This window comes from Ahaetulla prasina, chromosome 1, assembly GCF_028640845.1.
Source record: "Ahaetulla prasina isolate Xishuangbanna chromosome 1, ASM2864084v1, whole genome shotgun sequence".
In the NCBI taxonomy this organism is placed as follows: domain Eukaryota; kingdom Metazoa; phylum Chordata; class Lepidosauria; order Squamata; family Colubridae; genus Ahaetulla; species Ahaetulla prasina.
In genome coordinates this window covers 277,941,463-278,085,641 of record NC_080539.1, presented here as the reverse complement: position 1 = coordinate 278,085,641, position 144,179 = coordinate 277,941,463, and the positions used below count along the sequence as shown (strand labels likewise).

The window sequence follows — 144,179 nt, the reverse complement described above, 5'->3', positions numbered from 1 at the left end:
TTGAGAAGTCTTAATGCAAGAAAAAAACTTTTCATTTATTAATTTAAAGAAAAGTTATGATAAAGTGGATAGGTTAGATTTTGGAATCTTCTGAATGAGTATGGAGTAGTTGCTGAATGAGAAAAAAATACGATGGATATAAGCACATAATCAATACATAAAAAACAATAGTGACAATTTGCCTTAACAGTCTTAAAATAGAAATGAACATAGAATAAGGAGTAAGACAAGGAGATACAATATCACCTATCCTTTTCTCATCGTGCCTTGGAGAAGTATTTCACAAATTAGACTGGGCAAAAGATAGAATAAAAATCCTATTTAAACCACTTAAGATTTGCAGATGATATTGTTCTCTTCTCACAAGACCCAGAAGAATTCCGAAGACACATACAAAAGCTGCACAAAGTACAAGAATCATTTGGCTTAAAAATAAACCTGAAAAAGATCCAGGTTATGTTTAATAAATTCACCAAAGAAAAAATGTTTATATCTGTAGAACTAGACATAGTAGACCACTACATATACTTTGGTCAATGGATCTCAGTGGAAGGTGATAGAAAAAAGGAAATCGAATGGCATGTTAAATATGATTGGCAGCAAGGGTGAAATGCTACCAGTTCACACCATTTCGGGCAAACCGGTAGTAATAAAAGCTACCGGTTCAGGCAAACTGGCAGTAAAGAAGAGCTACCGGTTCGTCCAAACCAATATTTCTGATGATCAGCTGTGCCATGTGATTTATATTCACTAGAAAGCAGGAAATCCTGCTTTCTAGTGCATTTACATCAAGCGGCACAGCTGTTCCCCCCAGCTATTCTAATTAGCTTCAAAAGGCTCCTTTTTCTGCATGAAGCACACATTTGGTGTGCATTGCACATGAGCATGCACCATGTGTTTGGCGCGCACTGTGCATGCGCAGGCAGTGAACCAATGGCAACCCACGGAGGATTTCACCATTGGTTGGCAGGCATTGGCAAGTTAAGCGTAATTTTCAAAAACAACCTCCCCCTATGCCTGAAGAGAAAAGTTTTCAGTCAGTGTATGCTATCTATTCTAACATACACCAACGAAACATGGACACTAACTTTACAAAGCTACGAGTGGCTCAGAGAACCATGGAAAGATACATGCTTGACATCAGAAGATAAAGTAGAAAGACCTGCACATGGTTTAGAGAAAAACAAAAATATACTATGCCATCAAAAGAGTAAAAGAATTGAAACAGAAATCGGCTGATCACATAGCAAGAAGAACTGATGGCAGGTGGACCAAGGCAGTCATAGAATGGATTCCACTTGATGAAAAGTGTCCACAAAAGAGGCCTAAAACAAGATGGATTGACAACATCAGCAAGTATTGCAGGCCCAATTGGCAAAGGAAAGCTCAAGACTAGATTGGTTGGAAACATGCCGTAGAGGCCTTCATCCTGCAGTGGATAGACAATGGCTAGAATAACGATGATAAGCATGCACAGTAATAAATTTTTATTTATAATGAATAATTTTTATAATGAAAAGGGAGTAAAACAGAAATAGTCGGGTAATATATTTATGGATAAAGCTAATTTTGTATACAGATATTATTGTATTGTTGGTTGAACATCTGACTGATTTGCAATAACTGTTAGACTGTATAATGCAACGGGAATATGGATCACATTTATTTGCTTACTTATTTAACTTGTATGCTGCCTGACTTCCAACAATTCTGGAGGGTCCCTGAGAATCAAAACAAATAAATTACAATAAAACTGATAAAAAGGATGAAGAAATGATAAAAGATGACAAGAACAACCTGCCAGATGGAATGAAGTCAGGGATCTCACTCTCCCTTCCCAAAGGCCAGGGTAAAGTGCCAGGTTTTTGTACACTTCTAAACAACAGAAGATTAAGGGCCATCCAGATCTGAAAATTATTGTATTAATGACAAAGGGCATTTGACAGAAAAAAAATGTGTGAACAATTTGAAGTTATATGTAAGTGGTTAAAAAAAACTAGAGCAAGTAAATAGGACTCAGTATGCTAACAGAATTTTTATATCTATATATTTGAAGTAATACAAAAATACACCCTATTTAAACAAAGTTTTACAAATGTTCAAGAAAGCCACCAAGAATGTTAATGTTCAATCATCCTTACCATCTGGAATATTTTATTTTTGCATACTTTATCAATGACACTTTTGAGGTTCACTATACAACAAAAATTAAACAGAATAGACATAAGTTCACGAAGCAAATCTTCAAAATAAAACATATAGTTTTTAGTATCCTGTTGCTGACATGTACAGTCACCTGATTTGAATTAAAGTGCATTCCACTTTCTCATCTCTACACTTAAAGATGTCTTTGCCTGATTGTTACTATGAATAACTTGAAATAGAGGTCACAATGTAAAGTAAGAAGGGAGAGCCCTAAGGGTAAGTTGTACATAGCCTACTCAACAGTAACTGGAAGACCTATGGCTGTAGTTCTTGCGGTTAGCTTCTTCCTTCTTTGCTAAAACAGATCATGCTACTGCATAAAATGCTACTGCACATATTTTATCTCCTTCCTTCCTTCCTTCCTTCCTTCCTTCCTTCCTTCCTTCCTTCTTTCCTTCCATTCTTTACTTTCTGTATTAAATTACTGTGTTTCTCCCTCTGCTCCTTGGCCTTCCCCCCTCCCTTTTCTCCTCTACATGATTAAACAGCTGGTTATTGCTACAGAGGTGACTTTATGTCAAGGGTGGATGAAGTGATCCTTTTATATCAATTAGTAATTACTGTAAAGTGCTTTGGGGTGAAAGGTACTGTATAAATGCCACAAAAGATTAAGATTTCAAGGGATGAATAAGCAGCAGGAGCACACAAATTCATAAGTGGCACAGATCCTATTTTTATACAAATTGCCCTGGTGATAAAGAGTAAAGAAAGGGTCAGGAAAATAAAGAAATATATGATTTGGAAGTTGAATCATTTCAAAACAGAGATTTTTCTTCCGGTTTATAATGTCCTTATATTGTCTTTTATGTCTATAGCTCCCTCAGCTGAGCTGCAGCTAACTTCACAGGAGTTGTGTGTTGTATCATTTCGGTTTCTTTGACTCTTGGCTAATAAATCCATGCATACAAATAAGTCCACACACACCCAGGGGTCCATAGTGTCATCCCAGGGGGTATGTGAAGGCCTTAAGAAATGTTATGATTTAAGTCTTGAGTTAAGTCTTGGGGGTGCCTGGCCATGGTTTGTGGCCATAAAATTTAAAGGGGGCCCATAGTGAAGAAAGGATAAAACACTTCTTTAGAGCATTCAAAACATTTTGGACCAAAATCGCTAGAATTCCTTGCCAAGAAATGTCAACTTCTGCAATGATATTAGTAAGTATGTTTAGGCATAAGACTCATATCATTTTGAAACTTTTGTTTGATTTTACACATGGCTTCTTCCAAATCCAGTAACTGAGTACTTGTAAAATCCAGTTGGCTTGCAGAGAATTACAAAGGTAACAGAATGGAAGATGTGTAACTGAAATATCTCTGCGTTAGGAAATGGCTGATTCCAACACACTGGAGACAGAGGGTATGAGAGTGCTCTACCATTTCACAAGGAAAAGTGAATTAACCACTTTATCAGTGCTGCTTGGACAGTGACAGTAGGTTTACTTGAGGTCTTCAGACTAATTAAAGAGTTCAGGAAAGTCATGGACCACATGCAGTTCTTTCTTCCACCAAATGGCCTGTCTAGTTAAGAAGGCCATGCAGCATGGCCATGCAGCATTGCCATGCAAGAAGGCAATGCTCTGTGCTGCTGCTTTTCAATGTAAGTTGCTTAGAGAAGATAATGGTCTAATGATCTATTCCAGAACAACAACAAAAAATCTGCACTAAGCTATGAAGTATTTCCATGAAGCTACATGCATGTGTCCAGTATACACCTATCTGTTATTTCAAGAGGCCTAAATTCTTAAGATTTTGCACAGATTGTGTAAAACTGCAGGAAATAAGAATGTTGCTTAATAAGAGTATTGGTTATGTGTGACCCTGGAACAGAAAAGTAATTCTGGTTAAGCAACTGAAACTATGAGAGCTGCAGTATGAGGTGCTAAATGACACTAACAACATGGTATATGTATGGACTACAACAAACAGGAATTATCATTTATTTTACTACTACAAAAATAATGCATCAGAATTATCTGACTTGGCCCTTTTCTTAAAAAGCTTTTGAGCTAATGAAATTTTATTCAGAGTTTAAGATATGAAAAAGCATTTTAGTAAAATTTTTGCCACATGACACAATTGGCACCGTTGTACTATATATGCAAAGAATATATACGCCATATATATATGCAATGGGACTTTAGAACGTGGAGATAGCTGGACCATTGAATGACAAAGAAGTTAAAGGAATCCTAAAAAGAGATTGCTGGAAGTTTGAATTCTTTCAATGTTTTTTCTTTGCAAAATGCATCCTGAGGCACAATCAGTTTGCTCCATGCCATTTATCTCTGAGTTGATGTGATGTAGGCAACAATATGTTGGTCTGCAAAGTATATTCCACATCAGAGAGTCAAGCTCCAAGTATAAATATGCTTGGAGTAAAAGTGAATTGCTAAAAAGTGCTAATGCTTGCAGCATACTGGCGCAAATGTGCCAAAACTGACCAACTGTCTTTAGTGTTAGCAACTAATTTTTCATGTGGTATGGATATAACTAAATATTGTTTATATAAAGATAAATATATCTTTCGGGTGCGCTTCAAGATTCTGGTTACCACCTTTAAAGTGCTCCATGGCTTAGGACCCGGGTACTTACGGGACCGCCTGCTGTTACCTTTTGCCTCCCACTGACCCGTACGCTCACACAGAGAGGGCCTTCTCAGGGTGCCGTCCGCCAAGCAATGTCGGCTGGCGGCCCCCAGGGGAAGGGCCTTCTCTGTTGGAGCTCCTATGCTCTGGAATGAACTTCCCCCGGGTTTACGTCAAGTGCCTGATCTTCGGACTTTTCGCCGTGAGCTGAAAACGCACCTATTTATTCAAGCGGGACTGGATTGAAATTTTATTGGGGTTATTTATATTTTAAGATTTTAAATTGTTTTAATATTTCGGCCACATTATAATATGTTTTTTAATTTCTTTTAATGTTTATATAGTATTTTTACTTGGCTGTACACCGCCCTGAGTCCTTCGGGAGAAGGGCGGTATAAAAATCGAAATAAATAAATAAATAAATAAATAAAATTGTGAAAGCCTCAATTGATTTATGGTCCCATCTGATGAAAATCACAACATAAGGTTGGTGGCAACTCAGAAGAAGAGTAAGGAATAAAGAGCATTAAGAAATGAAATGAAACAATTAAAAGTTAATTTATTAAATCATGTTGTGTATCTGTGAAACTAAGAGAAAGGGGACATGACAGTATGCTTCATTATAAATGAAATCATGTAATCTAGGTTGGGGTCAGACTTATGAAAGTAATAATCCATAGACTAGTGAGTGACCCTACAATGTGCCTGTTCATTATGACAATGGAATCAGGGTTATGTGTTGTGAAAAACTGTGCAATGTTCTAAATGAATACAATTTGAAAGTTATTCTGTTAAGTGACCTGAACAGATGGATGACAGCAAGATGAGATGGTACAGAATAATTATTGGACCAACTGAACACCCAAAAATGAATAAGAATTGTGATGGCTTGCTGAGAATTTGTTTATGTCTGGTTTTTTTATGGTTTAAGCCAGGGGTCAGCAATCTGTGGCTCTTTCACCCCTCTGCTGCGGCTCCCTATCACTCAAAATATGATAGGGAGCCGGGATAGCTCAGGCAATAGAGAAGCCTGTTATTAAAAAACACAGAGCCTGCAATTACTGCAGGTTCGAGCCTGGCCCAAGGTTGACTCAGCCTTCCACCCTTTATAAGGTAGGTAAAATGAGGACCCAGATTGTTGGGGGGGCAATAAGTTGACTTTGTAAAAAAAATATACAAATAGAATGAGACTATTGCCTTATACATTGTAAGCCGCCCTGAGTCTTTGGAGAAGGGCGGGGTATAAATGTAAACAAAAAAAAAAAAATGAGTCACAACCGCCTATGTGCAACACCCACCAGCATGCGATTTATTAAGCTTTTCAAGGCCAACCATGGATAAATCCAAGAAAAGAAAGTTTCAGAAGAAAACAGAATATTTAATTCAACTACATATGCTCGTTTTGTGGCCACTCAAGAAATAGGCATAGGAAGGGTTTTGTGGCTCCCGGTGTTTTCTGTGGGAAATGGGTCCAAATGGCTCTTAGAGTATTTAAGGTTGCAGACCCCTGGTTTAAGCAAAAGGAGAAGAATGTATAGGGTCAAGGAGGTGACTGATATCAGCAACATTGCATCATCTCGATGCAATCCTTACCCCTTTTTAAATCTTCATTGCAACCTTGAACACATGACTCAAAGAGGCAGAACATGCAATGCAATATTTGTATTTATCACAGTGTTTCTTAAAGTGTGGTCGAAGTACCTCTGAGGGTCCACTAAGACCGTCTCAGAGATCTGTGAAATGAAAATTATTTTCCAGATATTGACGATATTTGCAAAAAATTAAAACAATGTCACTTTTCCCCATTATTTTTAATTTGTTAAAATATTTTTATTAATATCCAATGGGTATGATACTGTTATTTTTACCTGATGCAATAAGTAATACAATTTACCTGATCCAATAAGTAATACAATAATTCTACAATTGTGCCTCATTTTTAACTTATAATATGTAGTTAGAATTTATAATTTATAATATGTAGTTAGAACAATTAGTAAGTGGAACAACTTGCCTGCAGAAGTTGTAAATGTTCCAACACTGGAAATTTTTAAGAAAACGTTGGATAACCATCTGTCTGAGATGGTGTAGGGTTTCCTGCCTGGGCAGGGGGTTGGACTAGAAGGCCTCCAAGGTCCCTTCCAACTCTGTTGTTATTATTATTAAATAAAATGTAAATGTTTTAATATGTAAATAAAAGCCATACAAACAAAGGTTCATTTGGTGTGCTCCTTAATTTTAAAAATGATAAGGACTCCTCAGGCCAAAATGTTCAGGAAGCATTGATCTATCAGATTTATAAGGCTGTCCGTTTTTCAAGTGAAACTTTGGGTGGTGAACCAAACATTTAAAAAAATCAGCAATCATAATATAGACCCCCCCCCAAAAAAACCCACTCTGGTTTGTGGTCATTCTAATGAAAGCAGAAAATGTCTCTGAATATTGCTGAGAACAAATCTATTCGTACAAAATAAACACATCAAAATCATGATTGCTTTGATGGTTGATGATGAAAGTTTAAGAGTATTAGTGAAGGGTATATGGGTGATGAGAAGTTCTGAATGTGGAACTGACCAGTATTCACTAGTGCCAAGACTAGATCTTAGGGGAAATATGCATAGGAAAAGGGAAGGAAAGGGAAGGGAAAGCGAGAAAAAAAAATAAAAGAAGTGAAAATATGAGTTATATAAGGTAAATATTATAAAACAGATTAATCTCATAATAAAATAAATCAAAAGTACATGTAAGGAATGTAGAAGCTGTAGGAAACAGAGGAAAAAGAATTAAGTTATAATTAACTCAGTAGACTGTAGGGTTGCACTAGTAAGAAGTAAGAGAAACTAAATAGAAAGATGAAGAAAAGGAGACTATGAGAAAAAAAATAGCATGGGAATGATTTCTGTAAAAATTAGGATGAGACAAAGATCTTGTACAATGAATAACACAAAAAAAGAGGATTTTAAAAATGCATTACTCAAAGCGAGGAAACACAGAGTGATGTTTTCAGAATTAAAGTACTATTGTGTAAGTAGGTGAAGACAATTAAATAGGGACCCTTCAGCAGAACTGGAATCAGAAAATACCAGAAAGAATATTTTACAGATTCGTATGGGAATAAAGATAAATTTGAAACCAAAGCTATCAATGCTAGCATTGAAGACAACAAATAGTGAAAAAAGAAGTAATTACTGCTGCCAAAATGGTGAAAAATTTCATGACTATAGGGTTATTAATCGGCAACAACTTGGGGACCATCTATAGCTGAAAACTCTATGTAAATAGTGCAACTGGAGATATGTTAAAATAATAGATGTGTGTTGTTTATGCTGTATGGAGGCTGAATCTGCTGACAATGGAAAGAATGCTGTTATTGTTCCCCTATACAAAAGGCAAGGTAGCAAGCATAAATGCAAAAAGTCCAAGGGGATTAGTTAAGTATGCTTGGGAAGACTTTTGGAAGAATTCTGGTTGAAAGGAATTAGAGGTGACAGCAAGCAAACTCTGGGAAATGCAGAGTGGTTTCATGCCAAAAAGGGGATGCGCACACACCAGATTTACTGTACATTTCTTTACTGTATGCATGTTGGCGTAGTGAAAGTAAATAAGGCTGAATTAGGGAATGTTTTGCAGAAATAAAAAGTTGCCGCTTGTGATAAGAGCAGCATATGATGGAAGCAAACCTTACATAAGAATAAATGGAATGCTTAGCTAATTAGTCCGATACCGAGCAGGGACTAATTCAAGAATGTGTGATGTCTCATTTCTTCTTTTATATGTTTATGGAAGAAATGTATAGGTGATGCTTGTGCTGATGGAAAAAGTAGTTATTTTTGGAGTATAAGATGCACCTTTCCCCCCCTAAAAGTGAGTGAAATACACTGAATGTAGCCCCACCCACCCACTGGCCCCACCCTTTGGCCTCTGCCTCCCAGCAATTTACCTCCTTGCAGCGAGCAAGAAGAAACAGCCCATTTCAGCTTCAGCACAGCATAATTAGCACAAGTTTGTCCCTTGGATCAGCCTCCCAACTCTCAGCTGTTTCAGGCTGCAGGGATTCCCATTGCCTATTGCTGCACGGAGCCTCTGCTGCTTGCTGCAAGGAAGTAAATTGCTGGGAGCAGATTTTTTTTTTTCTTGTGCTAATCAAGCTATGCTGAAAATGAAAATGAAAGTAAAGCAGGCTATTTGTTGTTTGCTGCAACGAGGCAAAATTGCTTGGAGGCAGAGGCAGTTTTCTGTTTCTTGTTTTCCTGACCAAAAAAAGTAGGTGCGTTTTATAGTCCGGAGCATCTTCTACTCCGAAAAATACGGTATATTGATTTGGAGTGGGAACATGTATATAATTTTATATGATGATGTCATGAGGAATATTTTAGAATGGGAGTCCTGGTGATAGAAGTAAGTAGGGGGAAGAATAGAGTCCTGCAAAGGACTGAGGCAAAGTACAGGTAGTCCTTGACTTACAACAGTTCATTTAGTGACCGTTCAAAGTTACAACAGCACTGAAAAAAGTGACTTATGACCATTTTTCACAGTTATGATCTGTCCCTGTGATCATGTGTTCAAAATTCAGACACTTGGCAGCTGGTTCATGTTTATGACTGTTGCTGTTTCCCAAGATCACATGATCAGCTTTTGTGATCTTCTGACAAGCAAAGTCAATGGGGAAGCCAGATACACTTAACAACCTGCAGTGATTCACTTAACAACTGAAGCAATTAAAGTCGTAAAATGGGGCAAAATTCAGTTAACAAATGTCTCACTTAATAGAAATCTTGGGCTCGTTTATGGTCGTAAGTCGAGGACTACCTGTATATAATATTGGTTCCATTCCAATCTTTACAATGTGGGTTTGTCTGAGAAACAGTGAGCAGCAAAGTGTTGTAATAATCCCGTGAGGCAGTTGGGGCTGAAGGAGATAGGATGGGTTTCAAAAAAACAAACAAACTATCCAGTGAGTTTTGAAGCAAAATAACACACTATCCCTTGCTTTGCCCAATCCAAGATCAGCACCTTAGCTGCTGTATCTATGTTTGTTCACCAGGGTTCAGATAAGGTCTTTCAAGAGTGCCCTTAAAGAATTTAATAGGAAACTGCTACTTTCCTAATAAAAATATGTAACCAAAAAGATTGTACAATCGACCCCAAAAAAGGAAATTCCCCCCAAAATGGTTACAGAATTGACTCAGGAAATGAAGACCAAGTGACTCAGCTTGTTCGGGGCAAATTGATGGGATGGATTAGCCTCTTACTGAAGACTCCTCAACATGTCTAAGGAAGAATTGAATCATATTTGTTTCAAAACAGAAAACATAAAGCTTAGCATAGGGAACAGATATAAGCCTCAGCACTTGTGATAATCTTTTTCTTTAGCGAATCAAAATGGGGAAGAACAACCATCTCATGACCTGATTTGGGTTTTCTCACGAACTCCTGCAGCTATTGAAGGGATGTAAATGTAGACTAAATTTGACTCTGGTCATTTCCAGAACTATAATTTCTGTCCAAAATAGCTACTACCTGTTTAATTATATTATATGGTAGTCTTTGAATAGCATTAAAGTTAACATCTGAAGTGGAAGTGGGAAGGTGGAGACGATTTTGTTATTTTCTTTTGAAGGTTTAATAAAGATGTTTTTAATGGAAAGTTCACCAAATGCAAAGAACTTGAGTCATGTTAGAAACCACAGTGTATTTTGGAGAGTTTTAGTTTTTCTCGCTCAATGGATGATCAGAAATAATGTATACTGGATGGGGGAGAGGGAAGGGGGCTTCCAGGGTTAGTTGTCATGTTTTAAAAATAAACATTTTTCACTTAACCAAATCATTTCATCTCTGAGTTAGCGCTTCTAAACAAATCCAAGCAATTTGCCATTACATGTTCACAAACAGCTTTTCTTTCTTGTTTATCCCATCGATCTGCATTGCAAATATTTAAATTTAATAAAATATTAAAAATTCAATCATAAAGCTCCACCAAGTGGAAATTCCTAAAACTGCATGCAGAAAGTGCACTTTGGCAACATTCCAGGGAATTTAAATTAAAGGAAAACATGTCAGCTCTTAGCTAGCAACCAAAAGTCATCACTCTATATAAGCTTCACTAAAATGTTCCTCTTTTCATATCCATAAAATGAAAGCCTATTTTAAAAAGCCAGGTCTTGTTATAAATGGGGACTTATGGCCAGAGACTAATTTACTGCTTCAGTGAAAACATCCTTCTGACTTGTGGAAATGCCATGCAGAACTATTTAATTTCTTTTCTCAAAAGGCAGTTTTAAGTGTAAATACAGAATTAACAAGCATTACTCTTCTTGGTAGTACTGGAGTGTACAATAAATGGAGGTTGCTAAATGGCTTGCTCTTTCTTATTCTTGAAATATTAATCAGTTGTATAGTTTTAACTACCTGATTTGGGCAGGGGGTGGGGGGGAAGCATTAAAAGCATAGCTCTGCTCCCCAGCAGGTACTGACATTTTTAATGCAATTATCACTAATATAAATAAATCATAACTGGTGTATGAAGTATTAAAACTTTCCTTCGGCCCCAATCAATCCTAACCATGGAGTGTAGTAGGCCAAACCATTTTGTATCTGTTTTTTAAAAGGGAGTTCTTACTTCATAAAGCAATATTTATTTCATTTATATGCCTTTCTTCCTGCAAAGGACTGAGACAAAGTGTATAACCTCGGCCCTATTCAGATGATGTGGATTGACTGGATTGACTGGAAATTTTAAAGAAAATGTTGGATAGCCATTTGTCTGAAATGGTATAGGGTTTCCTGCCTGGGCAGGGGGTTGGACTAGAAGACCTCCAAGGTCCCTTTTAACTCTGTTATTATGTTATGTTATGACTAAGAAAAATCCAGAAGTTGTAGGTCAGTAAAATAAGATGTACTAAATGACTCTCCCAAAATTCTATTTGCTTTTCCTGGCTCAGACTGAAACCCTTGGTTCACATTTGTACCTGCCTGCCCAGCACAGCAAGGAGGGGAGAATGTCCCATTCATGTGCCCAAGTGACATGAGCTGAATTTATTCAAACTGGCCAATTTCAGAAATAGCAGGCCATAAATATCCCACCCTTTGGAGCTAGTAGCTTATGTTTGTGTTATAGCTTGACCATTTTCTGGAAAACTCTCCATATGTAGCTTTTTCATCTGGAATAGGGGTGAAACTGGGTCCATTCCCCCCCATCTGCATGATTTGTTGACCTACGTTCATTGCATTATTATAGGTAATCCTTGTCTTACAACCAGAATTGCAACCAGAGTTTCCATTACTAAGCAAGGCAGTTGTTAAGTGAGTCTTGTCCAAATTTACAATCTTTTTTTGCCACAGTTAAGCAAACCACTGCAGTTAAGACAACCAACCAATCAATCAGAATAGAGCTGGAAGGTACCTTCGAGGTCTTCTAGTCCAAGCCCCTGCTCAAGCAGGAGACCCTATACAATTTCAGACAAGTCCAGTGTCTACTTGAACATGCAAGGAGGAGTGAGTCTTACATTAGCCACCACTCATTGGTTCATTTTTCCGGGCGGGAAAATGAACAAGCGTCAGTGGCTTACAGGCTGAACAGCTCCCTGTAAAAGGAGCTGCAGACTCAGGCAGCTCTCACTTCATAGTTATTTTTGTTGTTGTTCCTGTTGCCTGAAATAAATGGTTGTGTCGTGTCCCACTCCTCCGCTGACGGCCGGGTCAGGGAAATCCGAATCAGGCTTGCCTCTGCAGCTCTGCCCAAAGTCCTAGCAAAGTCCTCAGAGCAGGCAGGAGACCAGAAAGTGACTTCAGCAAGATAAGTTCGACTTTGCCTGACTCAGAGACTGCCAGAAAGCAGATCCTTTATATAGGCCATGGGGTGTGGCTCCATGACTCAGCACTCATTAAGGCCTGCCCCTCCCTTCCTTCTGTTGCCTCCGCCTATCCAGTCTTCTGATGCGAGGGTCACTCCAATCAGCAGCTGTTGGAAATAAACTTTCCTCAGGCTCACATGCTGTGGAGGAGGGGGAGGGGTCTAGCTGCTCCGTTTGCCTGGGCATGGAGCCAGGGCTGGGGCCGGGGGGTGCTCCCTCCTCAGCCTGTCTGGGCATGGAGCCAGGGCTGGGGCCGGGAGGACATTCTTCAGAGTTCGGAAGCAGATAAGCAGACCCCGGCTGCGGTGAGAGCGGGCAAGACACAACAGGTTGTTTTACTTCACTAAAATTGTCCTGCCTCTCCTTTCGGGTCCAGACTTAACAAAAACCTCCAGTGATGAAGCACTCACAACTTCTGAAGGCAAGCTGTTCCACTGGTTAATTGTCCTCACAGTTAAGGGTTTCCCCTTAATTCTAGGTTGCTTTTCTCCTTGATTAATTTCCATCCATTGTTTCTTGTCCTGCCCTCTGGTGCTTTAAAAAATAAATTGACCCCCTCCACTATGTGGTAACCTCTCAAATCCTGGAATACTGCTATCATGTCCTCCTTTTCTCTAGACTAGGCAAACCCAAATCCTGCAACTGTTTCCTCATATGTTTTTGTCTTCAGGCCTTTAATTGTCTTAGTTGCTCTTCTTTGCACTTTTTCCCAAAGTCTCAACATCCTTTTTGTAATGTGGTGATCAAAACCGGATGCAGTATTCCAGGTGTGGTCTTATTAAGGCTTTATAAAGCGGTATTAATACTTCATGTGATTTTTGATTCTAGGCCTCTGTTTCTACAACCAAGGACTGTATTCGCTTTTTTGGCTGCTGCATCACACTGCTGGCGAATCTGGCTTCCCTTATTGACTTTGCTTATCATAAGCTGGTTGGAAAGGTTGCAAATAGTAGCCTCATGATCCCCAGATTCTACAGCTGTTGTAAATACAGGCCAGTTGCCAAACACTCAAGTTTTGATCATGGACATGCTGCAATGGTCATAAGTGCAAAGTGCAAAGACCAACTGTAAATAACCTTTTTGAGTGTATTGTGACTTCAAATGTTCGCTAAACAAACGGTTGTAAGTCAAGGGCTACCTGTATGCATATTATTCACATACAAATGTCTAATCACTCATAGAATTGGGGCACTAAATTAAAAATAGCTGTTGCACCCTAATTTGGCAGGGTACAAATTGGCAGGGTAGAATTTCCCCACCCCATTGTGGGGGGGGGGGAATCTTCATCAGCAGCATTGAGAAAGAGATTGCTGAACTCACATACATGAAAAGATGTCAGGCACTCTTCGAAGATCTCCACAAACACAACAGATTTTGAACACATTACAATGGTTAATTGATCGTCTGCATCTGCATAACCAGTCCAACTCTGCCCCCACCCTGCCCTCATCCCAATTTAACTCCTACATACATTTAGCCATGCCAGATTACATTTGCTATAGTGAGGTTCAGTGAAAATTCATATGCCTTAGATAAAATTTGCTAGCTTAAAAAAAATGCTACCAGATTCCTTCTAATTCTGGGGTAGAAAAACTAATGTGGATGTCCCCTGACAGTACCTAACTCATACATGTAGCATTCTGCACTGCAGATTAAATATATGATCTTTTCAATTACTCTCTTTAAGGAAGAAATTACTGGATGCTTCAGGTAACTGGTTTTGTACCAACATGATGTCCATTAAAAACATGTCTTTAAGAAGTAATAGAGATGTCTAGTAAGTACATTTGCTCCAGATCTGAAACACCTTTCCTGCTTTGGAACTGAAAAGGTGCTCATTCCCACAGTCCAAATACTCTTGTCATGACTGACATTCAAACTAATTTGACAGAACAAAGTCTGTTTATAACTTTTTATAAAGTATTGCAATATGAGGATTCTAAAATGATTGGCTTTGGGGGAATTTTATGTCCAACTGTAGCCATTTATCAAAAAAATAATAATAATCTAAAAATGCAACCCCCCAATAGGTAAAACGTCCTTTTCAACAATAATGCATATGACAATTCCCTAAAACCATTTTCTTTCATGTACATTTTCAGTAAGATCAAAAATAACCTTCTCTCAGATCATTACACACTCTTTCTTCTCTAGAAAAATTAATTGTTTTACTTCTTTGATAGGAAGCACAGCTACAACAATTACTTTTTAACAATCTAATCAGCCTTTTTTGGAGCTGTCAACTGGAAGAGTTAGTTCCAGAGTTGAGCTTTATGCATCAGATTTTACTATCTTGATCTCTGGGATGGAAGACAGAGGCTGTTTCGTTTATTATTTTCACTGATGTGCTTGGAATAATTTGCAAAGAGCGATAATATCAGACTGTCAAAATACCGTAGTAGTTGTGAGGTTCTGTATAGCAGGAATATATTTCTGCCATTTTTTATATTTATCTGGAGTAGTTTTGCTTACTTAAACCATCTGCTAGCAACACTACAGAAGAGTAACATTGCCAAACAGCTTATGTATCATTTAGGCAAAAAGGTAAAGGTTCCCCTCACACATACGGGCTAGTCGTTCCTGACTCTAGGGGGCGGTGCTCCCCTCCGTTTCAAAGCCAAAAAGCTGTCTGAAGATGTCTCCATGTCATGTGGCCAGCATGTGTTCTGTCCCCTTCGCCTCCGTCCGAATGATGGCTTAATTAGCCGGCTCTTATCAGCTCTGGCAGCAAAAGAATCAGCGTCTGCCAAGAGCCCTCGTTAGCTGCCAAGACACTGGTGAGTCACAACCTTCAGCTCTAGTCAATCACTGGATTTGCCTGATACAAAGAGACACACCAGTTCTTGCTGCCTTTTATATCCTGTGGGGTGTGGCTCCATGACTCAGCACTTCCTAGGCCTGCCCCTCCCCTGCTTCTGTTGTTCCCTTCTCTCCTGCCTATGAAACCTAGGATTCAGCCAAGCCTGATTGCTGTCAGCTGGGTCTGCAGGCATGGCCTGGGGGGGGGAAGAGTCAGGGGAAGGAGGCCTCGTTATCTCTTTCACCTGGCCTGCTTCTGGCTCCTGGAGCTGAGCCAGGGAGGCCGGTGCTTCCGAGGTAAGTCCTGATGGCCCTTCCCCCTCACTGTCCAAGTCACTTTCTGGCAGCAGGCCCGGCTCCGAGTCACTTTCTGGCAGCAGGCCCAGCTCCAAGACACTTTCGTGCATGGGGCCAAGTTCGGGGGAGGGAGCCACAACAGCATGACTCAACGCCAAAGGTCCATGGAACGCTGTTCCCTTCCCACCAAAGGTGGTCCCTATTTTTCTACTTGCATTTTTTACATGTTTTCGAACTGCTAGATTGGCAGAAGCTGGGACAAGTAAGGGAGCTCACCCTGTTACACGGCAGCAGTAGGGATTCGAACCGCTGAACTGCCAACCTTTTGATCGACAAGCCACCCTTAGGTCATGTGTATATGTGACTTTAAAAGAAAATCTCCAAAGTACTTACCAATGATGTTTTTTTGAAAGCTCTTTTTGGTCAACTGGGGGAGATCACAGAATGATTCATTGTTTGTTCTCCATGCTCCAATATTAACAGCAATGAAGATGACTGATAGGTTTCTCAAAGAAACCCATCAGTTGTATGCAGAGTGGAAGTAACCACAGTTTCTACTAATGTTGGAAAGCAGGATCAAATATGACAAAGTATGTTGATGATATATATTGGTTTCCTGGATTTATAGATAAAGGTAAAGGTAAAGGTTCCCCTCGTACATATGTGCTAAGCGTTCCCGACTCTAGGGGGCGGTGCTCATCTCCGTTTCAAAACCGAAGAGCCAGTGCTGTCTGAAGACGTCTCCGTGGTCATGTGGCCGGCATAACTAAAAAACAAAGGCACACGGAACGTTGTTACCTTCTCACCAAAGATAGTCCCTATTTTTCTACTTGCATTTTTTATATGCTTTCAAACTTCCAGGTTGGCAGAAGCTGGGACAAGTAACGAGAGCTCACCCCCTCACACAGCACTAGGGTTTCGAACCACTGAACTGCTGACCTTTTGATCGACAAGTTCAGCATCTTAGCCACTGAGCCACTTGATTTATACTTGATGTTTAGGAACAAAGTTGTTGTTATCTAGAACAACATTTTTCTGTAGATCACATATGAATAGGATTATTGGATAAGGACCATATATAGACATCAAACATTGCAGCATCAACTGTACCTTCCTAGGCATTTTATTTCTTCTCTCCAGCATTTTCTTTCTTCTTCTTTTTCTTCTTTGATCATTCTTTATGTCTCATCTTACCGGGCAACCAAAGGCTTTTAAGCAACCCCTCATATTAGGAGAAAAGAGATTAAAGGCAATGCAGCTGCTAAAGGTTAAGATGGGACAGAAAACTGATCACAACCAATCCATAATCTGAAGAGAGAGAAACAAAAAGTGGGGAAGACCAGCATCTCAATTGATCTTTTTAAAAACAATATTATGTGTGCTTCTGAAGTTGAGGTTTGGTGATCAGGTCCTGGTGTAACCACTGTGGGCAGCAGATCCAACTAGTTGCTGTTTTAAAAAGAATTATGCCTTTTTTCACCTTTCTAGTAGTTCTTCACTAGAGACTCTAAAGAAAATTTCTGCCGTACAGCTCATTGGAAGGTCGGAAAATTCAACTCCACACCCTTTCTTGGAACTGAAGTAGAAAAGTATTGATTGGAGAAATCTGGTTAGAAAGCCCACTGGGAATAACTGTAAATTATTAGTAGGAGAACATATGGGAGCAAAGAAATGATTGAGTATAAAATGAGCTAAATAACAACTGGGCTGGATTAACTGAAATGCTTACCCAGTTTTTAAAAGGGCCATTTGGATACTTTCATTTCTGGCCACCATTATTATTTCTTCAGAGGTTCATTCTAGAAATAACAATTCAGGCATACATATATGACCTACATCGTCTACAGTGGAATGATTCCACTGAAGGGGAATTAATCTGCCCTGATATTTCTCAGGGAAATTGATTTCTGTGCCTTCTGTAAAAGGAGTGTTGTCCAGCAGTAGCAAATGAGAACCAACTAATTAGTTCACTTTTCAGGGCAGGGGGGCTCTTCAATGTAAGACCTATTATTTCCTCCATTCTTTCTTTGTTCTTTTCTGACCTCCTTTCCTATGCCTCCCCTTGCCTTTTTTGCTGCTGACCTTGAATTTGTTGGACAGGAAAGATAAACACCGATTAGGCATATGCAAACCTCTAGAGTTTAAAACTGGGATATTCAAAAAACACTCTGGAACGCTCTGTTCTTAAATTGGTGAGTTTTCCTAATGGTATATTGGGTCTTTGGTCTCTGTACATGAGAAAGGGAAGATCTGCACCTCTGTGGCTGCAAGGCAGGATAAGATGCAGAACCCCCAATTCTCAGATAGAGAGAGAGAGAGAGAGACAGAGAGAGACAGAGAGAGAGACAGAGACAGAGACAGAGACAGAGACAGAGACAGATAGAGATAGAGATGATAGACATAGAGATAGAGATAAATATCTTCTGACAGCTATCCTTCCACTATTTGTATGATTTATAATAGCACAACCTGAGCCTGAATACAATAGTACAAACACAATAGTACAAATCCAAACTGCACTCCTATTTAAAAAAAAAAAACCACCTTTCCTCTCTTTAAAGACAAAGCAAGCATATATACATATAGGTAAGAGCAGTCTCTAGGCTAAATCAATCAATCAAACCTAATTCCTAATTTAGTCAATTTGCTGAAGAATATAGCAGAGAGCCATCAAAAATGCAGGTTGCAGTTTAAAATAAAGCAAACCGTAGATTTTACTAACAAAAACATATCCAATTTACCTATCTCAGTTTAGCAAGAAGCTTTAATTAAATTTAAAATGTAATTTCCTGTAATACCACCAAGGGGTTTAGTTTTTATGCTCCATCAGCCTCTTGAAGTCCAGAAAGGGGTTTCCCAAACTAGCTTTCTCCAGCTATAAGAGTAGTTTCCAGGAACAGAAATTCAAACTAACAAAACAGTTATTTTAAATAACCTCTTTGTATGTCTATCAGAGATTCCTAAAATGCGTATTAAATGTAAATCTAAATAAATGATTCTAGTTATGCCCTATGTATAGTGTCAACCCTAAAGCTGGTCTGGCTGAAGCCATCTTGGAGCTTCAGTGTTGCCACATTGGAGCGAGGGATAGGGAGGGGGGAATTAGAGAGAGCTGGGGTTGTGTAGTCAAAATAAAATATTTTCCCCTGGGAACCAAGGATCTTCTCACAACCTGGCCGAGGAAGGAGGAGTGATGTCACCAGACCAGCAGACGCTGCTTTGATTGGGCCATATGACTGATTGTTTGGGATTGAGGGAAAAACTTTTACTTTTAATTAGGTGAAACCCAAGGAGTCCTTCAGAGTTGGTTTTCACCAGATATGTGCCAAAGCACGGGTGTCAAATCCGTGACATCACGTTGCCATCACGTGACGTTTTTCCCTTTGCAGAGCTGGGGGGGTCCTGGCCTGCGTGTGACACATCCGGCCTGCAGGCCACCAGTTTGACACCCCTGGTATAGAGGAATGGTCTAGCCCAGGGGTCTGCAAACTTGGCTCTTTTAAGGCTTGTGGACTCCAACTCTTGGTGTTAAGTTTGGGTATTGACGAGGCAGGAGACCAGGTTAGTGACAACAGCTCTTTAATAACGGGTGACCCCCCAAAACTCTGGAGAAAAACCTCTCCTTATATACACTTCAGCCTGAGGCTGCATCCAATCAGAGACGAGATATTTCCCGCCTAAAACTCCCGCCAAAACTTACAGTAATACATTACACTCCTTCCCTCCCAGAAGGCACTTTGCCAATATTTGCATATCATTTCTCTACGTAGTCCTGCAGGTACGTGGGGCGTCTCCTGACTCTCCCGGACCTGCGCAGTTCACTTTCTGGAGTTGAGTCGAGCCTGCCGGAGGGACTTTTCGTTCCTCTGAGCTCCTCCTCCCGGCCATCCGGCCCTGGATTATTCGCCGGCTCGGACCTGCTGTCCTCTAGAGGGACCGGAGGGTGTCGCTGGACCTCGCCTGACTCAGATAAGTCTCTGTTTGGTTCTTTGCTTACGCTTTCTGTTTGTTCTCGGCTCCAGTCAGCTGTGGGGTTAATTAAATCATAGTCAGGGCTGGTCTCGCCTAATTCTGCCTTATCGCTCAATCTGTTTCTTAATTGATCTATGTGGCGCCTCCAGACTCTGCCATCGGCTAGGTCCAATAGATAAGATTTTGGGGCCCGTTTGTCTATGACTACTCCCCTCTTCCAGTTAGGGCCGTCGCTGTAATTATGTGCCCACACGAGTCTCCTATGTTTAACTCTCGGATTCTATCTGGTTTTGTTTTGAACCCGTCCTGTACGTAGTTCGGGTGTAGCCGGTCTAGCGGGCACCGTAGCTTCCGCCCCATTAATAGCTCGGCTGGGCTGCGGCCGGTGGCCACACAGGGGGTCCTGTGTTGGACGGTTAGGAATGCGTCGATTTGTGCCTGCCAATCGCCGGGGCCGCTTCGTGATAGCGCTTCTTTCGCACTCGAACAAAACGTTCAGCAAGGCCGTTCGACGCAGGGTGGAACGGCGCTGAGAGGCATGTCGGATGACCTCTTCAGCCAGGTACCCTTCAAATAATGCTGCGGTGAACTGTGGGCCGTTATCGGACACGAGGGTGTCCGGTAGCCCGTGCGTGGCGAAAAGGTGTTTTAGTGCTGAGATGACAGCTCCGCGGTTGTGGATTTCATTAGGATGATCTCCCGCCATTTGGAGAATGCATCCACCACAATTAGAAATGTTTGGCCGTGGAAGGGGCCGGCAAAATCAATGTGTATGCGGGACCAAGGGCCTTGGGGTTTCTCCCACTCCAAAACTGGGGCCGTGGTGGTAGTGGTCTGGATTCCTGACATACTTGGCATCGGCCAACCCTGTCACTGATTTCCTGTCCATTAGGGGCCACCAGACATAGCTCCTAGCCAAACCCTTCATCCTCACAATTCCTGGGTGACCCTCATGCAGGAGTTCCAGAACTTTTTCCTCAGTTTCTCTGGGACTACCACCCTATCCCCCAGAGCAGGCACCCCTTGCACAGACAATTCCCTTTTTCTTTACAAATTCCTTGAAACGTTACGCCCGGCAGCGGGCCATCCCTTTGAACCCAACCTGATTACAGTCCTTAAAACAACGTCCGGTAGGAGGCCCGAGCCACTTCCTGCGATGTGACTGGCCCCGAGTCCAAAGAGTCAATTAGTAGAACGGTGTGCCGGGTGGGGTCCTCGATTTCCCTGGCAATGGGCATCTGCTCAATGCGTCCGCATGCCCCAGCTCCTTTCCAGGCCGATGCTGCAGCTTGTAGGAGTATGCGGCCAAAAAAATAGTCCATCTGGTCAGTCTAGGTGAGAGTGCTACTGGCGTTGGGCGGTCGCCAGCCAGTAACCCCAATAGCGGTCTGTGATCAGTGACAATTTCGAAATCTCGCCCAAAAACGTATTCGTGAAATTTTTCACCCTGACACTATTAGAGCCTCCCTATCTAGCTGGCTGTAATTCCTCTCAGCCGGGACATCGTTCGTGAATAGAACGCTATAGGGCTTCAGTGCCGTTTGGGAGTCTGTGGCTAAGTACAGCTCCTACTCCATAGGGGATGCATCACAAACCAATACTAACGGCAGTCTGTTGTTGTATTGTATTAACAGGCTATCGCTTGATAGCAAACTTTTACTGCCTCAAATGCCCTATTCTCTGACTTCCCCAAGACCAAACAGTGTTTTTCCAAGCAATTTATGCAGCGGTTCAGCAACGGTTGCCTTGTCTTTTAAAAACACGGCATAAAAGTTTACCAGACCCAGGAAAGCCTGAGTTCTGTCTTGTTTTTGGGTGCTGGGGCTCTCTTTATCGCTTGACTTTGCTCTCAGTGGGTGAATCCTTTTGTCTATTCTATAGCCCAAAATTCAACAGATTCGACCCCTATCTGACACTTGCTTGCTTTGACTTTTAATCCTGCCGACCTAAAAATGGCCAAAACTTTCCTTAATCGCTTCCCCAGTTCTCTTAAATCTTCCCCTGGTACCCACACATCATCGAAATAGGGTACGACTCCCGGTAACCCTTGTAGGAGCCGGCCCATCAGATTTTGGAATAGCCCGGGCCACACTCACCCGAACTGTAACCGGTGCATTTAAAGGCACCCCGTGCGTTACAATGGTCTGGGCTTCAGCTGTGCTAGCATCTACGGGTAGCTGTTGGTACGCTTGTGCCAAGTCTAATTTGGCGAAAACTTGTCCGTGCCTAGTGAGTGCAATAAGTGTTGCACTACTGGAACTGGGTAGGCGCTTTTGCAATGCTTTGTTCAAGGTAGCCTTGTAATCAGCACAAATTCTTATGGACCCGTCTGGTTTTATAGGGGTGACGATTGGCGTCTCCCATTTGGCATGGTCAACTGGCACTAGTATCCCCTGGCTGACTAATTTATCTAACTCTTTGTCGATTTTAGGTTTGAGTGCAAAAGGAACCCTCCTTGCCTTTAACCTAATGGGAGCTATTTGGGGGTCTAAATTGAAGGAGATAGGGGTCCCCTTGTACTTGCCTAAACGGTCCTCGAATACGTCTGCGAATTCCTCCAGTAGGGCGTTTTGCAGGTTGCATCCGCCCGTGGACGCCAGTCACCCCATTCCCAACGCCTGAACCAGTCTAGCCCCAGCAAGCTTGGCAAGGTTCCTCGACTAACGTGATGGGCAGGGTCTTTTCGTATGTCCCAGATTTGACCTCGACGGTCGTTGTCCTCGAACAGGGATGGGGTTGCCCTGGTAATCCTGCACCCGGAGCCGTTGTTTCTGTAGCTTGCGCTTTGCGATGTGCGGCAAGGCTTTCACAAAAGTGTCCCAGGACATGATTGTGATAGCTGATCCTGTGTCTACTTCCAGTCGGCACGGTACGCCTTCAATTGTCGGGTTTGTGAAGATCTTTTCTTCGATGCGGTAGCTGCGTGGTCTATGGTAACAGTCATTCGGTTTGACTTCGCGCTTTTCTTTCCTGGCCAATCGCGGTCGCCTTGCCGATCTCGCGCCTGATTGGCTGGTTTGAAATTTCGCGGAATGTGGGGTTTGCATCTCTGACTCAGAGCCGCTCTGATTGGCCGATTTGAATTTTCGGCGGAAGGTTGGGGTGCTCGGCAGACTTGAGCCAGGTGCCCTTCCTTTCACACCGCCGCAAATGGCGCCCTGAACTTACATCTTTGGCGCTGATGTCGCCCGCAACTTCCGCATTCCTCCGGGTCTTCCTTGTCGATTTTCCGGTGTAGTGGACTTCTTCCTCCTCTTCGCTGGTTGACTCACGATAGGTTTCTTCGTGGTGGACTGTGCTCGGCTTTGCGCCCGCCATCGGCGTGAGTCGCTTTGTAAGGTGTCTGCTGCATGGTTGACATCTCATGGGCTCTGGCTTCGTCCAGGCGTTTGCCAATGTCAGGTTGCTCTTGGCTAGCAACCGTCTCCTCAAACGGATGTCTCTGACCCCCGTATAAGTTGTTCCAGCAGCTCTTCGTCCAGATCGCGGTACTGCAATGCTTGGAGGCTTGTCTCAGGGCTGCCATGTAGTCGCTGATAGACTCGCTTCTTGTTGCCTCGCTCCCCAAACTCGTACCGTCGAACGTATTTGGACGGGCTGGTGCGTAGTGATTCTTCAGGAGGGTCTGAAGGGTCTGCCACGACACGGAGTGTAGCGGTGTTGGCTCCGCCAGGGCTTCTGCGACGGCGATGACTGCGGACCCACAGTGGCTTATGAAGTAAGCCCGTTTGCGGTTGTCGGAGACTCCTGTAGCTCGCTTGCCTCCAGGAAACTTTCAAACGGGTCATATATTCCCCATGTCTCCTGGGCAGGGTCAAACGGAGTGGGTGGCGGTAGCCGGTCATCGCTGCATTCGCCATCACCTTGCTGGGTTTGATTCTCGAGTGAGTTCAGCTCTGTTCTGGTGCTCTGCCTCAAGATCCCACCTCGCCGCCAATGTTAAGTTTGGGTATTGACGAGGCAGCAGCCCAGGTTAGTGACAACAGCTCTTTAATATAGTGTGACCCAGCAAAACTCTGGAGAAAAACCTCTCCTTATATACACTTCAGCCTGAGGCTGCATCCAATCAGAGACGAGATATTTCCCGCCTAAAACTCCCGCCAAAACTTACAGTAATACATTACACTTGGAGTTGAAGTCCACAAGTCTTAAAAGAGCCAAGTTTGCAGACCCCTGGTCTAGCCAGCAGAGATGTGATCTAGATCCTTCATCTCTTCCAGTCCAATTTTCCATTTTTATAACTCATCAACATCATGCAGAGCTCTGAAATTCTTCATGGCTCACCCTACCATTGCCCTCAGTGATGCCTACATTACCTTTTCAGCAAAAAACATTGTGCACATGATAGGTTTTGAGAGTTTTAATAAAACTTTTTTTTCCCAACTGCCTACCATCCAAGCATCCCAGGAACTATTGTTCTAAACAGGAAATAAAAATTTTGGGAGGCAGAAAATGTAGCTCAGAAGTACCCTAATCATATAAAATCTAGTTCATTACTTGTCTTGTAATTCTGTAAGGAATACAGACAAAGAAAACAGCAGGCAGAAATGTGTATGGACCATGTGATCTTCATAGGTGATGGTAGGATTTCCTGATTTTTTTTTCCTTTTGGTTACTTTATATTACATGTATATAATACTTGCAGTACAATGTTTGTATAAACTTTGCTACAATTTTAAGCAATGCTTCATTGAATCACCCCTTCGAGACAAGATAGGTCAAGAAACAGACATTGCAGAGATTCCAGAAATGTTTGTTGTAGGGTATTACAACAAGTTTTCTTCCGTCACATCTTATACTAAACAAAATCAAGACAAGGTATCTTGAGTGTTTTTCTCACATTTGCTTCAGTTTTAGGACTATGTCCCTCTTTTCCAAATATCTCTTTAACTTCTCACTCCTTCCTCCTCTCTGGCCTTTAATGGTTTTTTCTACCTTCCCAAGGAGGCTTCAGGGCCAACAAGTAGCAATAGCAATAGCATTTAGACTTACATACTACTTCACAGTACTGGGATGCGGTGGTTCAGTAGCTAAGACACTGAGTTTGTCGATCAAAAGGTGGGCAGTTCAGCGGTTCAAATCCCTAGTGCCGCATAATGGGGTGAGCTCCCGTTATTTGTCCCAGCTTCTGTTCAAAAACACCAAAAAAAATGCAAGTAGAAAAATAGGGACCACTTTGGTAGGAAGGTAACAGAGCTCTGTGCACCTTCAGTCTTTAGTCATGCCGGGCACATGACCATGGAGATGTCTTCGGACAGCACTGATTCTTTGGCTTTGAAATGGAGATGACCACTATCCCCTAGAGCCAGGAACGACTAGTACATATGTTCGAGGAGAACCTTTACCTTTTTACTGCTTCACAATGCTTTACAGCACTCTTGAAGCAGTTTATGGAGTCAGCATATTACCTCCAACAATCTCAGTCCTCATTTTACCCACCTCGGAAGGATGGAAGGCTGAGTCAACCTTGAGTCTGTCAGAATCGAAGGAATCTATCAAACTCTTAGCAGTAAGCAGAGTGAATCTGCAATACTGCATTCTAACTACTGGGCCATCACAGCTCTTTAGTAAAAATGTTTTTTTTATTTTTTTATTTTTCCTATACTGTGTTTTATTGCTTGTAAGCTGCCTAGAGTCCCTGTGAGCAAATAGGAAACTATATAAATTTTCTAAATTAATAAATAAAAGTTTTTGGGACTACTTGCAGCCATAGAGCTGTGAGCTGTTCAGCCTCACTTTGAAGTTGGACTGGAGCTTTAGAACCAAGTACCTGAAGAACTTGCATCTTCTCGGATTTGCCTGAATGTTACATTCTCTCACGTCTGTACTCAAATCATGTTTTCAAATGCCAAATGAGGATCATCAACATGCAGAAAAGTCTGGTCAAATAAATTTGATTGAGGCCCATATTTTTAAAAAAGCATCTGAAATGAATAAACACACTTTAAAATGTTTATCTCAGGCTGGTCTCTCAAGCACTTTGTTAGATAGTCTTAAGATTTAATGATTTTTCCCAAGTTATGAATTTATAACTTTTTTTATAACCCACCATTTTTACTGTTTTACTTTTTATCTCTTTTGTTTTAATTTTTAACGTTCATTTCAAATACTTACTTTCAGAGAACTCTAGAAAGATTGGGATGATTAAAAACATAACAAAATGTAAAGAAAAGGAAAAGAAATAATTTTCCTATTCAGTTTACCCAAACCTTAATGCATGTAACCAAGATTCTTTTCAATCTGATGGATATTTGCTACATTCTATGGGATTGTCTTGCCCATAGTGCTTTGGTCTACACAGCATTCGATTATCAGCAATTCACTTTTACTGTGGCTACTTACTCTTTTTGGTTTTTTGAGAGAATCAAAATTGCCAGAACAGTAGAGAAACATGTAATCCAACTGATTCTGTGGTAGACGTTTATGAAAAAGCCATTTTTAGTCTTTTAAAAATATATTTTCAGATTAGAGTTCCCACACAAAAGATTCCAACTGAAATTTATCCTTGCCTCTGAAATATTTTTTTAGTTCCATCTACAGCACTCACCCTTCTCTTGGGCTTGATGTCACTTCCTTGGGATTAATTGTTCACCTTCACATTCCATGCTATTAAGAATGAATTAACAGCCTGCTCATTACCCTTTCTGCTAGAAAAACATTGATGTGTCCACCACAAAACACTCTGTCAATGACAGCTGGCTTTAGAATGGATGTCAGTTTGAAACAGGATACTGTTATGTTCTTTTAACAGGCTGCCTCTTTCACAAACAAAAGCTGTAATCTGCATCCCACTTATCCTTAAAAGGACTCTAGCTAAATGGGGCAATGCCAGAAAAAAGAGTGAACAGTCTTGCATATTGTTTGAAATGTTCTCCCCCATATATGCCAATATTTAATCTAGTTTTAAACTACTTGGATAAAACAAAACGGCAACCATTTTTAAATGGTGTCCTTGAATTGAATATGAGAACTTTCTGAAGTTTCAAGAACTTCTGAAATCACACTCCTTTCTCCTTAAATCATACCCTTTAAAATCTACTCCATCCTAAATATGCAAAACAGAATTTAAAGGAAAATCAAAAGTTACAATTTTAAATACCCAGTAATTTGGTTCAAATGTTTGTTGCTAATTCTAACCAGTCCAAAATACTAAATATATTTTATGTGATCTGTTTTATGCATCTGTCATACCATTGGTGAATTGAAGTCCTGCAGAACTATTGTGATAGACAAAAGAAATGTTATTCCATTAAACTATTTTGGAAGCTTACTACAGTTCTTAGTGCTCTCTAATAAACTAGGTTATTTTCTTGTGGATGTTTCATTACCTAGACTAGGTAACATCATCAGTGCTAGTTTGGGTAATGAAACATCTGCAAGAAAACAAGCAAGCTCAGAGAGTGCCAGAGAGCCATCATTTCAACCCTGAACTACAAATATTCTCCTTTACTGGTTATTACTACATTCCCAAAGAAAAGTGATTGGTGACAAGAAAATTGAAGGAAGAGAATGTGAAACCAGTTACCAACTCTTTCTACCAGAAATGTTAATGCAGTGACACACTCATGTAATATAATTATTTTGCAAGCTGCACTGACTTCCAGGAGCCTTCCAGGAGCAATTCAATATTTTAATTGTTACCTAAGAGGTTGGTTATTTGTGCAACTGTCTGTCTGTTATTTCCGCCCATCCCATAAGATCTGATAGGGTCAGGATGATTTTGAATCCCTTCTATTAAACAGTGCCATCTGGTGAGATCCAGGAGGCATGCCTTCCCTCTCACTGTGCCTGCCCTTTCAGAACAGCCTATCTCCCAAGATACAGCTAATCCCTACCCTGGTCTTTCATAAGGCTATGAAGACCTGGCTATTCTCCCAGACATTGGACCAGGTGGTTAAGGGAGCTCATTTTCAGTTGGTTATGTTGACTGCAGGATTTATTAATTACTGGTATTCATACAGAAGCTTGCACACTATTGTTTTCCAATTTTGTTATTACCCACAATTTTAACTGGTTATAAAGCACCCAGAGTCACATGCTGGATGGGCTACCCTGGTAGATACTGTAGGTAGTAGGTGATTATGGTTAGAGAGATAGAGAGATAGATGCTAGATAGATAGCATATGCACCAAGAAAATTCCTTGTGTGTCCAATCACACTTGGCCAATAAAAAATTTTATTCTATGCTATGCTATGCTGTGCTGTGCTGTGCTGTGCTGTGCTGTGCTGTGCTGTGCTGTACTATGCTATGCTATCCTATACTATTCTAGATAGATAGATAGATAGATAGAGAGAGAGAGAGAGAGAGAGAAAGAGAGAGAGAGAGAGAGAGAGAGAGATGTAATAGAGACAGACAGACAGACCTACCCTCCTACCTACCTACCTTATCTGGAAACTAGTACTGGCCTGGCAGCCTACATTTCCTTTTCCCCATCTCCAACCCCTTTCCTTTCCTTTCCTTTCCTTTCCTTTCCTTTCCTTTCCTTTCCTTTCCTTTCCTTTCCTTTCCTTCCCTTTCCTTTCCTTTCCTTCCCTTCCTGTCCCTTCCCTTTCCTTCCCTTCTCCTCCCCTCCTTTCCCCTCCCTCTGGGAGAGACAGAGACAGAGACTGTGTGCATCTGCCTGTCTCTGTTTGTGCATGTACAAAGTGTGTTTATGTATGAAAGAGAATGGTTCAATAATGGAAAATAAAAATAATTCATCATATACCCCAACAAACATTTTTATCAATTGTTATTGGTTCAGCTAAATATTGGAGATTTGGACCCTGCCTTCTACCTTTGGGAGGGTGTTTCTGTTAACTGTATATAGATAGATGCTCATGTATGACACATGCTACTGGTGTGTCAGATATGTTTATTAAGTAGATGTAGAATATCTCTAACACTGGTTTCAACTAGAGTTGGAAACTCTGCAGTTAACAGATAGAGAATCTGGCAATTTGTCTATGATTAGAATTTATTTTTGTCTATTCTTCCATTGATGAACGCCAATTTAAATTTGTATTAATAAAACAGTTGAGATTTAATCCGTATGTATGTTCTCAAATGAACACCAGAGGGTGCACTTTTCTGCAACTTGAATTTAAAAGTTCACCTGCAAAGTCACCCTACAACAGAGTCTCTTTCTTTGCTTTCTCTGCTTTGTCAATAAGAAAAACAAAAAAAGCCTGGAAAGTGGATCTGGCAATATTTTTGTAAGCTGCCCAGAGTCACTGGGCAGCCATATAAACTTTATTAAATAAAGTAAAGTAAATAAAGTGAAGTAAATAAATAAACAAATCAACAAACAAACAAACAAATACATGAAGATGGCAGAAGAGAAGAAAAAGAAGTGGAGAAAAACCATAAAATACAAAGACCTTAAGTGTGGCAAAAAAAAACAACAACCCATGAAGATAGTACCAATAGTAGCAATATTAATAGCACATCGGGTGTAATCCCAAAACATCTGGAGCACCACTTGAATAATAATAATAATAATAATAATAATAATAATAATAACAACAACAACAACAACAACAATAATAATAATAATTATTATTATTATTATTATTATTATTATTGTTGTTATTATTATTATTATTATTATTATTATTATTATTATTATTATTATTTAATTTTTATGAAAATTAAATATGAACATCATAGATATAGACAAAATCACTACCAGTCAATTGCAAAAAGCAGATTTACTTGGAACAGTTTACATCCTGCAACAATATCTTTAATATCATCAAATAACAACATCTGCCTATCCCAGGTCTTTGGGAGGGACTCGATAAGTGGATAAAAATGCCCAAATGCAGTCTAAACATCTTGCTGTCTATGCAACAAACCATAATAAATTATTAATAATAAGTAAATAAATAATGAAATAAAAGTTTATTGCAACTAAGCCAGCTTAATTCTCAAATACAGCTGGCATCCTGGGATCATAGAAATGCCAAATGTGGTTTTCTTGGGTGCAAAAATGTTTTTACGTATTTGAAGGTTTTTGAGTTTCTAAGAATTCTTTAGCAGCTAAGATGATCAAAAATCTTTGGAAACCAAAGGAGAGTGGAAAGGAAATAAGATTGATGTTGCTGCATTTTAATCTTAAAAGTTAAGAGTGGAGAGGCTACAAAAAGTAGAGGTGAGTCTTAAGGTATAGAAAGTTTTTAAAATGGACCAATGGGAAGGATTTCCAGAATTTGAATATTTTGCATAATCCAATAGCACATTGGAGAGGTCGATAAAATTAATCTTTGTCACAAAAATGAAGGCACTTAGTTCATGCAAGCATGCAATATTTTCTACATATTACTATATTTATATATTTGCTAGATTTTCCATGGAAATTCTAGATTAATCGCTAGTCCAAAATTTTAATTATCAGAGTAAACATATCTAAGACAGGAGAATAATGAAGACATTACTTGAAGAAAAAGCAAATAAGTATGAGAACTATTTTTTAATTTAGTCTGTACTGAACTAGAGAGCAATACTGTAGATGTGTGCAGTATTGTGAACTTTATATATAAAGTTCTTTTATTTTTTTCTTGTTTTTTCCTTCATTTCTCATGAGCGGAAAAGCTTTGTCTTACCTATTTGTCATGTCTTTTTTTCAACTTCAAATGATCTCACATTTGTTTATTCCCAAGTGCCTCCCCATATGTTTTATGGTTCTGTAAAACAAAAGTAGCAGTCCCTGAGAAATCTGTATGAGGACAAGTGAACTTGCAGGCATCCTGGCTTCCACATATAAATCTCTCCAGCAATGGGGGAAAGAACACAGAGAGACAAAACTGAAAATTACATCTAAGAAGAACACAAATATTGCTTTAAGACGTTCAGTTACTGATAAGGGTCGAGCAGGAGGAAATCTACTTATATAGCTACTCCCCAAGTACACGTTTTCAAGGCTGCAAATGGAAAGTGCCAGAGAAGTAATTGAGAAGCACGTGACTTGTTTCAGATTTGGAAAGTTTGTGTTAACTTTCTAGGATAGCTTCCTGGTTGTTTTCCTTCCCCCTGCTAGAAGATTATACTTCTTATATTTCATTAGTGTGGCCATAGTTGACCTCGGTTCTAAGTTTTAGAATGATGTGTTTGTTTCACTAACTTGGAGTAGTTTTTTAATTTTTTAAAAAATGGTACTTGATTCATGATCGGACTAAAAATAGAATAAAAGAATTGTGGTTCTCTTTCCTCCAGCTTCTTTTTAGATACCTAGATATGGTTGTCATGCCTCTTCTCAGTTTTGCCCTGGTGGAGTCTCATTGGCCTAAGACTTTTGCCTATTCATTTTCTTGGTATAGATTTGTGATACTAGTTTTCTCCACTGGGGCAAGGAGATTAAAGAGGGGGTTTGGGCATACAAGAGTCATTAGTATCTCTATATTCAGCTGGTAAAGTCCGGCAGCAGACAGCCAATCTGTCAAAGTCTACCAGACTGGATTAGCAACTCCAGTGGATAGACTCGGCATATAGCAGTTCTACATATTCCTTCTTTTTTCTCCCAACAACTATAATCAAAACAAGACAATTGGTCTCTCTTGATTGTTTTCTAGTCATTTGTTTGGGCAACCTGTCAAATATTTCTTCCTTGGATAATAGCGATGTATTTTCTTTTGATAATAACATGTACCAACCTACTATAAGCCTAGAAGTTTGCATTATCTTTGTCTTAGAAGTTACTACTGCGTAAGAAACACTGCATTTTAAAGGGAAGCAAAAGTTACCTCAGCTTCCAATTCTCAGAAATGATATGCCCCATTTTGTGTGGATTGGTTTTTATCTGTCAGTCTGTTTGTTATGAGGGGAATATAGTATCCACACGGCCATTAAAGCTGATTCGTTAAAGTTAATAACTTTTGACCTCCAGACTAGTCACTTTTACCAAGGTAACACAAAAGAGCTTTAGCTTTTTACCACTAACATCACTATCACCACCATTTGTCTCTTCAGTCACCAAAGAGATGATTTGTGGGGAAGGGGTCTTCTTTTGATGGTGGGGGAGGGGGATCTATCAATATATTAAAACTCTTTCAACCTCAGACTTGAATAATGATGGAAGCATGAGGAGAAGAGAAGAACTTGCTGTGGCAAATATTCAATGAATTGCACTGACCTGAATTCACCTGCAATGGAAATCAGTTTTTTTTTTTTGTTTGTTTGTTTCATTTTCAGCTCCTACAGCTTTGGATTAACAGTCGTGGTTTAGCCATTAAGTAAAATAAACAGATTCTTAGGGCACCAAGGATAAAGAGGCCCAAAGAGAATTTTTTTTCCTCCTATTTTTTTTTTATTTATTTACATTTATATCCCGCCCTTCTCCGAAGACTCAGGGCGGCTTACAGTGTATAAGGCAATAGTCTCATTCTATTTGTATATTTACAAAGTCAACTTATTGTCCCCCCAACAATCTGGGTCCTCATTTTACCTACCTTATAAAGGATGGAAGGCTGAGTCAACCTCGGGCCGGGCTTGAACCTGCAGTAATTGCAGGCTGCTGTGTTCTAATAACAGGCTTCTAACAGCCTGAGATATTACTGCCCAATATTTATCATGCATTTAACTATTACACTGCCATAGTCAACTTCAATTGATTTTTTTCCAATTGACCTTGTCATACATTCAATTTTAACCTGTATTGTTTTAGAAGTTTTCTGTGGTGTGGTGAGTGGCTAAAGGTTAGTCTGAAAATGTTATCAGGTGTAACATTTCCTTCCATCTCATGAGAGTTTCTTTCCATCAAGAGGCACCATTGTTGGCTGTGCTTAAGGCACAAATTGGCCTTAATCTGGCTCTGCACAAGAATAGTAATGATTTCTCAAGATTTATCAACTTATCAAGGGCTTTTTTGTGTGCTCAATTTTATGCTTGAAACTTTCTCCCTAAATATCTGAATAAGAATTATTTTATCTGTCAAACTCCAGCTCATCTTTTTCACATCTTTTTTCTGGCTTTCCTACAGTGGTTTTGATCTTCCTTCCTTGCTAAAGCTAAACTAATTGGAATGTGTGTGACTATATTTGCCTATACTCTTGTTTTTCTCCAAACTGTTGAAACATCCCAGTTCTTTAAGCCATAATGCACAGGGAGGTAGCCATACCTAATCTGGCCTGCCAGAATCTAGATGACTACTAGATGGGATCAGTGGTGGGTTGCTACCGGTTTGTCCCGTATTGGACGAACCAAGAAGTGGGAGGCTCCGCTCTCTCGCCCGGACGTCTCTGTGCATGTGCATGCGCAGAAGCATTGTGCACGCAAGCGCACCCACAAGCGCACCTGTAACAATGGGATTTGAATCCCACTACTGGATGGGATCACAAATATATTGGCTGTCATCTAATGGCAGTCCAGATTTTTGCAGCCTAGATATGGTACATTAAGAAGCAACCAAACTGGCCTGCAAGCTACAAGTGAGTCCCAAACCCTTGTTCTATTAATCTTGCAGAAGACCCTGGGATCGTGGAACTAAAACCTGGTAGCAAAAGAATTAATACTGATGCTACTGGAGTTGCTAGAGCAGAATTCCGTTATTAAAACTGTTCCAGAAATTGTTCGTCTGCAAAAGAAGTTTCTTTGATCACAACTCTAGTGGAACAGTTTCAGAGGTTATGGGAAATAACAGTACCTAACTAATTTTGGCTGGTCTAGTGTTGGAACTGGTTGTTACATGGATAAAAGAGTTCCAGGAAATCCTACAGCTGTAAGTTTGTTTTGTGTCAGGAAAACTGTTATCTGGGTTCATAAAGTTACTAAGTGTCAGACTTGGCTTGAAGGTGACTTGACCTTTATCTGCCTAGGTCAAAACTTTCAACCCTCCGAATAAATATTTGCTTTCCTTATGTTATTCTACATAACATGAACAGCAGTTTGATGATAATGATAAGACTAGCAACAGTGTAATTAAGAATTATAATTTCAAATTAAATCTAGTTAGAGCAATAGACCAGAACAGAATAAGAGTTGAAGTCTTCCAGTCCAACCCCCTGCCCAGGCAGGAAACCCTATACCATTTCAGACAAATGGTTGTCCAATCTCTTTTTTAAAATCTCTTCCAGTGTTGGAGCATTCACAACTTCTGGAGGCAAGTTGTTCCACTGATTAATTGTTCCAGAAATTGTTCTTCTGCAAAAGAAGTTTCTTTGATCACAACTCTAGTGGAACAGTTTCAGAGGTTATGCTAACTGTCAGGAAATTTCTCCTTAGTTCTAGGTTGCTTCTCTCCTTGATTAGTTTCCATCCATTGCTTCTTGTTCTGCCCTCAGGTTCTTTGGAAAATAGCTTGACTCCCTCTTCTTTGTGGCAACCCCTGAGATATTGGAACACTGCTATCATATCACCCCTAATCCTTATTTTCATTAAACTAGATATACCCAATTCCAGAAACCGTTCTTAAATGGCATAAAAGTGACCTATGATTATTTGTATTGTTTAAGAGTTTCTCCCTAAAGTATATTTCTAAATTTATATCTCCTTCTATAAATGGTAGCACCTGCATTAGTTTAATCTTCCAGCTTCTCATCTTTCCTTATCTGTATTTTCCATTTGGTATTTAGTCTCTGAATACATACAGTTCAGAAACATGAAACAGGCATCACTTGAGCAAAAGTGGTTGTAAATTTTATGAGCTGTCATTAAACCGCACCAATGCCATGAATATCCCATTGAATTGAATAGTTATTTTTGGTACAACGATGTGGGGGTAGAAGAGGCAGCCCAGAATTCATATTAAAAGATATTTAACAAGAAAAATATTGAAAGCGACTTGAAGTGAATGAACCATGAAAATGGCCCCTTCATTTTAATTAAGCTACTGTATGTAAGCTACTCAAAGTTCTCCAAATATTTTTATTTAAATACAGCATAGGCCAAACCAATTAAGTGTAACAAATATAAATTGAAGTGGAATATAAACTTCTCAGAGTTCTTTTATTCAGATTTAAACCCATTTGAAATGATGAAATATGTCAGTTTCGGAAGAATCGAACATTTAAAAAAATATATTAAATTAATTCAATATATTAACAAAATATATGATGAGGCACAAATACAAAGTATATCGTACATTTCTGCAAAGTAAAAGCAACCAACAAAAATCTAGTTGGCAGCCATGAGCAGAGTAGGCCTCTTTCAGCTCCTTAGATATTCTTCTCAGAAAAAAAAAACTATTGTCAGTCTAGAAGCCTTTTTTTTTTTAGCTTCCTCATTGCCACATATTTTAGCCTGGGAAATTGGGAGGTGGGGTTGTTGGAGCGGTGGAAGCTTAGCCATAACAACATTCCTTATTCTGGGAGTCAAGGACGTTTGCCTGCACCTGGATAGGAGTGACTGGGGATTGTCTCTAGGTGCATTTGAAGAATGGATTGGATCGTGTGATGAACGTGGGTGCTGAGCAGAGTTGTGAACTTTCAACTAGGTGGGGAAAACCTGGAAGCCTTCAGATTAGGGTTTTCCCAGATGTCCCAACATGATATCTCTAATAAAGTGGAACTTATTGCATTGGAATTTTATTTCGTTGGGGGTGTTTTTTTGGAACCTGACAGCTATATCACTTCACTCCAAAAGGGAAGTAAGTTTATCTATACTATCAGCTGACGGGAGCTAGGAAACCTGCCTTTTCAGTGGCAATCTCTGCCTTATGGAACACTCACTGCCCCCTGAATTCAGCAGGCCTTTAATGTCTTTGAAGAGCTGGCTTTTCCTCCAAGCACTGAAATAGAATTGGATAATTACCCATTGGAAGTTTGACTGGGCGCCAATCTTTTTTGTTTCTCATGTTTTAATCTGTTTAGTTTTTAGTTTTAAAATGGTTTTACAAGTTGTTCTAACTTTTGATTGAGAACTGTCCAGAGTTAGAAGATGGGTGGCTTTATAAATGTGCTAAATAAATCATCATGTATAATAAGTATTAGCATCCAACCCATTCTACCCTCTCAATTGGCTTTTTGTTCCTAGCAAATAGATGCGGAGGAAATGGAGGTAGTGACAGATTTTATTTTCCTGGGCTCCAAGATCACTGCAGATGGAGACTGGAGCCAAGAAATTAAAAGATGCTTGCTCCTGGGGAGGAAAGCTATGGCAAATCTAGACAGCTTACTAAAAAGCAGAGACATCACTCTGCCAACAAAAGTGCGTATAGTCAAGGCTGTGGTTTTCCCAGTTGCAATGTATGGCTGTGAAAGTTGGACCATAAGAAAGGCTGAGTGCCAAAGAACTGAGGCCTTTGAACTATGCTGCTGGAGAAGACTCCTGAGATCCCTTGGACTGCAAGGCAATCAAACCAGTCAGTCCTAGAGGAGATCAACCCTGACTGCTCTTTAGAAGGCCAGATCCTGAATATGAAACTTAAATACTTTGGCCACCTAATGAGAAGGAAGGACTTACTGGAGGAGAGCCTAATGCTGGGAAAGATTGAGGGCAAAAGAAGAAGGGGACGACAGAGAACGAGGTGGCTGGATGAAATCATTGAAGCAGTAGGCATGAGCTTAAATGGACTCCAGAGGATGGCAGAGGACAAGAAGACCTGGAGGAATGTTGTCCATGAGGTCACGATGGGTCAGACACGACTTTGCAACTAACAACAAGATACGGTAATATAAATGGCATTTTCTAACTGGGCAATGAGAAGCTGATTGCTGAAGGTTTATTGTAAAGCACCAAAAGTTGTTTGATATGGGCAATATAGAAACATTTGGAATTAAAATATATGAACTCTGACATCATCATGTCAGGATCTATCACTGTCAGATCCAGAATATAAAATGAAATTCCCTTGAATTTCTATCCTTTACCCACATCCACAGAATAGCAATCTGTAGTCTTGTTTTGACTAATTGTTTTTATCTTGGTGAACAAATAGTAATAACCAGCAGCCCTGCTTTGAGCTGCTGTAAGAAAAAAAAAATGAAAAGCAGAGGTGTCATGGAAAATTCAGAGCAAAGGGGTACAGAACTGAGGAGAAACAACCAATCATTATTGGTTGAACATGCAACATGCAATATGAAATGCATAACATATGGAGCCTATTAGCCTTGTGGTGCAACCAAAACAATCTGGAACTGAACACACTCAAAACCGTAGAAATGGTGGTAGACTTTAGGAAAAACCCTTCCATACTTCCACCTCTCACAATACTTGACAACACAGTATCAACAGTAGAAACCTTCAAATTTCTGGGTTCTATCATATCGCAAGATCTCAAATGGACAGCTAACATCAAAAACACCATTAAAAAAGGACAACAAAGAATGTTCTTTCTGCGCCAACTCAGTAAGCTCAAACTGCCCAAGGAGCTGCTGATCCAATTCTACAGAGGAATTATTGAGTCTGTCATTTGCACCTCTATAACTGTCTGGTTCGGTTCTGCAACCCAACAAGAAAAACACAGACTTCAGAGGATAATTAGAACTGCAGAAAAAATAATTGCTACCAACTTGCCTTCCATTGAGGACCTGTATACTGCACGAATCAAGAAGAGGGCCGTGAAAATATTTGCAGATCCCTCGCATCCTGGACATAAACTGTTTCAACTCCTACCCTCAAAACGACGCTATAGAGCACTGCACACCAGAACAACTAGACACAAGAACAGTTTTTCCCCGAAGGCCATCACTCTGCTAAACAAATAATTCCCTCAACACTGTCAGACTATTTACTGAATCTGCACTACTATTAATCGTTTCATAGTTCCCATCACCAATCTCTTTCCACTTATGACTGTATGACTATAACTTGTTGCTGGCAATCCTTATGATTTATATTGATATATTGATCATCAATTGTGTTGTAAATGTTGTACCTTGATGAACGTATCTTTTCTTTTATGTACACTGAGAGCATATGCACCAAGACAAATTCCTTGTGTGTCCAATCACACTTGGCCAATAAAATTCAATTCTATTCTATTCTATTCTATTCTATTCTATTCTATTCTATTCAGGGGTGGGCTTCAAAAATTTTAGCAAGGGGTTCTCTGCCCAGTTGCTGGATGGGGGTGGGCATGGCCTAGTCAGCCTCCTACTCCACAGTGGGAGGGGGGTGTTTTTGCCCTCCCCAGGCTCCGGAGGCTTTCCTCAAGCCTCCAGGAGGGCAAAGAAGGCCTCCCCAGGCTCCGGAGGCCCTCTAGGGCCAGAAATGGGCTCAAACTTCCAGTAGGCCTGTTTTCTGCCCTATCCAAGCCTCCGTGCATGCCCTGCACTTACTTGAATCCAAAACAGGCCACATGGGGACTCCTGGGAGAGGTGGGGAGGGGTCAGCGGGGCCAGCCAGGAGTGGGATTTGGGAGTTCTCTGAATTGCACAGAATCTTAGCTAAAGGAACCCCTCTGAATCCCTAGCAGCCCACTCCTGGGCCTACTTATGCCTGACAAATTCCAACAAGAATGAAACTGGCCATGTGGTGCCTCCTAGTTTTTCATAGCAAATATCATAACTGTAATTTCCTTCAAATTGTCCTTCTTCCCTTAACAGCTCATGCTGAGCTAAAAGAAAGCATGAATTCATGCTATAGAATTTATTAGACTTCACCTTAGATTTTAACCACTGGGAATGAGTGGCAAGAAGTTCACAGGAAGGGATCATCTTATTCCTATCCCCAATAATATCATATCACAAGAAGCTTTTCTGAAAGGTTAGAGATTTTGGAATAACATGGGCTGAAACATGGGGAACAGAGAAATCATCCAAAATTAAATATAGGCATTTTTCCCCATTTACAATTCTTGGGATTTAAATTAATTTAAATGTGTAGCTTGTCCATTGTTCTTTATAAATGCTTTCACAAACTAAACTAATGAGAGAACAAGGACTGCACTTTTGGATAGTTCTCTGTGGCATCTTGTCAAAAGATATATGAATGTGCAGTCAAAAGAGGGAAAGAAACCAATATTCTAAGTAATGTAACTTTAACAAGGAAATGTTCTTCTCCAATCATTGCAGCTCCAAACTGCTGATTTAGTTATGACATTTGAAGTTTATTATTATAGATTATCATAAGCCACCTTCCATATGAAATATTTTGTATTTCCCTCTTTTTCATGGCTTACACAAAGAAGTCTGAAGATTTAAGATCTTCAGTGCAAAACTATCCACTCTTCAAAGTTTTGAGGAAAGCTTTGAGAAAGTCCAGCTTGCCAATAACTTCACTTTCTACTAATGGGCCAGCAAGCTTATTTCATCCAGCTCAGATAAACCTTACATTTCTTTTTGAATTGGCTCTACTTTTCACCCCACCCCCAAATTTTGAATTATTTTGTGTTTGTTGTCCAACATCAACAAAACATGTTTTGTGAAGAATTCTGACCTCCACCACTGGAAGCCATAATACATGTAGCTGATCACTCTGAAGTACTAAGTTTAGATAATTTGTGCTGGCAGACAGACTTAGCATGAGCTAACACTGCTGGGAATCTGCACTGTGTTGGTCTGAATTAGAAATGCTCAAACGTTGAATACCTGAAGACTACCTGGGAAAAAATAAGAGATGGGCTAAGATTTATTGTCAGCCTGGTGTTGGCTATACAATCTTAAACTAATTCATGGAAAACTAACTCCATCAATGTTTATTGAGACAGAGTTTCTAGCTTCTGAGGCAAATCCAACATGTTCTAGAAAACTGATGGGTTTTCAGGAAGTTTTGAATTGGTCATCCAAGAAGCAGAATCCAAGAAGCACTAAGTAGATATTTGCTTGGAGTAGCAAGATTCCTTGACCCAATACACTCTGGTTACAGAATTCATCCATTTTCTAGGGATGGGATGAATTTGTACAACGTATTGAGCCACAATATAGTAAACACTGACACAACTCAGCATGCTGTGCAAATGTGGTGACAAGATATTCAACCAGTATAATTTAAGTGTGTAACGTGAACATAGCTATCTAATCAGAGGTGGGTTTCAGCAGGTTCTGACCAGTTCTGGAGAACCAGTAGCAGAAATTTTGAGTAGTTTGGAGAGTAAAAATTCTGACTGACCCCGCCCCTATCTAGTCTCTGCCTCCCAAGTGCCAGCTGATCAGGAGGAAATGGGGATTTTGCAGTTACCTTCCCCCGGAGTGGGGAGGGAATGGAGATTTTACAGTATTCTTCCCCTAGAGTGGGGTGGGAATGGAGATTTTGCAGTATCCTTCCCCTGCCACGCCCACAAAGCCATGCCATGCCATGCCCACCAAGCCACACCCACAGAAGTGGTAGTTAAATTCTTTGAAACCCACCACTGTATCTAATGTATGCATACACTTAACAGCCCCCTCTTTTTTTTTTTACAATTATAGACAATTATATGTTCCATCCTTCCTTGTATAGACTCTCCAATAGTCTGCAGAAGATAGTCTTTGCAGTCATTGATTGCAGTTTCCAGGCTATGGTATGCATACCTCCAAATTTGTATGTAAACTCCCAAAGCCTGCTGAAGATTATGCACAAAGCCCAGAGAATGCAGGAATCTGATCAAGATATAGATACAAACACAAACAAACACACATTGCAGGGAACATGCAGTTCTTGGAAAGAGCTATTTGGGGTGTTTTGCAAAGGTTTAGCATCATTTTCCCCCTTATTCAGAATAAGTGATAGATTATTCTTAGCTCTCAGATTTTCTGAGCTACAACCAACTTCATTTAGAGATGGATTATATATTTCTATATATGTGAGCTATTACATCCTTTGCAAAGAAAGTAGCATGTACCGCCAGCTGTGTTTTCTCCTGCGCTGCAGGACGGATTTGTGACTTCTTCAACCACAGCTTCATCAAGCTTGTCAGTAGAGTATGTAGGCTAGCCCTTGTTTCCTTTGATGCATCATTTCCTAGGTTTATATCTGAATGGGCGAACATAATATTTTGACCAGATTTTCCTGTTATTTTTAAAGCTGACTTACCAGAATTTTCTTTTGCTATCAATTAAGCTGGAAGAGAACATGCAGGGCTCTCTGCTTATAGGCGAGTTAAGAGAACCTCTTGCCATGAAATCATGAAAAGAAGGAGACGTCCAAAGGTAATCCATTGCAGCATACAACCAAACAGGGCTGCAATTGCCAAGAGGGATATGGCTGAGGATCAAAAATGTTTTACAAAACAGAAACATTATGATAAGAATAGAAGGATGTTCATTTTCAAGCTGTAGATAAAGATATGAGTTACAGTTCTTTCTCTGAAGAGTGCAAGCGAAAAAGGCTTAAAGCCCATACTCATTCTCTGTCCAGAAATTCATTAAGTGGGAGAAAATATAACCAGGTGTCTTTTGGTCAATGCTTCATTTTGTCTGTTCTTTCTACTACGATTGATATCCTCTGGCTTTAAATTGCATCCGCATAGAGTACCAGCAATAGTAAATTTGCATTCAGGCAGCCATGTATTCCAAGATCTTGCAACGAAGCGTCGGAGAAAGAGCAAAAGGGTTGGCTGGCATTCTGTTCTCTTGGTCTTTGTCAAGCTACCGTGTTTCCCAAAAAATAAGACCCTGTCTTATATATTTTTTTTGAACCCTGAAATAACGCTTGGCCTTATTGCCATGCGCTCAAGAGCCCAATTTGGCTTATTATCAGGGGATGTCTTATTTTGGGGAAAACAGGAGACAAGGGCAATTAACCAGGACAGATCATGCATTTTTAAAAATGCCATACAAATTCATAAGTTCAGATCATTAAAAAAACAGATTTGAAAGTAAAAACCAAATGAAGGAGCTGCAAAATTCAGAAGTTTTAAAGCTTTGAAGGAATGCTTCTTTGGAACAGAAGTCTGTGCAAAGCATCCCTTCACATTCCTTCATGAAGTCATATGTCCACTGCTTATAAAACAGAGCAGCCATGTTTACAAGGCCTATTCACCCTGAGAACAATCTCTTCACTCTAAATTGATGAATAATCTTCTCAAGCAGATTTGCGTAGATATTTTAAAAAGGGGTAAAAATATCAAACCTTGTGATATCCTACAAGGAATGGCCTCTCATTCCTCATCAACACCAAATAACACTGTCCATATAAAACTGAGTAGAAACAGTAGCTCTATTCCCAAATCTTACAGAAAGTCCAGAAAGATATTATGGTTGATGGCATCATACAGCACAAGAAGGAAAACAAGGAGACCCGGAAACCCACCCCTCTCCAAAATAAAGCTCAACCAAAGTCACTTCCAACCCATGCCAGGCCTGAACTCTGACTGAAAGGGGTCCCAACAATCCACTTTGTCAGGACACCATGAAAATGGAGCCTAGTGTGTTCTTTGCAATCTTTCTTCAGAAGGGAAGGTTGGACACAGGTCTGTAGTTGTTCAAAGCATCTGGATTCAAGGAAGGTCCCATCATGAAGGTCTGCATCAGTGCCTTCACTGGAGGACTTGATATAACCTTTTCTTTCAAGAAAACACTGGCCATTTTCAGATCCAGGCACTTATATACGCATATGTTCTACCTCCTTACTTTCCCCCAACTCTCACACACAAATACACACGCCTACGGAGAGCTCTCTGAAGAAGCCAAGTATGACATGAATCCAAGTCACACCTGGTGGAACTCATGCTAGAGAGTAACCTAACAGATTTGTTTGTTTGTTTGTTTGTTGTTTGTTTGTTTGTTTGTTTGTTTGTTTGTTTGTTTGTCCATCCATCCATCCATCCATCCATCCAGAGGGTGGAGACATTGTCCCTATTCCCATCAGCTGCACCAAGTCAATACTCAGGAATATTTAAAGGAATCTATTAACAAAAATTTGTCCAAATACGTCACAGATCCTTCTACCCATTGTCCCCAATGCAATACACCACCTTAAATAGTGCTGCTATATGACATCTTGACAATCCAATAATGGCAGGAAAGTATTGTTGTTTCTGAACTGATAAAAGATATCTTAACCATCACTTCTGCTTTACTTTCACAGATAGCATCAGACCCATAATCCAATACTTTACAGATTATCTGTGCTCTGCCATGCTCACTGCTCCAATTAACTATACCCATGATGGTGAATCTATGGCACGGGTGCCACAGGTGGCATGCGGAGCCATATCTGTGAGCACACGAGTGCTGCCCTATTCAGCTCCAGCATGCATGTGCGTGCTGGCCACCTAATTTTCAGGCCTTCTGGGCCCACTGGAAGTTAGGAAATGGGCTGTTTCCAACCTCTGGAGGGTCTCTGGGGGGGGGAATCCTGTTTTTGCCCTCCACAGGCTCCAAGAAAGCCTCTGGAGCGAGGGAGAGTGAAAAACGGGCCTAGGGGGCCCACCGTGCATGCCAAAGGCAGGAGGATCTCGGGGGAGTCGTACATGCATGCATGGGGGGGCGGGGCATATTGAATTATGGGTGTGAGCACTTATGCGGATGACCCCGCCCCCCTGCGTTCCCCCCGCTTTTGGCACGTGACGGCAAAAAGTTTAGCCATCACTTAGGTATACTATGCTCATTGAGCTTATATTAAGTTGTAGTTGACATGATTTTCTTCAGACCCCCTTTAGGAATGACGTACCTTTTTGATATTTACACCTGAAAGAGAAAGAGGAGTTGGACATCATCAAGATTATATATTATGAACAGCGTAGCCCAACATTATAACACTTATGGATGTATTGTCTTTACTAGTAGACTCTTGTCAATATAAAGCAGCATTAAAATAAAAACATAATCGGGTGTTCCTTTAGAACTACCAAATTGGAAGATAATAAAGATTAAGATTTTCCCAAAGAAATGAGTGCAACATTGAAAAAAAGAATCAGGATTGTTGTAATGAATATTGGATGCCTTCTTTAGAAGAAAGAGGGCCCCTGAACAATGGAAAAGCAAAGGTTTTTTAATAGGAGTTGAGGTCTTAAGGATCTGGCTGGCTGGCCAGTTTCAGAAAGTTGGCAGGTTATTTCTTCAGGCATTTTAATGTTCGGTGGTTTTAAATAGAATTATGAGGACACAACATTTTACAACACTGGAAATCCTTTTATATTTTTTGTATTAATTTTCATTCCAACTATGTACTGTGATATGTATTTGAGAGGCTTGTAATATTGTTTTGCTTTAATTTTGTTTAAATTACATTACATTGATTTATGGGAAAATACAATGAAGAATGGGATAAATTTGAAACTAAATCAATGGGAGTAACTTAAAATATTTTCAGTGAACTCTTTTGTCATTTAGGCTCTTTTAGTAAGAGTTTTGATCTGAATAAGAGTAATAAAAAAAAACAATTTGAGCACTTTCATAAATCACAGAGAAAGCTCTCAGACAATCCAATCCAATTTCTGGGAAAAGATATTTATTAAAAGGTTTTGGGAACATCTCCAGTAAATAGGTATTATAATACCAGTAGGTGGCACTCAAGTTTGCATAGCACAACTCCTTCAGACAATATGGGTTTGTTGTTTCCTGAAAAGACTTTTTAATTTCCAGTATCTCCGTCTCTGCCTCTCCTGCCTCCCTCAAAACAACTGGAATTGAAATAAAAAATTTCCCTTTCAATACTCTACGACGGTACAGTCAGCCAAGGGTCTGCTGCCTTCTATTCAGCTAAACTCCATAATGAAAATTCTGGCTACGTTCATCTTTTATGTCTTCATCATATTCAGTTATCCAAGATTTAACTCAATGAAGCAACAACCCAATTACCCTCTAAATGTGTTGCACCCTGGTTTTGAGAAAATTCTCAAAATGTTGTGCATGATCAGGGTCCAGTACAATCCATTGGAGGTACTGTAAGGTAAAGAAGCTTTTTCTTGAAGTATGATTTTCTATACATTATGAATATCCTCCCTGTTCTGAAACATCAGCTTTTTACTGTATTTTGCAATCGCATTGGAAAAATTAACAGGCACATACATTAAACATGTGATTTATATCCTAATAACAAGGGTATATCCCTCCTGGAACTGACTCTGGCTTCACTTCAATGAACACTAAGATGTCAAAACTTAAGTGATGGGGTACTTTTAATTTATTATATAATGGGGGAAATAGCCACAGTCTGGTTTTCTAGATCAAACTGTGGTCACGAAGTATTTTTATACTGTAATTTAGTAAATTACAAACTGAGATGGGTTGATTTGTACATACCACAATGATAATTCTTTTGTGAGCCCCTAGAAAACTGCAGGGCATTTCCTCACCCTCATTTGACTAAGCAGTCCAAGGAGTAGTGCTAAAACCCCTAGTTTTCCTTTGTCATTGAGGACGTTCTTTATACTACAATTTGTATTGTTGCAAATATTCAAGTGAAATAAACTTGTCTCAAGAATAATCTTAGATTCAGAACAGCTGATTTCCATAGAATAAATTTTGCACCCATGCTGAACATAGAATAACAAGGTTGGAAGGAACCTTGGAGGTCTTTAAGTCCAACCCCTTACTTAAGTAGGATATCTTATACCAGGGGTCTCCAACCTTGGTCATTTTAAGACTTGTGGATTTCAACTCCCATAAAGCTTGAAGTCCACAACTCTTAAAGTGGCCAAGGTTGGAGACCTCTGCCTTATACCATTCTGGACAAATCGTTGTCCAATCTCTTCTTGAAAACATCCAGTGTTAGAGTGCCCATAATTTCTGTGGGCAAGTTGTTCCACTGATTGATTGTTTTCACTGCCAGGAATTTTTTCCTTAGTTCTAGGTTGGTTCTCTCTTTAATGCTCTTCCACCTGTTACTTCTTGTCCTGCCCTCAGGTACTTTGGAGATTAGACACAAACACCTCTCTTCTTTGTAAGATCAACCAGAGGGGGGTTTCAGCAGGTTCTGACCAGTTATGGAGAACCGGTAGCGGAAATTTTGAGTAGTTCGGAGAACCGGTAGTAAGAATTCTGACTGATCCCCATCTATTCTCTGCCTCCCAAGTCCCAGCTGATCTGGAAGAAATGGGGATTTTGCAGTATTCTTCCCCTGGTTGGGGAGGGAATGGAGATTTTACAGTATCCTTCCCCTGTCACACCCACCAAGCCACTCCCACCAAGCCATACCCACAGAACTGGTAGTAAAAAACTTTGAAACCCACCACTGAGATCAACCCATCTCACTGGATAGGAAAACCCAACCATTCCAGGCAAAGGATGTTGTAGCAATGAAATACTCAAATTGTATGCCATTTCTTCCTGCCTTCTCCCTTTCTGCTTCAAAAGTTGTGGTTACAAAAAGGTGCAGGAAAGAAGAGGAAAAGGGAAACTCCAATTATATGAGAGGATGTCTGCCCATATAATGTTGGATTTGGACCATAGCCAAATCAACTTAAGTCAACAATGAGTACCTAAAAATAGCTGATTGCCCCAATGTGCTGAGTATATTCTCTGAACATCAACATTGGAGTAAAATTTAATTAAAAAGAACTGAATTCAGAATTCAGTTATATTATTTTAACATTCTGTGGTTCAGAAACCAAAGCATTAAAATTATAAAAATAATATTTAAAAGCCAAAAGCAGGGAATAGACAAAAACCTAATATCAAATGCTTGTTTAAAGGGAAATAATTTCACTAAATGGCAGAATACAGATAAAGGGAAAGGTGGCCTAATATCCTGACACAGAAAGTTCTGCATACATCCTTTGGACCTATATCACTAATTGTAGTACATCATCCAGATTTTTTCCCTATTGTCGGTGCTTCCTCACTACTTTTTCTTGTACTTTAATAGTAGATAATGTTTAAAAGATGTTTGGTCTCTGGCCATGAATAAAGCAATCTAATCATGCCTCAAGTACTATTGTCAAACCAGATATCCTTTCTAAAGCACAAACACAAATGTGTTTGATTTGTTTCCTAGGGAAGAACATTGTGCTCATCTAGCATCAATGCTCACCTAATCCCATCATCCAAATCATTAATGCCATTTTGTACATTAGAAGATCCAGGAGTAATAATTGTGACACTCATTTGACACCTTTCTCCGATTCAATGGGAAGCCATTGATTAATATTATTTAACCATAATTTTCAAGTCAGCCGTATCTCCACTTAGGTGTCCTGCCATCCAATCTATATTTGATGTCATGGAATATTCTGTCAAATCTGTTGCTGAAGCCAAGATATGTCTGCAGCATTCTCACAATTTATTAAGAAAATTACCCAATTAAAATGAGATTAGATGGGAAGGTTTCTTCTTGACACATCCTTGCTGATGTCTGAGAGTTATTCTACTATTTTCAAGGTATTTACAAGTACATCTCTATAATTTTCCAGGTACAGGCATCAGTGGCCTGTAGTTTGCTGTATCTTTCATTTTCCTCTTTTTGAAGGTAGCACTTCAAAACAACAGCACACAGGCTTCCGGTTTTGGCTCCGCTTCGTGAAGAAGCAGCTATGATTTAGCTGCTAACTCCCTAGTCTGTAAAGCTGTCAGGACATCATAAATCTGGGTCCCACAGCTTGGATTCTTTCCTTCGGGCAAAGGAGGAAAGTTGAGCAATTAGGTTTGAGGTAGAGATGCCCTAATAAGCTTTTAAAGCTTGTGGGAAGTTCTCCTTCTATAACCTGATAAGCTCCTGGCTAGGAGAGGCATTTGCCTTTATGGCAAACAAACGAAGCGTCCAATTTCCACGACAGGAATTGCTTTAATGATGGATTGGAACGTGGACGGAGCAGAAACTGGCGTTCTAGCACCTGTTTGTAAGAAGACTGTGAGCCCCTGAGGATTTATTTGCTGCGAAGATAGGAGAGAAGAAAGCAAATGGCGGTTTTGTGGAATGTGTGTTCTGAAAACGAAAGTAGAAATGCTTACTAACGGCTAGTGTTGAAATAGAAGAAAGAAGATACACAGAAACATACTGACTAAACGGAAGATATGAGAATTTTATGATTTATATCTTTTCTTTTTCTTTGGGATTATACTGATTTAGAAGAAAGGTTTTTTGAAATTTTTTCTTTTCTAAATATTTTTTCTTTTCTCTTGACCTGTTATTAAGTTATATTTTTTAAAAAAAATGGCTTTTAAGCAAATAGTGCTAAAAGTGTGTTGAAAAAGAAGATATATAGGAAGATACTGACTAATTGGAAGAAATGAGAATCTTATGATTTATATTTTTTCTTCTTCCTTGGGATTATAGTGATTTAGAAGATAAGTTTTTTGAAACTTTCTTTTATAATTTTTTTTCTTTCTTTTTCTTGGTCTATTATTAAGTTATCCTTTTTTTTAAAATGGCTTTTAAGCAAATAGTGCCAAAAGTTATTAAAAACTTTGAAATTTCTTCAGTTCAGATTCAAAAATTAAAAGAAGAAATCAAAAAGGAAGTAAGAAATTTTTTACAGGAGTTTTTGGAGAGTCACTTTTAGAAATAGATCAAAATTTGATGAAATAGAGAAAGAGATGTTGGATTTCAAGGAAGTGGTGGAAGAGCAGAAGAGGAAATGAAAATGGTAAAGGATGCAATTGCAAATATTAAGTTCTTGTATTCAGATGCAGGATGATCTTGCAGAATTTAGTAAAGCTAATTTAGAGCTGCAAAGGAAAATAGAAGAAATTCAAAAAGATCAAAACAATTGGAACTTAGATAATAAGATGGAAGATATAAAGGCAAAGGTAGATAGGGCAGATGAAGAAAGAGTAATATTACAATATAGATTAATGGAATATGCTATAAGGGTGAGGGGTTGAAACAAAATAGGAAGGAAAATTTAAAGGAGATTTTACGCAAGCCTTTGCACAGATAAAGGGAGTGGAGCCAGAAGATTTTGAGATTAATATTGAAAGAATTTATCGTGTTAATTCTTGGTGGGCAAGACAAAATAGAGTACCTAGGGATGTGGTTATTTATTTTACAACTAAAAAGGTTAGGTATGAAATTTTGCAAGCCTTTTATAAAAATAAATTTCAGATATTGGGACAACAAATAAAATGATGAAGGAAATTCCTCCTAAAATGTTAAGAAACAGAAGAGAATTTGCTTTTTTGGTGGATGAGTTTAAGAAATATCAGATACATTTTAGATGGGAAGTCCCAATGGGTTTGTCAGTGAATTTTAGAGGTAGAAAGTATTTTCTTAATTCAGTTATGAAAGCGAGACATTTTTATATTAATGTTTTAAAGAGTGGGAATCCTTTGTTGTTAGATGCTAAGTTAACTGGTTTGGAAATGATGGAAAATAGAATGGGAGAGGGGAGGAATGTTTAAGATGTGAATAGGATGATTATGGTTAATTTTTGGAATTGATTTGTTTAGGATATAAATTATAGGATTTGTGTTGTTTGCTATTTGTATGGTATAAATCTATAGGATGATATTACTCAATTGTGAAGGTTGGAAAGTGAAATTTATGAATTCAGATAATGTGGATGTAATGATTTTAATTGTTTACTGTTATATTGTGGATGTAGTCTAAATGATTATTTGCTTGATATTTGATTGATGGAGTAGTATTGGAAGATTGAATATTAAATCTTATGACAATTGAAGAAATATATAAGTAATGAAAACCTGAATTTGAGAAGCTGGATTGTAATTTAAGAAATGGACTTATGAAATTTGAAGGAATATACAAGTGGGCGGGGAAAAAAATTTGAACTTTAGAAGATGGACTAATTTTTAAAATGGATTGTAAGAAGAATGGACATTAAATGTTATGGCAATTGAAGAAATATATAAGTGATAAAAATTTGAGTTCGAGAAGATGGACTGTAATTTGAGAAATGGACTTATGAAATTTGAAGGAATATACAAGTGGGAAAAGAAAAAATTTGAATTTGAGAAGATGGATTAATTTTAAAAAATGGACTGTAAGAATAAGTAATATGTGAAGTTGGTATTGTTTCTTTTCTTTTTTTTATTATTCTTTCCTATCTTTTTATTTTTATTGTGAGGGGATCTATAGTTTTAAATTTTTTTAAGGTGGGAGGTTATGTATATTTTGTATACTTTAGCTTGTGATTGTTGGTTATAATACCCGGTATTTGCTCTGGGAAGTCTGGGGGGGGGGGAAGGGGGAGGAGGGGGGGAAGGGGGGGAAAATGAATCAACAAGTGATACATGGACTGATTATTAATGTACAGTAATTTTTGAAGATATGAAATTAAAAAATTTAAAATGATATTGGGGATGCTCGACTGCCATTTCAGGAAGAAAAGGAGAGAGGAGTAGAAGGAGGGAAGAAAGTAGATAGGAAAGTGTAGAGAAGGAGGAGGGGAATAAGAGGGTTAGATAGGGTGGAAGAAGGGAGGAGTGGAGAAGGAGGAGAGGAAGTAGTAAAGTGAAGGGGATGAAGGATAAGGGAAAGTAGTAGAGGGTAGAGAGGGAAGTTGTGTAGTAAGGAAGTGGCAGTCGGGCAGGCCTGAATTAGTAATAAATAAAAATTAATGATTAATGATGGATAATAGTTTGTACATAAATATGATGTTGAAAAATGGAAATAAAAAATTATTTATAAAAAAAAAACAGCACACAAAATAAAGTCTGATCCTAAAAGCTGACCGAGTTCATATGTATGTAGAGAAATCAAATGCATACAAAGAAATTAAAGAGGGTAGGGAAGTCACCACTAAAACTGAAAACACATTGTACTTATCATAACAGAAAAAAGAGCAAACATTGTGATGAAAGATTAGTGCAGGCTCTCATTAAAATGTACATATTTTTCTATTGCCTTGTAGTACATATTTGATAGCTGAATCATGCTTGATCCCTTTATATTAAAGGGAATGAATAGCTTTTATTCAGCAAAGATAACACTGGGGAGAAAAAAAATCATTATTTCTTTGGATAAACACATTACATTTTTTTATCATATCTCCTAAGATAGCACATGACATTTAGGAAGTATTTAGGAGAAATGAAAACAGTTCTTTTTAAGACGTTTCAGTTACTATCAATCATATTTTAGCAAAACCAACCAAGTATCACACTTAGTTTCTTGTCCATTGCTATCTCCTATCGTATAAATTACATTTCCAAAATGAGAAAACCAGCATGTGTGATAGAGTGTCTAAGAAGACACTCCAGTGTTTTGTGATTCAATTTAAAGGAAATTTGCAAGTATTTCCTGATCAATTTTACAAACATACCAAGTTCTGAAAGTCCTTTTCCCATGTTTGTGGTGACTCAAGATTACTTCTTCATTCACTAAAGGGAGCTGATATGCAGGGTTTTGTTTTGGGGTTTTGTTTGTTTTGTTTTTGGCCAAAAAAGGCTTAAGAATTTTTTTTAAAAAATCTGGAATGAGATGACATTTCAAACAAACACCTTCCCAATTTGCTAAACTACAAGAAGGAGGAAGGGATATGGAACAATCGGACGTGCAAGATTATGTTAGTATAGTCAATCTCAATAAAATATTTTTAGCTTTCTAGTGGAGTTGATTTCCTGGTGTAGTTTTCTTAGTGGAACTGATAGCAATTCACTCTGCTTCTTATGTAGGTGAACATCAGAGCTCTCACTCCCATAATCTAACATGAGGAAAAAAACATAAATGCTCAGGATGTTCAAAACATTTCATGGATAAGTTCCATGTAAGGAACTTTTAGGTAGACCATGTCTCAATCGAAGTACAGGTGTTCCATGTGGACCTAGAGCCAAGATATGAATGATATGATACTTTGAAAGGTGATGAAAAATACAGCTGAAAACATCATTGTGTTGTGACCAAGGCCCAAGTAGTGATTACTAAACACAATTCACTCCTCAACCAACTTATTTTATTAAAACAGCTGAGAATGAATGAATGAATGAATTCTTAGTCCAAAACAAAATTCTTAATAACCAGTCTGTTGGCCTTATCACCAAACTTTGATGTCTTTGGCAACCTGCCGAAGACTTTTCTTGGTAAAACCCCCACAAAGTTCAAGAGATGCTGACAAGAAACACAGAAATCAACGTTGCTTTTCTACAAAGAACCCAACGGCTCATTGCTGCTCTTTTAAGCCTTATGGGAGTTGCCAATCATCTTCTGGCCTTATTCCTGAGTCTTCCTTTTTTCTTCAGCTGCTCTTGCCTTCTGGCAGCTCTTTGCATGTGTGCACTAGGAACAGGAGGATATGCCTCTCTGCTGTCTGCCTCTGGAGGCTCCAGAGTCCACGCATCACTCCCAGATAGCCCTGGCACCATCTCTGCCTCCGATGCAGAGCCCTTGTCCGGCCCTTCCCCTGACTCCAGGACTGGCCTATTGTCCTCTCCAGCCTCCTCAGTATCTGATCCGGTTGCCAGGTCCGCGGGCTGCTGGCGGACCACAACCAGGGGTGAAATGCTCCCAGATCGAACCGGCTCACGCGATCCGGTAGCGATGGCGGCTGCTGGTTCAGAGGACCGGTAGCAAAAATCCCTGGCCCCGTCCCCCCCTGCCTGTGATGAGCCCCACCATCAGCAGAGGGTTTTTTTTTAACTTTTAAAAAAAGGTTTTGCTTCAGGCGAAACATGCCTTTAAAAGTAAAAAAAAGCCTTTGAGGATCCTGCCCCTCAGCTGAGATCAGCAGAGCCTTTAAACTTAAAAAAAAAATTAAAGGCTACTCTGGGGATCTCACCTGAGTTCCTCATCAGCAGAACCTTAAAAAACATGTTTTCTGTAGAAAACATGTAGAAAACCTCCTTTTAAGAAAGTCTAAGGCACTTACCTGATTACTGATCGACCTCATGGCTTTTTTCCCAGCCGGAAAGCCCCAGTTTCATTTTCAGCACCAGACAGAACTAATCTAATTTAGCTAATCTATTTCATCACTGAGTGATTAATGCTGGCTGGCTTGGCTGGCTGAGGAAGTTTGGGAATTGAAGTCCACAAACCTTAATAATAAAATAAAATATTTGTGCAGCTTTCTGAGATTTGGTATGTTTCTGTAGTGTTTCACTCTAACTACACAAACACACAAAATCTCAGAAAGCTGTATGTGGTATTTTGTGTGTGTGTGTAAAGTGTGAAAGTTGGTTTTTGAGTTTTTTGTGGCTGTGTGAAGTGTGAAGTGCAGCTGCTTTTACACTGTGTGTGAGTCAGTTGTGTTGTGTTGTGTTGTGTTGTGTGTGTGTAAAGTGTGAAAGTTGGTTTCTGGTACCTCTTGTTCTTTTATACTTTGTTTATTATTTTTATTATTTATTGTTATTGACCACGCCCACCCAGCCATCTGACCATCACGCCCACCAATTAAGTCATGCCCACAGAACGGGTAGGGAAAATTTTTAGATTTCACCCCTGACCACAATACATTGTTGGTTGCAATTGTGGGGAGATTGGAAAAAACTGTGGGAGGAATGGGACAAGGTTAAGAGATGTTGATGTGTCTCTTGAATAGCAGAAGTAGGGAAATAGGGAAACGAAGTTACTGAGAAAATGGGGGAGAGTTGGTGGTGGCTCAGAGGATGGTGGGAATGAAGAGACTGAGAAAAAAGGGCACAATTTGTGGGTGTTATTGTCCAGGCTGTGTAGAAGAGCAGAGAGACATGTAGCAGGCTTGCCTGTCACAAGATCCTTCAGAAATTTCCCACAGCTGAAACTCAGAACAACTGAGATGATACAAGTTCATTTCAGCCAAAATTCTGAGCTACAATTTAATTGTTACATGTGCAGAACAAAACGTACTTTCTACTTCATACACATCTCTAATAAAGGCACGATGGACTTTTAAAGAACAGGATGACATTTCTTGGGAAATTCAGTGACAAAATTTGTGCAGAGGTTTTTTAAAAAATCATTATGTTGTGTCTGCGCCCCCCGAGCTGGGCCTGCTGCCAGAAAGTGACTTGGACAGTGAGGGGGAAGGGCCGTCAGGACTTACCTCGGGAGCACCGGCTTGCCTGGCTCAGCTCCAGGAGCCAGAAACAGGCCAGGTGGAAGAGATAACGAGGCCTCCATCCCCTGACTCTCTCCCCCCCCCCCCGGCCACGCCTGCAGACTCAGTCGACGGCAATTAGGCTTGCTTTCGTAGGCAGGAGAGGAGGGAACAACAGAAGCAAGGGTGGGGCAGGCCTAGGAAGTGCTGAGTCATGGAGCCACAGCCCACAGGATATAAAAGGCAGCGAGAGCTGCTGTGTCTCTTTGTAACAGGCAAATCCACTGATTAAGAGCTGAAGTTTATTTCTAGGTGACTCACCAACGTTGTGGAAGATAACGGAGGCTCTTGGGATACGCTGGCTATTCTGCTGCCAGAGCTGATAGTGAGGGCTAATTAAGCCATCATTCGGACGGAGGTGAGGGAGGACAGAACACATTGCCACCACTTGTTCAGACACAGATTACTTGCATAGCATTCTCAAAGTTCTCAGGAATTCCTTGCTAAAGCAATTGTTCTGATCCCTAGCCTTCCAAACTCTCCAATGATACTGCCTAATATACTAACTTGCACACTCCCTTGTAGCTTAATGAGCTAAAAAATACAAAAAGAAGAGAAATACATGCAATTAATGTATTTACAGTTTTAAATGGTAAAAAAGCCACGCTTGAGGCCAATGATTAAGTGATATCAAACTAAGACCAACTAAGGAGAAAACTCAAGTAAGCACTAGTGTGTGTATTTGACTATGCCTCTTTTTCTTTCTGTCCTTGTTTCTACCATATCCATAAACAGTCACTTGTTCAGTGGTGAAATCCAAATTTTTAACTACCAGTTCTGTGGGCGTGGCTTGGTGGGTGTGGTGTGACTTGGTGGGCATGGCTTGGTGGGCGTGGCAGGGGAAGGATACTGCAAAATCCCCATTCCCACCCCACTCTGGGGCCAGCAAGAGGTAGTATTTGCCGGTTCTCTGAACTACTCAAAATTTCCACTACTGGTTCTCCAGAACCTGTCAGAACCTGATGGATTTCACCCCTGCTCTTGTTCTTTTCTCACTTTTGGAAGGTCTCATCAACATTCTCATAACATTCTCAGTTTTTTTTTCTTAAATTCCTTCCTTCCTATAGTTCTTTTTTTATTTGACTCACATTCCTTCTTTATTGGACCAAAACAGTTCAATGTATTCCTTACTATTGGCTACTAACTTTTGCATTCCACATTCCTTCAGCACCCAATTCATTCTTGATCTGTCTTTCCTTGTTTTACCATCCACTCTCCTTAGTTACCCATTCCCTCCACGTTCAACTTCTAGGCTTTTTAGACATGCCCAACTCTCACTTCTATATAGCTAATGTGTTAGGTGTTCACTCTACTGAACATCTAATTACCATAGTAGTGTCTTATGTCTAAGGATATTTACCCCTATAGTATGGCTGTATTACTTCTCATCTTTTCTGCTACCTTCTCTTATTGGTACCTTATGATTATATTACTTTCTTGTTTGCTTGTACACTGAGACCTTAGGCACAGGAGACAAATTCCTTGTGCGTCAAATCACACTTGGCCAATAAAGCTGTTCTGTTCTATTCTATTCTTATCCTATCCTATTGGCAAGTGGACAGAACCATGCTTTTATATGCAACCATTTCCTGTTCTTTCAACAAACATTCATTACTCTCTGTAGTCCAATCACTACCATCTATGAATATTTTGGGGCTTAATAAATTACACTTTGTGTTTCTACGCATTTATTCCTGTAGCTAACACACTCTTAAAAAAAAACATATTGGAACACATTCATTCAAAATGTTGTTCGATTTTTATCAAAATTCATTCCTAATTCTTCCATTATCATGAGCATAACACGCATCAACCTATGGACTCCAATTTGTAAATTTCTGATTTATTCTTTAAGATGCCATTCATGATTAAAACTATTTTTTTTAAATTTTAGTTTCTTTTATCATAGTTTCACAGGCACAGAACGTATCTTTTTTGCCCTCTCATTTCATGCATTTTTCTTTCATGTGTTTTTTATTTTATGTCATCAATTCACACTCCTCAGCATTTACATATTTTATATTACTATTTGTAATATTCCATATGCCATACTCATCACTAGAGGGTTAATAGAAAGTGACAAAAATGTCTTTCCACAAGATACAGGACTATATTACTCCCAGTGTAAATCCCTATGCCACGTGCAGCGTTCCCAGATAATGAAATGAACAGTATCACTCTGTTGTACCAATATGCTACAAATGCAACACAAGTCCAGTTTTATCACATCATGCTCAGGCTATATTATGTAAGCTAAAATGAACTAAAATTAAAATCATTCGGTTGTTTTTGAGAGCATTGTACTTAAGAAAGGCACTTAAAAAGGAACCATCCTTTTTGCACACATCGAGAATTACGATAATAAGTAACTGTATTATAAGTAATCATATATTACTTATAATTATTATAATAATTATAATATTATAAGTAATCATAAGTGACTGTGTTCTCTTCGCTGATGATGTAAAACTATTCAATACCACCAACAAAGTTGCTACCCTTCAAAAAGACCTTGACTTTTTGTCGGGAAGGTCAAACAATTGGCAACTCCAAATCTCAAACAACAAATGCTCTGTCTTACACATTGGCAAAAAGAATCAGAAGACAAAATACTAGCTGAAAGGAAACAACTTGTAGATGACCCTCATTGTCAAGACCTTGGAGTATTCATATCTAATGATCTAAGTTCCAAAGCCCACTGTAACAACATCACCAAAAAGGTATTAAGAGTTGTAAACCTAATTTTGCGTAGCTTCTTCTCTGGTAATATTACACTACTAACCGGAGCATACAAAACATTTGCTAGACCAGTTCTCAAATACAGCTCATCTGTCTGAAACCCGCACTGCATATTGAACATTAATACAATTGAGTGTGTCCAGAAATATTTCACAAGAAGAGTCCTCCACTCCTCTGCTCGCAACAAAATATCTTATGCCACCAGACTTGAAATTTTGGACTTAGAAAATTTAGAACTACGCCACCTTCGGTATGACCTAAGCATAGCTCATAAAATCATCTGCTACAATGTCCTACCTGTCAATGACTACTTCAGCTTCAACCACAACAGTACACGAGCACACAACAGATACAAACTTAAAGTGAATCGCTCCAAACTCAATTGCAGAAAATATGACTTCAGCAACAGAGTGGTCAATGCCTGGAATACACTACCTGACTCTGTGGTTTCATCCCAAAAACCCCAAAATTTTAACCTAAGACTGTCTACTGTTGACATCACCCCATTCCTAAGAGGTCTGTGCATAAGAGCACCAAAGTGCCTACCATCCCTGTCTTAATGTTCCTTTTCATTTTATTCATTTTATGTATTCAATTTATGCTTATATATATTATCTAATATGTATTCAACAAATAAATAAAAGAAAAAAGAAAGAAAGAAAGAAAGAAAGAAAGAAAGAAAGAAAGAAAGAAAGAAAGAAAGAAAGAAAGAAAGAAAGAAAGAAAGAACTATTACAGGCAAAACTTCATGGAGTATTTTCAATCAAGGATAAACTAAATTAGCTTCCCACATCCTGTTCCCTATGTGTCAAAACAACCTTGAATTGACAGTCCCAGATCAGGTATCATCTCAGGCTGATGCATTATCCTACTTTGGGGTGATAATAATTCTAAATCAGTGCAAAGGAAGAGAAAGAGATTCTGTTTAAGAAGAGAAGTGGAGATTGAATGAAATTCTCATTTCGTTGTGTGCTCAATCAAACGCCCATCTTGAGTTTCTTAAACTGCAGCCTTTCTGCTCAACTGATAATTTGCTTTTAAAAACTGAGTAAATTTTGACAAGGCTTCCTATTTTTAAAGAGAAGCCTTTTATTTTAGGGACCCTAAATCAACCTCCTGTTGAGCCCTATGAGATGCTATTAATTTTGCTTCATTATTTACCAACATTTTCTTCACCAGCTTATCAAATTTAAATAAACCAAGTGGCAAGCCTAAATAATCACGAATATGATCTACAACAATTTCCTTTCAAACCATGCAACCCAATGTAATGTATGAATGCTACCTGACACTCAGTATTGATATAAAATTTAGGGATACACAGGTAAACCCAGTCCTACATTTTCCTCTGGTTAGAAAACTATTAAAGACTTCATTTATCAAGTTTATCAAGACATACACTCTGGGAACCAATCTGGCAGATTGCAATAAATGGCCATCTGCAACCCTATCTTCAGTTGACTTAATGTGTTGAAGTGAATGAGAATTGTGCCCCCAAAGCTATTTGCAGATGGAAGTTCCTGTAATTTATTACTGAAGGAATCTTGTGTCTAGTAATAGGTTTCTTCTTTCCCCAAAAACTTTAACAAACCATTGACCAGGCAGCGGAATTCTCACCATCTCACTTTCTCAGGTCACCCATAAGCACTTCAAGATTTATGTGAAGAAGAAATAGTGCTGCTATTTTAGGTGGTGGTGTTTTCTTAAGCAGAGCATCTCTGATCGAGATTTATTCCAGTGGGGCATAACAAGGGCCTCTGCTCTGAGAGAGCGTGGTATGAACTGGGTCACACAAAGGCAATTAAAAGTCGTAAAGCAGATGTATCATGTCTCAGTTCAATCTCTTTGGTTTCTGTCAAGAGGTGAAATCATTGCATGGTACTTGCTGGTGCATTTTTTCATTCCAGAAGTAGAAACTCTGTAAACAAGGAGGAGGGAGACGCTTCCTTATATACCACAATGCAGAGCTAAAGCTCCATATTAATTTTAGCACTGAATTTATGGATCAGCTAGTCTTCTTAATCAAAATGTGATGGTATACAGCACGGATGGGAAGGCTCCTGAGCTGGGTATACTCAGGATACTCTGAATTATGTTATCACTACAATTCAGCATTCCTAAACATGACTGAAACCTATTTAGGAGAGAAGACACTGAGAATCTTACAATATTTATGTAAAATGTGTCTTTCCTCCAGATTACAAAAATATAATTAATACCACTAGAAAATAATGATATAGGACACTTCCATTATGCTTCTGGTGTCCTCCACATATATTCTAAATTACCTAGGCTTGTGTTGCTTGGATCATAAGAACATGAGAAAAAGCCTACTGGATCAAGCCAAAAACCTTTCTAATCAAACATTCTCTGTTGCCTTGTGGTCAACAGAGAGTCTGGAAGTTCATAAGACATGAGTGTGACCGCTTTCTTCTATCATTGCATCCTGTGAATCTGGTGATATTTAAGATATGCTATCTTTGATCCAGGTGGCAATTAACAGCTATCAAGACAGCTATCAGCTTTTATTAGTCTGGAATCTCTCCATATAAGCTTCAGTGGGTTATAGAGCAAGAGAAGAAGAAGAAGAAGAAAGCCAGTGCTATTCACATTTCCTATGCCATTTTTAGTTTTATATGAATGCATGAAATCTTTCCTCTAATCTACTTTTTTTCTAAATCTCCCATGCCTTTGCCTTTTCTCATATGGGAGGTGCTGTAATCCCTAATCATTTCTGTTACCATTTCTATATTTTTTTCAGCCATACTAGATCTCCTTCAGGATTCAGTAACAAAAGTATACCATATGCATTATTAAAGTACATAAGGTCACAACTATTTTGGCAGTTTTATTTTAAGAATAACAGAGTTGGAAGGGACCATAGAGGCCTTCTAGTCCAACTCTCTGCTCAGGCAGGAAACCCTATACCATTTCAGATAAATTGTTGTTCAATTTCTTCTTAAAAACATCCAGTGTTGGAACATTCACAACATCTGGAGGCAAGTTATTCCACTGGTTACTTGTTCTAACTGTCAGGAAATTTCTCCTTAGTTCTAGGTTGCTTCTCTCTTTGATTAGTTTCCATCAATTGTTTCTTGTTCTTTCTTCAGGGGCCTTGGGCAATAGGTTGACTCCCTCTTCTTTGTGGCAGCCCCTGAGATATTGGAACACTATTATCATGTCACCCCTAGCCTTCTTTTCATTAGACTAGACTTAGCCAATTTTCATTTCAGCAACAATTTTCATTCTTTTTCTTAATTATTCTGATTACAAAATTTGCCTTTTTACTGCTGCCACATATTGAGTATATTTTCATTTAGCAACCCCCAAATAGTTTCCTGATCAGTCACTGCCACCTTAGACTTCATTGTCATATAAAATGTCACATTGAATTTGTTTTTCTGATGTGCATCACTTACACTGCATTCATTACAGTCCAGATCATTCCTTATACTGAATTACATTATTTTCTTTATATACACCTGACTGGTGACTTTGAACCCCGAGTCATTTATAAACAGGTTAAAAGCAAGTAATATAAATTTGTAAGAACTAGTTGGTGGAATGGTCAAGGTAACAGCTTTGAAATTGGGAAATCATGAATTCTAGTCGCTCCTTAGGTAAGAAGCCAGCTGGGTGGCTTTCGACCAGTCATTTACTTTCAGTCCTAGGAAGGAGGCAATGGCAAAAAATCTTCCAGGAAAACTGCAGGGATTAATCTAGGGGTCAACACATAGATCCTTCATCTATCTATCTATCTATCTATCTATCTATCTATCTATCTATCTATCTATCTATCTATCTATCTATTATCTCGATTGATCAATCAATCAATCAATCAATTGATCTATCATCTATTGATTGATTGATTGGTCTATCTGTATCTATCTATCTATCCATCTATCATCTATCTATGTATCTCTATTGATCTATTGATCTATCTATCTTTCTATCTATCATCTATCGATTAATCAATTGGTCTATCTGTATCTATTATCTATCGATGTATCTCTATCGATCTATCTATATCTATTGCTCAATCAATTGGTCTATCTGAATCTATCTATCTATCATCTATCTATCTATCTCTATCGATCAATTGGTCTATCAGAAAAAAATCCTGGCTAAACTAGGAAGTTGAAAAAGCATCCTGGAAGTTAATGGAAGCCACCTCCATGTTGTAGCTGGGTGGAAAAATACATGGATAAGTCCATGAAGACATCATAAAGCTGAGCTTGACTTGAAGGCCTTAAAAAAACCCTAACCTTTTTTAATACATAAACTCTTCAACTGGAAGGCAAATTGTTTAGTACACTTGGGAATGTTTTTGTTGTTATTTTTAAACTAAGTTTGCCAACACTAACACAGTTTGCAAGTACATATAAAATTAATAGATTTGGCAAGCGGGAAAGGAAATGGAAATAGATTACAACATCCCAAGTATACTGATACGAAGCACAGAATAGATTTTTTTAATGCCAAAAAGCAGGCTGGGAGAGGAGGTAATATGAGCCGGAAGTTGGAGAACTTAGAAAGCATTGCTTCACTGTTTAATTTTGCTCCTCTCTGGCATATAGATGCTTTCTTTCAGTTTGCTGGCTAGGCATTTGGACACAGATGTTGACTGTCTCCACTATCAGTGATAATGACCTAGTATTCCTGTGATTTAGTAAGACAATTCTATACAACCACTCATCCAGTAAAGCTCTTATCCCTTAAAGGTAATTTGCATCACAATATCTCAAAGAATCAACAATATGGCAAATTGTACTTGATAGACTTTCTTGCATTATGTCCACTACTGTTATCGAGATTCTAATTCCCACAGATTACTATGGCAGTTCAGGAGAAAGGAAAAGCAATTGAATCACCAGTGTGTCTTTTTCCAGACAACTGTAAAGCCTTTTGTGAGAATCTCCATAAGGTGAGATTTAGTTATAAAGTAATTATTTAAAGTGTTTAATACCTTTAAAAGTAGTTAGCCGTCAAGGAAATTTTACAGAATATTGTTTTTCAAAACACATGGTTAATTATTAGACCGCAGAAATGCTTTATCTTGAAAGCACTGAAGGATTTTCATAAACATATTATTTTTTCCTACTTTTATAAGAAAAATCCCTATAACAAATATTAGTTTAAACCAGCAGAAGGGAATATTTGTAGCTCAGGGATGAAATGAGGGGTCCCAGGTGCTCTCTGAACTTGGTTGTTTTCTTGCAGACATTTCATTACCTGGCTAAATAACATATTTAGTATTAGAAAGGAGCAGAGATTGTTCTCTATTGATATCCAGTAGTTTGTCCTGCCAGAATAATTTAATGTGCTGTAGCTATAACAGTAAATATGTACCCACAAGTTTCATAAATACAATGGTGCTTGCTTCAAGTAACCATTCCTAGATCTGATACAGATATTATGGAGTCAATTTTCATGTTTAACATTTGTGTTTGATTACAAAAAACAATCAGTATGATCAGTTTAGTTATTTTAAATATTCTTTTTTTTTCTATGCATATATATATATATATATATGTGTGTGTGTGTGTGTGTGTGTGTGTGTGTGTGTGTGTGTAGGTCTTTGGTTGTTCGGGTTTTCTCCCGTGTAAAATTGGAAGTGTCTTGGCGACGTTTCGACGAAGTCTCATTCATGATCTTCAGGCTTCAGCTTCGTGCTCCCAGAATCACTATTGTTGCATGCTAATCATTCCCTTGATAAAGTCACTTTTCTGCTCTGTTTTCAGCTGCAGAGGTCATTGCTTTTCCTATATATATTTCCATTCCATCCAAATGTGATTTTGGTCGGGAATATTGGGGTGGGGGTGGTTCTGACTCTATACAGGTGCATCTCACCAATGTAATGTAGTCAATTAACACATTTCACTTTAACAATGTGATTTTTATATCTGTAATAATATAGATATAAATTTTCTTAATAAGAAAATTATTAAAATTATTTTAATATAAATATTATTAAATTATTATTTATATATATATATATTTGTTTTCTGAGGTTTTCGCGGGTGTTTGTATGTAGGTCTTTGGTTATTCGGGTTTTCTCCTGCGTAAAATTGGAAGTGTCTTGGCGACGTTTCGACGAAGTCTCATTCATCATCTTCAGGCTTCAGCTTCGTGCTCCCAGAAGCACGAAGCTGAAGCCTGAAGATTCTGTCACTGTCACTATTGTTGCATGCTAATCATTCCCTTGATAAAGTCACTTTTCTGCTCTGTTTTCAGCTGCAGAGGTCATTGCTTTTCCTATATATATTTCCATTCCATCCAAATGTGATTTTGGTCGGGAATATTGGGGTGGGGGTGGTTCTGACTCTATACAGGTGCATCTCACCAATGTAATGTAGTCAATTAACACATTTCACTTTAACAATGTGATTTTTATATATATATATATATATATATATATATATATATATATATATATATATATATATATATATATATATATATATATATATATATATATATATATATATATATATATATATATTTGTTTTCTGAGGTTTTCATGGTGTTTGTATGTAGGTCTTTGGTTATTCGGGTTTTCTCCTGCGTAAAATTGGAAGTGTCTTGGCGACGTTTCGACGAAGTCTCATTCGTCATCTTCAGGCTTCAGCTTTGTGCTTCTGGGAGCAATGTGTGATTGCAGCTGTTTCTTCCTTTTTAACTGCTAGTGGGGGTTTGAACTGATTGGGTGGGAGCTTGGCTGTGCTCTGATTGGATGGGGGTTTTTTGTGCTCTGATTGGCTGGGGGTGTGTCCTGTGTTGGTGGGGGCTTGGTTGTGCTCAGATTAGTCTGAGTTGCAGGGGGATTTGAGCTGCTGAGCTGCATTGCTGTTGTTTGGCTTCGTGTTTGTGGTCGTGCTACATCTTCATAGTGCGTGTCTGTCTGCTGTATGTATGGATTGGAGGGGTTTGAAATGGCTAATGTTGCAGCTGCGGTCTGGCTTCTGGTCCTTGGTCGTGCTTCCTGATCAGTGTGGGTTTGGGTCTGCTTTCTGGGTGGATGTGTGGTGGTGACAGACCACCACACTGATCAGGAAGCACAACCAAGGACCAGAAGCCAGACCGCAGCTGCAACATTAGCCATTTCAATATTGTTAAAATTATTAAAAAATATTTGAACTGATTGGTTCAAAATTGGGAAAGGAGTCCGGCAAGGCTGTATACTGTCACCCTGCTATTTAATTTATATGCAGAGCACATCATGAGAAAGGTGGGGCTAGATGAATCAAAAGTTGGAATTAAGATTGGTGGGAGAAATATCAACAACCTCAGATATACAGATGATACCACTCTAATGGCAGAAAGCGAAAGAGCCTCTTGATGTGGATGAAGAAGGAGAGTGCAAAAGTTGGCTTGAAACTCAACATTAAAACTAAGATCATGGCATTCACCCCTCTCAGTTCCTGGCAAATAGATGGGGAAGAAAAGGAGGTAGTGACAGATTTTATTTTCCTGGGCTCCAAGATCACCGCAAATGGGGACTGCAGCCAAGAAATTAAAAGATGCTTGCTCCTGGGGAGGAAAGCTATGGCAAATCTAGACAGCGTACTAAAAAGCAGAGACATCACCCTGTCAACAAAAATGCATATTTTCAGGGCTATGGTTTCACCAGTTGCAGTGTATGGCTGTGAAAGTTGGACCATAAGAAAGGCTGAGTGCCAAAGAATTGAGGCCTTTGAAGTGTGGTGCTGGAGAAGACTCCTGTGAGTCCCTTGGACTGCAAGGTGATCAAACCAGTCAATCCTAGAGGAGATCAACTCTGACTGCTCTTTAGAAGGCAATATGAAACTCAAATACTTTGGCCACCTAATAAGAAGGAAGGATTCACTGGAGAAGAACCTAATGCTGAGGAAGATTGAGGGTAAAAAAAGAAGGGGACGACAGAGAATGAGGTGGCTGGATGGAGTCACTGAAGCACTAGGCGTGAGCTTAAATGGACTGCAGAAGATGGTGGAGGACAGGAAGGCCTGGAGGAACGTTGTCCATGTAGTCACGATGGGTTGGACACGACTTTGCAACTAACAACAACAAAAGTAAATTAAGAATTTCCTTTTGTTATGCACAACATTTTCTACCCTCTCAACAGAAAATTTGTGGGTCTAATGCAACATCTGGTTTAAGGCACTCCACTCTACACACAACCCTAGATCCAGATGAATTCTTAAAAACTGAGATGTTTAACAGCATATTAAGAATGGAACACCTGAACACTTGAACGAAAATATATTGGATGCAAAATCCAAATACTACTTTTATTTAAAAAGACAGTCTTCTTTAAATCAATTAGTTTTTAAATGCTATTTTCTTTGCTTTCTGTTCTGTATTCTTTTATTGTACTGAACTGATCTATCAGTTTCTGTTTCAGATGCAGAACAAGAAGTCCAACACTTTGAGAGAATCTTCTTGCTTCTAAAAATAATATATTGGCGTCCATTTATTTTTACCATGTTTCCTGTCTTTTAGTCAATTAATTTAAACAGTAGTAGTGGACATATCTATTAATTCAAATATCTTGAGCTTCCTCAACAGCTTTTGGTGAGGGACTTTTTTTTAAGTACAAATATATTTGTACTTAAATATTAAGACATGTCATCTGAATATTTAAATTGTCCAATAATCGTCAAATAATGCCTATTTTCTCTTTCCTCTTTCCCTTTCTACAATAACAGCAAGCAAACATGAGGTTAAAAGAGAGCAATCTCTGGGATACTGCTTGTCCCTCATCACAGCAGAAACACTAGGCCGGATGGTAGTGGTAATGGTAGTGATGAGGATAACAGGAGTCTAGCTTTTATTTAAGGCATTTGGGATAAATTAGCTAACCAGTGCTGTTTCTAAGGAAGACTCTTGTCAAAATGCTACAACACACCTTTTTCTTTATCTTAATTCTGAGGGCACAGTTCTATATACACACAGAATATATACACAGACAGTATAGTAATAGTCCAGTATTTGAGGAGCTGACACAAAGAAGAGGGGGTCAACTTATTTTCCAAAGCACCTGAAGGCAAAAAAAGAAGCAATGGGTGGAAATTAATCAAGAACAAAAGCAACCTGGAATTAAGGAGAAACTTCCTAACAGTGAGGATAATTAACTGTATGAGCCGTGGTGGCGCAGTAGTTAGAATGCAGTACTACAGGCTACTTCTGCTGATCACCGGCTGCCAGCAGTTTGGCAGTTTGGATCTCACCGGCTCAAGGTTGACTCAGCCTTCCATCCTTCTGAGGTCAATAAAATGAGGACCCAGATTGTTGGGGGCAATATGCTGACTCTCTAAATTGCTTAGAGAAGGCTGTAGAGCACTGTGAAACAGTATATAAGTCTAAGTGCTATTGCTATTGCTAACCAGTGGAAACAGCTTGCCTTTGGAAGTCATGGGTACTCCATCACTGGAGGTTTTTAAGAAGAGACTGGACAGCCACTTGTATGAAATGGCATAGGTTCTTCTGCTTGAACAGAGGGTTGGACTAGAAGAGTAGGACTAGTTCCAGGGTCCCTTCCAGCTCTATTCTAATATAAAAATTCTATTGTACATATTTTCCTCACACACTATCATTGTTTTCTTACTCCCCCATCTCACTCAGACACATACATCATGCCTGGCTGTATTTTTGGGTGTATTTTTTACCAGAGTTTCCAGACTGGATGGTAAATGTCTGAGTGGGTAGAAGTTTCTGTAGCTCTTTTTTGCCATCGAGTAATCTTTGGATTTTTGCAGCCCAGGTACTGTAATCAGCCAGCATCTTATGACTGGGTAGGAATAATGATGTTTTTGAACTGCTGAAAAGCCCTTGTGGAGAGAAGACCTAACTGTGCATTGATCTCTATCACTAAGTCTTGACTACATGTGAGGCTATCTTGAAAAGCATATGAAAGTTGCACTTAGAGCAAAATATACAGCAGTAATTAAGCCACTAAGTGGTTGAAGGCACAGGGATGGTCTTAGGCACCATGTTTTTTATTATTATTTGTTTATGGTTGGTCACATAATCAGCCAGATATTTAGACTGTAGTTGACATTTTATCCATCCCAAGGACCTAGTATAAGCCAGATGTTGTTGTTTGAGGGTTTTAAATCGTATTTTTTTTTAATCGTATTTTAAACTTGTATATTGTATTGTCGGTTTTATTATGCCTGTACACCGCCCTGAGTCCTTCGGGAGAAGGGCAGTATAAAAATCAAATAAAATAAATAATAAATAAATAAATAAATTAAAGATGTTGTTGCAGAATGTTCATGTGAAACCATCTTGCTATTATTATTATTATTATTATTATTATTATTATTATTATTATTATTATTATTATTTAATTTATTTATTTATTACTGAGTCCTTCGGGAGATAGGGCGGTATATAAATTCGAATAATAAATAAATAAAATTTATTTTTGTGCACTTTTATTTATGATTATATTGATGCTTTTATTCTTGCTCACAGTCGCTAGTGCAAAAGGGTCTCCATCAGTGGTGGAATTCAAATTTTTTTACTACCAGTTCTGTGTGCGTGGCTTGGTGGGAGTGGCTTGGTGGGCATGGCAGAGGAAGGACACTGCAAAATCTCCATTCCCACCCCACTCCAGGGGAAGGATACTGGAAAATCCCTATTTCCTCCCCACTCTGGGGCCAGCCAGAGGTAGTATTTGCTGGTTCTCTGAACTACTCAAAATTTCCGCTACCGGTTCTCCAGAATCTGTCAGAACCTGCTGAATTTCACTCCTGGTCTCCATATAAATTGAAGAAATAAACTTTCCAAAAAGCATAAGATACTTGGCTAAAAGATCAGCTTTGGTCACTAGTTATTTGCTAGGCCCAGTTTAAGGTGCTGATATTACCTTTAAGGCCTTAACAGCTTATGGCCTGATTTTATCTGACCATCTGTCCTGCTGTAAACCTGTTAGAAAAGCTCTTTTGAAGATGTTATTGTCAAAAACCCATCTTTTTTGGCATATAGTGGAACACATTTTCCTACTCTGCTTACAGATTAAGTAAGCATTTAGACTCTCTTAACGTTCAGAAGATGTTTATCTTTTTTATCAAGCTTTTAATTATTAACATTGATGCCTACTTTATTGTTGATTTCAATCTATGTTTTTAAACATTCTACCTCTGTTTTTCCTTCTTAATTTAATTATCTGACTTGAGTACTTGCCAGAGCAGAAAAACAGAACATAAATTTAATAAACGAATGAACACTGAGTGTTCAGTGATGCCAAAAACATTATGACATATATAAAACTGCTGAGAAGTGTGTATCCTATCTTTTGCTATTAAAGAAGAACTGACTGGCCCTAGTCCTAGAATCATATATGCACTAAAAAAAATACCCTTCATACAGAAGACAAAATTGTCACCAGCCTTTGAAAAACCATCCCAAAGTTTGGAGAAGTTTTTTTAAAAAAAAAACTTTAGAAAATAATTGAAGTTCTAGTACCAAATATTTTCTTTTTAAAAAAATGAAATTCTAATACCAGTTTATCAAACCTAAGTAAGCCCACACTTGGAATATTGCGTCCAGTTCTGATCATCACAATATAAAAAAGATGTTGAGACTGGAAAAGAGCAGAGAAGAGCAACAAGGATGATTAGGGGGCTGGAGGCTAAAACATACGAAGAACAGTTACAAGAATTGGGTATTAAAAAGAAGGTCTAGAGGAGACATGCTAGCTGTGTTCCCATATTTGAGAGGCTTCTATAAAGACAAGGGGTCAAACTTTTTTCCAAAGCACCAAAAGGCAAGACGAGAAACAATAGATGGAAACTAATCAAGGAGAGAAGCAACCTAGAAGTAAGGACAAATTTCCAAATGATGAGAGCAATCAAGCAACGAAATAGCTTGCCTTCAGAGGTTGTGGGTACGCCATCACTGGGGGCTTTCAAAAAGAAACCGGACAACCATTTGTCTGAAATGGTATAGGGCCATGATGGCGATCCTATGGCATGTGTGCTGGAAGTGGCACGAAGAGCCATGTCACCTGGCACACGTGGCATCGCCCATTCTTCTTCCCAGTTTCCAAGGCATGCATGCACACCAGCCAGCTAGTCTGCTGGTTACTGGTGCTCATGTGCGTGCAATGATCAGCTGTCCTTCATGTCTTAGCGTGCGTGTGCACCGGCCATGCCGTCGTCACCCACATGCACCCTTGGGACATCCACCCTTTGCCAGCCAGGAGTGCTGCCGCCAGCCTCTCCCCTGTGCCTCACTGCCTGCCTGCCTGCCTCATCACCGCCACCGCCACTGTGAAGAAAGGCCCCAAAGCTGCGCTGCCTAGGATCCACATGGGCTGCCACAGGGGGTGGCCAGGTATGGCTGGCTGGATGCTGCCCAGAGTGCGAGGCTAGCAGGAGGAGGATCCGTTGCTTACTCTTAGCCAGCACAAATGGCCTGCCACCACAGCCTGCCACCACTCTCTTTGCCCCACCAGCTACTCCTGCCACTGCCAGGGGAGCATGGGGAGGTCGGGGGTTCGCATTGCATTATGGGTGCTGGCACTTGTGCGTGCTGTCGGCACATGCACACACACACACACACACACTTCTAGCACGCAAGAAAAAGGTTCGCCATCACTGGTATAGGGTCTCCTGTTCGAGCAAGGGATTGGACTAGAAGACTTCCAAGGTCTCTTCCAACTCTATTATTCTATGTTCCGAAAAGTAGCTTGTCTCAACATGGGAAAAGGAAAGGAAAGTTACAACCAGGTAAAGGATGGGAGCTGGCAAAGAGTCAACAGAACCATTCCGATGTTTTCAGGGAGGCTCTACATAGGAATAATTCAATGGGCTTGAATGAGAGGCTCTCACAGGCTTAACCTCAGTGCATTGAGTTAGGAAACTCTGCCCCTTTGCAATTTACTACAAAGAAATATGGTTATTTGGATATTCCATAATTGTGCAGGACATAATAGATGGAGAATAGAAAACAACTATTTCTTCCTGTGTTCTATATATAGATGTTCCTAAATTCCACAAACTTTCATCAAGGTTATTTCCCTCTGAATTATTTATTCAAACTATTTCTTCCATGCAAAGCACAAATGGCATCTCCCATTGTGCATTTCACTGAAGGCTTTCTAAAGTTGACCGAGTGACAGGGGACTGCAAGACTGAGCCAATCTTGACTCGCCAGCAGAAGCAGCAGAAGCAGCAGCAAATGTAGTGCACATAAACAGGTGATAAAAGCAGATAAGAAAGATGACAAAAATAAAAAAAAATTAAAAAAAACCTACTGCTGTAAAGATTTATGGAGCAGCTAAAGCAGAGCTAACTAAATGATAACAACCACTGATAAAAAAAGAGACGGGGCATCAGCCATATAAACACTTGGGGGGAACTTCAATGCTTCTGTGTGTTACTATGACACTGGTTTGTTTATGCCAGCATTGACCTTCGACTCCAGAAGAAGTATATTAACCATCTCTGTGTCTTTTGTGTTGTTTTACTCCTCAAGAGAAAGTTGCGCAGGGCCAATTCTGATGAATGGCGTTTGCCAAAAGTCAAGTTATCCTTGACTGGATGCAGATGGCCCAGTTAAAAAAATGAATACTGCCAGCAGACATCGCCTTTTATCAGTTGTAAAAGTTCAGCATGGACTAGACTTCCTCATCTCTGGCCAGAAAATCCCCAATCTTCTTTTTCAGCACCAGATCTCATATTGTCCTGACGGATTCTTGCAATAGAGCTCAGATAAATAAGCTTACGTACAAACGATTTATGGCAATTTGGCGCATGGTACAGTATTTCCACATGCAGCTTGAGTTCTGCCTGGAACAGATATCAGGAATGTATATAGAGCTCAGGCAAGTTAGACTGTTGTTTGTCCTGGGTGTTGACCTGTGGTGTCACAGATCACAGTTCGAAGGGAAGTCAGCTACAAATTTGCACGGAACTCCTGCATCTCGGTCAAAACCGGACAAGAAATCAGTGCACTTAGTTAGTGGGTTCCTCTGCCCTTCCTGCAGACATCAGACAAGAACTAATTAAAGGAGAATTAGACCAAAATTGGAGTTCAGGGTTTCTTATGATACCGTCTGTTTCAACCAAAGCAAGACTTTGGTCTTCTGAATCAGGGGTCTCCAACCTTGGTCCTTTTAAGACTTGTGGACTTCAACTCCCAGAGTTCCTCGGCCAGCTTTGCTGGCTGAGGGACTCTGGGAGTTGAAGTCCACAAGTCTTAAAGGGACCAAGGTTGGAGACCCCTGTTCTGAATGACTCTTCTGTATTATGTGGGGGGGGGGGAAACTATTGGTTGTATTCTGAAACTCAGGACAAAGTGAGTTTCAGGTTGTTTTATGAAAGGGGGAATATATGAAGACCAGATCTGGTTTCTAAATAGAGCTGAAGGCTTTTGAAATATTGCCAAGATTGCTTCCCATGTATTAATAGCATACCCCTTCTTTCACATTAAACATTGCAATTTGCAGAAACATTTGCAGAGGAGACTATGGAGTAATTAGTCTTATGATATAATTTTATCTTCCCCTCAGCTTAGATTGGTATCTAATGTGACATTTAAGGGGGGGAAATGTTTTGACCTTTAAAGGAAAAAAAAATTCTTAGCAATATGGAGCTCCCAACCATCTCAATGAAGTCTGAGTAGGTTTAAATTAATGAATAATGCTGATCAAATCAATCATTGAAGGATAAAAAATGGAAAAATCTGTGTTTGGGGAAGGACGGACAGGAAGTTCTCCACATTGCAAAAATCACATGATGCTTTAGTATGCATTACGTCAGGCTTTTTATGCATGTTATTTATAGATGGAGGCACGGTGCCTCAGTGGTTAAAGACATTGAGGTTGTCAGCTAGAAAGTTGACCATCCATGTCTGAGACCTGAATAGCACTCAACAGGGTGAGCTCCCATTACTTGCCCCAGCTCCTACTCACCTAGCACTTAGAAAGCATGCAAATGTGAGTAGACAAATGGGTACCACTTCAATGTGATGGTAACAGTGTTCTATGGGTCTTAGCATATAGTCATACTGGCCATAGGATCCACAGAAATGTATTTGTACAATGCTTCTCCCTGAGCACCGCACCCTAGAGTCGGAAATGACTGGACAGGGGACACCCCTGTATATTTATTGATGCAAACTAAACCATCTAGGGTTTTAAATTCCAATTTGCAGTAACAAGAAAAGGCACCTATTATTTGTTTAGATGATATAAGTAATAATAAAGATCCCCATGACCCATGCCTGAAGAGGTTTGTGTAACGGGCAATAAGATGGTGGAGCATTGTATCCAGTCTAAAAATTCAGGAAGACTTCCCCAAAAAGTAGATGGATGTTTATTTGCTCTTTTAAAAACAAAGAGCATGTGCCAGACTTTGTTATAAAAGACTAAAAAGGGGCAAAAAAATATAGGTCGGGCACCGTTTAAGCCCCTCCAGGTTTACAGGCAGGGGTGAAATCCAGCAGGTTCTGACAGGTTCTGGAGAACAGGCAGCGGAAATTTTGAGTAGTTGAGAGAACCGGCAAATACCACCTCTGGCTGGCCCCAGAGTGGGGAGGGAATGGAGAGTTTGCAATATCCTTCCCCTGCCATGCCCACCAAGCCACACCCACAAATTCACACTACATCCACCAAGCCACGCCCACCGAACCAGTAGTAAAAAAAAAATGGATTTCACCACTGGTTACAGGCTTAGGGAAAGATATACAAATTCTTGAGCTCTGGCTATCATTGTTTTAACATATCATGTGGACTATTAGAGATAGATGTGACAGTGGAGGGATAGATAAATGATAGATATGGATGGGGAGAAAGAGAGAGATGATAGATAGATAGATAGATAGATAGATAAATAGAAGAAAGCTAATGGATAGATAGATGATAGATAGATAGATAGATAGATAGATAGATAGATAGATAGATAGATAGATAGATAGGATATAGCACATTCTGAATGATATCCCTATTTAAATCAGAATAATTCTTATTTTCAAATGCCAACAAAACTCCCTGATATTTACTATATAACTCATTCCCTTGCCATTGTAGTCAGTTTCAAAGTGAATTAGAATGACTGATTTGCATGTAGACTTTCAATCTTGTTTCTGCTTGTTCTTCCTGTCAATAATTTATATGTTCAAAATAATTTTATTTTATTTTAATTGACATCTTTTTCAATGGAGTCACCTCTCACAGCTCAACTCTAAATGGTAATGAAGGATGAGGAGGTGAAAACCAGCTAGAATATCTCCCAGGAGTCTCATACTATACATAAATATGGGTTTTGCCCTCCCATCTCCACTACTGTTATAACATCAGGACTTTCACTGAATTCTGAAAAGGTTAGATTGAATGGTTAGTTATGATAAAATAGCCTCTACCCCAATTTTGCTTCTTCTGGTTCTTTCTTTAAAAATCCTCAAGTTCAAACAAACTTTCTCTTAACGTTGATACAAACCAAGATGCCTTTACTTAAGGTCATCAGTTAGGTATCTTGTAGAAAGATACAAAATTCATTTCTCTTTCATTCCCCTTTTTAAAAATTATTTCACTTTCAAGAAATCACAGGCATAAAATCCAATACAAGTCATAACTTCTATGTGTATATACTTACAAATAATTTGGCTACTTCATCTCTAAGCTTTGTTTGTTTTGTCATTTAGTGAAGTTGCACACTTGCATTTTTTTAATGTTTTCATGCTTGTGAGAACATCAAGACTCTTTTGCTCATATTACTATTTAAGCAATCCTTTTTGTTCAACTTCAGCAAAGTACAGCTAAATAAAATACTTTGGGAGCGAGCCATCTAGTGGTTAAAATTATTAGCAAAAAAGAATGGTTTGTACTACACAACTATGATGTGCTTTCACCACAGAAATGTGTGAGGAATCGTGTGAGCTGCAGATTTGAAGAGATTGGATTGAAATTGACTGCTGGAATCAGAAAATATTGTAAATCTAGGCTACTGACTCCATTAACAATTGAAGGAAAGAAGGAAGCAGATAATTTACGATTAGTTTCAAAAAACTGAACACTTTGAATGACTACTCTTGTAAAAGCAGTCCCCCTGAAAAACAAAAAAAAACCCAAACCTAAGATACCTGTGCTCTTAGACCCACAGAATGTAAGGGTTTGGTTGCTCAAAGAGGACATGAGGACAAAAAGGAGGAATGTCCTCCATTTGCTGGACATGTGGTAACCCTGTTTACACTGAGGTAATTCCCATTGATCCTTAAGAAACTGCAATATATTGTTTATTTTGCAACCAAAGAAATCTATCATTTAGAAAACCCAAATTTATTTTTAAATACTTCACTTAAGCTAAAGTAAAATTCTGTCAGGAGCTATAAGAAGGATTTAACTTTTTTTCTCCTAATATGATCCAAGTCTGATTGGGCTCCTAGAACCAACATTTTATATGTTCTAACATTCATTTTCATAACTTTTTGGCAGAATAGTGCAAGTAGCAGTTACTACAGGCCCATGTAGGTTGGTCCTACAGAATTGAGAATCCAGTCCCACTTCTCCAATGCATATGCATATTACACTCTCAACTGAATGGGATCTTCTTATTCAGTGAGGGGGAAATAGCTATGTAGTTCCTAATGGTGTCTTTTTATTCTCCTGGGTTTTTTGAGTTTGCAATAGTTTTTATTACTGTAATTATAATCTTTAATAAAATTATTATATTTAAAAAGTTTTGATTGATTGTTTATGTGCTATTAAGCCAAAAAGAGCCATGGTTGCGCAGTGGTTAGAATGCAGTATTGGGAGCTAACTCAGCTCACTGCCAGGAATGGAATCTTCAACGGCTCAAGGTTGACTCAGCTTTCCATCCTTCTGAGGTCAATAAAATGAGGACCCAGATTGTTGGGGGCAATATGCTGACTCTGTAAACCACTTAGAGGCGGCTTTAAAGCACTACGAAGCAGTATATAAGCACATTGCTATTGCTATCAAGTCAATCTCAGCTCTTAGTCATTCCCTAACTAGACAGCTTCCTAACAAGCTGCATCCTCAGCCTAGCTCTTCAGGTCTTCCAACATTGCCTCTTTCTCTATTTTAATTGAGTTCACCTGTCTTGCTGCTGGTGATTCTCTTTTCTTCCATCTTTAACAGCACTATAGATTTCACAAGAGAACTCAATCTCAACATAGCATGTCCAAATATGATCATTTAAACCAGATCAAAAACATCAAGACAGAACTTTCAGCTATGTAATTAAAGCCACATCCCTTCTCACTCATGTAAAATGTGAGGGACTTGGTATGGTCTCATACCTTATAACTCTACAGAGGAATTATTGAGTCTGTCATCTGCATCTCTATAACTGTCTGGTTTGGTTCTGCAACCCAACAAGACAGACACAGACGTCAGAGGATAATTAGAACTGCAGAAAAAACAATTACTACCAATTTGCCTTCTATTGAGGACCTGTATATTGCACGAGTCAAAAAGAGGGCTGTGAAAATATTTACAGACCCCTCGCATCCTGGACTTAAACTGTTTCAACTCCTATCCTCAAAACACTATAGAGCACTGCACCACCAGAACAACTAGACACAAGAACAGTTTTTTCCTCAAACGCCATCACTCTGCTAAACAAATAATTCCCTCAACACTGTCAAACTAGTTATTAAGTCCGCATTAATCTTCTCATCGTTCCCACCACCCATCTCCTCCCACTTATGACTATAACCTTATTGCTGGTATCCTTATGATTTATATTGACTGTTTCCTAATATGATTTGATTGCTTATTTGTACCCTATGATTATCATTAAGTGTTGTATCTTATGATTCTTGACGAATGTATCTTTTCTTTTATGTACACTGAGAGCATATGCACCAAGACAAATTCCTTGTGTGTCCAATCACACTTGGCCAATAAAGAATTCTATTCTATTCTATTCTATTCTATTCTATTCTATTCTATTCTATTCTATTCTAATTAGAGAGAGGGAGGGACTTGGCACAATCAGTGCTCCCAATCTGCCTTCCCTGTGAATGACCCTGCAGTCTTCAAATAGAAAACCATCTTCTGTAAAATAGGACCCATGGCCACTCTGCAAATAACTGATACGATGTGCAGACCACTGCTAAGTTCTGACATCAAATGGAATGATTTATTTCACAGAAAAAGTGATTTAATGTGTGCCAAATGATAATGATGCAGTAAGTTTTAATATTAATTATGTTGTGTTAGGGTTGGAGCAGTGAATGCCTGTATACATCTGTTTTTGAAAAGACAGAACTTTTTTGCTCTTCCTTTTAGAGGATCTCGCATTGAAAGTGTCTCAAAAAAGTGATGCATTCATACATCATCTGAAAATGTGCTTGTTTTTTTTTTAATAGATGGGAAATCAAGTTGAACTAGAAAAATGGGCTTTATTTAACTGTGTTTGGCTTATTGTATACATGTTTTCAAGGTGGCTCAGGAGCTAGGACGTTGAGCTTGTCGATCAAAAGGTTGGCAGCTCAGCGGTTCGAATCCCTAGTGCTGCCGTGTAACGGGGTGAGCTCCTGTTACTTGTCCCAGCTTCTGCCAACCTAGCAGTTTTGAAAGCACGTAAAAATGCAAGTAGAAAAAATAGGGACCACCTTGGTGGGAAGGTAACAGCGTTCCGTGCGCCTTTGGCGTTGAGTCATGCTGGCCACATGACCATGGAGACGTCTTCAGATAGCACTGGCTCTTCGGCTTTGAAATGGAGATGAGCACCACCCCCTAGAGTCGGCAATGACTAGCACATATGTGCGAGAGGAACCTTTACCTTTACCTTTATACATGTTTTCAAATATTCCTATGGAATGGTAAATGTTTGCGTTATACTAAACATGACACTATTTTTAGTCATAATAGAGGGACTTTGAAGTCTTCTAGAAAAGCAGGAGACCCTATAGCATTCCAGACAAGTGGCTGTCTAGTCTCTTCTTAAGAACCTCCAGTGATAAAGCATCCACAACTACTGAAGGCAAGCTATTCCACTGGTTAATTGTTCTCACTGTTAAGGAAATTTCTCATTAATTCCAGATTGCTTCGCTCCTTGATTAATTCCAATCCATTGTTTCCTGTCTTGCCTTATGGTGCTTTGTAAAATAAGCCCCTTCTATATTATTTTGAATATTTCTACATTTGAAGTCAGAACTTTTCATTAAGATGCTTAATGTTGAAGCAATAGATACTTAACCTGGAGTATGTAATTAGGGTTTTTTTTGTTTTGGTTTTTTTGTTTACATTTATATCCTGCCCTTCTCCGAAGACTCAGGGCGGCTTACAGTGTGTAAGGCAATAGTCTCATTCTATTTGTATATTTACAAAGTCAACTTATTGCCCCCCCAACAATCTGGTCCTCATTTTACCTACCTGATAAAGGATGGAAGGCTGAATCAACCTTGGACCTGGTGGGACTAGAACCTGCAGTAATTGCAGGCAGCTGTGTTTTAATAACAGGCTTCTTACAGCCTGAGCCACACCGCGGCCCAGGTTGTGTGTTTGTATACTGTATAGGTATGTAAACACTATCATAAGGGCTTTCTGTCTACCTAGGCAACTGTATTAGTATGGGAGAATCTTCTCCCAATATCCCTTTCCTTGTATCTTATTTTTCTTTTATTTTAGTGTTTTTTTATTTTTACATTGGGCCCATGAAGACTGGGACCAACTGATCATGCTGGCTGAAAAGTAGGGGAAAGTAGCTTTAAATAAAAAGGTGTATAATAAAAATGAATATGTGTGGATACATAGCCTACTTTTTCCAAACCTTTTTTTTGCCATTCTTGCTATGAGTTTCTCCAGAGGCACGCTGTCTTTTGACAGCAAAAGATAAAACTGACTAATACAAATGAGTCACAGTTCCCTTGAAATAGTGATTAAATTCCCAAGCAAGAAAGATGACTTGAAGAATTAACTGTTGTGTTATCCTAGAAGATGCAGCTGTACTCAATGAAGGGAATTAAGCCACTTCACTTTAGTGCTTTTTGTTTTATATCTGAATATGGAAAAATTGAATGTTGTCATCATATTTTTAAGAAAAAAAATATACAGGTTAAATTTAAGATAAAAACAAATTAAAGCCATATGCACAAGCATATCTTCACTGCTTGGTAAAATCCAATGGTTTGGTTGCAGATATATTTTCTGCTCATTTTTATACCTTATTACCTACAGCAAGAATATCCATGTCATCAAATTACTATAGTATTTATCATATACTTGTATCAAGATAATATGTAGGTTAGAATATTGGCCAAAGTTGTTTGGGATAATGGAAGTTATAACTTCCTATCCATCTTAATATCTAATAGGCAGGTTTGCGTTGAATGCTCTCCATTAAAATGACTAGGAGACCTTGATTCCATTCCTTGAGACCATGCATTCTCTCTAAATCAAACTATAATAAAGAAATGTTACTAGGATAAAACTCACAGTACATTCATTTTTCATGTGACAGCACAGCTTCACTAGAAGAATAAAAATGTATTTATGATTAACAATATAGAGCGTAGCACCCCCAGTTTTGTGAGGATTGTAGAATGAGGTTATGATTTTAAAGGGAACAAACTCAAATGCCTACCCTGGCATAGCTACATTAAGTTTGTACTGAAAGTGTTGAAGTCTGTTCCAAAATAACAGAAATAATTTACTGAAGGCAAATGAAACCAGTGTGGCTTTGGGATCTTTTTCTTAAAGAATTCCTGTCAGCGTCTGGGGAAAAACTCTACAACATAATATGAAATGTGAGACTGTTGTCATTACAATTCCCCAGTGAGAAGGATAGATTGTGGTCAAGACCTGAACAGGTTAACTAGTGGTCACTCTGATTTTCCTTTAGATACAAAAGAAATCAACACTATTGAAGAAATTTTGAAACCAAATATGCCATGAAATAAGACATCTGTTGGACTCTTATTTGTTTCTCTTTAAATGGGCTTTATTTGAAAGCTCAGTGAACAACACAGGTACAGTCTTTGTGGTATCCATAGTGTTCAGGAATTTCGGATTCCTAACAATTCTCATGTTTATTTGCTTTCTAAATGAAATTATTTAAAAGCAAATACATTACTTGATATATATATATTTATAGATAGAGATATATACACCATTTCAATCAATTAATAGTAAATAATAAACCTCAAATCCTGAAATAATATATTTCCTCACATCGGGCATTTTTAAATTTTATTTTTGGGTTTCTTGCATTTATAATTGTAAATGAGGTTCAAGTCACTTAAGAGCTATTTGTTTAAGCTTAAGAGCCATATGTTAATGGAAAATCTGGACCAGCCTCTTAAGTTCAATTTTAATTTTATACAACTTGCTAGCCATATAACCAGCATGGCTGCATTGGAAAGAAATCCTAAATTTCTATAATTATATGACCATGTGTTGTGCAAGGACCTATTCTCAATTTAGACCAGCTTCACAATACAAAAAAAAAAATCATACATTTTTTCTACATGACACCTATTGATAAAAATCAGTCAACTTCGGTGCAAGAATCTCATTTTTAGTACAAAAAAAATATTGAATCCTTTGATATCACCAAATTTGGAAAAGACATTCTGTTACGTCACAGAATGATAGTACTATTCAACACGGTGTTTCACAGCACTTATACATATATATATTGACTCAGTTGTTTGTCCAATTGAGTTCAGTGATGGTTATTTTCAGGACAGGATTGCATTGTCAACTTATTGAAAAGATTTCACATACATTGTCACTTTCTGCTTTTTTTAATCAGCAAAAAAAGGAATGATAGATTGTATATCTATACGCAAATGTGATGGGATAAGATAAAAAAAAATCAGACATAGGGATGATCCCCCCTTAACTTTTAGAAATGAAGTCTCTATTATCTGTTGCTCTTCCATAAGCAGGTTCTAGAAAATGTCTTTCAGCTCCTAGGTTTTCCAGAAATAAGATAAACTAGAAATTTGTCATTGTTTCGTTATCAGTCTTGGCACCATATAGGTGGCAGATCTTTTAGATCATGTTGACTGAATATAGATAGGATCATCGTGGCAATTGGTCATGAGTAATGCATAATCAGGATTTGAACACAACATATGAATGCATGACTATGTGTATTAGGCTGTCCCCATATGACAGGGAATCCTCCAAAGGCAAAATTCCCAATTACACAGAGAAAGAATACACATATATAGTATAAGCTTATCATCTCTATGCAGATAAATAACTGGGTATAGATCAAGATGTTAACAGCATGCACAATCTGACTTATACACACACAAACACATGCACACATGCACACACAGAAGCATACACACAACAAATATCCAATGGAGTTTGAAGGGGCCTCACACGATAGACAGTTCTCCCTATACATCCCCTACCTTCAATGTAGAGATATGTGGGAACATCACAATATAATTGTGAGATGCAACATTTCAATGCACAGTGGGAGATGCATTTACCCTCACCTCTCAAATGTGTTGTTTATATCTATTTATCTATATAAAAAATATTACATCCACAGTTCTGAGAGTTGCAAACAGGGATTTGGATTAGTTCGTTTATGTAAAAATTCTCCAAGGAGAATAAAATTGTCCTGCCTTAGATAATGCGGAAGTTATTAATCTGACTATATATTGTACAGGACTGCAGTATGAATTGACGTTTGCCTGTACCATTCATTATGTATGAGTATGACTGAGCACTGTGACAAATTTCAAGTAAAAAATAAGTACAAAATCTTCTGAAGGAAAGAACAAATATACATAAACTAGAGTCTATAGCAAAATTTAAAGTGTAACCTAGCCAACGGAGTTATATAATAATGTTACAAATTTAAACCATTTGAGGTTTGGAATGGAAAATTCCAAAGTCCAAGCTGAAGGCATCTGAAGATTTCCTTACGAGCAAAGAGATGATGGCTGAAAATGTTTGCAACAGTTCATAGTATTCCATCTGGGTTGTGCAAAAAGTATGAAACATCTAAAGGGTAAGCTGAAGTTTAGTCATGTTCCTGTTGTGCATATTATGATGACGGACCAATTCATCAGAACGAGCAAACTTCTTTTGGCAGCTGGGCCACCGACAGCTGAAAGGTTTTTCACCTGTTAACAAAATGTACAGTTATACATTATCATAATATTCCTAATACATATTATTGCCTTAACCCCTCCTAGAACTTTGGTTAAACAGCAATAGCACTTAGACTTATACACCGCTGCATAATGGCACCCTCCAAGTGGTTTACAAATGCCAGCAGATTGCCCGCATCATTTTACCAAACTTACAAGGATGGAAACCTTGAGCAGGTCAGAATCGAACTCCTGACTGTGGACAGAGTTAGCCTATAATACTGCATTCCAACCAGCTTAGAGTTGAAGCAGATGCCTATCTTTGGACAATAGGGTGCTTCATCAAGCTCGTGTTCAACTTTCTAAAGATTCCAATGGAAGTTAAGTTAATCTCTCAGTTTCTATTGCTTTTAAATAAAAAATGTGTTCTATATGTTTACAACATTTTCGTACTCTGAAGAGTTTAGAGAGCTTCCAGTATATATCCTATATAGAAGGTGCTCAGTAGATTATTTTATCAGTTAAACCTTTCATTATTTTTAGATTTATAAAAAGATGTTTTCCTTAAGTATGATATCTACTCATAGTTTGAACATTTATATTATTTTATGTGTTATATTATACATACATTTATATTTATATAATAGATATTTACAAAAGAATATATAATAATCTAATCTAATCTAATCTAATCTAATCTAATCTAATCTAATCTAATATAATATAATATAATATAATATAATATAATATCCCATTTTGACTGAGAATAGTCAAGTTTCACAAGGTTTCTTAAAGGAAAAATGGCCAGCAGGGCCTTACATTACATTTATGGTACTAACTCCCATAGCTTCTTGAAAGTTTGCAATAATAATAATAATATAAAAACAAGATTTGTAATAAAAATATTAAAAGTACAATTTAAAATATTTTAAATCATCATCAATTTAAATTGATGCCTGTGTCTTAAATGCATATTTATGCACATGTATCTTAAATGTACATTTAATAACAGGGATTCAATTCCCTGTTTAATCCCTCAGTTGAATAAACTTGTAGTCCAGAGATCAGGGTGGTTACAAAAAGTCTCAGCCCTAAATCTGTATCAAACAAGCATAGCATCTATGTTGATAACCTTGCCCCTTTGCAAGCCGACAAATCTTTACCTCCCTCTGGGCAAAAAGCCAGGCAGAGGCGATCCTAATACGCTGCCCACTCCATCCCATCGTCTCTCAGCTTGCCTGTAGCTGCACCAAACAAGCACCTGCAGGGGGGGCATCAGGGTCACCTGCCTTTCCCATCCTTCATGCCTCTGCCTCCATCTGCTGCTGCTGGTGGTGCCATGCAAGCCTCCCGTGAGCCTCCCGTGAGCCAGGCAGTCACCCAGCATGCCTCCCCTCGCCTCTGCTTCCACGCTTGGACTTCTCAGTATTTGTGCTGAGAAGTCCAAAGGGCCAGTGGGCTGCGGCTGCTGCCAGACACCATCAGCACCTACATGCTCACCATGCTGGCCACACCCATCCCCCAGGCTTATTTTTGGGCTAGGGCTTATATTAGGCCCATCCCAAAAAATCAGGCGAGGGCTTGTTTTCCGGGTGGGTCTTATTTTCAGGGAAACATGGTAAGATATGGGTCTGTCTGTCCTATTTAGAATGTTGACTTGAAGTTGCAGCCTCAAATTAAGCTGAGTTAAAAAGACAGATTAGGGCAATTGTAAACTCTGTCATCTGAACTTAATTCTTCTGCCGAAGGATAATAGTCATGACTCTTGATTTTGCTCTAAGCCAGGTGTGTCCAACCTTGGCAACTTTAAGACTTGAGAATGTCAACTCTCAGAATCCCCATGGCTGGCTGGGGAATTCTGGGAATTGAAGTTCACAAGTCTTAAAGTTGCCAAAGTTGAGTGTGTCCCCCCCCCCAAGCATTATTTTCTCTGTAATAGCTAAGACATATCAATATCACATATGCCCAGAATAATTCCTAGAAATATCATAATTTAACTTTCAATAAAATAAATAAGAAGATATAAATGGGAAAAAAGTATACGCACTTGTTTTACCTGTATGAGTCCTGGTGTGAGTCTTCAGATGATCTGATCGGGAAAACTTTCTCTGACAGGTTTTACACTGGAAAGGTTTGACTCCTAAATACATAAAATAAATCTATTCTTGTATTCTAGTACCTTTGCAGGAGTATAAGAGTATAAGTTCTTATGAATGTCAGAAACAGACTTTTACTTTTATTTGGCAATTGCCATTTCCGCTCCTAAGTACAAACCTCCACATCTCTAGTCGCATTAATCAAGCAACTCAACTATCTGACCTTCCTCAGCCTCTTTGTCCTTTTTAACTCCATTTAGTGCTTTTACCCATGCCTTGATTTCTGGCAAAAAATGGAAGCATTAATTCACTTTGGAGTGAAAACTTGAAAAAATTGGAAATAATAAACGTCACATGATTGTGGTTCTTATTTCTCAATTCACTCTGAAACTTTTTCCCATTTCAGTTCAGGACAGCATTCTTCACATATCCAAGTGCTTTTTTAAAACTTTATCCATGATGTGATTTAAAAAAAAAAGGAATCTGAGTTTATTTTCCATATTTAAAAGATTCTTTAAAAATTAACTGTGCACATAATATAAATCACAGTATTCCAGTTACCTCTCACTTATTTATGAGCTCCAAATCTCTGTTAGTATTTAGTTAATTTAGTTATTTTAGTTATTTGAATTAGGTATTTTAAAATATGAGCAGCCATATAAATACGATGAAATAAATAAATCATAAAGTGTTCCTAATCTGTAGATGTCTATGCAAGGATGTTGTTGCATAGAAATATTTTCTCGTTATTTCTTAACATATCAGCTTTTTTTTTAAGTACTAAGGCTGAAATCGTAGTAAAGCCTAACTCTATTCAACTTAATGAATTTTATCTCTGTTTGAACAATTAGAAGTTTATCCAGTGGTCTGATCTTTATTGAAATTGTATATTTGTTTGAAACGAACTGTTAATCCTATAAGGTAGACCAGAGTGAGAAACTGATGCCACTTGTCCTACTTTTATTAGAGTGACCATAGTATCAGAATCGTATTAATTCTGAATATTCTTTCCCTCCTCCCTTTTTTAATCTTCTTGAGAATTAGGGAAGTGACAGTCCTTATTCATGAATTCCTCTTTGCATGGGTTTAAGCTACATTTATGTTTATTGCTTTGATAATGGATCTTCTCTCTCTCCCTCAAGGTCACTCTCTATACCCTCTACACATGCACAAGAGCTTTTCTTTCATTAGCCTGCAGTGCAAAGTAAGCTGCAAAACATGAGGTATGTTTGTTTATACTGTCCAATTTATTTGGGTTAGGATCAGTGGTGGGTTTCAAAAATATTTACTACTGGTTCTGTGGGTGTGGCTTGGTAGGCGTGGCTTGGTGGGCGTGGCAGGGTAAGGATACTGTATAATCTCCATTCCCACCCCACTCCAGGGGAAGGATACTGTAAAATCTCAATTCCCTCTCCAATCCAGGGGAAGGTTACTGCAAAATCCCCATTTCCTCCCAATCAGCTGGGACTTGGGAGGCAGAGAATTGATGGGGGAGCGGCCAGTCAAAATTTTTATTACCAGTTCTCTGAACTACTCAAAATTTCTGCTACCAGTTCTCTAGAACTGGTCAGAACCTGCTGAAACCCATCTCTGGTTAGGATTGATGACCTGAGTTAGAGTAGATTGAATAACTCTAATTACTTCATAAAGTAATGGTGGGACAGCGAAGAACTGATGCAACCTTTGTAACTCTCCTATAAGATGGTGGCACCAGAACAGGACTTTTTGCAAGGATTCGGTGATGACAATTCATAAGGTTTGACAACTTCTCTACAGATTCCAAACATATAGGAAATTGATGGGACTATGGTGTATGATGAAGAACAGAAGTCCCCAACCCAATTCATGGACCAGCACAAGTCCATGGCATGCCAGAAACTGGTCCACCCAACAAGTGAATTCCCATCCACGGGATGCAGGCAGGAAAACAAAACCAAGACCCCTCCAGTCCGTGGAAAAACCTGTCTCCATGGAACCAGTCCCTGGTGCCCAAAAGATTGGGGGCCACTGGTGTAGAGTCACAGGACTGGGATGTGCTCAACACTATTTTATTTCGGAAAGAGAAATTTATTAAAATTGACATACAAATTTGCTTGCATGCTTTAGGAACTCTGGGAGCCTTACTATCCCTAGTGCTTTGACTTGAATGCTTTCTTTGTGAGCAATATTACTGAAAAGCCACTAATGTTCTTTTAATGAATAATGCCAGAAATGAAGATTGGCTGGCTTTTATTATGCTTGTACTTACACTCTGTTGTTGCTTTTACTGCCACCTCAGGAAGCCCAGTAATGCATTGCAAAACTGTCACTCCACCCCAAGAAACCCCAGCGGGCCTAGCCCAGCCACTTTCACTGTCCTGCACTCTGAAAGCCCTCTTATCCTGAACTCTACCATCTGAGCTGACCAGCTTGCTCCCACTAATGATGACTTACACCAGGGCTGGTCCTTCACAAGGCAACTGCTAGCCATATGAGGCCATCTTCCCCAGGTCTCAAGAGGCAAACTCCATGTGAGACCTGGAGAAGAAAGCATTATGTGGCAAATATTATGTGCAAATTGCCTTGCAAAGGACCAGGCTGGGTATGTTTGGTCAGCAGCAGCAGCAAGAAGACTACAAAGGTCAGCTAGGGTGGCAGGGGCCACAGAGAGCAGAGGGCCAAAAGGGCAAAGATGGGGAAAAGATAGGTGGCTGGAGAAAAACATCAGGGACAGGTTATCCTTGTCCATTCATTCAGCACTGCCATAGCTTTGAATGATTGCTAAAGCAATAGTCATAAATCAAGGATACCTGTATCATTTCTAAAACAAATTATTAAACCTCTTAAGATTTGTTAAGTAACTATTATTTCAACTATCAAGGCATATAACCAATAAAGGTACATATGTGCTAGTTGTTCCCAACTCTAGGGGGCGGTGCTCATCTCCATTTCAAAGCCGAAAAGCCAGCACTGTCTGAAGATGTCTCCGTGGTCATGTGGCTGGCATGACTAAATGCCAAAGGTGCACAGAACGCTGTTACCTTCCCACCAAAGATGGTCCCTATTTTTCTACCTGCATTTTTTATGTGCTTTTGAACTGTTAGATTGGCAGAAGCTGGGACAAGTAAAGGGAGCTCACCCCATTACGCAGCACTAGGGACTCGAACCACTGAACTGCTGACCTTTTGATTGACAAGCTCAGCATCTTAGCCACTGAGCCACAGCATCCTTTATAACCAATATATCTTCCCACATTATTTATCAAGAATTACTTCCCAGCATTTCAGGCCAAAAATTTAGTTTCAGGATTGCCTATGCTCAGCATATACGGTTATAAATAATCAAATTATCAAACTACATATAAGACACAAATGCTCTTCCCAAGGTACAGACTAACTGATCTGTACTAACATTACTATATTTTTAAAGGGAATATAAATAAAGTTCAGCACTGCTTCTTTGTAGTATATTTCTGAACTTATACAAACACATAAAAGGTCATAGTCCCAGCCTTTAATGCTCTTAAAAGCAAAAAAAAAATTACAATTCCATTTCACAAACCCTTGATAAGGGAACCCGCAAATTGCAACAAATGTCAAAAGCTCAGATATGCAACAAACCTGTATGTCGCCTTTGGTGCCTTTTGAGTTGATCTGAACGAGAGAATCTTCGTTCACAGTCCTTGAAGTCACACTGATACGGTTTTTCTCCTTAGAAAAAAACCAAGTTTATTTGAAGGAAGAAAATAACATTGTAGGCATTAAATGAAACTTCAATTAACATGCTAGAACAACTCTCACATGTAATATAGAGAGAGTGCAATGGATTATCTTTAGAGAAAAGATAATATAAATGTTTATTTTTTTAAAAAAATGATGTTTCCACACTTTCTAACTTAAAAATAAATGGAATTGTGTAAACAATTTATTGTGCAAAGGCCAAGGCTCTGAGGGTATAAAAAAGATGGGGTTAGTAACTGTTATTTTTTTGGGGGGGGGCTGCTATTTATTGTAAAATTTTTGTAGTTGTGATATCTTACAGCTTCTTACATAACATCTTCCCAATTGCATTTACCTATCTCACCAAATCAGGCAGGGGGGACATGCAGCAAATCCCATCTTCAAAGGAGTTCCATCTGGCATGGTTTCTCTGCTGTAGCCCCTGCCCTCTGAATTACCCTGATATTAGCTCCATCTCTGTTGGCCTTCCAGAAGGCCCTTAAAGTTTCTTTTCTCTTCTTTCTTTTTTAATCATCCATGGTGATCCAAGGGGCAGCCTACAAGGTGGCTATATGAGAGCAAGTGGTGTTTGTTCTCCCACATTCATGGGTTTTACAGGTGTATTTGATATGTTCTTTTTACTTAGTTTTTATTTATTTATTTATTTATTTTATTTATTTTATTTTGTCACAACAATATATGTAGGAATCATACAAAAGATTATATAGTATATAAACATATATGAGTAAATATAAGGAAGTATAAGCATATATATAGAAAGAAGAAAAGAAAAACAATAGGACAGGAACGGTAGGCACGTTTGTGCATTTATGCACGCCCCTTATGGTCCTCTTAGGAATGGGGTGAGGTCAATAGTAGAAAGTTTTTGGATAAAGCTTTTAGGATTATGGGAAGAGACCACAGAGTCAGGTAAAGTATTCCAAGCACTGATGATTCTGTTACAGAAGTCATATTTTCTGCAATCTAGATTAAAGCGGTTGACATTAAGTTTAAATCTATTAGTTGCTCTAGTATTATTGCAATTAAAGCTGAAGTAGTCTTTAACAGGAAGGACATTACAATAGATGATTCTGTGAGTTAAACTTAGGTCTTGTCGAAGGCGACGGAGTTCCAAGTTTTCTAAGCCTAGGATTTCAAGTCTGGTGGGATAGTTGTTTTCAGAGGAATGGAGAACTCTTCTTGTAAAATATTTCTGGACACGTTCAATTGTATTGATGTCAGAGATGTGGTGAGGGTTCCAAACAGGCGAGCTGTATTCTAGAATTGGTCTAGCAAATGTTTTATATGCTCTGGTTAGTAGTGTGGTGTTTTTGGAAAAGAAGCTACGCAAGATTAGGTTTACAACTCTTAGAGCTTTTTTTGCTATGTAGTTGCAGTGGGCTTTGGCACTTAGATCATTTGACATGAAAACTCCAAGGTCTTTAACGGGATGGGGGTCGTCTGTAAGGTAATGTCCATCTAGTATGTACTTAGTTTTTGGGTTCTTTTTTCCTATATGTAAGACTGAGCATTTGCTGGTTGAAATTTGGAGCTGCCAATTTTTAGACCAAGCGATTAGATGATCAAGGTCGTTTTGAATGATAGAAGTATTGTCTGTGGTGTTAAATAGTTTGACATCATCAGCAAAGAGAACACAATTACTTGAGATATGGTCACAAAGATCATTAATGAATAGTATAAAGAGTGTTGGTCCAAGAACGCTGCCTTGAGGAACGCCACTCTTGACAGTTTTTACTGTTTTTAGATTGCTATGGAGCTTTTAACTGTTATATTGTATGCTGCCCAGAATCACATTTTTGCGAAATCAGTGGCTATAGAAATATACTAAATAAACAAATGAATTGTTTTAAATTTTTAACTGCTTATTGTTAACCACCCAAAGGCATTGGCTAAGATGAGTGTCTTAAAAAAAAAAGAAATATTTGTAACAGACAGAATAGGTTATTCAGCCAACAGTTAAAATCCATGCATTTGCAACTAAAGAATTCCAGTGCTAGAGTGCATATATGGAGCAATGAATACTTGTGACAAAGAATCAGCCCTGAAAAAATAGGGAAATGTTCAGGAAAGGAATTGAACATTGTTTACAAAAAGGAATCATGAGAATCTTGTTTAATTGCTTTGTGGTTGTAATAAAGAAACATCTTTTTATAGACACTTGTTTATTAATTAAGGCAAAGGTATACTTTTTATGTAACGTTTTTACAAAATGAGTTTTTTGCATTCAAGTTATAGTTCTGGAATGCTAGCAGCATCTGAAAAATTGGCATCCCTAGCAAATTATCTCAATACTGTAGAACCCAAGCAAGGTAATGAGCATTAGATTTGTGGTTTAGCATGGTTGTCAAGAGTTAAATGTGTTGGTATTTTTGCTCATCAGTAGCTACTAGTCTGTGGTCTCAGCAGATGGTGAACCCAGTCAACCAGACAACCTTGGCTGATTTTAGAAGCTAAGCAGGGTCAGTCCTAGCTGGACTTGGATGAAGAAACTGCCTGGGAATTTCTGGATTGTTGGCTAAACACTTTTCATAATACTGCCAAGAAAACTGTATTGATGTAGTTAGGCTTAACTTAGGCATTTTTACTTTTAACCTAGTTCCCCATCTTGGATAATCAAAAACAATTGCATTGTCATGCCATCATATTTGAGGGGGGCATATTGAGATGTAATACACTAATATATATAAACCAAGTTCTAATTAAAATTGTAGTTACAATATATCTGGAAAAAACTAGAGTGGGAGAATCTGACCTCTTAGCAGCAAATCTGCTCTGTAGTAAAGTCAACAAAGAAATTGCAGTCTGTATAAAATGAGTTGAGTAGGTTCAAATTTTAGTTTTGTATAAAGGAAGTCAGAAAGAAAGTTACAAATGTTTAACTTGCATACTCCATGGCTATTTTTCTATTTCCTCGAAGAGTTGTTATAACTTTTTTTTTAAAAACCTCCATTAATATAAATCTTGTTACTTAATGAAATTATTTTTACCGGGGATAATCTGTTACAAAAACTTTATCTTCAAAGTGATGAGTTATTATATTCAGTTTGCTATAAAACTGAGTTTTGCTGGGAAGAAAAAGTTCATTGAAACTAAGTATCACTTTGTGTGTCTTTTTTTAAAAAATCCTCAAGTCATACATCACTTGCAAACTAATAAATCATTGTTGCTACTTCATTTTAATGATGGGTAGAAATGGGTGCAACATTATTGATAATTTTTTTTTAATACATTATTTTGGGTGTTCCAAGAAAAGAGTACTTTTTTATATCTGGGTCAACAGTATTAATACTAGGAGGGGACTTAGTAAACAACTATAATTGTAACAGATTTATCAGCAAAATTTCTGCTGAAGCAGAGATAAGCACTGATACAAATTCCAGCTTTGTGCATCAGAGTTCCACAGATAGTAACACTATGCAAAATAACAATTTTCAGGAAGTGTAATGAATCAGTTGTTTTATAAGGAAAATCTTATGACCCACTCCTTTTTCTTTTCTTTTTTTTAAATTAATTGCTATTCAGCTGCTACCCTATAAAATTTGAATCTACATTTTAAGAACCTTCGCTATGAGAACCCCACAAGTAAATATTATTTAGAATGATACATGAATCCCTTAAAAAAAATAATCCTGAGGTATCCAAAACACTAGAGGATTTATTATGATGCACACTTCTGTGGATTATAGTTCACTTCACTGTAATCTGTAAAGTTAGGATTTAAAACGGGTGCCACATCTTTTTGTAACATTCAAATGTGAAATTACAGGTAGTCCTCAAATTGCAACCACAATTGAGCCCCAAATTTCCATTGCTAAGCAAAACAGTTGCTAAGTGAGTTTTGCCCAGTGGTGGGCTGCTGCTGGTTTGGACTGATTTGGGTGAACCGGTAGTTGTGAACTGCAGGTGGCCCTGCCCCGCCCACCCACTTGGGTGCAACCCCATCCTACATCGCTGTGTTTTAGACGCTGCATGCATATGTGGACGGCACACGCAAGCGAATTGCCGTGTTTTGTGTTGACACACACATGCGTGGATGGCGCACATGCACATTTCTGGTGCTGGGCGAACTGGTTGTTACAGTATGTGATACCATCTCTGGTTTTGCCCCGTTTTACAACCTTTCTTGCCACAGTTGGCACCTGATTCGCAGTGGTTAAGGTACTATAGTAGAAACATGGTTGTTAAGTGAATCTGGCTTTCCCATTGACTTCATACATCATAATGTCGCACAGGGTCTTTATCATATGACTGAGGACACTGCAACTGTCATAAATACATGCCAGTTGCCAAGCATCCAAATTTTGATCAGATGACCATGAGAAAAATGGTCACAAATCACTTGTTTTCAGTTCCGTTGTAACTTTGAATGGTCACTAAACAAATGGTTGTAAGTCGAGGACGACCTATATACACTCATCCCTTGTGGAAATCTTCTTGTGGAAATGGCTGCATGTGTCACATTTTCATATGAGTACATGATGCCACTGAAGTAATAGATTGACAACTCTACTCCCAGAATGCTTGGGCCTAGAAAGGCCATGAAAGGCTTCCATTACCATAGGAAGGGCTGTGAGATACTGGATGAGGCAACTATTTTGGGGCAGTTTTGCACTCCATGAAGATACTTACCAGTGTGTTTTCTACCATGCATCTGCAAATGAGACAGTTTAAAGTATCGTTTGTTACAGCCGGGATACACGCACATGAAAGGTCGCTTTTCATTTGTGTCGCCTGCTGATCTAACAATTGTTGGAGCCACTCCAGACATCCGCCGCATATCCTATAATGGCATAAAGAGGAGGGTTTTACATACAATATATTCTTGGTCTCATCAGAGAACTGTAACAACTATAGTGCAAGGGTGTCCAACCCTAGCAACTTGTGGACTTCAACTCCCAGACTTCCCTAGCCAGGATGACTAGCTGGGGAATTTTGGGTGTTGAAGTCCACAAGACTTAAAGATGTCAAGGTTGGAAAAAGCCCCACCCCCACATCCCCACTATACTGCAACAAGACATCCTATAGACATTTAAGTTTCCCCGAAATATAGGTAGCATCAAATCCTGACCTTGTTATTTGTTTCATGTCATAAAGGAAATTGTAACACAGTTTCCCACAATCCCAAAGGCTGTAGTAGCATTTCACAAGGGAAAATGCTTGGTCCTTCATTTTTCCTTCTCATTAATTTTCTGCTTGCAGGAAAGCCCTCCAAGTATTGGACTACAACAACACCCATAAATCCCCTCCATTATTTTTATCCAATGTGGTTTGGTAATCATGGGAGTTGTAACTCAATATATCTGGAAGATTTCTCAGCAAAAGGGGGCAAATTAGGATTAGTCAGCAATAGATAACTTAAACATTTTCCATTTAGTTATATATAAAGTGAAACTACATTCTAATAAAAAATATATAGTGTTTCCTTGCTATTATCAAAGCAGCTAGGTAATCAGTCCAAAATTATATACTTTCCTTAATATACTCACTTGAATTCCTCTAAAAACTCCATGAGTATGTATTCTGTACTGGGCCCCACAGCTGTATAACATTGGGGCTGCGTGATTATCACTTTCATATCCTGTTCCATGGCTGAAAATAAAGAGAGATCAAAGGTTGGAAAGTAAGCTTAATTAGAAAAATGAGTTTGCAAAAGTTTGCAACATTTCTTCATTTATGCTAAAATGGTTTCAAAACATTTCAACAGTTTTAAAGTTCAAACTTCCTATGCAGAAAGATACCACGATTTTGCTAAAAACGGGCTGCAAAGAAAGAAGATAAATTTTGTTCACCTATACTTACAATGCCCATATGTCCTTTATTATAAAGTATGGTCTGTAGGGGATGAGCAGGCTGAGCCTAAGGGAGGGATCAAATGTGTCATCAGTCTTGAGTCCCTTTGTGTTCACAAGATACCTAGGTCCCGCCTACCTTGGATTCCATTGACTCTTATCTATCACCATCAATTTGACCATTAGTAGTTTAGATTCTTGTAGAACACTTAAGCTTGCAATAAACCTTTATGTTCATTTGAACTGCTTAGATTTTCTGATTTTTCAGGCTTAACACAGTCCTTTATTTCAGAAAGCTGTCCTTTAGTTTTATTTATTTTTCAAAAACTCACTTTTATTTTGCTCATTTTCCTTGTATTGTATAAATGGTACCACTTGATGCACCGTTTTTCACATTCATATAAAAAACGTGGACATTGAATTGTCTTTAAAATATTTTAGATATTTTTATTAGAATGTGTGTTTTTGTAACTTTTATTTTTGTTTTTTAATTTTCCTTCATTAGGCAAATTTATAGATATAAACAATTTTTTTTAATCTTTATGAACCTCTTTCAGCCTTGCCCTCTTTTCTGGTTTGTCCTTTATTTTTTCCAAGAAAACATGACTTTGGTAGCCTATATTTTAACAATTGAATATTGAAACATTTTTTTAAAAAAAATAATAGAGAAAAATAGTAGAGCCATAAAAAGTAATACTGTATATATGCAGGTTATTTATCAGCTAAATGCCAAGTTGATAATTACGAATATCTTTGGAATTAGTAAAATGCCTCAGGTTTCACATTAAGTGCAGTGGGGTTTTTTTGTCAGCACCTCATGACTCAGATATAAGCAGATAGGACAGAGAAAGTGATGACATTTACAAGAAGAGCAGAACTTGTAGCCACAGGATAGGATTACAAATCAGTGTCCTAACTATTTTATTCACACATCAGCTTAAAAGATGCATTGTGGCTTAACCTTTAGCCAAAGGGGAAACTACTCCCTGTAAAAATCAATGATCTCTTTTACTTCCAGCGAGGCAACAACTACACCAAACTATTTTATTTTACTTTTGAAATTTTTAAATCCCCAAGGCTAGAAATCTTTTTAATATTATCAATATGTGTTCTGCAATGCTCCCCAAATTTCAAATAATCATGATCATTATAACAATTTATGATGGCCTAGATCCAGAAATATTAAACATCAATGAAAATGGTAAAAGAAAAGAAAACATTGGAGGATGTCAAGATGGACAACAGATAAACAGAGTTGTAACTATTTTACAACTCCAACCCCAAGGCTGTGTGCTCTCCCCACTTCTCTTCTCTCTGTATACCAATGACTGCATCTCCAATGATCCATTTGTTAAGCTACTGAAGTTCGCAGATGACACAACAGTGATTGGTCTCATTCGAGACAATGACGAATCCGCATATAGACGAGAGGTCGAACGACTAGCCTTGTGGTGCAACCAAAACAATCTGGAACTGAACACACTCAAAACCGTAGAAATTGTGGTAGATTTTAGGAAAAACCCTTCCATACTTCCACCTCTCACAATACTTGACAACACAGTATCAACAGTAGAAACCTTCAAATTTCTGGGTTCTATCATATCGCAAGATCTCAAATGGACAGCTAACATCAAAAACATCATTAAAAAAGGACAACAAAGAATGTTCTTTCTGCGCCAACTCAGTAAGCTCAAACTGCCCAAGGAGCTGCTGATCCAGTTCTACAGAGGAATTATTGAGTCTGTCATTTGCACCTCTATAACTGTCTGGTTCGGTTCTGCAACCCAACAAGAAAAACACAGACTTCAGAGGATAATTAGAACTGCAGAAAAAATAATTGCTACCAACTTGCCTTCCATTGAGGACCTGTATACTGCACGAATCAAGAAGAGAGCCGTGAAAATATTTGCAGATCCCTCGCATCCTGGACATAAACTGTTTCAACTCCTACCCTCAAAACGACGCTATAGAGCACTGCACACCAGAACAACTAGACACAAGAACAGTTTTTCCCGAAGGCCATCACTCTGCTAAACAAATAATTCCCTCAACACTGTCAGACTATTTACTGAATCTGCACTACTATTAATCGTTTCATAGTTCCCATCACCAATCTCTTTCCACTTATGACTGTATGACTATAACTTGTTGCTGGCAATCCTTATGATTTATATTGATATATTGATCATCAATTGTGTTGTAAATGTTGTACCTTGATGAATGTATCTTTTCTTTTATGTACACTGAGAGCATATGCACCAAGACAAATTCCTTGTGTGTCCAATCACACTTGGCCAATAAAATTCTATTCTATTCTATTCTATTCTATTTAATTATTTGTCAACAAGTACATGGAACAAGTATCAGTATAGACATAGACATGGACACATGAAAATTGGCACAAATAAATGGATATAAATAAGCAAAACATAGCCATAAAGAATAAAATGAATACATATAAATGGGGACAGGGGACTTTCGGTGGCGCCGTAGGCATTGAAGACAGTCCTTTGGATCGTCAGCCCCGCGATCATGTTAAAAGCCGCCCAGACAGCGCAAATCAGCTCTTCTCGGGAGAAGAGAGAAAGGTGAGCAGTTAGGTTTAGGTAGAGCTCCCTGAAAGCCCCAGGAGTAATTCTTGGGGCTTGAAGGGTGAGAGCTCCCTGGAAAGCCCGATGGAGCTCCGGATCCGGGACGCTTCTGCTTTTAAGCAGAACAAAATGGCGCAACCACCTCTGCAACCAATGTTAATGTTAACCTGATTCTAAAGCAGATGGAGCAAAGACAGGAGCGCTGGCAATTGTAACTGCAAGTACTAAATTTTAACTCTGTATCTATATTGTTTCCTTCTTAAATAACTTAAGAAGAACAAAGGAAATGGCGCCTGTGTTTTAAGAGGGCATGAAAGCAAAATAAAGAAAATTCCTGTTAACATCGTTAGTACCCTTAGCACTGCTTAAGGAAGAGTGGAAAATAATGAAAGGACTATAGATTATAGAATTGACTTACTTAATCTAATTACAGTGTTTTTGAAAAGAGTTAAGAAGAATTGGACTTATTGATTTTATTAAACTTAAAGTAAGAAATGGCCTCTAAGCAACTAAAGCTTGGTGTTTCTAAGAGTGCTGGAGGTTCGCCAGCTCATATGGCTAATCCACAAGTATTGAATTTGGAAGCTTTACAAGAATCTTTGAAGGAATTTTTAAAGGAATCTTTAGAGGAAGCCTTAAAGCTCCAAATTGCTGTTATGGAGGAAAACTTTAAGGAAATTGCAGAGGAGATGTTGGAAATTAGAGACATTGTTGAGGTGTGGAATAAGGACATAAGAGAAGATATAGTGTTAGCATTTCAAGGTTTGGCAAAAAATATGATCCAGCTGGATGAAAGAGTGGAAGAAATTAATCAATTTAATTTGAATTTGGAAAATAAAATGGTGGAGGTCCAAACCAAGATGGAGACGGCAGATGAAGAAGTAGTTTTGTTACAATAGATTGATGGAGTTTGCCCTGAGAGTGAGAGGATTGAAAGAAGATAATCGAGAGAATTTAAAAGAGATTTTTGTAGAGGCTTTCGCACAGATGATTGGAGAGCAACCAGCAGACCTTTTAATTCAAATTGACAAAATCTATCGTGTTAACTCTTGGGTTGCTAGACAGAGAAAACTGCCAAGAGATGTTGTGATTTATTTTACAACCAGAAAGATCAGAAATGAAATTTTACAAGCATCTTATAAGAACAAAATTCAAATAGTAGGACAAGAGGTATTAGTCTTGAAAAAAATTCCTCCTAAAATGCTAAGCAGCAGAAAGGAGTTTCCTTTTTTGGTGGATGAATTCAGAAATCGACAAATACAGTTTAGATGGGATGTTCCAACTGGACTAACAGTAACCTATAAAGGAGAAAGATATCATCTTAATACAGTTTGGAAGGCAAGAGATTTTAATACCAATATATTAAAGGCTGGAAGCCCACCATCGCCAGATTCCAGAAAGGAGAAGAGAAGTGGAGATGGCAAAAAAGTGGGAGAAGGAAGGAAAGCAGAAAGCACAAGCTGGGACTGTAACTATTGAAGAAAATTTACTCCAATTTCTGGCTATTCCCCAAGTTCTAGAATTAATGGAAAAAACAGGAGATGTAAAAGAGCAAAGATTGACCCGAGCAGCCACTAAACGTAGAGAACAAGAAGCAAAGATGTAACAATCTCAAGCGATAATTTAAGAAAGTAACAAAACAGAAGTTGTGAGGAGGGTTAGGCTGAAGAGGAAGATTTAGGAAGATCTCCAGATGATGCTTCAAAAGTTTCAAGGTGCCAAGAATAGCAATTAGATTTTTAACATGGATATGATGGAGGATTTGGAGTTGAGAGACATTTGGCGAGAGTGGAATGCCGAAGAAAAAGATTTTACTTTTTTTTTTTCCTGACAGATACCAAACTTTTTCTAGGATTGATTTTATACTAATTATTAATTATTTGTTTTCTAGGGTAAAGAAGACGAAGATATGTTCAAGAATCTTGACTGATTATAGTCCGGTGGAACCTGACTAGGAAAAGGGTGTTAGGAGATCTTGAAGGTTAAATGAAAATTTGTGCAGATATGAAGAAGATGTAAAGGAATGTAAAAGACAAATGAAAGAATTTTTCGTTTGAATATAATAAAAAAGAAAGAGTAACTACTCATATTTAGTTCAGGAAATAAAAAAGTAAAAGAAATAATAAATATATACAAGGGTAGTTTAATATGTTGATAGTAGACTAGATGGTAAATAATTTGCAACATGTTAAGCATATTATATTTTATAAAGTTAACAAACTAGGTAGATGGTTAGCATATGTAATAAGAAAATAGATAGATATCTAATTGATTTCAAATCTAATATCAGCAGCTAGACTATTGGTAGTGCAATATTGGAAGAAGGAACATTTGCCTACTATTGAATATGTATAGAATGCAAGAATTGTATCTGTATTTCTTTTTTGTAAAAGGGGAGTTAAGGTTCCGGGGAGGATGGGAGTTTATGGATAGTTAGCGTATTCTAGCTTATGATTGTTAGATGTTATACCCTGTATTTTGCTCTTGGAAGTCCGGGGGGGGGGATTGGGAGAGGGTGGGAGGGGGGAGAGGTTGAGGGGGGGTGGAGGGAGAAGGAGGGGAAATATTTGTAAAAACTTTATAAAACTTTTTAATAAAAAATATAAAATAAATGGGGACAGTAGGACAGGGATGGTAGGCACGCTGGTGCACTTAGGCATTCCTCCTTAGGGACCTCTTAAGAAACATGTAAGGCAGGGGTGAAATCTAAAAATTTTCCCTACCGGTTCTGTGGGCATGGCTTAATTGGTGGGCATGGCTTGGTGGTCAGATGACTGAGTGGGCATGGCCAATAACAATAAATAATAAAAATAATAAACAAAGTATAAAAAACAATAAGAGGTATCAAAAACCAACTTTCACACTTTACACACACACAACACAACACAACACAACTGACTCACACACAATGTAAAAGCAGATGCACTTCACACTTCACACTTCACACACCCACAAAAAGCTCAAAAACCAACTTTCACACTTTACACACACACAACTCACACACACACACACAAAAAAAATGCCATATACAACTTTCTGAGATTTTGTGTGTTTGTGTAGTTCGAGTGAAACACTACAGAAACACCCCAAATCTCAGAAAGCTGCACAAATATTTTATTATTTTATTTTATTTTATTTTATTGTGGACTTCAAATCCCAGAGTTCCTCAGCCAGCAAAGCAGGAAGTCAAAGCAAGCTTTTTTTTTTCTTCAGTAGCTGAAGAAAACATGCCAGCCCGAAAGATCAGTAATTATAGGTAAGTGAGGAGGGGGAATTGGCTGGGCATGGGTGGGGGCTCTTGTAAGTGGGGGCTGTTAAAAAGTGAGTTTAAAAACCTGTCAGGATCAGGAAACTCCTCTGGGATCGCCAGAGGAGGCTTTTAAAACCTCCGGTTTTTTTCTTTTTTTTTTCCCCTTCGGCTGAAGGGTTTTTTTAAAAAAAAACTTTTAAAGTGTTCTGATGATCTCTGCTCAGCCCCGCGATCATCAGAGGGTGTTTTGTTTTTTTTACTTTTAAAGATATATTTTCGGCTGAAGAAAAACTTTTAAAAGTAAAAAAAAAACCCTCTGCTGATGGTGCGGCTCAGCAGAGGCAGGGGGTGGGGCCAGGGATTTTTGCTACCGGTCCTCCGAACCAGCAGCTGCCATCACTACCTAATCGGGGGAGCCGGTGCGAACCGGGAGCATTTAACCCCTGACATAAGGTCCACGGTAGACAGTTTAAGGTAAAATGTATGGGAGTTAGAGAGACTATCAACAGGATCAGGTAGAGTGTTCCAGACATTTTTTTTTATTTATTTACATTTATATCCTGCCCTTCTCCGAAGACTCAGGGTGGCTTACATTGTGTAAGGCAATAGTCTCATTCTATTTGTATATTTATATACAAAGTCAACTGATTGCCCCCCCAACAATCTGGGTCCTCATTTTACCTACCTTATAAAGGATGGAAGGCTGAGTCAACCTTGGGCCTGGTGGGACTCGAGCCTGCAGTAATTGCAAGCAGCTGTGTTTAATAACAGGCTTCTTACAGCCTGAGCCACACCGCGGCCCTACTATTTACTACTCTATTACTGAAGTCGTATTTTCTGCAATCAAGATTAGAACAGATAACATTTAGCTTGTAACTATTGATAGGCCTTGTGCTATCGCGGTTAACGTAGTCATTAATAGGTAGGATGTTGTGCACTAAGCCTAGGTTGGAACATAGATGACGTAGTTCAAGGTTATCCAGGCCTAAAATTTCAAGCCTGGTGGTATATGGTACACTTTGCTTCATTTGTGCTTCCTTTTCATTCCTGCTGCTGCTTAGTATTTTGCTACAATTCGGATTAGAGGGGATTTGAAGTCTGAAAAAAGTATACTCATATGAAAGTCATCTGTTTTCCTCATAGAGGAAACAAGGATAAAATATAAATGCTGTGCATGTCTTTGTGGATGCCATAGTAAAATAACACATGTAGTAGTGTTTCAATATCCTTGGATATTGATATTGAAATTGAATAGGATATTGAAATCCCACAGAATACCGAAATATTGAAATCCCGTGGGCAAACTTGTTTTTTGTATGAGATCCTAAAATAATTCTCTTGTAATAGTACCCAAGGCAAAACATTATGCCTTAACTTCCCTATGCCAAGCTATTTACACCTTCCATCTAAGAGCCTATGGAGATTCTTGATCATTTAGATCATGGTTGTCCCAAAGGTGTTTTTCAAAAGGTAAATGGGTTTTCTTGGGTTGTTTGTTTGGTTGGTTGGTTGGTTGGTTGTTTTGAGAACATTTCAAGTAAAATGTTTTTGAAGCTTTGTGGATGAGAAGTGAACTGAAGAATCTCAGAAAGCTGAAAAAGCTTTTTGGATGAGAAGTGAAATGTTTTCAAGAAAAGAGTCAAGAAAGTCCAGTTGTCTTTTGAAAAGCACTTTTGTGATTTCCATCTGAGGGGGACTACCATTTAACCTCTATAGAAGTTTACCATTGGCATGGTCATACCCTCAGGAATTGCTTTCCAAACCTATATGTCTTTTATTTTTCTTCTATGACATTGAACTGGAAATAGCTGAGGTACACTTTTCAACTAAAAGTCAAAGTCTCTTTTCAATTACATATGATTTACCTTATATAATCCCAGATAAGCCAAGAATTTTAAGTGCCAAAATATACTTTAAATATTGGGTTTGTCTTATCTGCAGATGGGCTTATACATGCGTCTATACAGCATAAGAATTATTTACCCTGAAATGAGATCAAGTTTGGGTTCAAATGGGGTTTGGTTCCATTACAGAACTAGGTGAAGAATTAAACTTTTATTGAGCCAACTTTGTCAAGTTGGTTCATGCTATGATTTTTGGTCACACAGAGTTCCTCTTTAACTAGAACTATGTGACTTTTCCTTAACTGAGAAACCTTAGATTTTCTCAAAGCATTAAACTCTGATATACCCCAAATTCTACTGTTTACGGTCATGAATAAAAAGTAGAATCATTTTACTTTTACATTTTTATCTACAGCATGTTTAAATCAGTTCTATTATAGGGAATAGAATGGACATCTTTATCCATTATCTTTATCTTTAATATTAGCCAGACAACTGTCTAAATCTTGCATGGATGAGGGGCAGGGCAATGACATGGGGACCTTATAATCCTTCACAAGGTAGGAAGAATCCACTACTGATGTCTATTCCAGATAAACAGAACTGGATAAGATTTATGGAGTTGAATTTGTCTTAGACATAATAGTTGATTTAATAATTTCCAGAGCCAAACTCTCCATTGAAAAGTAACAATTGAACAATGCCTCTATGTGAAAGTAACAATTAAAAATTTGCACTAAATCAATCTAAGTGTTCCATCTTAAATAAACTTTTCAGAGGCATCACCAATTTAAACAGCTTGAACATTCAAATATGCGTGAGTCATGGTTAAAGACTCATAAAAAAGTAACTGATGAAGTGCCTGAACAATTTAGTTTTATAATGCTAACATATCATGCTCCCAGTTCTGATATTTAGTGTCAAAAGTTTTGAAAGAGGAGAACAGAAAGAAAGAAAGAAAGAAAGAAAGAAAGAAAGAAAGAAAGAAAGAAAGAAAGAAAGAAAGAAAGAAAGAAAGATATAATATGTATACTTCATATCCTAGCAATCAATGAATATACAACCAGGAAACAAAAAACAATACCTGAAAAATGTCAGATAAAGGCTATTTAGCTATCTGAAAATCCCTTAAAAACCTTTCAAGTCAAGGCAGAAGGTATTAAAATTATTAATTAATCATAATGTTATATAGTGTGTATATGACTGGTAAAACAGAATATATTGTGTGATGAAAAACAGAGCAGTTCTGAAGAATCACTTTAGTGTGGTTTTAAAAAAATCTTGAGAGATTAATTTCTGATCTGAAAAGTATGAAGCTTTCAATTACTTCATTACACCACTGTTATTTTGTTACACTGGCAAATTTCATGATTCATAGCCTACATTCCCAAGTTAATAAAGCTACACTAAGCATTTCTGAAGAACATAGTGACAAGTTAGCAAACATCAGCATGAAATATGAATACAGAACAATTCATCATAATCAGACTTGAATGTTTTAAAAATAGTTGGGGGGTGGGAAGCGTTTACATAGAACAGACCCTACATTAAGCTATAGCATTTTAAAGAAGAAATTGGCATGCTTGCATATAGAAATAGGGGGAAAAATATGAGGCAGAGGAAAAATGCCATTTTCATTTAGAAACAAATGAAAAGGAGTTTAAGGTTTCCAGTTTACTTAAGATATTTCTTATTGGAATACTGAAAATAACCATCATCTTTTTAAAAAAAATATAATTATTAAAGCAGCTATATTATCCAAATGAGTTATGATTTTTTTAAAGTATTTGTTGAAATATTCTCATTGGTTAAAACAATGTTTTTCCTTTTGCCTAAAAGAGTTAGGATTAGGATGCTCTTACAGTATATCCATTAATTTTTGGTGGTTTTAAGCATGTGAATTACATTAAATTAATCCAAGGTGTTTTGCATGAAGAGGTGGCATTTCTGCTGATAACAGGATGTTCTCTCCTGTTGAAGACCTACATCACCATTCCATCCTCATTCCATTCCTTCATTAATCCTCACGGACAGTTCTGGACACCAAAGACCCCCAAAGGCAAGAAGAGGGTGAAGGTGGTTATAGTATACTTTACTATAGTATAGTATTTTCATGCATCTAAGGGTGTAAACCATTGTTATTGCAGCACTTGTTACTTTTAGGCTTACTAGCTTCTTCAGCTGTGGCCTGATTGAACTTGAATTATATTCAGACTTGCAATTAAATTGAATATTTCATTTTGCTACCTACTGATAGTTTTGGTGATACCCTGTTTTCTAACAGAATACTCATCACAATACTCAGCAAGTGTAATTTCTATGGAAGCAGAAAGACAACTTAGAGAAAGCAATTTTTTTTTTTTGCTTTGAAACTCTGTTTCAAAAGTACTGTTTTCCATCTTGAATCAACTTGCGCCCTTCCAAGCAGTTAGTTTACTGATTCCTTCCAGTCTTGTAACATACCCAGCTCCAACTAGCCGCAACATCTGGCACACCTCACTCTCTTCAGTGGCTGGGCATTGCCCTATGGCCATTTCATCTTGGCTGCTGGGTTGCTATTTTCTTAATGGAGCAGCGATTTCCCTTTTTTATTCTTTCTAACTGTTCCAAAAATGATTTATATAAACAGAATACAATACATAAAGTTCCCTGGAAGCCATGCTTTCCCTCTCTTCTACCAGCACAACTTTGCTTCGTTCATTCATTCATTCATTCATTCATTCATTCATTCTTTTACTTTAATCTCACCTTTATTACTTTTATAAACAACTCAAGCTAGTGAATTTACCAAATATTCCTTCTACCTCATATTTTTCCCACTCTCTGAATGAACCCCTGCATTTTCTTGGGAGATTTCAGAAATAGTTTCCCATTGCCTTCTTCTTAGGGTTGAGAAAAAATGTCTACCCCAAGATCACCCAGCTGGTTTCATGCCTAAGGCAGGACCAGAAATTAAAGTCTTCCAGTTTCTAGCCTAATACCTTAACCACTCCACCAGACTTTTATGAATGGCTTGCTTAAAACTTTACTGTTATTAAAAGTAATGTATCATATTTCCATTTTTTAAAAAAAATATTAAGAAATGCATTTATAAAGAATAGAAATTCCATTAATAAAAATATATAAATGTATTTGCAGCTGGATCTTTATTATTCCTAGTTTCTTTTGATGGGCAGCACAAGGGAGAAGTTGATTAATATGGTAGTTTATGAGAAATATAATGAATAACAATCAATGGCTGGGAAATTTCTCTGAGAATAACAGATTGCTTTCAGTTGTTCAACCACGGCTGAGAAAGTTGCTTAGCTACCATTAGATTTTAAGACACCGGCCAAAAATCTTCTGTTTTGAAAGAGTTTTTGTCTTGTTTTGAATGTACATAGTTACTATAATATGCTCAATAAATTATAAATAATAAGGATTTGTACATATATTTCTGTCAAAAACAGAGGTTTGATGCAATTGATTTAAATGACAACTGCAAACATTACTTAGTATCCAGGATAGCTGGCATTTTATAGAACTGGTGTCTGCTTAGTGATTACTCAGTTCTCCATCATGTATCACAAGTATTTATTTCTTTATGTAAATTGGATTGTTCCAATGGTCATCTACCTTCCTAACAATTGATAAGAATTGTACTGTTGTTCATTTTTAAAACAAATATCTGAGAAAAACGCCTTTCGGTCTATGAGAGGCTTGTGAGACATTTGATATATATAAAGTGTGCAAAAATTATGGCAGCAAAAATATTGTGAAAACTATATTTTCTGCTTCCAGCTGATGGCTGCCCATTTTTTGGTAGGCCATTTGCAGACACAGATGTGTACCAAGTAGAGAAAGACTCTTAAAACACAATTTATGTATGAGAAGATCTTTATTGAACCATATATGAAAAAAGTGAGCAAGTATATAAAATATATCAATTCTGGAGGGAAAAAAATAAACTGCATATTTCAGAATAAAGGAAGATGTTCCTTTATGTTCAAAAACTACTTTAATGTTCAATGTTCAAATGTTCAAAAACTACTTTAAAAATAAAGACAAATATCTGAAATACTAAACTCCTAGGAATCCTTGATAAGCAGTCCATCAATGTCTTTTAAAAGATGTATACCTTTGCAAACTAGCTTATGATCGTGACAACTGAAGTTGAAGGCATTGTATAATATAACTCTCTTCACCAGTGAGGATAGATAACTATTTTGGCATATATTACAGGCAATGAGATTATATTTAGTACCTGATTTTTGACAGATTCTATAATCTTGGCACATGCCAAAATACTTAAATTTGCTTCTCCAAAGATAGTTAATCTTGATTTAATCTTCTCTCTGCCTTTTTTCCTATCCAGGCATCCCAGGTGTCATCAGCACTAATGGTCAGCATTTACACATGCTGGAAAACCATTTATTTTCTCCATTACTTTTAAATTCTTTGATTTAATACAAGAGATACAGGTCTTTGAAAAACAATGATTTCCCTTTAATGTAAAAATGTTAAGTACCCTGCAGAACTAATACAGGGATTATACGTAACTATCAGTACTTTCTTCCTATTTAGTTGTTCTAAAAGGATAATAAATCAAATCCTCATAGTGCATATGCTGTGTAAGAGATTGCAAGAATATATGAACAGCAGTATTATATTGTCCATGGATGTGCACAGAGGGAGGGTGGCACAATGCAGTGTTATTATCAAAGCTGTGACTGAAAGTGGTTCCACTTACCATTTTGCAGATTTTGACCCCCTGAAAATGCCAGTGGCACTGTCACAACTTAAAAAAACACTGAATGAAGGGTATTAGGTGACTTGCCAACATCTCGCACAAAGACAATTTGATTTGCATGGTTCCCTGCAAACCATTCATTGTGAAACAGCCAACCATATGGTCTTCCCTTTTTTCTCCATCAAAATTTAATTATATAAAGAATAGATATCTGGACATGTACATTGCCCAAAACCATACTTGGCTTAACAATGATATCCCAAATAAGCTGCAATTGGATGACTTCATAAAACTCCTTAAGTTAATTTGGGAACAAGTCATTATTTATTACAATTATGTTCATCACAACAGTCATTCATATCTTTATCATCATATGGTTACTGTATTATAATATGCTGTACATGAAACTGTCTCTGAATTCCAATCTGAGTAGTCTATTGTTGACTGGCATTGGTTACCATTCGTATGTTACACTGGCACTTCAGGTCCTATACTGGGTTTCTATTGGCTTCTGGGTACAATTAAGAGTGTATGTTTTTATTTATAAATCCCTATATAAGTTGACAAACTATCCACCTTGTTCAGTTGGAATTGAACTGCCTGATACAGAATAAACTGTCTTTGATCCCTCACTACTACAACTTAAAGGCTGAGGCTTGCAGATATTTCTTTTCAATGGCCACCCCTAAGCCCTGTCTCCTAAATTACAAACAAACTGCCTTCCCTCCTCCCCCACTATTGTTGGCCTTCCAAAAGTTGTTACATCAGATTCTTTCAGAATACCTATAGCAATTCTAAAGTCTAAAGAAAAGAAGAATTAGAAGTGGCATGATAACAGTATTTCAGTATTTGAGGGGCTGCCACAAAGAAGAGGGGCGTCAAATTATTCTCTAAAGCAGGACAAGAAACAATGGTTGGAAACTAATCACAACAAACAATAATCAAAGAGAGAAGCAACCTGGAATTAAAGAGTAACTTCCTAACAGTGAGGACAATCAACCAGTGGAACAGCTTGCCTTCAGAAATCCTGGGTTCTCCATCACTGAAGGTTTTTAAGAAGAGATTAGACAGTTACTTATCTGAAATTGTATAGGTTCTCCTGCTTGAACAGGGGCTTAAACTAGAAGACCTCCAAGGTTCCTTCCAGCTCTATTCTATTCTATTCTATTCTATTGGTGGTGCTGATGATGATCTATGTTTCTTACTGTTATTTTATTTTAGTCTTTTATTTATCATCTATTTTATGTATTTTTACTGTGGATGTGTTATTGTATTATTATTATAATTTACATCTGTTTTGAGCTGCTACAAGTCCAGTTGATTACATTACAAACTTGTAATGAGGATATAAATAAATATCAGAAGAAGAATACTCTGAAAATACTTACAAAGAGTACACATCCATATCATGGCTTAGCTCAATGTTGCTTATGTTTCCAAAATATCTGGAATTGTAGTCAAACATCTGAAAGTTGAGAATGAGTGATTTTTCTCATTGCTTGCTTGATTGCTTGGGAACAATTGACCATGGAACTAAGTTTCCTTTTACCCACTTTTCTTACTTCTTTTTTATTTTAAAGGGATGTCTAACAATTATTCCACTTGTGTTTATTTTAAAGCAATTTTTCTGTCCTTAAAAAGAATAACAACAAATCAACCAAGCACTGTCAGAAGAAGCAAACTAAAACCATGCCATTTAAAACAGAGGTAGTAGAAAGCGACAACAGGCAGTGGAAACACTTACAAAGAAAAGAGTTATATGCTTTTATTTCAATAAGAGGAAACCTAATTCTTGGACTAGAATCTTGGTCCAATGAATTTTCATGTTTTCATAAATTACAATGTTGAACTTTATGTTATTCAACTAATATTTTCAACAGTCACTTTACCCATTAATGTTGAACTAATTTAGAATGCCAAATTACAGAATGGAATGGAATGGAATGGGAGGGGAGGGGAGGGGAGAGAAGAGAAATCTTTACTAATTAAGTCATTTGACCATATCAACCATATAAAACTGATACAAAAATACAAATGAGAAAATAATACCTGTAGTAAATTGCCAGCCTTCAGATAACCCCAATCTAAATATTCTGTCCTGTTTGAAATGACCTTTAATAAAGAACTGCAGTCTTACTAGTGATATGCAGGTTAATTTCCTGCAGAAAGTAAGATTGTTTCTCTTGGGTGCCCCAGTATTTTTTATAGAGTACAGTTTGCAGTCAAGAAGGATATATCCAATTTCTTCAGTGACTGGTGCTCCTCAAATGCCCAGTCTTTCTTCAACTGGAACTCCATGAAACCTCCCATATCTTACCATGGAGTCCAATTGTTTGAAACGAGCTTTAGAAAAAGCTCTTCTATGATATTGAGTCATGTAAGTTGCTATACACTTTTGTAATTGGGAAGATTTCTCTTACTGCAGATAAACACTAAAAAATGTGAACAAAACATTACCATAAAAATATTAATAACATGACCCCAAGTAATTTTTTTTAAAAAAGTGATCATTTCTACAATACATTTGCCAATATGCATTTATTATAATTAAAATTCCTTTTGGAATTTCACATTTCTTTCTTTAAAAAAATGTGTTCCATATCATTTTGAAATATTTTGGAGTTTTATATTTTAACCTTTTTAAATAAAAATGCAATATTTCAAAACAAAAAAATCTGCTCCATATCAATATACTGCCCAGAATAAAATTGTATTATCTTTCTGCTGACAATTATATTTGCAATGACCTCCATTTTCCCATTTGGTCCAAACTTCATAAAATAAGAAAGAATACTATCCGGAACAGCTCCCACATACTGCCCTCAAATATTTCACCTATCATGCAGTTTCCTCAAAAAGAACTTCCTGCTTCCAAGGTAACAGGAAACATTTCTGGACAAATAATGATTTCTCTGAAGTCCACTCCCTATAGAAGGGACATGGGAGAGATCAAAGCTCTTTAAAGAGGAAGCTGAGGAAAATGGGAGGGAAAAGGAAAGTATTTGCCAAAGATATAAGAGTGGTGAGAATTCAATATATTAAAAGGATATGAACGGTATAAAGAGAATAAAGAGCTTAGGGGAAGATTAACACAAATATTGGGAAGGATGTTGAGGGTATCAGCTGCAGCATCATGACTTTTCCAAAATGGGATGTTCCTGCTGTACTGTAAACCAACTGAGCCACTTAACACTTTTCCAGATTAGATTAGATCAGATTAGATTAGATCAGATTAACCTTTGGGTACCCTTCACCTTCCAGTTCCCACCTCCCCTATTTCTGTATCAGTTGCCAGGGGGAAAAAAGAAAGTGGGAAGAATTTTCCCAAAGCTTTAGAAAAAATGAGAATTTTGCCTTCGGATGTATTCTAAACTGCTGGATCTGGACAGCCCTGAAACCTCAATTTTCAACCCAAACCAGAATTAGTCTAAGCTAAGGTTCTATAATTTAGACTTTTCACATGAAATCCCTGATTTTACCCTCCCTGCCTGTCAACTCTCTAGGACGCTGCTGTTAAAACTGTACTTAGGATAGCATATCTATTTTCCCTTCATTTCTAAAAAAAAATAGTTGCTGGATTAGGGATGTGCTGACACTTAAAACAGCAAAGAGAAGTGTTTTAAGGTGATCAACCTTTGAACTAGGTATAGTCCAGAACTTGACCAGTCAGTGAATATGTGCTACAGTTAGGATATTAACTTTGAATTATAGTTTTGCATTATAGTTTCCCAAGTCCCCATTTTAAAAAATGGAATGAAACAAGCAAGTGAATAGCCATAGTGCAGGCAAATGACTCCTCTGATGAAGGCCTTGTGGGTAATGCTCTTGTCTTTTGAAATGCTCTTGTCTTTCCTGCATCTTCCTTTTTAATAGTGCCATTATTGATTTCAGTTTTTTGCTTTACTGTTTCATTTGTAAGCCGCTTAGAGTCATAACAGACTAGAGCAGCATATAAATTAAATAAATATAAGCCAATTTTCCAAATGTGCTGATAAGGTGGTAACTGAACAGCTGTACTCAAGCAAAATATCTGAGTATCATCCCACAAATATATTGCAGAAAAGTCATAATTTAATAGACATCTGTCTTTCATTTAAATAAACTGTTATTATTATGTGCTTCTTTTATGTGACTCATCCTGCTATGAGGAAGTGGGAGAAAGTCATTCATTCATTCATTTGATTTATATGGTCACCCACCTCACTAAAGCAGCAACACATAAAAACTGAATACAAAATGAACAACAATAATGCGAAAACATTTAGTGCAGATAGCTAAAACCCAATCAACAATAAATTAACAACTCCTCAGGGAGTACAACTAACCTCCTGATTCCTGATTTTACCCTCCATCTAGAAACAAACAACCTACTCTCTAATAAACAATTTGGTTTCAGAAAAAAAATTATAATGTAATTTACAACTTCTTCACTGCAAACACATATGGACTACAAATCTTGATCAGGGCAAAGCAATAGATGCAATCTACATAGACTTCTGTAAAGACTTCGGCTCAGTAGTACATGATAAACTTCTCCTAAAACTAAAATCATACGGCATCTCAGGACCCCTCCATAACTGGATAACAGCTTTTCTATCAAACAGACAACAAGTGGTCAAAATTGGCAATGCTCTATCAAACTCTGTTCCTGTTAAAAGTGGTGTTCCCCAAGGCAGCATTCTTGGACCAACACTCTTCATATTATAATGATCTCTGTAATTGTGTTCTCTTTGCTGACGATGTCAAACTATTTAACACCACCAACAATACAGCTATCCTCCAAAAAGACCTGGACTTCTTATCTGAATGGTCTAAAACTCAGCAACTCCAAATCTCAATCAGCAAATGAGAATGGTCTTACATATTGGAAAAAATAACCTAAACACTAAGTAACAAGCTTGATGGACATTACCTTACTGATGACCGCCACCCTGTTAAAGATCTTGGAGTTTTCATATCAAATGATCTAAGTGCCAAAGCCCACTGTAACTACATTGCAAAAAAGGCTTTAAAAGTTGTAAACCTAATCTTGCATAGCTTCTTCTCCAAAAATACTACACTACTAACCAGAGCATATAAAACATTTGCTAGACCAATTCTTGAATACAGCTCGACGGTTTGGAACCCATACCACATTTCTGACATCAATACAATTGAACGTGTCCAGAAATATTTTACAAGAAGAGTACTCCACTCCTCCGAATACAACAAAATACCTTTTGCCACCAGACTTGAAATCCTGGGTTTAAAAAATTTAGAACTACGCCGCCTTTGACATGACCTGAGTTTAACTCATAGAATCATCTATTACAATGTCCTTCCTGTCAAAGACTACTTCAGCTTCAATTGCAACAATACACGAGCACACAATAGATTTAAGCTTAATGTTAACTGCTCCAATCTTGCAGAAAATATGACTTCAGTAACAGAGTTGTTAATGCTTGGAATACACTATCTGACTCTGTGGTCTCTTCCCAAAATCCCAAAAGCTTCAACCAAAAACTATCTACCATTGACCTCATCCCGTTCCTAAGAGGACTGTAAGGGGTGTGCATAAGAGCACAAACGTGCCTACCGTTCCTGTCCTATTGTTTTCCATCGTTATATCCAATTAATATAGTTATTACATACTCATACTCACATATATGCTTATGTGTTGTATGTGCGACAAAAAAAAATTCCCATGCCTAGAAAAACATCTAGTTTTAAAGCTATCAAGCTAAATCATGCTACAAAGAATATTTCATACAAAGTGGCATAAGAGATCAATGAAACAGATGTGAATAGGTAGTCAACTTTTCAGGTTGAAATATAATGTAATAATAAAATCATACCCCAAAAAATCGTGACAAGCTGTATTGACAGTAAATGTTTCAATTTTAATTTTTAATAAGGTGTATATTGATAAATATAACCCATACAAACAAAAGAGTCTTTGGGATCCTCCATAATTTTTAAAAGTGGGAAGGGATCCTGAGGGGAAAATTTTTAAGAAACACTATTTTAATGCTGTGTTTTAATGACTGTGTTTATTCTGAGCTGTTTGTTTTATTTATGTGTTTGATGCAAACTCAAATGTCAAGATACTGTACATATATTGAAGGATGGCTTTGTGTAATAAAATCACAGATTGCAAATAATTTTTCCATCATCATGACTTGCCATAAACACATATGGCCAGAAAACTACAAAAAAACCAAAATGGTCAGGTTATTAATCTATATTACTTTTCAGGAAACCTTGGAAATATAAAAATTATGGAATTTATTTCTGAACATAGTTTACATAAAATTATATTGTAAGTCAACAGCCACTTAAAATCACTTGCATCAACTTGTTATTCTCCAATAAAATGATTACATTATGACAGCAACATAAGATATTAAAAAACAAATGGAATATAGCACTCTAATACATTCTCAAAAATGTGTGCTTCAGAGAAGATATTGGTAACTGATAGAAAATATTTTTTGTGTCCTTTCATTGCCTTAAGAAAATTGAATAACTGTAGTAATATTGAGAATAAAAATATTTTATAAAATTGAAAATGCCTAATATAATCAGTGACAAATCTTTTTGAGGATTTTTTATTATTTCCTTGTTTCATTTGTTATAAAAAGTAATTCATATTTCTTCATAATTTTATGGTGTAAGATTTTAAAAAATAGCAATCTTACCCCTTAAGTGTGGATCCCAAGTTCATTTGGTTCCATGTCATGCATTCAAGCTGAGAAGTCATTTGGTATATATTGTCACTGTTATGAAAATATTTCCAGTTAGTACTAAAATTATATAATCTATTTCAAGTAATTAGTTCAACATTATTTTCTTTTTCAAAACAAAAAACAAAAAGCAATCTAAAGGAATGAAGTAATTATACTTTATAAATTTGTAGACAAATTTACAAAAATAATTTATCGTTCATAAATTTTAGGAAAACAAGACAAACGTGAAAAAAGAGAAAATATCAAGAGAAGATCTATTATGAAGAGCTGGAGTTTTGAAAAGGCCCACAAAATGATTGATAGAGAGATGATAGATAGACCCAAAGATACTGCCCTGGTTTAAAAAATATGTAACTTGTTACCCTGTTTAAATCCAGTATTTTGTTTATGAGCATATACAAATTATACTACACTTACACAACTCTTTGTAAGTATTATTACTGAAAGATTGTGAATTTATATTAAGTGTTTCATTATCACTTGGGAGCCCAGCTGGTTGTAGAATACCATCTTCTTATCTACTTTACTACCTCCTCTTGTTGGGATGATGATGAGGATGATGATGATTCTGTTGCTTTGTATTTATTTATTTATTTATTTATTTATTTATTTGTCATAACAATATATACAAGCGTTACATAAAAGGTTATAAATATATGAACGTATATATGAGGAGAAATGAGGTACTAAAAACGTGTATATACATAGGGAAAGAAACAGTAGGACAGGAACGGTAGGCACGTTTGTGCTCTTATGCACGCCCCTTTAGAGTCCTCTTAGGAAAGTGGTGAGGTCAACCGTGGACAGTTTTTGAGTGAAACCTTTGGGGTTATGAGAAGAAACCACAGAGTCAGGTAATGCATTCCAAGTATATACAATTCTGTTACAGAAATCGTGTTTTCTGCAATCTAAACTGGAACGGTTGACATTGAGTTTGAATCTGTTTGTAGCTCTTGTGATATTGTTATTGAAACTAAAAAAGTCATTGACAGGAAGGACATTACAACGGATGATTTTATATGCTAAACCCAGATCCAGTCGAAGGCGACGAAGTTCCAAGTTTTCTAGACCCAAGATATCAAGTCTGGTGGAATAAGGTATTTTATTAGTTTCAGAGGAATGGAGAATTCTTCTCGTAAAATACCTTTGGACACGCTCAACTGTGTTGATGTCAGATATATGGTAAGGGTTCCAGACAGGAGAGCAGTAATCAAGAATTGGCCTAACAAATGTTTTATATGCTCTGGTCAGTAGCATGGTGTTTTTTGAAAAGAAGCTACGTAAAATTAAGTTGACAACTCTTAGAGCCTTCTTAGCTATGTAGTTGCAGTGGGCTTTGGAACTTAAATCATTAGATGTAAAAACTCCAAGGTCTTTGACAGGGTGGGGGTCATCTGCGAGGCAATGTCCATCAAGCATGTACTTTGAGATTGGGTTCTTTCTTCCAATGTGCAAGACTGAGCATTTACTGGTTGAAATTTGTAGTTGCCAAATTTTAGACCAGGCAGATAGATGATCAAGGTCCTTTTGAATTGTGGATGCATTGTCAGTGGTGTTGAAAAGTTTGACATCATCAGCAAAGAGAACACAGTTACTTGAAATATCAATACAAAGATCATTTATATATTATAAAGAGAGTAGGTCCAAGAACGCTGCCTTGAGGAACACCACTCTTGACAGGAACAGGATTTGAAAGAGCATTACCAATTTTAACTATTTGTTGTCTGTTTGACAAAAAAGCAGATATCCAGTGGTGTAAGGGTCCTGAAATGCCATAGGATTTTAATTTTAGGAGAAGTTTATCATGTACTACTGAGTCAAAAGCTTTGCAGAAGTCTATGTATATTGCATCTATTGATTTACCTAGATCAAGATTAGTAGTCCATAGGTTTTACAGTAGAGAAGTTGTAGATTGCATGATAATTTTTCCTGAAGCCAAATTGTTTATTTGAGAGAAGGTTGTGCATTTCTAAGTGTAAGGTAATGGATTGGTTGATGATGGATTCCATAACCTTGCAGGCGACGCAACATAGGGAGATAGGTCTATAATTATCAACTAAGCTGGGGTCGCCTTTTTTGTAAACTGGGATGACTGTGGCTAGCGACCAGAGACTGGGAAGGGAACTGGTTCTAAAGGCTATATTAAAGATTATACTTAGGGGTTCTGCTAGATTACTAGAGAGTTTTTTTAAAAAGTAAGCACAAAGACCATCAGGTCCAATGGATAGAGATGGCTTCAATTTACTTAGAGCTTTACCAACATTTTCTTCTGTAAAATCAACAATTGTTAAGTTGTCATGCTCATTGATTGTACAAATTTGGAATGTTGGATGAGTGCCATCACTGTTGACAAAAACTGATGCAAAGAATTTATTAAAGAGGTTTGCTCTAGATTCTTCAGCATTGTATTCATTGCCATCAGGATCTTTTAGAGGTGGCATGCGTCTAGAGTTTTAAGCTTGTTGTTGACAAAATTATAGAAGGCACGACTGGAATTTGTGCAGAAGATCCTCTTCTTGCTTGGTGTGGTAATTTGTGCATTCAGTTTTTATTTGGTTGCATATAGTTCTGTAGCGTTTTTAAAATTAGCTACATAGCCCTTTTGTTTCTTTTCCAGAGGATCTTTTTAGATTGAAGCTTTTTTATTGATATGGGTAGTTTGCTTTTCCTAATCTTGATGGTAGTTAGTGGTACATATAGTTCGATGACTCTGTTGATTTCGAGTAGAAAAACTCTATAGTGGTCTTCAGCAGTTATACAGGTTGAGAACAGATTTTGCCAGTCTAGAAATGAAAGATCATTGTTTATAGAGTCATAATTGGCTTTTTTGAAGTTGTAAATGGGAATGCTATTGATATGATGGTTAAAGTCACAACGTATATTAAGATGGAAGTCAATCATGCAATGATCACTGTTGGAAAAGGGTTCTCTTATTTGTAGTCCATAAATGGTATTGTTATTGTTGCAGAAGATGAGGTCAAGGCAGTTGTTTAGTCTTGTATTATTGGTTACAAGTTGTTCAAGACCTAGGTTAGTAACAGCGTTGTATATTGTTGTGTGGATTGGATCAGTTGTACTTTCGTTAGTTATCCAGTTGATGAGAGGTAAATTTAGGTCACCCAGGAAGATGAGTGGATATGGGCAAGAGGCAGCCCAAGTTAGTAATGAGGTTAAAATATTAGCATGAGTAATATCGTAGTCGGGGGCTCTGTAGCATAGAATGAATCAAGTGCGGTATTAGATGATAGATCACATACAATAGTTTCAGGAAGAGAAAGTTTGTGGGCAACTTGTATGTTTTTTAGATTAAGTGACTTTTTATAGAAAATAGCCACTCCACCACCTCTTCGGTTTTCACGATCTGAACGGTGAACTTGATATTCTTTGTTTAAAATGATGGAATCAGGGATGGAAGAGATTAGCCATGTTTCAAATAAATATAATGTCAAATGTACCACTGTTTAGCAGGAGGATAAATTCAGGTAATTTGTTAAGAATACTTCTTGCATTCATCAATTTACATTTAAAATCTGTAGAAAGAGGTGTTAAAGAGGTAAGAGGCGTGCATACCTAGTTTTGAATGTTAGTCGGTTGAGGATATGTATAACTGGTAGTTGTATTGGAGGTTGGATGGGTGGATGGAAGTTTTGGGTAGTGAGTGCTTGGATGTTGGGTACTAGACTGTTTGTTGATAAGGTTTGTTGGATGGATGGTTGAAAGGCTGGTTGGAAGGTTGGTTGGATGGATGAACGGATGGCTGGTTGAATAGTTTGTTGGATAGCTGTACGGATGGCTGGTTGAATGGTTTGTTCGATGGCTGATTGGATGACAGTTTCGATGGATGGTTGGCTGATGGGTACTTGATTGGTTGTTGGGATCGCTGGTTGGATGTTATGGGTGATGGGCGGGTTGGTGGTGAATTTTGATTGAAGGATTTAATTTTAATGCAATTGGCACGGTAATCAATATATAGGTTTGATTCACCATTATCTTGTCTTCGTTTAAGCTCAGTGCGGAGTTCACGAGCGTATCCGCTGCAGGAAAGATAGATCAGGGCGTGATCTAAGTTTACTGTAGGCAGGATTAGATTTAGCAATAGAGTTGATGGTATATATGAACTTACGTTTGCTGTTCTCGTTTATGCAGATGACTCTGCAGAATCTTGGTGCTATTGATCCGTCACTGTTTTTATATTCAGGACCATCTCTGGAGACTGAAATAATTTCATTTGGGGAGATGGATGATGAATTATAATTTCCAATTAAGTTTTGAATTTTGGTGATATCGGATTCATTTGTGTTATCTAGACCAAATAATATTGCATTATTTATTTTTTGGCCTCTCTCTAAGGCATCTCTAATTAGTTGGTCAGTAGTAAATTGTTGTTTAGGTAGGGTTGAAGGATCAGTATTATGTAAAGGTAGATGAGTTGGGAAGAGATTTAGATCAGTCGAGAAATCATTTTTTTGTGTTGTAATTTGTTTTATCAGATTGGTGAAGCTTTGTTCTATAACTGATAGGATTTTTTTTTCTAAGTTTTGTTCAATGGCTAGTATTCTTTTTTCTAGGTTTTGTTCAATAGCAAGTATTCTTTTTTCCAAGTTTAGTTCAATTGTAGCTATTATTCTTGCTTCTAAGTTTTTATCAGAGTTGGATTTTTTGGCTGGCATAGTGATAGATAGATAGATATATTTAATATTATTATTTTAAATAAATTATGTGATAAGTAATGAAGAAGTATCTTTCTTATTATTTCTATTTTAATTATTGAATAATTTTTATAATTATTTTAATTATTGAATAATTTTTAAATTATGTACACTGAGAGCTTCTACACCGGAGACAAATTCTGTATTTAGCAGATAACATATTCTAATATTTTTCTACTTTTATTAAATTGAATGCAGTTGTAAAATTATTTCTGTAATTTTACTCCCAAGAAGAACTATAACCAGTTTCATTGTTTCTAAATCTGTAACATCATACCTCGTTTTAGAAGAACATATTGTTTAAAGCTTTATCAAAAACTGTGTTACATAAGTAATTAGCTGATTTAGCTTATCTGACACAATATCATGTAATATCATGTAATATCGTCAGAAAATTATTAGTATTAGTAAAAGAGGAACAAGAAGAATTGGGTTTTTTAAAAAAATACTTTTTCCATATAACAACAGACTATTGTCTTTTTTTGTCTTTTTCATTTTTTTTTCACCAGGCTGACCTCTTTTACATCTCTAACTCAACATGTCCCTCAATCACAAATATATTTTAGGCAGTTTAATAAAGTGATGTTCAAATTACCCAAATCGATATTCATAGCATATCATTACAAACATTGGAGTAGACAAATTATCATCTGAAAAATCTCTCTTTCCATGACGTTTTCCAGAAAAAATATTTTGCTGGCTAAAAAGTGAAATAAACATATTTACAAGCTTCTAAATAAATACACTGTCTAGATAGATGTATTTATTTCTGTATGTGTGCATGTATATATGTATATATGCTCTACTGGTTTGTATCATGCTCTTAATTATGAAACAAAATCTTTCTGTAAAAACCTTAATGTGTTTATTACATCCTAAAAACATACTTACATGAATCATCCATTTATTATAAATTCATATAGCTTATTTTCTGAATTATAGTAGCAAAATATATTTTTAATCATTTTCTCTACAAAAATCAGGAGTTTATATTTTGCCATAATACTTTTTACATACACGTACACACACACACACACACACACGTACACACACACACAGACAGACAGAGGCACCTGAAGAAAGTAAAGTTAGATGACTTAAATTGCAAGGTATGTATAATATCATTTATCATTACCTCAGCATACTATTATTCATTAGACTGTCCGAATTACTATTATGTGACTACAATGACCTGCATATCAGTTCAGAAATTGTTAAGACACTCCTGCAGTTTTCTTTTTGCAACAGAAGCTTGTGCTGGTCTGTGCCACCACATTTTGCAATTCCATGCATTCTTCTCGTAATGCTGATGTAATTAATTCCTCAAGGGCCTTGATTTTTATTAGAAGAGCCAGACCCTGCATTTACAGCAGGAGATTTTCCTTTAACTTTACTTCATTTGACAGTTCATTTATAAGAGCCTCCTCCACAAAACCTCTTTTTTTTCCCCCTTAATTTGATTTTTCATCAAGTCATATATTTACTCATCTTGTCATCAACAGAAAAACACAAAAATTGCCAGGCCTGAGAAGAAAGCTAGAACTTGAACATTAATAGGGATAACTTTTTACTCATAATGACAGAGAAACCAAATTTAATGTAATCTTCTCAAAGCACACTGTCATGTATTTATATAGATTGGGCATGGAGAAGTGGAACAAATACTAGTAAGTTAGAAAATAGAATAATCTTCAATTCAGTAATAAACTGCACTACAGAGAAGCCTTGACTTAAGAGCAGCCAATCAACTATTAGAAGTTACAACATACCCCAAAAGGGAATGACAACCCGGTTTCAAAGTTCCAAAGTCAAACCCTACCCCCTCATAGTGACACAGTCATATTTTGGGCATTCAGCAACCAACCCACACCTACAGCCATTTTCAGGGACTCCATAGTCATGTGACCATGATTTACAACTGTTTTGCCAGAAACTGACATTAACTTCCAGTTTTTGGCAAAAAAAATGAGCCATAGCAAACAGTGAGTTAACTTAATGATCACCATAAAAAAGATTGTAAAATCAGATCTGGTCATTGGTGACCCACTTTATGACATTATAACTTATGACTGTAATTGCCAGGCTCAATTACTGTCAACTGTATAAAAAGAAACCAAAGATAGCTGTAGGATCAAAGTCAATATCCACCAGTTCATTTTGCAGATCACCCAGCTAGATGCTCCTTGGATCACAAAAGTAACACATGAAGATGGTAGCTAGGTTCAGACATTGAGCTAAGCCAGCTTCTTCATATAATTCTAGTATTATATAAAAGGAATACAGTAAAAGTTCTCCATGACCATTTATTTAATTTTAGTTTTTCCCCATGAGGGAATTGCTACCTCTCCCATCATTGTGGATGCTGTTTCCTATAAACCTTCCTGCTCTCTAATACTATGTATTAATGGCAATACCTATAAACTTCCCCAGCATTCATTCAAAAGCCTAGAAGTGCAGTTCATCATAGAATCAATATAAATTATCTGTCAGTATGCTCTCAGTATGCAATATAAATTATCTGTCAGTATACTCTCTGAGCTTGCTTGTTTTCTCGCAGATATTTCATTACCCAAACTAGGAAGCATCATCATGGCTAGCACTGATGATGTTACCTAGTTTGAATAATGAAACATCTGCAAGAAAACAAGCAAGCTCAGAGGGCAACAAGGACCCCTCATATCAACCCTGAGCTACAAATACTTTCCTTTATTTTCTGTCAGTAGGGATTTCAATACCAAGAAACTATTTGGTGAGAGATATAATCTAAGCAATTAGAAAAACAAAAGGTTATATACTAATTTTAACATTTCCTTTACCCTGCCGACTTTGCATTGTTCACAAATATTTTGGGTCTTGTCCGAAATATTTCTTAAGTGTATCCTGTTGAAAGTTCTGGAAACGTGCCTCTTGTCATTCTTATGAAAATCCACTGTGTATTATGTTGGGGGAGGGGGCATTCATTGTTTATATTTTAATTAGTAACCTTTACAAAAGGCCAAATATTATGAAAGATGCCAAAATCAGATCAGTACTTACTTCTTAAAAGAAAAGTAGTTGTTGGAATGTTCAGGATACATCAAGCAAGCCAATATAGAGAGATGAGAGAAACAAAGGTGATTCATTGGTCATATTTATGAAGAGCTGCTGGGTATTTTCTCCTCTTGCTTTAGGGGTTGTACACAGAGTGCTGCTTTGTCTTCACATAAATTTATGTTTGTTGCCATTGTGTATATTGGCCAAAATCTTGATACAATTATTCGTATGTGAAACGTGGCAAATTTTTGAACATGCCTCCATGTCATGTTTTGTTGCAGTTATTTATAGCAATACTTTGCAAATATTCGTATGTGACATCATTGTATGTATATTGGCTTTGCATGCAACTGGCAATTAATTTCATACCTTTTTTTAGGTTTTGTATGAAATATATCTTTGTGTAAATGAATTGTGGGTTGTTGTTGTTTTGTTTAGTTATATAATTTATATGACACCCCAATTCTACATGCATGAATATTTGAATCAGTCTGCATTTTAGAAAATTTTTAAGGAAGTTTCCTAACTTGCAGGCTTGTGTGTGAAACAGTAATTCTGTGTATATGTTGTTGCATGTGATTGCTTCCATTTGTGACATTTTGCACCTGAATTTATAACATTCATTCTTTTCGATACATGAATACTTTCAGAATTTGCTTTTAACACTCTAACCTACTTCCTTGTTTTCATTAATTTGTATCTCCTATTTTGTCTTTCTTTGAACTTCAATGTATTTCATTTTCAGATTTTTATTTCCAGAACCTATAAAATCCTGTGAGCCAATAAGACCTCCTCATTCAAAACACCAAGGATAATGTGGAGATCATTTTCTTTCCTCAAGCTTCAACATGAATGTTCTATGCTTTTTCTAGCACAAAGAAAGCATCTTCTATACTAACCCAATGAGCACATGTTGGGAAGCCTTTAGGGCAGAAAATAGTAACTATTTTCCTTTTCCTGAGAAACTATTTTCTGCCTCCACTGCCTAGAATGTCTTGGAATGATAACTGGACAAGGAAGCATTAATGGAATCAAGAGGAAGAGAAGACCAATACAGCTATAATGCATACCTAGACTTTGTATTACTGGTTGCAAATCAAAACATTTAGCTGAAATCTTAAAGAATACACATAACATTGTGTCAATCCTTCATATCTAATTCAAAATAGAAAATAATCTGCTCCCAGTAAATTCCAATGCAATTCAGCATAAGAAAAGTTTCACACAGCATTATTACTTTGTACATTCTTCATAAAATGAGCTTTGCTAAATCAGACCAAAAACAGCAATCTCTAGCAGCAATTCTATCTATCTATCTATCTATCTATCTATCTATCTATCTATCTATCTATCTATCTATCTATCTATCTATCTATCTATCTATCTACCTACCTACCTACCTACCTACCTACTACCTATCCTACCTATCCTATTTCTAAACCACCCATGTCCCTCAGAGATGGGCTCAATTGCAATGCCAATGGGGATATAGGTATAAAAGCATTTCCCACAATGTTTTCAGCAGCTATTTAGAATCTGAATGCCAACTTTAAATTCAAGTACATCAATAAGCCTAATAACACCTCTGTTACACCCCATGAATGTCCCAACTCAGCTATTTTTTTCTGCTTTAGATCTTTTTTTTTTAATGTATGGCTAACATCCTCATTTTAATTTGCTGATTCAAAATTGATATATACTACCTATTTTAGTGGTCTCAAGACATCAACTTCAAATAATCTGTATTTCCAATTAAGTTTACATTTTTGAGAAGGCAGAGAGCTTCATGGAAAAGTTGGAAGAGCTGTTGTGGAATAATCTCATCAAACTGTCTTAAGATAAATGGATGTTTGCAATAGTGGTGAATACCTGTAGCTTGGGTGGAGGATGAGGGTGGAGGTTCATCCTGCGAGCTTTGTGGGTTAGTTTCCAAATGTTTCATTACAAGGCTAGGAAACATCTTCAACTAAATTTAGGGCAACTGAAGATGTTACCTAGCCTGGTAACAAAATGTTCGGAAACCAACCCATGAACTTGGAAAATGAACCTCCACCCTCATAAACTGATGTTTTGTGAATGGCATATCATAGCAGTCATTTAATGAGATAGGCCAAAATATATTTTCAAAATTCCAAAAATGCCCATCAGGTCCCAAAGCTTAGAGGCCACTGGTTCAGAGGCATAATATATTTTTGGAGATACTGTATAGCTATCATGACTGATAGTGCTATCAAAAAGTTCTGCATTTTAATAATCTACAAGCAGGGCCAATTTACCAAAATGAAAATTATATAGGCTCAGTGGCTCTAAATCTATATTCCACTTTTAGGGAGACATTCCATACATGATGTCAGTTTTGGAAGCCATTTTTTTTCCTTTTAGCTTCCTGACTGACACATATTTTAGCCTGGGAAATTGGGAGGGGGGATTTTGTTGGAACAGTGGAAGAATAGCCATAACAACATTCATTGCTCTGGGAGTCAAGGACATTTGCCTGCACCTGGATGGGAGTGATGGGATTGTTTCCAGTTGAGCCTGAAGGATGGATTGGACCATGTGATGAACTTGTGGGTGTGGAGCAGGGTTGTGAACTTTCAACTGGGTGGGAAAACCTGGAAGCTTTCAGATTTGGGTTTTCCCAGATGTGCCAACATGACATCTCTAATAAAGTGGAACTTTGAGGAAGATATTGCCTTGGAGTTTTATTTCATTGGGGGTGTTTTTTGGAACCCTGACATATGAACTGCACATAATACATATTATAACTGTTGATACATTGCCTCATTTAGGACTGTAGAGGTATATTTCTTTAATCAGGAACAGAAAATGTTGTTATTGGGCAGACTTGATTTAAAAAATAATTAAGAATAAACTTAATTTATCCTAAATTAAGATATACTATATTTTCTTTATTGAAATTATGATTATTTAAATGCTTACATGAAGTAATGAACTGAATGAGGATCAATAAATTCCATCTAGGCAAAATGGGAACCATTGATGGTTCATCGGTTTAGTTAAACAGTACCCTCTTTTGGACATGGATATAAAGCTACTTTAAATATAAGTGTTTAGTTTAAAGATTTTTAACCCATAATTGTGACTACTTTTAACTTTTCAACTTCCTGATAGTACATTGACTATGAGTTCACAGTGGTGAATTAACCATTAAGCAGACTAAGCACGTGCTTAGGCCCAAAGGGGACACCACAAAGTTGAGAAAGAAAACAACAATAAAGATTGGTTCTTCATTGAAAGGAGTGGGGCATCAAGATTTGTCATGCTTAGGGCATCAGTGAGGCTTAATCTGCCATTGGTTAGACAAGATGGTCAGACCACACTCTGACCATTACATGGTCAAATCTCCTTTTGAATAGTATCTGAAATAGATATTCAATCAAGCATAAAAATCAATCACAAGATCTTATAAACTACAATCTCTCAATTCATTTAAATGAATGTGAAAAATCCTAAAATTCTAAAAATAATAATGTGTAATGAAAATGGAAATCAAGAAAACCTATTAAAGATCAATTGACAGAACCTTATCTGCTCAATTTATCTCCTAATCCCCATGTCTAGAAGAATAGGAAAAAATTTTTTTGCTGTATTTACACAGGAAAAAAAATAAAATAACATTTCCTGGGGTTATGAGTTTTCATTATAAATTTAAAGTAGTAGAATTACTTTTGAATAAACATGCATAGAAGTGCATATATATATTTCAACTGCAATTAATGAATATTAAGGTAAAGGTAAAGGTTCCCTTCGCATATATGTGCTACTCATTCCCAATTCTAGAGGGTGGTGCTCATCTCCATTTCAAAGCCGAAGACCCAGTGCTGTCTGTGGTCATGTGGCATGACTAAATTCCAGAGGCACACGGAACGCTGTTACCTTCCCACCAAAGGTGGTCCCTATTTTTCTACATTTTTTATGTGCTTTCAAACTGCTGGGTTGGCAGAAGCTGGGACAAGTAAGGGGAGCTCACCCCGTTACGCGGCACTAGGGATTTGAACCGCTGAACTGCCGGCCTTTTGATCAACAAGCTCAGCATCTTAGCCACTGAGCCACCACATCTCTTTACCTTTAATGAAAATTAAAGGTAAAGCCATGATAATATTTAGTTTTAACTGGGTTTTAATGTTTATTTATTATATTGTTTTTAATATGCCTGTGAACCGCCCTGAGTCCTCTGGGAGATGGTGCGGTATATAAGTTTGATAAATAAATAAATAAATAAATAAATAAATAAATAAATAAATAAATAAATAAATAAATAAATAAATAAATAAATAAAAATTAACTGGAATACAAATCTGAAAAATCCGGATTACAGTTCAGAAAATAATTGCATGAGGTTATTTATGATAGCATCTCAGAGGAATTAAAAACTGTTATGACACTTATTCACATATAATTTAAGTTGTCTTACAACTCTCAGTACAGAAAAATACATTCTTGGGACCGATGACCTTTTTTTTCAGATATTTGCTTTAAAGCTAAATTCAAAAGAACTAAATTCAAAAGAAAATTATTCAATGGTTTGAAGTGAATTTCCCAAATCACTGGAGATTAACTACTTGATTTTTTTTAGAAATAAAATAAGGAAGAGGAAAACATTTGTGCAGGCAGAATTAATGTTAGCTGGAGTGAAATAAAAGGAAATTAATACTGAGGGGAAAATATCTTAAAAGGAAGCCAGTAGTAGATCACAAAAAGTTTGTTTTGGCCTGTATTGCAGCCTACGAGTTCTTGACCTTGGTGCAGAAAGAGCTATAATCTGAGCTGCAACTCCTCCACTCTTAAAGACTTCGCAAGTGTGACTCATAGTAAATTTTCATCTTCAAACATGTTTACTGTATCAAAACGCATAATGCAGAAAAGTCCATAGTGTAACTTGAATAGAGTATACCCAATGAATATTTAAAGCCAGTATTGCTTTGCTTTCCTCTGCCTGGCCATTTTACACCAATGTAATATTCCCAGCAGCTGAAGATTATGTTTTTATATTTAATTCAATGAGCCACTGCCTAGGTCATACCTCCATTTTGATGGATCTGGCAGGTTAGGCAAAGAATTACCATTTTGAAAAAAAAGCAGAGTCCCCAGCTACTTCCTCCAATCCTGTCTGATACAGTATGATCCTTACACTAGAATAATGACAGGGTCTCATTGGACCCCTTCCTCATTAGGCAAGGAAACAACAGTGGGCATGACTCAAGGGTTGTGACCAATCAGTGATTGAGAGATATATTTTAGTTTTCAGGTATTAGCAGGTAGAAATCATTTTAATAGAATAAAATGAAATGGTATTAATAGAAGTAATTGTATTTTCAGCCGGGTCTGCACCCTTGTTTAACTTCCTTGAAGATCTGCTGTATAGCTCAGTAGATTTTTGAAATATCACAACAAGACTGACTTTCTCCCATATCTGTCTGGCTTAATAAATTAACTAAGCAGACTGGACTCTTATTGATCTGTCAAGCATATTGTGCAAATTCAATTATGGTTTCACCAGCCATCTTATCAATTCTACTAATTAAGAGTGCTGTTCTTTCATTTACATATAGGTAAATTACCACTGACATTTTTTTCCTGCAGTCTCACTGTAACAAGAGAGGCTACATCTGGTTCAGTTCTAATCACTTTAATGAGTGATAGTATGTTTGCCTAAAGCAGCAATCTTAAGGATATAAATGTTTAGTCATTCAGCAAGGCAGAAAAGGTTTTGAATTATTATTGAACTTACAACAGAGATCACCCCTAAAGAAGAAGCAGGAAAAGGTCTGTCTCATATCATAATAATATTTGGCAATAGCAACAATTTATCTGTAGTCCTTCTACCATACTTTGATTCCATACTTAAAGACAAAAAACAAACAGATGTCTTCAGGGACAAAGATCAGAGAAAAAAGAGAGAGGAAATTATCTAATGTTGCTTCAGTTTTATATACCTCATTCCTAGATATTTTTATTTAACATTGGATTCAAATGACTTTAATAAACAAGCTTTTCAAGTGAGGTTAAGGTACATATATGTGGAAAGTTAAAATATTTTAAAAAAACTTTAAAGACTTAAATAAAGCCTTGTTCCTACAAGAAAGGCTGTGTCCTGGCTAAAGTCTCTTTTTCAAATTACAGAAAGTAACAATTTTATTGTGTCCAGCAATAATTCTACAACGGTATGCAGTGTTGTTCTGAGCATCATACTTTAAAGAAATAATCAAGCAAACAGAAACAAATGCAGACGTGGACAACAAGAATGAATAAACCTTATAAACAAGAAGAGAAATTGAGGTAGATACAATAGATAACAGAAAAACAGAGTTGGAAGGGACCTTGAAGGTCTTCTAATCCAACTTCCTGCTCATGCAGGATACCCTATACCAGGGGTCTACAAACTTGCTCTTTTAAGACTTGTGGACTTCAACTCCCAGCTTTGTTGGCTGAGGAACTCTGGGAGTTAAAGTCCACAAGTCTTAAAAGAGCCAAATTTGCAGACCCCTGCCCAAGGCCATTTCAGACAAATGGCTGTCCAATCTCTTCTTAAAAACCTCCAGTGTTGGAGCACCCACATTTTCTGGAGGAAAACCCTTCCACTGATTAACTGTGCAAACTGTCGGGAAATTTCTCCTTAGTTCTAAGATGATACTGTCTGATCTTGGAGTGAAACTCCCCTCCCCCCATCCCACAAAGTACTCACAGGGCTGAAAAAGGGGGGAGGGAGTAGCCCTTTTCATTCTGTTGATGTAATAAATTCTAAAAGCAAGAATTACCCCTCAGTTCCATCCAATGCATATACTGTTTGACAAAATACAAGATAACAGATTCCTATCTCAAAAAAATAAATAAATCCTACAATCGAAAAACTGATGTGGAAAAAGCAATAGAGAAGAAGATAAATAGAAGCAGAGGTGGCAATCTGAGAAGGTTTATTTTGTGGTTGCATTGGCTTGTGCTTAGTTAGACACTTAGGTGCAACAGAATAAAAATATTGTCCAATTAGTATAATATCCAATAATATCATTGTATAAAAAGGGAAACAACTGCTATTTAATCGCCACTTAAAAACATCTGGTAGGATACAATGCCCTTTCTAAGGTATCTGAAAGCAGTTCTAAAAACAGGAGTATCTGTTTTGGCATGTAAATTTAAGCTGTGATGAAAGTAATCCCGTAAAAAAAAATAAACCTAAAGGTTGGGAAACAGTCAGCAATCAATGCAGATTTTCAGTGCACAATAATAATCAATTATAATGATGTAATCAAGCCAAGGCACAGATAACTTCTACCAGATCTGCTCAGTAAAGTAGGCATAGTCTTTGTCAATGCAATCTAGAAAATCCAATACTATTGGCTGAGTTCCAATACTTCCAGCATGCTCACGGACCCCAAAATTTTAAAAGCAAGACTTTGATTTTGATTTTACCTTTGTATTGTAGGGTGTGTTTTTTTTGTAATTGCTCATTGACAGATAATTTTTTATCCCTTTACATTAGCTATAAAGGAGCAATTTATATTAAAGAAGTTTCTCATATTCAAGAAAGAAAGAAAGAAAGAAAGAAAGAAAGAAAGAAAGAAAGAAAGAAAGAAAGAAAGAAAGATGGAATCTTCAAAGTTCCCATTATCTTCTGCCAGTGGCAAAAATGACCAAAGAGAATCGAGTATAACTGCAAGAAAATGGTGAGGAAGCAAGATATGTCTTGACGAGATATGCTTGAAGTCAGAGCAGTTCCATATTTCTCAAGGCTATTAAAATGTTTTTTCACATTGCCTTTCAGGAAGGAATATTGATCCATGCCCAACTACAAACTTTTCTAGGAATTTTGTTATTGTCTCATTTACCCCTTTTATAGATTTCAGTTGCCAAATAACTGAATGCCAATTTTTTCTTTTGCTCAGAATCTTTAGGGAGAGATAGAGCAGATCAAGAGAACAAACTGGCATTTTGAGCATAAATGTAATGAAGACGCAATCATCCAAGCCAAAAGCATCCAAAAAGATTAAATCATGGCAACTGGACCAAAGTTCATTAAACTGAGACATTTCATTTCTCCTCCAAGTAACTTCTTCAGTCCAAATGAAAAATGTAAGTTAGGCAGAGAGGCAGAGTCATTGAAATGCACCAACTCTTGCCCTAACAACTGCAGGGGTTTCTCTAGGGTACAGTTGCCACGATTTAACCTTTTGGGGTGTTTTTGGGCTGGATGATTGAGTCTTCATTTACATTTGCAATACATTTTGGGGAGAAACTCCCACAATTGTTATGGCAACAGTTGGTGGATTGCAATGACTCTCTGACTCTCTGCCTCATTTAATTTTTTTCATTTGGACTGAAGAAGTTATTTGGATGAGTAAAGAAACATCTAAGTTTAATGAACTTTGGTCCTGTTGCCATGAATTAACCTTTTTGGATGGTATTTTGAGCATTTTTACAATATAATTCACCATCCTGTTCTAATCTATACAGTTTTATTTGCACATTCAATTTTATTGAGGAGTCCTTTGTAGTAGTAAGTATAAATTGAAAAATTACCCTGTTTTTTTATTTGAATCTAAATCAATAAGCATTCAGAAAAATAAAGCCAAATTTTATTCTATCATAGTATAGCATCATTATCTTTAGAAATCTATATTATGAAATTATTGAATGTGTAACTTCAAGTCAAGTTCAACAGTTACTGGAAAGTCAGTTATTTAAGGTCTGTACATTGAAAAAATAATTATTATCCTCATTCATTCAATCAGGATTCTGGGACACCAATGCTTTTTGTAGTTCTTATTTTGCCATGGAAAAATCAAATACTTAAAGAAATAACACTAAAACCTAAGATTTGAAGAGTTCCAATCAGATCCCAGATTGCAAAATGTATACAAGATACATAATTCAGCTTTATCAGAAGTCTGAAATTGGGACTTGAAGATTAGAATTTTATTTCTACAAATTAAGGTTTAAAATTGGAGAAATTTAAAATAGAAAGACATAGAAGAGTACAGTAAATGTCAAAAATGTAACTTTTAAAAATGATGACTGGTTGTTAGTGGTATATTTTTTCTGCAAATCATAAGAAAACAAATGTTTATATCAGCTTCTAAATTATAGACTTAAGAAATTGTAAGTCTGGTTTTATATGTTGCTGAGCAGATAAGAGAAGCAGCTAAATAAACGGCAGAATCAATGTTCTGTCAACCCACAGATTAAATAAGGATTACAGATTATAATTATATTGCTAATAGTAGCAAAGAACTTCAGTAAATTCTCACAAGTTTTTTTACAATCAGTTATAATTAGACAGAAAAGCCAGATTTATTTCTCTACAACACTTAAGGCCTAAAAATTTTGTTAACTTCACTACACCATTAGAATAACAATACCATAATATTCAGATAATAAACTTGTGGGAGATAAATTCCACTGAACTCAGGGAATTTACCAAATTGTAGGATCTTTTCAGTCACCGTATTAAACCTCTGGAACTCCTTTTCAAGGAAGCCGTTTGTGCTTAGCAACCTCATGGGAATTGGTGAAATGATTTATTTTCACATATAATATTGCTTTTTTTTTAAAGAAATTATCTTTAAAATGTCACTGTTATGTTTCTCTGCTATTTCTCTTTATCTTCAGCTATACTATCTGTAAGTTTGTAACTGTTGGTTGTTTTAAAACAATGTTTTAAAGATTACAAATAGAAATAAGACTACAAAAAATACAAGACTAAAAAAGCAGACATGTAACTGTAGTGACCACCTGAACCTTTATGGAGAAAAGGGGGCTATAAATATTTTAGAATATTTTACATAACAAGGTTCCAGTTATGATTAGAGAAGTTTGCAAAACCAGCTGCTAAGAAATAGTAATTTGCAAGAAGATAGATCTATAAATGAACCAACATTAATTAAAATAAGAAAAACTTTAAGCAATTGCTTGGACTAAATGAGGTTCCCACAAGTAAAAGGCTATTTTAAACTGTCAGTTAATGACCAGAGCAGAGACTTCCTGCTCTGGGAGACACAGCTCCCATAATTCTCAGTTCACATGGCCGTGGTGATTAGGAACTGCAACAACTGAAATACATCTGAAGGATGCCATTTTGGGGAAGGTGGAATTTGACAAGGCCAGATCTTTTCCTAAATAACATCTGTTTAATGTTTATTTGTTACAGCATTGCTTTTAGCACCAAGCTGTAGATGCTGGGATACTAGTCTATTCCATAACTGATAACTCCACAGCTCAGCTGTTGCTCATTAAGTTTAATGAAGCAAAGTCCAGTGTGGCCTTGGATCTGCCTGCAAATTCCTAAAGAGTCATTTCCATCTCAGGTGTTTTGTGCTCTTATCTTTGGGGTCTCGCCTGCTTGGCCTTGATTATAACAAGAGAGGGAATTGCCTCCCTTCGACCTGATATTCAGATTTGTGCACTCAGAATTCAGGGTCATTTAATTCAGACCTACTTCTGATAAGATATAGTGTTCTGAATCTAACTTTTGGACTTTCATCCCCTTTCCCCGTCATTTCTGATTTGTAACAATTTTCTAACAGGTATGAAAGAACTCAAAAGCTTGAAGTGGACCATGCTTGGTCTAAAGATATTATGAAAATGTTGATAAGAGTTATTTTATAACTCTTTATGCACATCTAATAGATCCATTATCAAGTCTGGATCTGCACCTAAAGGTAAAGGTTCCCCTCACATGTATGTGCTAGTCATTCCTGACTCTAGGAGGTGGTGCTCATCTCCGTTTCAAAGCCGAAGAGCCAGTGCTGTCCGAAGACATCTCTGTGGTCATGTGGCCAGCATGACTAAATGCCAAAGGCACACAGAACCCTGTTACCTTCCCACCAAAGTTTTATGTGCTTTCAAATTGCTAGGTTGGCAGAAGCTGGGACAAGTAACGGGAGCTCACCCCAGTTAAGCGGCATTTGGGATTCGAACCGCTGAACTGCTGACCTTTCAATCGACAAGCTCAGCATCTTAGCCACTGAACCACCATGTCCCTTGGATCTACACATACCTCAGGGCTTTTGCTTCAAAATATTTGTCTTGTACTATTATCTTATTCGTTGATTTCTCCATATGAATAAGGTTGATTGGTTAATTTTTTTATGCTTGACATAACTGTAGTTCTCTAATACAGGAAGAGTAGGCTTTGAGAAAAGGAGAGATGCTGACTTTTTGCTATTTGTCAGTCAGCACAACTATACAGCCAGGCATACTCTTCTACAATACAATTAAGTCCTGTTGCAGCTTTCCAGCCTAGGATGTACCAATGTGCTTACAGCTATAGCTTCTATGCTGATTGAGAATTCTGGGAAGTACAGTCCCACCCGCCTCACTCCTAAGGAGGGTGCCTGCCTATAAAACTATGTTTTATAGTTCCTCTTTGAAGAGCTCCCCTTTGTTTGGTGCATAATATTTCTCAGCAGCTTCCGAGACATAGGATTGTTCCAAGTTCACCAAAAGTTGAAGAATAGGTGGGGGAAAAGGGAGGGGGAGAAGAGAATTTAGTTCTGGCTGGTAAGCAAGCTCAAAATAAATGAAAAGGTGCCCCCCCTTCTTCCCCCATGGTCTTATCCAACAAAACAGCAAAGGCTGCTGGCTTTTTTTAACTGATGATGATGATCAAGCCCTAAAGCTCTTTGAGGATAGAAGCTAACTGCTTGATAGCTTCGAGTTTGGTAGGTAGACACCTAACAAATAGTCTTCTCAGCCATATTCTCAGCCACAGTTGCCATCACTCTTTGAAATTTACCTTAAAGATCCTGATTGTTATATGACAGTAGATGCACCCCACATATAACTCTCTGATATAAACTCTGAAATGAGGTTTCAGGAATGTGCTGGGCCCAGTCCAAGAGAGGAGAGAAGAATGGTGCATTCTGAACTAGCAACCTACAAACTTAAAATAGCAACAGTTCTCTTTTCTCACAGTTGGTGAGAACTTCAGGAAGACGCCATTCGTCCTGATGAATTTTAAAACTCAAGAATTCTGGGACATTTTTTTTCCTCCTCAGATGTCTTTAAACACTTTTTAAGTACCTCTATTTCTTTCTGTCTTTCTGTATTAATGGAAATGAGCACATCCAATTATTCCCTTTCTCCCATGTGTCAGGAGATTGGTTGCTTTTGTCACTGGCTAGAATGAAGAAAAATTAAGGAACTAAGTAGTCACTCCTTCCAGCTCGCTAATTAGCCATTGAATGTGTTCTGTAACTTTCTATCACACTTCTATCACCAATATTTTTCTCTTAAACCAGATTAGTCTCATTCATTTCAATGCAGACCAGAATGATATATTGCAAACACTTCATTCAGAGCGAATACCCTGGAAAAAATCATTCTCTCTTTCAAAAAGTCACCAGAGGACAAGAGCAGGTCTGAAAAGAAGGACTGTGCAGAATGGCAAAAACCTCATCTATTTTTGGCAGCCATTCCTCTGGGAAAGTTCTAAAGAAGTAAATATTGTTCAGATTTTCAGCCTGTGTTAATGATAAAAGCTGACAGGGAGGGGAGCTGTTCATGGGGACAGTAAAGTTTACAATTAACTCCTCCAGCCTGGTGCCTTGCAGGGATTAGGACTCTAAAGACTATCATCCCTTGCCTATATTGCAACTGATAGTTACTAAAAAACAAACAAACCAAGTCTTATATATGTTTGGATACTTCATGTCTTTTTCTTAGTTTCCTCTATTAGTCTGATGGGATCATCCCTTCAAAAATAATATTTGGTTATTGTCAGGGGGACAACCTGGACTCCAGTGTTGTCTGACAATTTTGTCCACATATTTTCATCTTTAATAAGCCAGTTATATCATGATAACTCTCTCTTCCCAGTGTTGATGATCTTTCTTTCTTTCTTTCTCTCTCCCCCCCCCTCTCTCTCTTTTTCTTTCTTTCTTTCTCAAAGAGAACTAGAGGTGGTGACAAGATAAACTCTTTGCCCTGTTTTCAGAGGTAGAATAAAGTCAGGTGGAAGGAAGGAGGAAGAAGAGAAGGAGGGGCTCTTTGCTTCAGCGAGGCATTAGGGTCAACCCCAGAAGCTGATTTGCCAAGTTTCAGGAGGCAAAAGAAGATGGAGGATACAGTCCTGATTCTCACCTGTTGTAAGGGTTCCTCAGGAGAAGTGCCTGGCTGCTGGAGCAACTGTCTGTGGGAGTGTGGCAGCCGTACACTGGGGGAGGCACCGAATATTGTTGGTCACCTGCAAACCATAAAAAAAAAATCACAATCCTGTTGCAAGACTGATTACTGTCGCATGTTGGGGTGGGGAGGCAGTGTTCTCTAGTCACTTTCAAGCTACCTTTTAAAGCAGGAGTCTCCAACCTTGGCAATTTTAAGCCTGGCAGACTTCAATTCCCAGAATTCCCCAGCCAGCAAAGCTATTATTACCATATTTTACTGAGTGTGCTGTGTGAACACAGCCATCCCCAATATAGTTAGCCCATGGTTCAAAGCATCCTGCAAACCAGAAAACTCTTAACTGAATGTGTGAGCTAACATACCTTTGAAGTCCCATTTGCTTTTGATGGTACTTGAAACTGATGCTTAATCTTTAGATCTATGCCCAAATTACTCAGCAGCAACATGAAAAATAACATTATTTTACTGCCTTACAGTAGAAAGGCTGGATTATAAATATAATAAAGGAGCAATGTCAAACCCAACAAGATTCCGACATAATTATGTGTTTTCTAGACCTACACTTTGGAAACCCTAAAGACTTTTTTGTAGAGATTGCCATTGATTTCATTGAAATGTACTTTCTGGGCTCAGTCTTGAGTAGATTCACCCAGAGAGTGACACAAAAGATTACTATCAGGTAAGTGAGTTACAAAGTTTAGAATACAATGGTAGATGTCTTAGCTCTGGGTAGACAAGAACTCATTTGCACTGGCTTAATTTAATCCAGTCTTCCTTTCCCATTCTGATCCCTGTTCAAGGGATATTGAACAACTATTCCTGCCATCCTCAGCCAATCTTTATCAATACTGACTAGAAATTCTGGGAGCCTAAAGCCCCAATAGAAAACTTGGAGGGGGGGATCATAATATTGAAGAAAATTGGACTCGTCTGCAGATGAAGAATTACTGACACAACTCCACAGGTTGTATCTGACTATCATAGGTTTATGCTGGAGCAAGGTCTCTTCAGTGCCAGTGAAGTTACTCTGCTGGCTGCCGGAGGGGATAAAACAGTGTTACAATATTCCCAGAGAAGTTTCAAAGCCTTCTGTAATTCTTACACTTTTATTGACATCTGGTCTGTCCCCAGCTTCCCAATTATCCAACTTCTCTTTGCCATTAGGATGAACCAGATTAGGCATACAGACACGCCAAATCCTCTCAATTGTTAGTACAGGCACGGGGCCCCAGTATCAAAGGGAGTATGTGTGAGTATGTGTGTGTGTGTGTGTGTGTAGCAAACAACTTCCCTCTCTCCCACTCGGGATCGGTTCTTCTTCGCACAGATGTTTTCCGCTACCATTACCTAAAGGTGTCTGCTGGCCGATGGGGTCCTCATGCTTGAAGGAGTGGTTTGTAAACTGCGCCCCAGGGTGAGAGGGAGTATGGCCGTAACTTGGAGCTCCATCAAACGCCATTGTGCCGTAACCTGCCAAGAGAACAACAGGGTCGGAATCAGGGGCTGAATCGCCTGGCCTTGAACTTTCTTCCTACATGAATGTCCCTCCAAGCCAGGCAGGAGGCGAAAAGTTGCCAAAAATAGGAAGCCTCTGCTGCTCTGTAACAGCAGCAGATGGCTTCTTTCTGCAAAAGGGAGGGCCAAAACCATGAACGCAGGATCACCCAACCGGGGGAAGGAAGGGATCCTCTCCACTCTGCCTGGACTGGACGGCAGGGTTCTCATTGAATCCAGGGCCGACTTGTTTTCCTGCAACCTTTCCATCCGAAACTCAGCCTGGGCAAAAGAGGCTGCTACCCAGTGATGAAATCCAAATTCTTTTATTACCGGTTCTGTGGGCATGGCAGGGGAAGGATACTGCAAAATCTCCATTCCCACCCCACTCTGGGCCCAGCCAGAGGTGGTATTTGCCAGTTCTCTGAACTGCTCAAAATTTCCTCTACTGCTTCTCCAGAACCTGCTGGATTTCACCCCTGCTGCTACCCAATAAAAAGATAAAAAGTTAATTATAGACGTCCATTCAAAGCAGAGAACAAGCCGCACGTCTTCAAACTATCAGCCGTGAAGTCGAAATGCATACTAGGTGTAAATAAAGAACTTTTATTTAAACAACTTTAATCAATTACACCAACCCAGGATGATAGGGAAAAGTTTTCCAGTTCTCCAGCGGTGAAAAGTTCTGGGGAAGTCTAAAAGACCGTTTTCTAACTTTCTAATGGATCCCAATAAAAGTATTACTCAAAGAGTGGCACTGAGGTTTGTGCGCCTCTGCCTTCCTTTGATAAAACGTTGCCAGCTGCAGAAACTGCTGGATCGGTTGGAGCATATTCGATGTTGATTGCACTGTTTAAAACTTTTGGCGCCAACAAGTTTGGAGCAACAAGTCTCCAAGGTCTTTCCCAGTTTCGGAATCCACGCGGGGTTTGGCTATCTTTTAAAAGCCCGTATCGGCCGTCCCCCCCACCCCCAGTAAGCAATGTTTCCATTAATAGTCTCCCGTCTTCAAGAAAGAAAGAAAAAACCCTGATCTGCTGAACAAACTTGTGTGCCATTCCATATGTTAAAGTTACCCTTTAATTCTCGTTCTCGCTGGCTTCTCGCTTGTTTTGTAAAATTAACTTTCTGAAGACCCTGCAATAAAGATGGCAGCCCACTAAATGAAAAAATAACCTCCTACTTTAGCCGAAAATTACTCGCTCAAATAATAATAAACAGCTTTTTTAAAAAAAAAAGAAAAGAAAGGAGCGAATTCAGATGGAGAAAAAAAAAATCGCCTATTGTGACCTCAAGGTGAGACCGAATCGTAAATCAGGCGTTTAGACACCAACTTTCATTAATTACGTGGAGCCAGTTAAACAACTTCGGCTAAAAAGTAATTACAAAGTAATATTATCTTTAAGACTTCTCAGCGCATCAGCATTTGCCCTAAGACCGTGAAATGTTTTAGCGTAGTCCCTATGAAATCTTCCCTTCCTTTCCCAATACCGCACCAAACGCTTCTTTAAAGTAAATAATCGTTTTATGGGAACTTCGCTTCCGGAACGTTTAGTTAGATCTCCGCGTTTACTTTAAACTCGCTACTCTTCAGAGAACAGGTTTGCACTTTCAAAATACCAAAGTTGCCGCAATAAGTCGTAGCTTTGCTGGGGGACCGGCAAATATTTTTTTTTCCTACAATCTGCTTTTCCAGACAAACTCTCACTGTCCAAAAAAGCCGTTTAGGTTCTTAGAAAAGGGATCGTATTTGCACAGAACTGCGAACGGATTTTGACAAAACTGAAGAAATAGGAGAGAAATTGGGGATGGGGGAGAGGAATTGAGGACCCCTCGCATAAATGCATCGCTGAATGCCCACAAGATGCAATTTAGTTCACCAGCTACTCAAGACTAAAGAAGACTTTGCTAAAAGACTTGTAGACTTGCGCTCCTTAATTCATCAACTTGCCCGTTCAGTTCAAACGTCCCCTCTTACTCTTGCTAATATGTTACTAGTCCTACTACTCCTTATCTTGGGGATGAATTTTTTTTTACTTTTGACTTTTCTAGATGAACCAAAACTTGTGGAGAAAAACTCACGCAAATCTTTTAATGGGTGATAGCAGGAATAGAAAGCTTTCGATATTTGTTTTATTCTGGTTTTGTAATCTAGTCTCAGTTTCGGTATGGGGCGATAGTTGCCAGGCGTGAGCTCGGAAAAGAAAGCTATGGATCTTTCTCAATTCAGAAGCTCACTTTTCCTTTATTTATTTCCTTTATTATTTATTATTTCCACTGTCTTTATTTATTGAGAACTACCGGGCGGGGTCTCAAATCTAACTTCTTTGCTTTAAAAGTAAAGCCTACTGAATTCCATTGTCTGAAATCTCTAAACCGTTTTGCCTACATCACTTCCCCACCCCACCCCCAAGTCTGGGCCTCTCCAGATGAATTTCAACACACGGAAGTGAATCTAATCTGAGAATCTGTAGATGTTTCTAAAAGGAAGAAAATTGAATATAGAAATCTGCCTGTCTCGATGGATTTATTTTCCAGGTAAGCTGCTTGGATCGTAATTTTTTCTATTCTTCTTCCAAAGGCTCCTGGACTCTGGAGTTTATGGCGTTTACGGATTCGTGCAAGCCTGATCCAAAAGCTGGGAAATTACCTACGTTCTGCCGCTTCATTGATCCCTAGAATATAGCCGTTTCAAGGGGCTTCTGAGGGATCCCTCCTTTGTCACCACACCTCACTCTTTTAAATAGATATTTCACCGTTCAGTTTTCAAGTCAGCACCTCTGATCTGAAGTGTATTTATCCTGACCTCTTTTTGGGGAAACAATTTATTTTCAAGTCTGTCTGCTCTGAAGTTCTGTCGAGTTCAGGGGACCCTGCTGTCACGAAAGTGGGGATCCATCAACCTTTTCATCTCTTTTCCTTTGCTATAAAACCCGAGCCACTGTGCCGAAGGAGGCTCAATCTGGGGGAACGTGTGCAGTTATAGCTGGGCTGCCATAACTCAGAACTCTCCAAAAAGCCTGGGAGGAAACGGGCTTCGAGCTGTAACAGGTCGACCGTTCAAGAAAGGGCGAATGCGCTACTTTATTTTGGCGTCCTCGGCACAGAGTCGCCAAACGGCTTTGGAAAAGTTCAGGTTTTTCTGCCTTCCTAGCTTCCACGGAGTGAAGGTAAAGGGGAGGGGGGCTAGAAACACCTTGCCGGGTAGATTGTCGCCGTCCCCCCTCCCCTCCCTCTTTTCCTCCCACCCGTCGTGCATTTGGCAGGCAACTAGGAGCTGGCGAGGCCTGAGCCTTCAAAGCTGCCGCATGCGCCTGGCGCGTTCTGGTGCTTAGCGGTCCCTTGTCTATTCGGCCGCGAACAGTGATGACAGGCCCGCTGCGCTTCCAGGCATCAGCTGCGCTCCGAAACTGCCTTATCTCAGCTCGTAACACACAAAGCCAAGGCTTCCCTCCTCCTCCTCCTCCTCCTCTTTGCTTTCCTAACGCTCCTCGAAAGCACTGAAGCTCTAGATCCCGTCACTCTCTTTGCCCAGCGGTTCGGCGGCCTTCAAAAAGGCTGCCCGGAGCAGAATAGGTGTTTTGGCCACATTTCCCGATGTTGCATGACCCAAAGCTTCAAGAATGCGATAAGGAGGTTGGAGTTCTGAACCCGGCCCCCTGATAGCGAGGTCTCTTTAATTAGGGCTTTATCAGAGGCATTGAGCTGATTAAAATGTGCTGAAAGTAATTGAAATGTGGACATCTGGCGAAGAAGGCCACTCTTCTGAAGGGGTGCAATTGTTAGGGGAACCCAGCTGCCTGGCCGGGAGGGAGGGAGAGGGAGGAGACGGGGGCCAGGAGGCCTAACAAAAAGTTCAAAGCAGAAGACTTCCTTCTTTCCGGAGAAGACTTGGCAAAAACGCCAAGGTAACTTCTTTCCCACGGTGGTGGTGGTGGTGGGGAAAAACCCGGTCTCAAACAGAACGTTCAACCTTGATAGACTCAAAGCAGAGAACATTATATTCATTGCTCAAACTTATCAACATCCCCAAATTCCGTCTCTCCTTCCCCCCACCTCCCCTTTTTTTTAATAACAAAAGGTGTGTGTGTGTGTGTGTGTGTGCTGGATATGGTACCCGATATTTTCCCTCTCCTCCCTTTCCCCCGTTTTTTGGTTTGGCGCCATCAGAGCATTTTTCACAACTTTTAAAATTATACCTGCTTCTCAGCCCATTTGCTATTCTTCCGAAGTGGCAATTAAAAAGCGATTCTTTTCCCCGCTTTTTTAGGAATCCCAGCCTACTCTAAAGCACTTGTGTTTGGTTAGACCTGTCCACACAACAGGAGCTGAAAGATCAGCCATCTCTAGATTTCTCAGCCCATCCGTTTAAAATCAAGGATATGGGAGTTTCTCTTTAATTTTGGGGTCAGGACTGAAGACCAAGTTTTCAAATTTAAAATCAAGCTAAGATCCAGCTCATCAATGACACCAGCATACATGCATCAACTAAATCTCTAAGTCTTCTGATTAAAGTTCTACTTTGGACACAACTGCCAAGTGTTGTGTTAAGAAAATGCAGATGATAAAGCTTTGTCATGGATTGGGGGAGGTTGCTACTTTCTCCATCACTAGAACAATCAAGAGATGCGGTTACACAAAAAAGAGTTTTGAAAAGTGTTATTTTATTCATAAGAATAAAATAAAATGCAAACCAACTCTATGAGGTAGCCACTCACATATGCAAATGGCAGATTTTCAATAAATCAGTCCTTTCTATGTGTGCATACACATATGCATATACATTTGGAAGAGCTGAGGAGTGTTTTACAGAGAGAGAGAGAGAAAACCCTTGAGGCTCCATTATATTAAAATCAGTTGGATAGTAGTTAATGATATCAAAAATCTTCCAATTGCAATTTAGATTTTTGATAGTTTTGCTGATTTTATCAAAGTGGGGATCTCTCTTCTTGTCCCACACTATAAAAACACATGGATTTTTATTCAACCTCCTCATCATCTGAAATAAAGATATTTCATTGTTTTAAATATAAGTTGGGTCCATAGCTACATTCCAGAATTCCAATAATGTGTTGATTAAAAAAATAATACCATTAACCAAATGCAAGAAATCAATGGGATTAAGAAGAGAAAGGGCAATTTAAGGAATGGAATGAAATTCTGAGATAGTGTTCCCAAGAAGAAATTGCCTTCACAACTTAGCACCTTGCTGAGTAAGACAAGTCAATGTATTGAAAAACACTCTCTATTTCGGATGCAATAAAAGTTATCCGTAGAATCATTAAAGTTTAATAAAATCTTTTTAAAAGAATTGAGAATCATGGAAAGAATATTAAAGTGCAGTACTAAGAATAATTAAAATAAATGTGCTATTAAAAATGATTTATTCTCTCTATTGCTCTTAACTGTTCACCATAATTACACCCCTCCAAAGCAGTACATAATCTACCAGTAACTGCTGCAACAGGGTTAATTACAAACTAAATGCAAATACTTATGGAATTTATCATTAACTGTTTTCTGCCTAATAATACTAGGTATATATCTGATGAAATAAGCTATTGCCTAGAATTATATTCTAATGATATTGTCATTCTTTTGCACATGCCCCATCAAAAAAAAAAAGATCCTTTGTTTTTAATTTGTAAGATTTTTTTTTTGTTACGATCAGTTAGTTTGTGATTTCATGAATTTCACAAAAATATTCCTTTCTGGTTCATACAAAAAAATATCAAGGTTCTGGTTCATATAAAAAAAATATCACTAATGTTTTAGGACACAACTGTCTCAAGTTGTTTCCATTGTGTAGGAATAAGCAATATATTTCATCATATGTTTATCCAGCAATGACCATTTCTTCAAGAAAGTGCTACTCTAGGAAAGTAGCTTGAGAACTGTGTATTTGTTGAGCGCAATATCCCATAAGAAACATATGCCAGTTGGTTTTTGCATAGACTTGGTTAAGACGTGGTGATGCTAAGTTTCAAACACAAAGGATTTGTGGGAAAGTATAAATGAATTCTGAAAATGTAGCAGTGCAATCTTATGTATATCTATCCCAGCCTAGGTTTACTGAGATCAATGACATTCATTCTCAGATTGCACCATAGTCCTCACTGATTTCAATAGGATTAGGGAGCCAAATTACAGTATTTCAGAAAAGGAAGTTGGGTTGTGATTTTTTTGCAACTTCTGTAGGTTAAAAAATGATATCCAGGGAACAACATCCCCTTCTTCCTTTCAATATAACTGTGCAGTTTTAGCTTCCTAAAATATATAGATGAGCTAACATAAATGTCTTGATTGTGCTCTTTTACTGTACATTTGCTGAATTAAAAGCCATATTAGTTCTTAATTATTAATCTTCCCTAGCCTCATCAATATCCATTTAGCACTATTTGCTATATGTGAGTACCTATGCACCTTGTAACTTTCTGAAATTTTATTTCCACAAGAATCAATTCTTTCATCCTGTTGAAATAAATCATTCCAACAGTTGGTTGCAGTAACATTAACTGAACTGTTAAGATTCATTTTTAAAAAATGCTTTTTTAAAATCTCCAGCCCAGTTATAAACACACAGTAGTTACCTGCTTGCTTAAAATAACATCTGCAAGATGATATCAAGTTCAATTCATAAAGACATTAGCAAATAAGCAGAAACTAACAGGAAAGCCCATATGTGAAACAATTATTAAAAGTAACTTCCATACACATTAAAGTTGTAACAGCAGCTCACTGAGTGCATAATCCCATCCATTTTTAGGCAGAAATCTGGGGCATGTAACTCAATAGGTTCTTTTCTTGGATAAGTGAGAATAATCAGATTGCTAATTTAGGTTTAGAGTTGTTGATATTCCTGTTGGAAGACAAAGTACTTTTAACAGTTGCGTATGCACGACATTCTAAATTCTGATTTTAATTCTGGAATGAAGCAATTCCAATTTAATTCAGAATTGCAAATGTTAAGAGTTTCTTTTCCTGAAGCTTAGCTGAATTTCACTCTGAAGCAAATATATACCACTATGAAAGGAGAAGGTGGAGCGATTGTATGATTCATTCAGTGCTTGAAAACCCAATAAGCATAAAATTACAAAAGGGTGTTGCCATACAGGAGAGACCATACAGTAAACCCATGCCCCACAGTTCCACTCATTGTGTATGAATATGGATTGCATCAACAGAAAAGGCTCTTTCAGTCCTTAACTCTCTTTTTTTCAAATAGTTTTATCAGGGATTGCCATGGGGAGAGTTGTATTTAGAAGCAGCAAACCCATTCAATCCATAAATATCTGTATTTGAAATACACACACAAACACTATAATACACAAGGTAATCAGCATAGAATTTGCTACTTTTTATATCTCTATCCGATGGGAACCTATAACATAAATTGTAAATTACCGGCAATGGCACATCCCTGAATAAATTTATTTGGAACCTAGGTTTATTAAATTTAATGGGGTATTCTCGCAACTTTACATTTTAATCCACAGGTTTGCTTTCAAGGCACTTGAAGTATGTTAATCTAGTACACCGCTTAGTCCAAGACAAACTCCAAAGCATTTATTTGCAGCCTCTTCAAACCCATAAATTGATTTAGCCATGCAGTACTCTGAAAAATAACGTTCCAGATGTGCTAATTTTACACCCTAGCAATCCTACGCACAAGCATTGAAAAACTTTAACTCCGGTTCGATTTTCTATACGGATATTTAGGACCCATGATTGATCCTAGTCTCAGACGGTTGCAAGTCTTTTGCACCCTTTATTAACACAGCCATCCTAGCATACGTCCAACCTATCGTGGTTAGAGATTGTTAATTACAGTGGTTTTTAAACCAATTTGCCGCCTTCGGAAATTACCTTTAATAATGGTTTTGTTGCTTTGTGACTTAAATATGAAAAAGATTTCTCAGGATCGGCCCGTAGGTTCTCTTCCCCACCCCACCCCCATCCCCGCGGCTTCCCACTGCTGCCTCGGACCACAATTCAGGCTCAGGAGTTTGCCAGGGATCGCGTGATCCCAGGAAAGACTCTTTGAACGGCTTCCAGCCGTGCTAGCGGTGCCAGGAAAGCGAGCGGGCCCCCTGGCTGGGTGAAAGCGAACGGCTCGCCCCAAAAACGCAAGCTCCCCCCCTTCCCTTCGCCTTACCTTGGTTGCGGATGGCTTGCTGGCTCTCGAGGCAGTTGGGCAGGTAAGGGCCATTGGGGAACATCCGCGCCTGGCCGGAGGGCGCTTGGCTGGGCGGCGGGGGCGGCGCAAAGGGACCGTAGCGACAAGCGCCTGCCGTGCCGGTGAACTGGCCGGAGAAGTGGACGGTGAAGGCGCTCAGGCACTGGTCCTCGTGGGGTTCGCCGGAGCTCCAGCTGGGCTCCTGCTTGATGAAGGCCGAGGGCGGCGGGGCCAGCGAGCCGTAAGAGGCCGCCGGCGGGAAATCCAGCACCGGAGCCCACTGCGTCGCGCTGCTCACCGGCATGGAGCAGTTCCCGTTACCCGGCAGGGGCGGCACCGACGGCGGCAGCAGAGCGTTGAGGTCGCGGACGTCGGAGCCCATCTGATCGCCGGCACAAACTTTCCTCCGCGGAGCCGTGAACCAGTCGCGGGCCCCGCCGGCTCCGGTGCACTTGTTCCAGGCGCTTTGAGCCCGGCTCGGGTCCGGCTGGAGACACCAGGCGGCCGAGTTCAAGCCTTTCGGGGAGACCGGGTCCGCGGGAGGAAGGCAAGCGGCGGGCTCCAGCCCTGCGGCTGCCGGCAAAAGCGAGAGGGCCAGGTTGGTCTCCAGGGTCGCCCTTTGGCCGCCCACCGGCGCGGGGGATGAAAAAAAAGGAGGAAATTAAAAAAGAAAAAGGCTCAAAGCCCCGGAGTGGAAGAAGCCCGAGGGACCGACCGCTCGCTGGCTGGCTGGCTCTCCGAATGACGGTCGGCGGAGGCCCCGCAGGAGCGATTGGAAAAGCCGCACTTGAACTTTCTTCCTTCAGCCGCGGCTTTGCCCTCCGGCCCCCGAAGCTGGGCTAATTGAGAGCGACTGGCGGCGCGAGACGGAGGAGGAGTCAGCCGCGCGCGGCCGCTTCCATTCACACTTCCCGCAGCAAGGCGGCCTCCCGGGGCGCAGAACGCTCAGGCGACTTGTGGGGAGGGAGACGACGACGACGACGAGGGGCGGGAGGGGCAAGAGTCCCGCGCTCTCCCCCCACAGGCCAAGGAGCGTGGCGGGGGCGCGGGGAAAGGCTTAAGCCTCGCCCACCCGCACCTCGCCTGGCTCAGCCCTCTTCATTCGGGGTCACTCAATCAGAACAGAGCTGGAAAGGGACCTTGGAGGTCTTCTAGTCCAACCCCCCCTGCTCAAGCAGGAGAACCTATGCCATTTCAGACAAGTGGCTGTCTAGTCTTCTCTTAAAAACCTCCAGGGATGGAGCGCCCACAACTTCTGAAGGCAAAGCTGTTCCACTGGTTAATTATCCTCACCGTTAGGAAGTTTTTTTCCCCCTTAATTCCAGGTTGCTTCTCTCCTTGATTAGTTTCCACTCTTTCTTTCTTTCTTTCTTTCTTTCTTTTTTCACCTTCTGGTGCTTTCTGGTCTTTGGAGGTTCGGTGATGCTGAAGCGGGAAAGGTGGTAACGGGGAAGGAATTGCCCAGGACTGACGGCTTCTGAAAGGGGGGTTCTATGGCGAGGAGAGACGGGTTTCCCTCCCCTCTCTTTCGCTTACAGACGCTGGAGATGGGCGCCTAACTTTGGTCGGGCTACTTGAAATAGAATAGAATAGATGGAATGGAATGGAATGGAATAGAATAGAATTTTTTAATTGGCCAAGTATAATTGGACACACAAGGAATTTGTCTTGGTGCATATGCTCTCAGTGTACATAAAATAAAAGATACCTTCATCAAGAATCATAAGGAACAACACGTCATAGAGTACAAATAAGCATTCAGGAAACAATATCAATATAAATCGTAAGGATACAAGCAACAAAGTTACAGTCATAAGTGGAAGGAGATGGGTGATGGGAACGAGCCCGATTTAAATAAGGAGGCAAAGATTAACCCTCCATCCAAATTAACCTTCTGAGATGTGCCATAATTCTGTCAGCCAGTCAGCAGGGCCGCTTCCCGAATTTAGCTGCACCACCTCGAAACAAGAACCCGGATCCCCCGTAAACTCTTTCAACTCAGCCGCCCGGATGGACTTCAGTTCCGAGTTGGTTGGTGAACGTATGGCTGGTAAAATAGGAACTAGATTGGCTCACCTTCTGCCAAGCGGCTGAACTGAACTGAAATCTTTCTGGCTCGGGCTCCTGAGCACACGAGACCATTCTTCCAATAACTGGGCCCTGACAGGTTAGGTCTGGAATTAGTTAGAACTAAGGGTCAAAATAAGGGACTCAGTGGCTAAGGCGCGCTGAGCTTGTCGATCGAAAGATCGGCAGTTCGGTGGGGCATAACGGGGTGAGCTCCCATGACTTGGCCCAGCTTCTGCCAACCGAGCAGTTCAAAAGCACGTAAAAAATGCAAAGAGAAAAATAGGGACCACCTTTGGTGGGAAGGTAACAGCGTTCTGTGCGCCTTTGCCGTTTAGTCATGCTAGCCACATGACTATGGAGGACAGCGCTGGCTCTTTGGCTTTGAAACGGAGATGAGCACCGCCCCCTAGAGTCGGGAATGACTAGCACATATGTGCACGGGGAATCTTTACCTTTACCTTGAAGGGTCAAAATGCTTTTGGGATGGATCTGGTCCTGCTTTTTCTCCATCTCATCTTTCTTCTGCTTTCACCCCTTCCACATACACCTCCCAAAAAGGAGTGTTATTCTAGCTGGAATCAAACTTGATCCCTAGTGATTGTTTGGAAACATTCACACACTTTGCTTGGCCACAGCAAGAAGTAATTTATCATTTATTTTGTCG

General features: G+C 38.2%; 1 protein-coding gene across 3 annotated transcripts; it reads right to left on the bottom strand.

Annotated features, from left to right (window-relative positions):
• Nucleotides 1–80,061: 80,061 nt before the first annotated feature.
• Nucleotides 80,062–141,827, bottom strand: WT1 (WT1 transcription factor). Of its 3 annotated transcripts, none has more exons than XM_058177485.1 (9): nucleotides 141,425–141,827; nucleotides 133,123–133,245; nucleotides 131,734–131,836; nucleotides 110,846–110,923; nucleotides 91,452–91,554; nucleotides 90,595–90,745; nucleotides 85,846–85,935; nucleotides 82,198–82,290; nucleotides 80,062–80,183 (listed from the first exon to the last, which is right to left on the bottom strand). In XM_058177485.1, the coding sequence occupies exons 1-9, from the start codon at nucleotides 141,825–141,827 to the stop codon at nucleotides 80,062–80,064; spliced, it is 1,266 nt and encodes a 421-aa protein (XP_058033468.1). The 3 variants fall into 3 exon arrangements, with proteins under 3 accessions (XP_058033468.1, XP_058033553.1, XP_058033628.1); XM_058177570.1 differs by having other exon boundaries at nucleotides 82,207–82,290; XM_058177645.1 differs by lacking the exon at nucleotides 110,846–110,923.
• Between the last annotated feature and the right edge of the window lie 2,352 nt (nucleotides 141,828–144,179).

Coding starts and splice junctions, on each gene's coding strand:
- WT1 (XM_058177485.1), bottom strand. CDS start 141,827: ATGGGCTCCGACGTCCGCGACCTCAACGCTCTGCTGCCGCCGTCGGTG. Junction 133,246..141,424: donor GCAAGCCATCCGCAACCAAG/GTAAGGCGAAGG, acceptor TTCTCTTGGCAG/GTTACGGCACAATGGCGTTT. Junction 82,291..85,845: donor GCACCAAAGGCGACATACAG/GTTTGTTGCATA, acceptor TTATGTATTTAG/GAGTCAAACCTTTCCAGTGT.